At 38.5% G+C, this 141,946-nt stretch overlaps 1 protein-coding gene across 1 annotated transcript; it reads left to right on the top strand.

Moving 5' to 3' along the window:
- The first annotated feature begins 20,970 nt into the window (after positions 1–20,970).
- LOC122811309 (low molecular weight neuronal intermediate filament-like) lies at positions 20,971–128,780 on the top strand. Its single transcript, XM_044083070.1, has 4 exons — positions 20,971–21,943; positions 43,918–44,238; positions 72,441–72,565; positions 127,913–128,780. Exons 1-4 carry the CDS (start codon positions 21,239–21,241, stop codon positions 128,199–128,201), a joined length of 1,440 nt encoding a protein of 479 aa, XP_043939005.1. The 5' UTR covers positions 20,971–21,238; the 3' UTR covers positions 128,202–128,780.
- Positions 128,781–141,946: the final 13,166 nt, after the last annotated feature.

The following is a 141,946-nucleotide window of genomic DNA, read 5'->3' as shown; positions in this document are numbered from 1 at the left end:
ATTTTTTATTATTTTCCCTAGCACACATTACTATTCCTATGGTATTTGTTTCCTTATTATTTTCCCCTAGCACACACATTACTATTCCTATGGTATTTGTTTCCTTATTATTTTCCCCTAGCACACACATTATTATTCCTATGGTATTTGTTTCCTTATTATTTTCCCTAGCACACACATTATTATTCCTATGGTATTTGTTTCCTTATTATTTTCCCTAGCACACACATTACTATTCCTATGGTATTTGTTTCCTTATTATTTTCCCTAGCACACACATTACTATTCCTATGGTATTTGTTTCCTTATTATTTTCCCCTAGCACACACATTACTATTCCTATGGTATTTGTTTCCTTATTATTTTCCCTAGCACACACATTACTATTCCTATGGTATTTGTTTCCTTATTATTTCCCCTAGCACACACATTACTATTCCTATGGTATTTGTTTCCTTATTATTTTCCCCTAGCACACACATTACTATTCCTATGGTATTTGTTTCCTTATTATTTTCCCCTAGCACACACATTATTATTCCTATGGTATTTGTTTCCTTATTATTTTCCCCAGCACACACATTACTATTCCTATGGTATTTGTTTCCTTATTATTTCCTATGGTATTTGTTTGTTTCCTTATTATTTTCCCCTAGCACACACATTACTATTCCTATGGTATTTGTTTCCTTATTATTTTCCCCTAGCACACACATTACTATTCCTATGGTATTTGTTTCCTTGTTATTTTCCCCTAGCACATACATTACTATTCCTATGGTATTTGTTTCCTTATTAGTTTCCCATAGCACACACATTACTATTCCTATGGTATTTGTTTCCTTATTATTTCCCCCTAGCACACAGATTATTATTCCTATGGTATTTGTTTCCTTATTATTTTCCCATAGCACACACATTACTATTCCTATGGTATTTGTTTCCTTATTATTTTCCCCAACACACACATTATTTTTCCTATGGTATTTGTTTCCTTATTATTTTCCCCTAGCACACACATTATTATTCCTATGGTATTTGTTTCCTTATTATTTTCCCCTAGCACACACATTACTATTCCTATGGTATTTTTTCCTTATTATTTTCCCCTAGCACACACATTATTATTCCTATGGTATTTGTTTCCTTATTATTTTCCCCTAGCACACACATTACTATTCCTATGGTATTTGTTTCCTTATTATTTTCCCCTAGCACACACATTACTATTCCTAAGGTATTTGTTTCCTTATTATTTTCCCCTAGCACACACATTACTATTCCTATGGTATTTGTTTCCTTATTATTTTCCCCTAGCACACACATTATTATTCCTATGGTATTTGTTTCCTTATTATGTTCCGCTAGCACACACATTACTATTCCTATGGTATTTGTTTCCTTATTATTTTCCCCTAGCACACACATTACTATTCCTATGGTATTTGTTTCCTTATTATTTCCCCTAGCACACACATTATTATTCCTATGGTATTTGTTTCCTTATTATTTTCCCATAGCACACACATTACTATTCCTATGGTATTTGTTTCCTTATTATTTTCCCCAACACACACATTATTATTCCTATGGTATTTGTTTCCTTGTTATTTTCCCCTAGCACGCACATTACTATTCCTATGGTATTTGTTTCCTTATTATTTTCCCCAACACACACATTATTATTCCTATGGTATTTGTTTCCTTATTATTTTCCCCTAGCACACACATTATTATTCCTATGGTATTTATTTCCTTATTATTTTCCCCTAGCACACACATTATTATTTCTATGGTATTTGCAAAGAATGTACTAGACTGGGCCTCTAAGTCTATGCTTCCTAATATGCAATGACTTTCAGTATTGCTTTGTACTATTCCTTCTGTTAGTCTGTATCTTCAGTATGTTTCATCACAAGTCTGTATTATTTCTAATGTTTGCTGTGCTATTTTGAAATTATTTGCTTTAATCTTTTGCATCTGTATAATTCTCATTAATAACCTGCTGTACCTAGATTGTTGATAGATATAACCTAGATAGATTGATTCTGTACCTACATTTTTGGAGCTTTTCTCCCCAGGACTCCATTGAAAATGGGTTCATTTTGGCCCAATGGACTATCCTGATAAACCAACTGCAATAAATAAATAAATAAATTATATATCACTTATAATCAATCCAGTCATGGTTAGTCAAACATTACATAGCACATTCATATCCTACTGTCTTTTAAACCTCACTCCTCTTCTGCAAGTCTTGTTCCCACAATTCCATTTTTTTTCTATTTAACTTGCTTCTACCCATTTTTAAAGATCCCAATTCCAATTCCTTTATCTCTGTTACTATATTCAATACTCCTAGTACAGTTGGTTTAGACTTTTATTTCCATTTTCTAGTAATTGCTTTTTTGGCAGCCACCATAATCATAATTAGACAGAGCAAGGCCTTACTATTCTAGGCAATTCTGATTCTGTATCATAACTCAAAAAAATAATTTCCTTAGGTACACCACTTTGCTCACCCAATATCAATTCACTATCTATTCTTCTGAGCAGACTCCATTTCCTATAGCTGTCTAGGTCATATTTCTAGCTAATGTTTGTGTGCTAACAGTCTAGGTACCAATAAAGTCTTCCTATTTTGTTCACTAATTTATGCATTGCCATGTTAAATCTCTTGCAAAATTCTAATAAGAAAAAAGAAAACAAAAACAGCAGCAGCAGAAAAAAATACTTGGTGGGTTTAGTAAACAGTAGCATCATAAGGTAAAACACTAATGGTAACGAATGGAAAATGTTCCTCTTTGGTCTTTTTGTGTGCATAACTCTGGGGCTACTTTGCATTTCCTTAACTGCATGTCCATTTGTATTTAAATTCCAAGTCAGTCATGTTCACTACCTCTTTCTGTCCTAATGCTCCAAACTGAGACTGAAATAGTTTTTTGTGATCAGTGTTGTACCTCCTTTATCAAATTCAAATCAATAAGAAAAAATACATCCTGGCTACTGATTCAAATATGTCAATAAGTTTTTAAATGGTTGAATTGAACATCCTGTTAAGAATCTATATTACCTCCAAAAAGGTGCTACATAGGTTTCCATATATTGCTCAGTTCTTTCCTTCAGCCCTGATTCCTTGTTTTTCCCTACAAATAAGGTCACACTGATAGGTTGATGTTTTTCCCTCTATGCTCTGCTTTTGTAGAGTGGAACTATATTTGTCCTCATGCAGTAATCTGGAATTATACTGGAGTTCATGAAAAAAATGGGACTCTTGCGAAATCAACATTGATAAGTGCATCTGCAAAAATGTGACATTCCTTACAAATGTCAGTATTCTAAGCAAACGAAATTAATTAAAATGCATTTTCATAGAGATCCTTAGATCCCTGAACCTGATAGCAAGGAGGGTCTACTCCAAACCCTGCTGCTTAAACATACCAACTCCAGCATTATTTCTTCTTTGGAAAAGACAAATCCCTGAAATACTTCAGTTTTGGTTATGAGCTTCAGAAAATGGGAACTGCACATTAGTAATCAAATGTGCACATTTGCTACTAATATTTCACAGTTACTAATATCTCACAATTATTTCTGACACTAGTAAGAAAGGTGGGAGTGAGAAAACAATGGTAGTTAACTCATTTTGAGGGGTGGTGATCAGCTTAAGCTCTGCCTTATGGAAAATCTCAAACTAAAGGGAAGAAAGGGGGCGTAGCCTTCCAAGTGTGCGAACATTAGAGGGGGTGGTATTGGTGGCACAATTTATCTTCATTGGGTCTGACACTGTAGATTTCTATGCATTTGCAAGGGAGGAGTGAGGAGGTATTAGGGCAGCATAAAAAAATCCTTACCAACCACATATGACAGCTCATAGACTCTCAATGACCCTTATTTTATATTGCCAGTTGCAAAATACGGAGGACTTCAAAAGGTAGATTCACTCTGAAAAAGGCAGGGTCATTCATGTGGGACATTAAATCGTCTGTGTCTAAATGGGATAAGTTGGGGGTGATTGGGATGAATTGGTCAACTGGTTAGAATGTCTCGAAAGGTCAATGATATTTTGTAAGTAGAACATGATGGTGCATACCCGCCTTAAGGGAAGTCAACTTGTTAAAGAAAGAGGCCTTCTGTGTACTGTGTTAGGATGGGATTCATCCTAATCTAATCATTAGGTTTGACTTATAGGTACCAGCAGGTAAGGAAGGTAACAGGTTGTGGCAACAGTATGGGCAGAGTTTGATGAGGCTATGGACAATGACTTTGAGATGTCCCCAAACCAGGTTTTACAAACTATCCTGCAACATAGAGGTGGGGTGGTAAGGAGTGGGACAGTGCTTTGCCTTCATTTTGTAAGATTAGAGAAATGCTGACCTTGAATGTAGATTTCTTCTACAAGCAGAAAAAACAGTATGTGATGGAAGTAACACTGAGTAACTCCTGAACCTCAGTGGACATTTCCTCCTGTTGGGCTATACTACTACAGTATGGGGCTCCAGGACCACTACTGCATGTCATTTATTCTGTTTATTAGAGCATTAAGTTGAATACATTCTAGGTGTATACAGAACTCCATCAAAGGTGCATCTTTCATAATTTTCAGGGACAGGATATCAGGATGTAGCCAAGGGAAGGACTGTATCCAGTTTAACAATGTGGGGTTTGCATAACTGTTTGCAGATAGTGTTGCCCTGTTTTCTTTGAGTAACCATGACTTCCATCAGCATTACAGGGGTTTACTGCTGTGTAAAGAGTATGGGATGATATTCAACACCTCCAGATTAGAAGTCATGGAAATCAGCCAGAAATTATTGTATTTCCATCTGCAGCTGAGATGGAAGCAGCTGCCACATGTGGATCAATTTAAGTATCCATAACTCTTATTCATAGGTAAGGGTAGAAAGGCTCAGGGGAGTTAACCAGGAGACTGGTACAATGGCAGTAGTTCTGCAGATATTGTATTAAACTTTGGCAGTGAAGTCAGAGGTCTCAGGACATACTGCAAAGATGATATCTCACAGCTTGCCTCGATATGCCTTGAAATCCCATTGGATATTCTGGCAACTTTTCTTGGGGATGGGTAAGTCTTGCCTGATCTGCTCAGTTTACTCTCACAGTTACCTTCACAAGGACAAGTGGTTTATGAAACAGATAATAATTGTTTCATGCAAAGGCTTTTTGCTTCTATCACGGCTGTCTTGGCATGTGCCCATTGATATTCTACACTACAGTTATACAGTTTTTACTTCAAAATTCTGAGTATCTCATACATTTTGTAGGAATTGTGATATCCAGAACAGTTGCTTTGATAGAATAATTATTATTATTATTATTAGGATGATTTTGGAGTACATTTTCATGGTGGATATGATATGAGGTAGTGCCATCTGTGCCATGGAGAGTAGGGCAGTGCATGTGTAACATATGTCAGCATAGCTAGCTGGGGTTTTATAAAGAAATTTGTCATATGACTATCACACTGATTTGTACAGATGCTTGTGTTAAAAATGCATCAATCGTGGGTCCTGCTGGACAGAAAAGAGATTTACATGTATGTCAGACAGTATTATAACTGATTAAATGTATGTTTTAACAGAGAATTCTAGAAGGGAAAAGGTTAATCTCAGCCCAGCTAATTTTGAAAAATAGGTTAAAAATAAATGGTTGGTTTAGGCCATAAAGATTTTATCTTATAGATCTGATTGCAGCCAGAGACAAAAATGTCTGGGAAAACCAGGACTAGGATCTTACTGTATTGTCCTTAGGGGTGAACTAATTGCTACCCTGGAAAAGTAGAAGTGTTTGAAATTGTTTTATAGCTTTCAGATGCTGCAACAGATCTTATCAAAGCTCTAGGCGTATATTGTACTAGAGTTGGGTGACCAGAGGATATGTCATTCTATAACTAGCACTGAAAGGATTCTTTACATATTAATGAGAGATTTGATGGAACTCTTGCAGCAGCACTTTGTTCTTCGGAACCTGACAGGAAAGATCTCTTACAGATATCTCACACAACCACACACCTCATCTTGCCTTGCTGTAGTAAGCAACTCAACACTCATCTTCTTGCCTTGCTGTAGTAAGTAACTTAACTAGGGGAACAGTAATTCTTTACTCAGGAAAATATAGTGAGATTAGTTAAGTATTGCTTTCCTGCATCTGTGTGACTCTATCTAACTGTGTTATTTTTTATAACTCCTGTGATTGAAACTCTGGTGGTTAGTGTAACTAGATATTCAATATTCTCATGTTTTTTATTTTATTATTTATTATTAAATATTTCTATACCTTTCATTGTAGATGGTCTTTTAGAGAATACTTTTAACATCTTAAGAGTACTTATGCTTATTTTAGTGATAGTGTGGCAACTCCTGAAAGCCATGCTGCTTTGGTGAAACTCTGCCATTTGCATTAGTATTAATTTTACTAAGTATAATTGGGTACCGTTGTAAGAACCTTAGAGTAGTTGACTGATGACAATGTAATTACCTTATAGTCTGGGTAGAGGGGGCACAGCTGGTAAATCTGTGCCAATCTTTTCCAGGTGTGTGTGTGTGGAAATTAAATATCCAAGTGTGTATGTCAGCTACTTGGAATGGGGACACAGACCTCCAAAGTGGTTAGTGTGGGGTCTTGTTTGGGGCCTGAAGAGAATCAGTAAGTCCAGCCCCAAGTTTGGAGGGTCCTGCCTGTGTGCTTTTAAGGGAAATTGTGCTTGGTGCAGAGAGCTGCATCTGAAAATACTGTGTGTATCTATTTTTGTTCCTAGTTGCCGTCCCTCACCAGTGTCATTAGTGAGATGGAGAGTCCTTGATTACTGGCCTGGAATAGGGACCATTAAAGTAGTGATCCTTTGTTTCCAAACACATGTCTATCTCTACATCTGAATTTCCATCTCTTTCATCTTTTGAAAACACCATTTCAGCAGCTATCCTTTTTTTTTTTTTTTTGCATGAGTACTTGTGTTAACTGTTTGAAGCCTGTTTCTTGTATGATAAGAGTATGCTTTTTATGTGTTCATAAGCACAGTGCTCTAGTAAAAACAATACACTTTCCTGCCACATTACAGGTGGCTGTTAGCATTTTCTTTTCCCCCTTTCTATGTGAGGTTGTTCTATATATAACTCATGTATAAATAGTGATTCTGTTTCCTGTGTCTGGTGGACCCTGCACTGCTTCTACTCCCTGTTTATTCATTTCACTTGTTTGGATCCCTTCTCTTATAATCATGAAAACAGAGGACTTATAAAGCTGGCTGGGGTGCAGTATGACAAAATGGCAGTTTGGTAGTGCTTTATCTCATTATATTACAGCAGAAAGTCAGTATATGACCAAAATCAAAGGTCCTTTCATGAAGGTAGAACCTCAGACTGTTTGAGCTTTTTACTAATGTTTCAGCAAACAATCCCATATGCCACTGAAAGTTTAACATGGAAAGCTGTTGTTCATTAAAAGCAGTAGGGCACATTATGAAAATGGTGCTTCTGCCTTTTACCAGCATATACAAAGAATTTAGCATGCGACTTTTGTCATCTCTGTATTGCAGTAATATTTTAAAAAGCTAGATATGATGTCAAAAGGCTGTATAAAAGGAAGCTGGAGTGTAGAATGTGTGAAGAATCCCTAGGCAGACTATGTATTCTTTCCTTAGGAAAAAGAAAGCTAACATAAAGTTCAAGACATTTTTTTCTTTTCACAAGAATGACAGCTTTGGTTTCGTGTGTGTGTGTGTCTGTCTGTCTCCATGCACATGCATTATGCGTTTGCTCACACATGCATATTTGTGTGCCTGAAAAGGGGAGGCATCAGATGATACAACATTTTATATCCACCATAGCAGTTCTATCAACACACTGTGTGGAAGCAGTAGGAAAGGATAGGGTTTTACATCCAAACATAAGTTAATTTGCTTATTGTTTTCGGTGACTTGAAGAAAGAAGTCATTCCAAAACATTCTTCTAGCACAGACTGCCTGCAAAGAAGCAGATACCAAACCAATCACTCAGACTTGGTTTGCTGAGTGAGACAACACCCCCCCCCTCCCCAAGCCTCGTACCCTTCTCAGTCTTATTCATTTCCCATTTGATATAATCTTTAATCTTGTGTTTGTGGTGTAGAGTCTTTACATATTTTTTATATATTATCAAGTATACCGTCAGTAAATTGCCTGTAGCAGGCCCAGTTTAGCAATATGAAAATAAGAAAATGCTGCAAAGCCACACCTAAGGACTGTAGAATACAAAACCAGAATAGACTCTCATATAAATTATTTAGCACTTTCATCCATTTTACTCCAGAACTTCATCAGAAATAAAGCAACTCCAAATTTCATGGCTTTTATACACATTAGTTTGAACTAATTAACCAATAAACAGTATTTTAAGGTTAAGAGCAGGTTAAAAGTGGGTAAGTTCTGATTTTATAAGGAGCTCTTGGCTTTTATGATGCCCCCTGATAAACCATTTGATTTATTTAATGTTTCATCAATTGCACTGTTAGAGTATTTTTTACTTTTATAATGATCTCGTAATTGTTTTTGGTGTTTGCCTTTTTAAATATTTGTATTTTCTATGATGATATTTGAAATTGGTTAATTAGTTCAAATTAATTAATTGCTAGTCCTCCCCTCTGGGTCACAAGTGGGATACCAGACTTCACTCAAGCCCTCTGGATTACCTCTGTTTTGCCCTATGTTACAGTAGTTGATAACCATATGCTAACAGATGCTTATATTACTGCCACTGTATTGTCTGCCTTTGGTACAACACTCTGGCATAGTTTGCCTATTGGACTGCAGAGTTTGTAACAGTGTTCATATCCACAGAGTCTTTCTTTCCCCCATCCCCAAATGAAATAGCCACACTGGCACACCCACACACTCAGCTTCCTTGGCCTCAGCAGTGTAATTATGCTTCCATCCTCGAGGCCATTGGAACCATGCTACTTTACCCTTATATGCACATCTTCCTGTAGGAGCATATTACATTATATCCCTAGTCATCGTTATGGTATGTGGTATACCTAGCAGATGTTTAGTCCTCCTGGAAATACCTGTAAGGTGTTTAGTCAAATGCAGACATGATAGTAATGTTTTTTGTTTTCACTCTGTTTTTCTTTTGCTTTGTTGCTATCTCTCTTTTATATTTTGATTTGACAGTTGCTGTTTTATTTCTATCCATTTATTTTAGGGTCCTGCCTCTCAACTGAATGATATAAGTCATGCAGTGGGGGGGGAGAGGGGTGACATGGAGGTGTTGTTAATCCCTCTGCTCATACTGCCAGTAGGTCATATTTGGTTATCCAGCAGGCGTTAGAAGAGCTAGTAATGAAGTTTGTAGACTGGTAGCTTGACAAACGCATTGGTGGCCTGGAGACTATCCATCACACTACTGCCTAGTGTGCCATCTGAGGCAGGACCCACCAACTGAGGGCAGTTACACTGGGAACTGACCTCTATTTGGGTCCCACCCAAGACCATACTAAAAGAACACCAGCCTATCCCCAGTCATTGTGTCCCCCTTTCTTGTGTGACACCTCACTCCACTGTTTGTAGTCCTATCCTCCCTATCATTGCTTATCCTCCCTCTGTCAATTTGTGTCTATCTATTGTCAACCTCCTTTTGTGCCAGCACCTCCCCTGCAAGTATGTCTATCTGGTTAAAATTTGTGCTGCTGTCACTATACTCTCTTTCCATCCCTTGAATTCCCCTTACATCCTTCTCCAGCTATCCTTCTGGGGGAAAAAATGCACACCTGTTTTCAAATATACATATATTCTTCCTCCCCCACCCCAGTCCCACACTTTCTTTCCCTATGTCCTTCTATGCTTTCAGCTGATTGATCTTTCCCCTTTCTGACTTCCCTATAACTCACATTTCCTCCACACCTAAATGAATAATTGTAATAGGGATCTTGTTCTGAGCCATGTATTGTGGCACAAAACAATTCTCCTAGCATCATGAGGTTGCTCTTGTGGATGCGCATACTTATGTACCTGCAACATACATGTTACTGCATGCTTCTTCTTACTGAGAATTTGTGAGCCACATTCTTTGCACACGTATATATTGGAAATCACAGCTATCTATGCTGGCATGTTTCTTAATCAATAGTTGAGGTGTTAAACAGCTCCTTAATTCATAATGAGCTTTGAGTGAGGTGTTAAATGGCTCCTTAATTCATAATGAGCTTTGAGTGAGGTGTTGAACAGCTCCTTAATTCATAATGACCTTTGAGTGAGGTGTTAAACAGCTCCTTAATTCATAATGACCTTTGAGTGAGGTGTTAAACAGCTCCTTAATTCATAATGACCTTTGAGTGAGGTGTTAAACAGCTCCTTAATTCATAATGACCTTTGAGTGAGGTGTTAAACAGCTCCTTAATTCATAATGACCTTTGAGTGAGGTGTTAAACAGCTCCTTAATTCATAATGACCTTTGAGTGAGGTGTTAAACAGCTCCTTAATTCATAATGACCTTAGAGTGAGGTGTTAAACAGCTCCTTAATTCATAATGACCTTAGAGTGAGGTGTTAAACAGCTCCTTAATTCATAATGACCTTTGAGTGAGGTGTTAAACAGCTCCTTAATTCATAATGACCTTTGAGTGTGGTGTTAAACAGCTCCTTAATTCATAATGACCTTTGAGTGAGGCGTTAAACAGCTCCTTAATTCATAATGACCTTTGAACCATGTTGTACAATTTGGTATCACTGTGATAGTCCTTGCATAGCTGAGCACTAAGCAAGGCAGCGACATCATCAAAAAATATCAAAAAGAAAAGCAGCAATCAAGTCTCTGAATGTGACCAGTGGAAAAGAGAGAGGACATTATGAAACTGACCAACAACAGCTGTAATGTTGTAACTGAACTGCTGGGTAAGTTTGGTTTTCAACCTGAATACAAAAATGTTTAAAGATGGCAGAATTGTAGAGAAAATGAAGAAGTCTTTAGCAGAAAACATAAATTCACAGAGTCTTCTGGGGCAGTGAAATGTGTTCATGGGTGCCTGCGTTGGTGGAGGGGAGTGGTTGCAAACCACTGTAGATTATCGGTATAAAATGATTTCAGGAAAGGGCTTTGTGGATGAGTACATGGTAAGGTCATACTGATGGTCTTTAGTGATTGTGAAAATTCAAACTCACCTAATTTGATTCCAGGACTAGTATTAGCATTTTGGGGGCCCCCATTAAGTATCATATTGGTGGCCCCTGGACATTTCCGGTCTAAGTATCACCTTGCCACATTTCTAATCAACATTTTACTTCTTGCTGTGGAGTTTTAGGAGTAGCACACACAGACGAAACTGTAGCTACGGTGCTCTAACGTTACCATAGGCCTGTGAACCGCACCATGTTGGCCCACCTCACAGAGGGAAAGTCACAGTGACTGACATTTAGTTGCACTGATGTTAGATCACAGCAACCCAATGTACAAGTCTGGGTTTAGGTGAAGTGGTTCCTTAAGCCAAGTGCTCCATGGTACTTCCCACTGCCTACCTTTTCACCCCCTTCCCAACATATACTCATCATCCTACCTGTTTTCCTCCACCCCGGGCTCTCCACACCATTCAGATTTTTTTTTTCTTTTCTCACATTTTGGTTTACTCTTCACCTGCTTCCAGAAGCCAAGGCTTTCTAGGTGCGCTGAAGTGCATTTCAGAGTTACTTAGGTTCATAAGTGATTACTAGGCTAACATCTCAAGAGCCTTTACAAGTCTAGCCAATGATTCCCCAGATTATACCCTATTTACTTAATCTGGGGGATAGGGGACGATGTAGGTTTGTGCCTTTGACACCCAGATTTACCCTATTTAAGCTACACTAGAGGTAGGGGTTGGTTAAGGTTTTTGACAATGCTTTTGAGAATTTTGTGCCTAACCCTTGAGTGTATTACAGACTGTCCCTGCCCATAAGGGACGTGGGTGCTACTCCAGGAGTGAGTTTGATTTCCCATCCATTGGTCCAAGTTGCATTTAAATAGGGTCATGGAAAGGCTCTGCTTAATGAAAATGGGGAGCCTGTTCCAGAGGAGAGGTATTCTCTGAGACACATTTTTCTCTCCAGCATGTCTTAAGTACATCACAGACCAGAATTAGATACTTGGATCTAGTGATCCACATTTTGTAAATGTCTAACATTTCCACCAGGGCTCGATTTGAGACTGATGTTTAGATTAGGCATAGAGCACCTCTTAATAGTCAGTAGAAGACACAGAAAAAGGATGGGCCCTTTAGTCACTCCACTCAGGACGTGTTTTTCATCCTGTAATTTTTTGGTGAGGAACCTCTGAGGCCACTCTAGTTGTTTCAGGTAACTGGTCAGGTACATGCCATATGGTGCATTTTACTCGGTAACTGGTCTGATGAGGGCAGAGAAAAATGGAACTATAACCTTCTTTGTTCTGGATGGCATGCCCTTACTTAAAAGCTGAATTCCTCACCACTGTGGACATATGGTGATCAAAGTTCAGGTTACTGTCAATCTGCATACCTAGATCTCTTACCACTAGGTCCACTCTTAGGGATGCGCTATTAGTGTTATAGTTTTTAGGGGTGTTGGACTTCCCAAAAGGTATAATTATGCATTTTTTGTATTAGTTTTAGGCCATGGCTTTGGCACTAGTCATTTGTCTAAATCAGACCTTTCTGCAGGATATCAACATCATCGGGGGATTTGTTGATTACCCCCAACTTGCAGTTGTCAACAAACTTGGTCGGCCAAAGGCCTTCTGCATTAACCTTGACTTCAGAGAAGTATATCCCAAACAGGAGAGGACCCAGCACTGAGCTCTGTGGTACTCCACTAATAACTGGCCTCTTGCTGGATGTAGATTCTCGCACTCTGATCACCTGTGTTCTGTCCATGAGCCATTTGGCCATCTGTCTCATGTTGTATGGACTTATACCCAAACCTGTGAGGTTGCCTATAATTCCTGAGGTGAAATTGTGTGAAATGCCTTAGCCAAGTCAAGGTAGGCAGTAGGCACTGTTTTACCCTCATCCATGGCCCTGGTGATGTTCTCAAACAAGTCCACAGATTGAGCAGGCATGACATGCCTTGGATAATGTCAAACTGGGTTGGGTCCAATGTTTGGTGATTTCATATGTCATTGTTTATCAAGTCCATGATTATTTTTTCCATGGCCTTGCATATAAGACTAATAGAACTTATGGGTATGTAATTTCCCAGGTCTATTGATGACCCACCTTTATGCAGAGGGATGACCATTGCTGTCCATCACTCCTCAGGGACAAAGTATTTCTGGAGGCTGCAGTTAAAAAGTTATTCTAGTGGGCTGATGGGTCTTATTTCAAGCTATTTAAGAGTACCTTGGGATTTTGTCTGGACCCATCAGTGCCATGTTTTAGCCTTGGGTAGCACAGTGAAGATGAGTGAAATGTGAGCTGAATTTATTGGGCAGCAGAATAGCTATATCTTCTGGCTGGGTATAGGTGGAGCTGCTTAAAACTAGCTCCGCACATTGTTGGGTGTTGCCTTTAAAATTTTGGACATAACTAAAACATGCCTTGTAGTTGTTTTTAACTTGGGAGGTTATTTTTGCCTCAAAATTCACTTTTGAATATTTGACTAGTCCCTTGATTTGCATATTTAGACTAATAAGGGACATTTTACTCTGCTGTGCATGCTCTCTCTCAGTTCTAAACAGGATTTTCTTTTGTTGTACAGCCTATTTATATCAGGGGTCCACCAAGGTGGTTTAGTTTTGCAGTTTGCCCTAGGTTTATTCTGGTCTTCTACCACAGTTTCTCTGCAGCTGTTTGTATGATCATACAGGCCTTTTGTGTACACCTCAGCATAATCTTCATTGTTTTTAGATTTGAAGAAGCTTGGAAATTAACTATGCCATCACTTAATTGTAGGTAGTTTACCATACAAAAGTTCTTAAAGGTTTTGGGGTTTGATAGGGGTCTTATCATTATATTTATTTCAAAGAAGACGACTTTGTGATCTGATCTAACCAGTGAAGACATTACACTGGGGGGGTGCAACGCTCCCCCATATTTGTGAGTACTAGGGCTAAGATATTTGTACTCTTAGTGGGAGTGCAGACTAGGTGCTCCAGGGCATTTGCACTGATAAAGTCTAGAAATATTTGACCCTGCATGTTGGTGTCTGTGTATGTTTCAGTTAATGGAGGGGAAGTAGAAATTCCCCACGAGTACAGTATTGGGCTGAATGGCAAGTGATTATAATAAATTCATGTATGAGATATGTTTTTTTCTGGTTCATGATAAGGGATCTGTGGCTAGTAAAGATATGGTGAGGTGTTTTACCTATGGCTAGTTGGACATGGAGTAGGACAAGCATGTCATATTCATTGACAAGTATTGAGGTGTGCTTATCCTTTATGTATATAGATACACCTCCACCTTTTGTCTTTTTCCATGCAGTGGGTGGGCAGAATGTGTGAAAGGCATTATACCCTTGCACTGCTGGCATGCTTTCCACTGCTTTGAACCATGTATCTGTGACTGCACAGATCTCAGCATTCTCCAAGGTGAGAAATGGTTCCAGGGAGTGTGGTTTATTGCTGAGACTTCTAGCAATGAGCATTAACACCCTGTAGCTTATCATGAGTATATTTTGCTATGTTGGAAGGTTGGAAAGCAGTATGGGGGCAGATAATGTTTTGGCCAGTATCCAAAAGCCTAGTGGTGGCAGGTGCAGACCATCTCTGGCAGAGCAATGTGGCCTGTCAATTATGTCTCCTCAGTATGACAGGTATCAGACCCTCCCCCAGAGTGACACCAGTAGCCAAGCCAATTAAAATCAATCATTTTCTGTTGCTATTGTGGCATCGTCTTTGGAAAAGGTAGAATGCTGCACAATGTTAGGCACATACCCACCTGAGACGCACATTCTGAGATCATGATCACATCTCTCTCCATATACTCCAGGGATGTATGTCTCTGGTCATTTACACCCAGATGGACTATGACAGAGTTGTGCTGGTTTAGTGACCTGAGTGCTTGGGTAATCTGACAAATCTTGGCCCCTGACAGGCAATTAACTGTGACTTTCTCCTTATTTAGCCTGGTGAGAGGGATATCAGCGAGTCTCACAAAATACTGGGCTACGTGGTGTTATGCCTTATGGGCTGGGTGGTTGAGGCAATATGAGATGTAGTTTTGGGTGCTGTGGTGGGTGCTGTCTTGTTTGTGTACACAGAGCTTCTGAGGATTGTGACTAGGAGGCTTTTGAGGTTTGAATAAGTTGTATGTAAGCACCTCTACATTCGTAGGTCTGTGTGTCTGGTCCTTAGCAGTAGTGATGGGTGTGTGTCACTGGCAATCAGTTTGTTTTTGTGACTGTGAGAGTTTTGCCTCCTTTGATTATGTGACTACATCTGTCACATGCTATTTGTCTGTTTCAGAATGAAGTGGTTGTCAGTAAACATGAGGCAATTGCTGTATGGTGCCCATGTCTACTAAGCTGGATGCAAAGATAACAGGAAAGTTCCTATCCATGGTTGCAGGTCCTTCATATGTCAGAATAGAAAGGTAGTGAATCTAAGGCTAACCTATATGGTGATGCTGCTCAGTGAACAAATAAGTTGCTCCTCGAGCAGCTATGATCTGTGGAAGAATAAACAAGCTTTTAATCCAATGATGATCCGAAGAAAAATATGACTAAGGAAAGAAATTATTGTTAAATTTGTATTTTCCTGGAATCCTTTCAACACAACCTAGTTGCCCAACCCAGCACAGTAATAAGTCTGTAGAAAATAACTGATTAAAGCACAGGGGTGGGGGAACCAGACTCCCAGAAACCACAGGGATATAGATGCTCCAAGGTACAGTTTAGAACATGTTCCTAACCTTTTGATCCTCTGGTGGCTTGCACAAAAATCGTGAATAAGAAAAGAAATCCAGTATTTTTTTTCTTTCAAGACAAAAAATATTTTGCTCCCACTAAACTCAGAAAAACAAATGTTAAGATTTATGTCTCCTTTCAATCTGGGAATACTGCCTGCCCCCCCCCCCCACCCACACACACACACACAAGTTACCATCTGTGCATTCCTCTGGTGTTAGTTTAGGGTTAAAACAAAGGAACAAATAGCCACAGTTATCTATTTCAAGTGACTGCTGTCATACATATCCATAGTATGCCTCTTTATCCCTACCCTGAAGAGGCACCCACGTGTACATGTACCTAATGTTTGATTGTGAGAAAAGTGAAAAAAATGATCACAATAATAAATTCCAACTTGTAGCTCCTAGACAGTATATTGCCCCTACACAAGTTATATTGACCTTTAAACACCTGTAGACCTCAGAGGTCTGTGAGAGAAGTAAAAGAAATAATGACCATACTGTCCCCAGCCCCAGTGGAAGGTATCATCACCTCCTGTACCCACTTCTGAGGTTTGACTGCAATGAAAATTAGAGATAATGACCAGACATCCTGTGATGATGTGAGGTAGTGTCAGCTATGCCAGAGAGGGAGTAGGGCAGTACATGTTTAACATATGCCAGCATTACTAGCTGGAGTTCTGTAAAGAATTTTATGCCATTTGAATATCAACTGATTTGTACAGATGTTTGTGTTAAAAATGTATTTGTAAAGTTGATTATGTTAAAGAGGTATCAACAGTGGGTCCTACTGGACAGAAAAGAAATATACACATATGTCAGGCTGTATTGTAACTGATGAAATGTATATAAGTTAACAGAGGATGCTGGGAAGGAAGAGTTTATGCTGAAAGGGAAGGGTTTAAGCTCAGACCAGCTAACTTTAAGAAGAATAGCTTGAAATTAAATGACTTGGTTTAGGCCATAAAGATTTTATCTCACAGGCCTCAATGCAGCCAGAGACACAATGTCTGGGCTGGGGTCCTGCTTTTATTGTCCTTATTGGTGAACTAATTGCTATCCTGAGGTGCAAGATAATGGCTGTTTAGTCTGTGCAGGAAGGATGAAAGTATTAGAATTGTTTTATAGTCTCCAGATGCTGGAATAAGTCTTAGCAGGATTCTCGGTGTGTATTGTGACACATCAATGCTAGATCCTGGCTCAGCTTCCAGTGGATGGAAGGGGGTAGTGTGGTAATCACAGAATCAGGTGACCAGATGTAATGTCTTTCTATATATTAGTGAGAGATGTGATAGTGACATTCAGCACTCTGTTACTGACAACAAAGACATTCATTCATTTCATCTTGCTTTGCTCTAGAAATAAGTAGGGAACAGTAATTCTTCAGTCAGTTAGGAAAATATAGTGAAACTAGTTAAATATTATTTTTGGTATCTGTCTGAATCTTTCCATCTGTGTTTTTTATATTCCCTGTGACTTGAAACTCTGGTGTTTATTGCAAATAGATATTCAGTATTTTCATGTTTTCTATTTTATTAATTATTATTAAATATAGCTATACCTTTCGTTGTGGCTGGTCTTTTAGAAAATATTTAACCTTTGCGAGTAATTGCGTTTATTCAGTGGTACTTCAGCTCCACACTCCTGAAAGTCTTGCTGCTTGGTTAATAATTCCATTTCTATAGCTGTCCGCTGGCAGTGATTCTACCTTATATTCTGGATGGAGATGGCAGAGCTGGTAAATCTGTGCCAGCCTTTCCCACGTGTGTGTGTGTGTGTGTGTGTGTGTGTGTGTGTGTGTGTGTGTGTGTGTGTGTGTGTGTGTGTGTGTGTGTGTGTGTGTGTGTGTGTGTGTGTGTGTGTGTGTGTGTGTGCGTGTGTGCGTAAGTGAGCTATTGGAACACGTACACAGAGCACTGAGCTCTGCAGAGAGAAAGGTGGAGTCTTTTTTGGGGCCTGGAGAGGAAAACCCAGCCCAGGACTGGAGTGTGCTCTTAAGAGAAAGTATACTTGGTGCAGAGAGCTGCATCTGAAAATACCGTGTGTATCTATTTTTGTTCTAAGTGAACATTCCCCACTGGTGTCAGTGGTGAGGATTGAGGCTCCATGATTACTGGCCCAGAGGAGGGATGTCACAAATCCACAGCCCCCATACAAGCTACATCAACTTTATGTAGCCACCTCTGAGCAAGGCTGTTTTTAGAATGGGTGGTTTTGAGGGAGGAGTCCACCACTAAGTCTATGTCAAAATTCCTTTATACAGTCTGGGGTGGGAATACCACCAAATCCGATGAGATCTCAAGATCTGAATATTTTGTAATGTATTTTTATGCCTTATTTTTGAAAGATAATTAACTGCATTTTTTACTGCTATGCAAATGAATTTATGTATGTGTCTGGCATTATGTCTTTTGTCCACTAATCAAAATTATTTTTTTACACATACACGGTTCCGGACATGTCAGATCTGTTAAAAGATACACAAACATGCTGCATTTTCACCTTCAGAGAAACTGAGGGAATGCCAGTTCACCTACAACATGTCTTATGGGTGCTATAGGAGACGAGAGCACATGGGTAAAACCCACACAGAGACAGGGATGGCATGCAGATTTCACATAGAATAGCTACAGCCAAGAACTCAGAGTAAAAACACTGGGAAATGGCAAAACTGCTTACTTGTGAGATGGTGGGAATTGGCAGCTGCTTAATCACACACACACCCTTCTTGTGCCAAACAGCCACAAATATCCACCTATCCTGTGTAAGTTCTAAGTTTGTGATAAGTGAAAAAAATGATGGCCTGCTTGTACTGTTAAATACACTGACCCCCCCCCCCCCCCCACACACACACACACACACAATATTGATAATGCTTGTTATACAAAGTGAAAGAAATTATGGGCAACACTGCACACCTCCACACACACACTTGCGGAGATGCACAAGCCATAGATAGCAATACATAGTGTGACATTATTATTGCCTCACTAGATCAGTGACTGTTAAGCAGTCGTCAAACAGCAGCAGGTGTAAGCCACATTTATTGACCTCATTGAGGAGGACTGCATACTTGTCACTGTCCCTGATTTCACAGAATAGCCTTGATACTGTCAGAGATTTTTGACTGGTCCCTTGTAAAATTTGTGATTTGCTGGTAAATCATTCAGGATTACAGATAGTTAATGATGCCAAACATTACATTTTAAATTTTAAACTTTTTGCTCAGAAAAATGCATGTTACAAAACATGTTATGCTGAAACTTTTTAAAGTGCATTAGAGTAATATTTAAAGAGGGTTTCTGATTTTGAGTCTTTATTTCTCCATTATTTTTGGCTTTGCTCAGAACTGAGTAAAGAAGTTGGGTGTTACAATATCTGGTGTCCAGAAATTATTTATTTAAATTGCTCATGCTCATTTATTGATTTATTGCTAAAAGAGTTATACTACAACCCTGTTTATGACAAAAGCATGTAATCAGAAAATAAATGAATTAGTTATCTTGTTTTTCCTCATCTTCCTCAGCCAGTGGCAGCTTTTATGGGGCCTCCCACACAGTAGTTCGGGATGATCACTAGGCCCCCTGTAGCCATTGATTTCACTGGTGTAAATGCCATCTATGCTAACTTTATTGGACAGAATGGCCACGATTTAACTTAGTCAAAGGCCCTGTGTATGTGGTAGAACATTTAACGAAATTATGAAGCCTGCTACTTGGCAAAACACTGCAATTACAACCAGAGATATTTTTGAATTTTTATGTTAAAGTGGTGTCATTCCCTAGGTTTCTCCATCCTAGGAGTCACTACTCATGTAGTTTAAGTACACTGTGCTGATGTACTAGCTTATGATGTTTTAACAAGCATGTAAACATGATCAAAATAAGATAAATGTCTGTGGTGGTGGTGGGGGGGGGGGTCAGTCACCACCGGGTTCCCTAGTGCCTAAATCCGGCTATGCTTGACTCCCCTGTCCCAGAAATTGTATTATCCTGAAGGAAGATTATATTATTTGAGAGGCTTGACAGCAAAGCTTCCTAACAACATCCAGGCAGACCTAACAAAATCCTTGGGCAAATAAGGGAGTCCCCTCAAGAAACTGGTAGGTGAGCCCAAAGGTTTCACCAGGCAAACTTCCTGTACTTAGTGAGCACGTTTTTTTTCTGAATATTAGAGGGGGGGGGGGGGCATCGAGAAATGTGTACATTTTAAATGCAAAGCATGTTGAGGGTGCAACAATACGAGTGTGAGCTCAACAGTTGCATTTTCTTACTACACTGACTGCCATTTTCAAACCTGCCTAATAACTATAACCCCAACATTTCGTTATACACTGTTCTACTGTTTTCTTTATTTTAATCCAAACTATATAAACTATACATTCGAGCTTCAATATGTGCGGACAGGACGACCACAACGATAATGGATAACTCTTTTACTGGATTAGCGAGCGAGATGAAGCAAATGTCACCTTCAGAAAAAAAAAGACAGCAGCCTGTAATTATTACAGTACGACCTGGCAAAGGGCGCAAACTCATAACCCCCTCCCCTCCCCCACCCCACTTATTCTGAAGTGTTGAGCGCACACAGTGTTTAACATAACAGGAGGCTTTAAAATAGAAAATTTTATTCAGGCAGTATTCACCATTCTTTTATTACGGACTGCAGAGATAAGGGGCACCTGAGGGTTTTCTAAATAATTACTGGAGGTGTTGTATTCAATAAAGTGTATCGGTGTTCCTACAGACACTGCAATTTATTTAATTTGGTTTTCTAAATAATAATAATATAACTAGAAGCTCTGGCATTGTTTACTGACTGAAAGTTTCAACGTTCTTTCAGACAAATGTTATATTTTCAAGGGCTGAAGTAAAATTCAAATGCAAACTTGGGGACATTTGAGCGATGTTAGATATTCGGTAGGGCTTTGATTTATGCAGACTCTAGGCTTAAAAAACGTTTTTATAATTAGATATAATTTTCTTTACATATTGGTGCCAGATGGGTTCTCTGTTTAAGGTGCAAACGTGCTCCTGTATATGCCCCACGTTTACTAGTTCATGTTAGTGTCTTGACTTCAACATTAGACGACGTAAACGCCCAGCGGTGCAGAAAGATTGCCTTTCACAATCTCAGTGGCATCAGATAAAAAACCGAAATGAGCTTGTGTCGCGGATTTCCCCTTACCTAGCAATAACTGTTATTGCCCCAGCGGAATAGTGATGGGGATGCAGCACTTTGCAGAATCCTTTGTGGGCGTGGTCATACAGAGACGGTCCAGCTGAGGAGTACAAAACCGCAAACCTGCTTTTATTTCTACCTTTTGGTCCATTGTACCCCCAGAAGTTAATTTATTTCGACATTTTGGACCACTGCACTTTCCCGAAGTTGGCATAATGAGTTACGCAGGAGACACATACTCCTCTGTGTACAGAAATGTGTTTGGGGAAAGCTTGTTTGCAAGCAGAGTTGCTGGCTCGACCAGCTACGGCTCTCAGGGTCACCCCAAGAGCAACGTGTCATACAGGAGCAGCTACAGAAAGAATGCCCGCCTGTCTGCGACGCCCTTGTACTCCCGGGATGTATGCGACTTGTCTCAGTCAGCAGCAGTGAGCAACGAGCTAAAGATAATCAGAACCAACGAGAAGGAACAGCTCCAGGGCCTCAATGATCGCTTTGTCACTTACATTGAGAAGGTGCACCAGCTGGAGCAGCAGAATAAACTGCTGGAAGCAGAAGTAGCTCAGCTGAGGCAGAGACAGTCTGAGCCATCCCGTCTCCATGGGCTCTTTGAGCAAGAAATCCGGGAGCTGCGCTCCAAAGTGGAAGAGCTGACCCACGAGAAGGCACAGCTGCAGCTAGACTGTGACAACCTGGAGGAGTATCTGCAGAAGCTGAGGGAGAAGTTTGAGGAGGAGGTCAGAATGAGGGAGGAAGCGGAGGTCACTGTAGAGGGATACAGGAAGGATGTAGACGATGCTTCCTTGGTAAGGTTAAAGCTGGAAAAAAAGGTAGAATCCCTTCTGGATGAAATTGCATTTCTTCGAAAAATCCACGAGGAGGAAGTAACTGAAATACAGGCGTCTGTGCAGGCGTCACAAGTAAGTTCACATTTTTTTCATTTGTAACATTTCCTGCAAAGGCTTTCCAAGGATATACGGTTTTACGCAAGAGCAGGAAACCGATCAACCTTTATTATTACCGTAGCAGATTAATTTTTGAGTCACAATTTACAGAAAGAATAAAAACATCATGCCTTTTAACAGCTGTTCAGATTTACGGCCCTTTCAATTTACATAACTTGTATTACTGATACAGTTATAGCTTTGCATGTCTATATATATATATATATATATATATATATATATATATATATAATTTGCATTGTGTGTGTGTGAGACTGATTCAGGCCATTACCATTGTTTTTCTTCTAATTCTTTCGGCTTTTTCCCAGTTAGGGGTCGCCACAGCGGATCACCTGTCCGCTCATGATTGGCAGTGGAGTTTTTACTGTGTCGAGTTGCCAGCCCGGCGCCCAACCTTCCACAGAAGGCACACACACTCACACCTAGGGCCAATTTAGAGAGTCCAATCCACCTACAGCATTTCTTTGGGATGTGGGAGGAAACCGGAGCACCCGGAGGAAACCCACGCGACCACAGGGAGGACATGCAGACTCCGCACAGAAGGTACCCCAGCCAAGGATCGAACCGGAGAACCTATTGCTGTGAGGCATAATTTGAATCATATGGTTGGGAAATAATCTGAAGAAGCAGATCAACACCGCTCTCTCCTCCTTCCCGAAAAGGTTACAAAAGCACAAACCACACACAAAATAAATTCACTGCTTTTAGCTGCATAACAAACCAGGGCAGTAAAATTAAAAGAAACCAGAAATTAATGGTTTGCAGGTTACCACGCAAACTTTCGAGGTTACTAAACTAAGTACATTTTTTTAATCGAGGAAAGTCGTGAAACACTGGCAAATGTCACTTACAGGTTAATCGAATGGAAAAGAGATGATGGCATAGACTTGTCTTGCTGGCATTATTTTTTTATTATTTATTTAACTCTTTGTTTACCAGGTAAATATGCCGATTGTTAGACTCTTGTAAGTATACCGATTGTTAGACTCTTGTCCCCAAGAGATCAAGCAGGGCAGATCTGACTTAATATTCCATGTATACATTATAGCAGGTTTAATTTCCTCATGAAATGTCAACAAATATGAAAATAAATGAATACAGTATAACTTCTCCTCCACGGGACAATTCATCAACATTTCAGTTCAGTTTGCATAATCTGCTGCTGACTCGGCAATGTTTGCTCGCTCAGTGAACGGGAATGAAGTTGAAAGTCCATAATTTCAGCGTTATTTCCGAGTAAATTACGAGTTTACGGGTTTTCCCCATGATTTGCTAAGATAAATGTTTTAGTCTAAACTAGGTGATAGTGCTTATGGGAGAATCTTACAATTTTAACTGTAAGTGGACCTGCACGTCAGTCAAGTGTGTCCAGAAACGTTCCTCATATGAGATCACTAGGTCTTGTAAACAGTGACACATTTAGAGGACTTAAGCTTTTCTACCTCAGTTCAATTGCTACCTTAAAAGTAGGAAAAGAGTTTCATTTAAAAAGAAAATTACAATTTGACTTGTAAAAATGAATACTCATAACTTAACTGAAGTAAACTTGAGACAAGTTTGTTAATTTTTGTGAGTCACATAAATAGTTTTGCTTTTATGATTTATTCCAACCAATTTCAACTGCGCTGCGAGCTTTTGTGGGTCTGTAAGAAGCTGAAGAAAAAACAGTAAAATCAAAGTTTTCTTCGTTTCACTGTATATTGTTTTTAATGCTCTCTCTGTTAATTCTAGATTTAGCTTGGTTCAGTTTTCTGCCCTTTTGTCATTTCATATTGTTCACCTTGAGCTGACAAGAGCTGACAAATAATTACACATTTCATTTATCTGGAATGGTGATTTGTTTATCATAATGAAGCAGAGCAAAGAAACCATATTTTACCAAAGGTACTTAAATAACTGGACAATGAAATCTAGAATTCAGAGACAAATCTCTCTGCAAGAATTGACAATAAATAAAACCAGTCTGCCTACTGCCGCATCAACATTCTTTTGATGCCTTTCATTTATATACTGCAGGGCATGGTTGTGAGCTGTTATTAAAGTTTAATATTCATTGCTGTTCTAAAGCCACATGGCTTGTGTTTGCCGACCTTATAGTTTTTACTAATCGTATGAAAGAAACTGTGTTTGTGTAATTAAGATTTTAGGTTTGTTGATATGATATGTTATGTTTCAGCTGAAAGTTTAGATATGAAAGTAAGGATGGCCAACAGAACATTAGTTGCAGTATTCATATAACTTCTTCGTAATCACGTTTCTCAAAAACAGGGATGTGGTTTGAAATGTGCAGTGTATTCTGGTAAAGGTAAACATTGTGCAGTGGGAAATGTCGGTAGAAGATATTATTAAATTAAACAACAGTGCTCATTACTATTCTTTGTTTTATCTTTTATTTTATTTGTGCCTGCTTTCTCAGGCAAATATTTAACATACCAAGCAAACTTCAGATTCGGAAGACTGATAATCATCCGTGATTTCATCTGACTAAAAGGGACAAGGAACCCACTTTTGCATTGATTTCCTTTCACAGAATTGCTTTTCTGCATATTATACAAATACATACCTCAAGTGCCATGTTCAGTTTAAGTCATGGCATATTTTTGTCCACCCTTTTGATAACAGCTTTTTATACATGCGTATTTAGAATGTAATTTGGTATTCAAAGAACCCTGGGGTGGATTTTCTTGTCTACTAAAACAACTAAAGAAATAATGACCATAATGTTAGTCTTAATACAGAAGCTGGTTACTGTTGAGGAGGGTATGTTTGTTTGTGGTACTCAAGAGAAATACATGCAGCAATAGGCATTATTTTTATGCTTCTGCTGACTGATGCCAGTCATTATCAAGTCTGATCTTCACTCTGTCAGCGATCATTTTGCAGAGGAATAAATCAGCATTGCACTGCTCTGCTTCTGAAATTATTTATTTTATTTTATTTTACATTTGTTAACCGGGATGGTCCGACTGGGGACATGTCCATTTTCAGTGGAGGCCTGGGGAGAAAAGCTCCACAGTAAGTAAAATTTTACACAATATGTTAACATACAGTATACAGAGAATTTTCAAACAATATGTTAAAATACAGTATACAGCAGAAGACAACAAGACATACATATATACAGGAAAAATAGTTACACATGGTTAATAGAATAAGTATACAGATACAATCAGCATTAGGAGAAGACCTAGACTGTAATATATATTACAGTAGGTATATTAGGAAGGGAGGTATATAAGTGGAATAATTTGAGGACTTATGTAATACACGGGCATAGCCACTTATTCTTTGTGTGTTCTAAGTGAGATTTTAAAGTGAGAAGAGGTAGGGGCAGAAATCAGAGCAGGAGGGAGATTATTCCAGGTTCTAGCTATGGAGTGGGAGGACAGTGCTTTTCCTGCAGTATTGTTAGTCCTAGAGATACAGAGGAGGGATTTGTCGGAAGATCGGAGAGGACGATTTGTATTATAATGGGTGAGAAGTTGGCCTAGTGCAGGTTTTTTTTCTGGATGTGTTACCGCATTGTAGGCAATGACTAATTGGTGATAAGTTAGTAGCTGGGGAAGTTCCAGCCATTGCAGTTCCCTTAGAGTCCGGCAATGGTGAGTTCTAAAGGTTGAGTTGTTTGCAAACTTGGCGATTTTATTACAACATAATTCGAATCTGGCAAGGTCAAGTTTTCTAAGCTGGGTAAGAATTCGAATAGCATACATTAGGGTAGACAAGAGGTGAGTTTGGGCTAGGGTAATCCGTGCTTTTTTCAAGAGGGATTTTCTGTGGCTATATAGTGTTCCCATTTTTTTATGGACTTTTTTGATAGTTTGTGAAATGTGGACGTCGAAGTGTAGATTTTTATCAATTTCAACGCCAAGGAGTTTGGTATGGTCAGAGGGAGAGATAATAATGCCATTTTTGGAGGAAATAGTGAAGGCTAGAAGGGTGGAAATGGTTTTGTTGGGGGTGAAAAGTAGTAATTTGGTTTTATTAGGGTTTAGAATAAGTTGAATCTGACTGATCCAACTTTCCACAGAGCTAAAGTATTTCTGGGTGAGTTGTTGTTGGGTGGGAAGTGATGGAGCTGAACAGATGAGAGTTGAATCATCAGCGTATTGTATAAGTGAAGCATGCTATGTGGTGGTATGGAGATTATTGGTAAATATGGAGAAAAGAAGTGGGCCTAATATGGAGCCTTGTGGTACACCTATGGTAGTTGGGAGTAAAGGGGATAGTACACTTTGCCATTGGACAGATTGTTGCCTATTTGACAGATAGCTTCTAAACCAGGCTATAGTGGAAGGGAAAAAGGATGGAGATGTGAGGGTGTAATGTGAAACCATGTCAAATGCTTTGGAGAGGTCTAGAAATATTGCAGTTACAAAGTTGTTATTTCTATGTTGGTTGATCAGATTGGTAAGAGAGCAGAGTTGGTGGTTGTGCTATGGTGTTGTCGGAAGCCATGCTGTGTGGGGGAGAGGAGATGGTGTGAGTTTAGAAATTGTGTTACCTGAGAATGTATGCATTTCTCTAGTATTTTAGATAGGGGAGGCAGAATGGCAATGGAGCGATAATTTGAGTATTTGTAAGAGTTTCCACCATTATGTAGCTGAATAATGTACGATACCTTCCATAACTGTGGGACATAAGCTTTTTGTATGGAGCAATTGATCACAATAGAAATAAGGTAGGATAAGGATTCAGAAGCTATTTTTAGGAAACTGGCAGGTAGATTGTCAGTGGCAAGGGTGGCAGTTCTACACTGTACAGCTGCTAAGCTAAGTGGTCATATCTCATTAGAAGTGCTTAAGCCATACAACTTCCTTCTGCTTGGGATCACTGAAAGTAGTACCAGTGACTGACTGCTATTTAGGAATGCTGTTTCTTATTTTAAATTAATATTGATATTAGTATTGGGAGCTAGTACAGCATTGCCATCTCTGTTCTCAAAACTTTTGAACTTCCTTTTTCCTCATGGAAGTGCGGTGGACTTAAGCAAGATAAAAAGTTCTAGCCCACTCACCTGTTTGGCAGCAGTCCGTATTCCTTCCCCATTTGTTCACTGTACTAGTCACTGCACAGTGCACATGCACAGTCTTATTGACCGCTGTAGCTCTACCTGCTTTGCTTCCCTTCCCTCCTGCCCTCAATTTGACAGCCAATCCCCAAGTCTAACAACTTTATATTTACCTATTCATGCCCAGGAACCCACCCACATCAGCATCCCATTACAGGAAAACATATATTCTAGAACATCCAAGCATGGGACCCTCTGTTTTACTCCTTCCCAGTTTCCTCACCCTCTTATTCTTAAAAACAAATAACTACAACTCCATTATACCACAACCAATCTCCATAAATTGGAGCCTGCTGTAAAGCTGTCTTTCTCTCTCTTCAGGCAAAACAGCATCCCAACTTTAATTACTCCTTCTGCCAAACTCCCAGTAACCCCTTGTTCAGCCCCTTACCCCATACTTCTTATCAGTACCTCTTCAAGCACCTCTACCAATATTTATCAGAAAGCTACAAGAATAAAAACAAAACATCCTTTCAGTTTTCATCCACCTTATGGCACTAATTTATCTCTTATTCTGAAGCTACATTGAATGCTACCCAGGTCTAGCTCTGCTATGTCAGCCTGCATCAAACTCTACCAATCACTTCAACTATTCACCTATAAAATATACCCTAATGAATGCTGGCTGTAAGCCTTCTAAACAATTGCAAACAGTTTTTTTGCATTCCACAGCCTTGACTTTGTTGGGATTACTGATTCCTGGGATAAAAGCCCACCTTAGTTTGCACTTCCCTGGTTACAGCATTTCATTCCATGCCCACCCAGGGAAAGAGCAGGAGGAAGCACTTAATCTAACCAAAAACAATCACGAATTTTCAGTTCTATGTCCATGCACTTCCACCTTAGAATACCTCTCTGCCAGGCTGGTTATTGAACTTACATGTATCCAAACATTTTTCATTAACTCTGTCTTTAGTATACATTCCACTCTCCACCCCCCCAGTAATCCACACAAAATCAAATTATTTCTATATGACCTACAAAAATTTCATTAAACCTACTGGGAGCATGCTCATCTTAAGAGACTTGAACATCAAACTCCTTGGACCACCCATACATAGAAGCGATGGATATATTAATCAGCCTTGGTCTTACACAACTAGTTCGAGCCTACCAGACCAAAACCTACACACAGAAACTGTATTTGACCTCATAATTACATTTTCTGTCTAACCATTATACACCCTCTCTGCATTAGTGACCACTGCATTCTGACCTTTAGCATTCAAACTCTCACCAAAAACACAACTATCCCCATCTTTTTCTTCCCTAAAAACACCCAAAAAGCATGTAAGCCCCACACACAATGACATAACCAGCCGGTTAACTATTATCTCTGTCTCAGAGACCTTCCTTGCCATTGCAGTATTTACTAACTTCCTGCTTCACCTGCTAAACAAGCATTACCCAAAAATGTCCTGACTCTACAAAGCTACTCTGGATCACCAGAGAACTACTCACCACATTCATTCTAAGCAGTGAATCTTGAAAAAAATGTGGAAAATTAAACCATCTCCTGATGACAGATAAACTTTGCCAAACCAGCTACCAGACTGCACAGACCCCATCATCTAGTCTCCTCCTAGAAATCCAAACACAAAATCATAACCATTTCAGAAAATCTGTAAACCAAATCACTGGGCATCTATCTGTGTGTGTGTGTGTGTGTAGAGGCAGAAATTCAGATGGAGACGGGGATCATGACTGGATTGCAGACCATAATCAGATTGGTGTGTGTGTGTGTGTGTGTATGAGGTTTGGCAGCAGTGTTGTGACTTTTCATAACTTTTCATCCACACTGTCTTTAATCATTTTATGATTCAGGACTGGACAATTTGTTGTCAGTATTGACGCATCTTGTTTCTTTCCTTTGCAAATGAAATAGGTTACCCCAATTTGTAAACTCACCTTACCTGCCTGGCAAAAAGGTATGTGATTGTTTAATTGTTACTGTGTTAATGTATGCTATGTGCAAGTGAAAAGCACTTTTTGCCAAATAACTTCCTGGATGAGTGGACTGTGTGAGTGACTGGGTACTTTAAAACTAAATTATACAAAACTCCACCATCTTCCTTCCCTGATCACGTTCCTAAGAAGTGCACAGCTATCTATTGATGATTCCAGACACTTGTACAAATGTACAGCACTTTGTCATCATTCCCATAAGCTTCTGTGGTCATGTTTCTACCAAGAAATTATTTTTAGCTATTTGTTTAATTATGTATGAGTTGAACTGTAAACTTTGTGTTATTAGACAGTTGTAAATAAAAGGTACTTACCTGAACTACACTAATCTGTTACAGTATCAGCATGGGGATATTGTACTGTGTTGCTATGTTGGAGTGCTGCTGCATAAAGTATTTGATGCTAAAGCTGAAATTTCCAAGGCTTACATGAATAATTGTATGATACTGTTCACTTTGGGTGTAGTATTACCTTAGCTCCATACTTTAGAATCTGTAACTTCCTGTTGCTTGAATAGTCATTGGCAAGTGCTTGTCAGGCAGCCTTGTGGTTACCACATAGCTTAGAAATCAAATGTTTAGAATAGATTCTGGAGTATTATGAAGAAGTAATACCCATACTGTTTTCTTAAACTGCACATTTTTGATTGTTAATAATGCTGAGGTTTTTAGGCATTCATATACTAGTTCTGCAACAGTTTTATGCTGCAGTATTATGAGGTTTCACTCTTATCTCCACCAGCAGTGTATTGGCTGTACCTGCCAATAAACGTACATTTAAGGTACACTGCTTGTACATACAGCCCAAATGTAAAGTGTTGCTTGTTTCTGGAGTGGCCTGGAAGTTCCCTACACTTCCATCAACACCCATGCCTAGAGTCTGCATTTCTTTATACCCACTGCCCACCTATCACTTCCTCTATTAAAAAATCCTCTGTGACATCCAAACTTGATATGTTACATTGGCCTTCACTTCTACCTTTTCTAGAAACTATGGCCCCACCAAGTACTGCCGCCTTTGTCTTCTGTATTTTCTTATATATGTCAGCTGTACACATCTTTCTCCACTCTGACTTTCAAACTTAACTAAAACTATAAATCTGTGGGCATATCACCTTGAGCTACTGCAACGGTGGGCAAGGGAATGGCTATCCTGGCACAAGCTGTTAAGGGGTGTGATCATGAAGTAGAGCGCCTGTATTCCTCGATCTGTACTGATACTTTGTGTGTGTGTATGTATATATATATATATATGCATATGTATGTGTTTGTATAAGTTTACTATCGCAGTCTTGAACGTCATAATCACAAGATCATAATACTAAAATACCAAGATGCTGAAGACCACGGTGTCTAACCATCTCAAATACCGAATCCCCCTACCAATATGAACCTAGGAACATGCACACATACCCCTATTCTGTTTTTAATTTCAACCCCCCTCCCCCCATCCCCAACAGTCCATATCGCTGTACAGCCGTTAGAAATTTGTTAAATTCACAGAGAGAAAAAATGCATTGCTCTCCTACTGAAAGCAGCATTGGGTGGGTTACATTTTTTTTACTATTTATGATCTTCTTAGTCCCCCCCCACCTATACCCCTGTTGTTTAGATTACTCGTATTTATAACTGCAAAATAATGATTTCTGTGGCAGTATATTTTCAAGATTTTGTTATCTTTAATCCTGCTTACGGCAGCATTTATTGCTGGTATTGCCCACCACCACCACCAGTCGTAGTTTACTTTATGGGTAGAGTTAATCTGGTATCCATCCAGCATTTGTGCCCAAATTTATATGGCACAGGTTGCTGATGCCGTGCACCTTGCATCTATGTATCCAACTGGAGAAGGTACGCGCAACACTACTGATATGCATAGTAAAGAGCAGGAAAAGTCTGTGTACCCTAGACATTAACGGTAATGGATACAGTGTACTCATACTGCAATAAAAATATATTATACACAGCATGGTATACGAGTCACTGTTCTGCCTCTTTTTGGTGGTTGTTATGCAGTACACACACACACACACACACACACACACACACACACACACACACACACACACACACACACCACCCTTTGTTCCATGACCAAACTAAAAATCTTGTGATCAACACTCAGACTCTCCTGTCTGTCATTCTCTCAGCTTTCCCCTCTTGACATACATAGCTCTCCACCACTCTTTGACTACTAACACAGCAAATCACTAACTGCTGTTATAAAACACCATCCATCATTACAGTAGGAATGAAATACTCTATCTGTAAAACTGTTTTCCACTGACAAGTTGGATTCCATCTCTATTAATCCCTGTACCTTAAGTTTAGACAATTTCAATTATCCAACTCTCAAAAGATAGTCTTAAACAATTAGCAATAAATACGTCCAATATACCCTAGATTTCATCGCTTCCAACTTCATAGATCAAACAAGTTCATACAACAGGGGAGAAATATACTTGACCTTGTCCTTATGAGTAAAACATCCATATAATTGAATGTTTGTAATGTCCAATGTTTTTTCTTCTGGCAGACATGAGCAAAACTCATTTAATCACTTCTACTGCCGTTAAGTTTGTATGAAATCCTGAACAGTGAGGATCTGGGAACTTGCCTTTTTCCCACTATAGATTGATCTTGAAGTTGGTATCTATAATTAGCAGGGAGTGTGGTAGGTACAGGTGGCTTGACCCCTCCTCGCAAAAACCTTGAGTTTTCTGTTTTTTTTCCTGATGTTTTGTGTTGCAATCCTTTTAGACCAATGTTTTTGTACTTCGATATTTCAAAGTAGATCCCCTTATGGATACTGCCATTGCCTGTAGACCAACTAATGTTATTCACTTCTTGTTTTAAACTGACCACCATACTAACACCTATTTTTTGTCATAATTGGTACTGAATTGCTCACAAATTCAGCTACATTTAGGGACTACTACAAAGCCTACATTATATCCCTGTCTGTGGGCTTTAAGACTTTTAAAGTCTTTTGCTGACCTAATCTTTACAGCCACCACATTTACCCATGAATTCTCCAGCCATCTAATCCAGTGGTAGTCAGTACCTAATTGGTGTAAATATAGTAGGATATTCAGGAGTAAACTCCTGTGTTGGAACTCTAAGATAAATAAAAGTTATAAAAGGAGAAGAAAATTAAATGATCCATATTGAAAAAAATTCCGCCCTCAATCAGGAGGTGTAGTATAAGCAGGTCTGCAGTGGACCTTAAATGCATTATTAGAGAAAATAATGCTCCATAGAAACTAGAACATAGCTGACTCTGCAAAGGATAAAACATGGCTTATTTTACCTTATATTGGGAGTATTAGAAGTAATGTCCAGTACTGCACCACCCTTTGAGTGAATGACACTGCCTGTTCTGATAACAGAGCCATAGCCAATGTTTTGGCTGACAAATTTAGCTGAAAACATTCCCATCTCTCCAATCTTTTAATACCCTTTCCATTGTCACTGTTAACCAGATCCTGGAGGAGCTATTGCCAAAATTGGAAATTGTAGCTCCATTGTTGCTATATTAGGCTACCTTCTTCTTAGCACCAAGTATGTTATTGCTGAACCCCTCTACAAGCTTTTTAATGTCTTCCTTTCCACAGGGTATATGTCTAAACTCTGGTTGTGGTGTATTGACAAAAATACTTTGTTGTAGCTCACCTTGGAAATTATCATCCCATTAGTTTGCTACAATTATAAAGAAAATCATGGAGTAGATCTTAGTGGGTCTATATTATATATTCGAATGCTTAAATGTTCGAATTGCTAAAGAACAAACTTTAGTGATCAAACATTTAAATGTTCGAATATATTAAAAAACAATATTTAAAAAAAAAAGTAAAGGGTTTAAGCAGGGGGGGCAAGCCCCCATGCACTCCCCCACACCCCCTGCTACTTAAATATACCAACTCAGAGATCGCACTTCCATGTGCTACAGTGCGGAAATGGAAAATTTCCCATTTCCTACAATGTAGCACGATCTTGGAGTTGGTATATTTGGGGGGGGGGTTACAGGGGGGCTTTCCCCCCTTCTTACACCCTTTAGCTTTTCTAAATTTTTTAATATATTCGAACATTTAAATATTCGATCACTAAAGTTCATTCTTTAGCGATTCGAACATTTAAGCGTTCAAATATATAATATAGACCTGATCTTAGTCAATCTCATTACCAGACACTTGGTATTTTTCAATACTGTTTTGTGAAGGATAGATCTTGTTTGCTTAAGTTGGTTGACTTTTTTGAGGGTGTAACTGATGCCATTGATGGGGAACATTCTATCCATGCCATTTTATCTCAACCTTGCTAAGGCATTCCGCACAATTCCCCAAGTCAAAATTGGTGCTAAACTCACCACCAGCTAAAATATCTTCCCCTGCTTTACATGATGTATTGCTATCTGGATGATATACATGGGGTAAGAGTTGGTGGTATTTCCTCATTTAATAAGATACGCACTAGTAGACTCTCTGAGGGGCATGGGCAGGATTCCATTCTCTCTGAAACTGGCTTTATGTCTGTGAAAACAGTAGTCCAGGGATTGTGATTGAACAGTTTTGCAGATGATGTCAAACTAGGTGCTGTTATTGATTCCCCCACAAACTCATATATTCTCCAGGAAGGACTGAATTAAGTTATTGAATCATAGCCTTCGACTTGATGTAAAAAAATGTAGTGTCGTTGCAGTTGAGAAACAAGTTTTTCTCACTGATTATCACATAAATGGAACCTCATTTCAGGCTGATATAGTTCTTGAGATATAGGCAGATCCATTGACACTGAACTCTCCTTTGACCATCAGGTATCAGTTACAATAAGGATGTCTTATTATCTTCTTTTCTTGCCCCCCCATTTAATTATCTAAGATTCTTCTCCAAGATCAAGAGAAGTCTCAGTCCCCCTATATTCCTCCCTTATTAGGATGATCATTGAATATAATGCTCTTGTGTATCTTATTAAACACATATCCTGATATGAAAGGACCTCGTCCTTTCCTTACCAAGAGTGTCAAAGGGCTGGGCTCCACCAAGAGTGTCAAAGGGCTGGGCTCCACCAAGAGTGTCAAAAGGCTAGGCTCCTTTAGCTATCTGGATAGACGTCTTTTACATTTTTCCATCTTATACAGACATGTGTGGAGATGTGTCCTGCCTTTTGGAGACTAAAACCCTGTTTAACTAGATCTTATCCTGGTAGTGTTAGGAACAGTCATTCTAAAATTGTCAGCTTACATTGCAACATTGGATGGATAGCAGCTTTACTCATTGGATTCCCTGCCTGCAGAATAAGCTTTTCTTGCACATTAAATGCTTTAATACACTAGCCTCCTTCATGTTTCATCTTCATAGTTGATGAATTGACATAAATTTGCCCTTGGGATTAATGGCATGACACTTATAAGGAAGGAAATCTATCTGTATTTCCTAGAGTACATGCCTGGGCTATACATGGCTATGTGGACCACCTGCCTAGTACAAAGCAATGAATCTGTGTTATATTAGCAATTAATTTAGTCTCAGTTTACACAAATACAGTGAATAATCAAGAACACAATGTTTTATAACGTTAGTTTGATAATGCAGTATCTCACAAAACAATGTATTTCTACAGAAACATAGCTGGCTCATTTAGCACTTGGTGGCGCTCCCTTATCAGGTGCCCTTCACCGCTTAGTTTAGGATTAAAAAAAGTCCCTTCTTCAACCTGGTGCTCCTCCCTTCTCTATGGTCCCCTGGTTTTATGTTATACTGTCTCACAGGAGACATGTGAGGAGCAAAAATTAAAAAAAGGGAATCTGACATCTTGTGTCTGAGGTTGCTGCCCTATTCACCCCACCCTAGTTACACTTTTGTATATCTGAATATGTTTCATTGTCTAATGGAACAGCCTGAGGAAGAAAAAAATATCCTGACTTTTTTCAGAGTCTGGTCAGATCTAGATTTTTAAGTCAGTATGTATTTGGAGAGCAAAACATGATCTAGCCATTAAAGTCATACTGAGAACTTAAAAAGCAAATTGTCAGACAAAGAAGAAAGTTTCCTCCGGCAGACTCTGATGTGTTTGATAGAAGATCAATAGTCAAAAAACAAAGACTCTGATGCTATGCCATTAATTTGTATAATCTGTGTCCTAGAAGTAGTGACAACTGATACGTTATTGTCAACCAGACATTGTAGCAAAGAATTCCAATAGGGCATTTTTTACACAGTACATGTTGCAACTTGCTGAGGGGACTGACCAAGAAAAATATTTTTTTGCTCAAACTGACTTATGGCGGTAAAAAGAGAAGTATTTAATACTGTATTTAAATATGTTATTGCTAATACCCTTTTTTCAGAGGTTTATCTAAACCAACTATATTTTAACTTGTAGAGGTGACAAAAAAAAAAACACAATCTCAGAATAAAAACAGTAAAGATCAAATCTCGTTGTAATACTATTAAAGCATTTTCAGGGGGGGTTAACCCCTATATTGCCTTATGGTGGGAGCTGTGCCTGAAAAATCTTATTACTTTTTCAGCCTAACTGTGAGTTTACTGTACATTAGAATAAGGGGAATACACTGCCCTACAAAGCTTTTGACTTAGCATGTACTCCCCCTTTCATTAGCACTTAGTTTAGCTGTTCCAAAGAGTGAGTTTAATGGCACACAAAAGGGTCGTCTTATTTTTTAATATTCACTTTTATAATGGTCAAGTGTACACTGATCTTCTTCTTCTTCTTCTTTCAGCTGCTCCCGTCAGGGGTCGCCACAGCCGATCAACTGTTTCCATTTCTTCCTGTCCTCTGCATCTTTCTCTGTCACACCAACCACCTGCATGTGCTCTCTCACCACATCCATAAACCTTATCTTAGGCCTTCCTCTTTTCCTGTTACCTGGCAGCTTCATCCTTAGCAACCTTTTCCCAATATACTCTGCATCCCTCTTCAGCACATGTCCAAACCAATGTAATCTCGCCTCTCTGGCTTTGTCTCCAAACCTTCCAACCTGGGCTGACCCTCTAATATACTTATTCCTAATCCTGTCCACCCTCGTCACACCCAGTGCAAATCTTAACATCTTTAACTCTGCCACATCCAGCTCAACCTCCCGCCTTTTTGTCAGTGCCACTGTCTCCAACCCATATAACATAGCTGGTCTCACTACCCTCTTGTAGACCTGCCCTTTCACTCTTACTCGTACTAGTCTGTCACAAATCACTCCTGACACTCTCTTCTCCACCCATTCCATCCTGTCTGTACTCTCTCCTTCACCTCTCTTACACACTCACCATTACTCTGAATTGTTGATCCCAAGTATTTAAACTCATCCACCTTAGCCACCTCTACTCCCTGCATCCTCACCATTCCTCTATCCTCCCTCTCATTCACACACACATGTTCTGTCTTAGTCCCACTGACCTTCATTCCTCTTCTCTCTAGAGCATATCTCTACCTCTCCAGGGTCTCCTCCACCTGTTCCCTACTCTCATTACAGATGACAATGTCATCTGCAAACATCATAGTCCACGGGGACTCCTGTCTGATCTCATCTGTCAACCTGTCCATCACCATTATAAATAAGAAAGGGCTTAGAGCTGAACCTTGATGTAATCCCACCTTCACCTTAAACGCATCCGTCGCTCCCACCACAGACCTCACTGCTGTCACACTACCATCGTACATATCCTGTACCACTCTTACATACTTCTCTGACGCTCCCAACTTCCTCATACAATACCACAACTCCTCTCTAGGCATCCTGTCATATGCTTTCTTTAAATCCACAAAGACACAATGCAACTCCTTCTGACATTCTCTGTACTTCTCCATCAACACTCTCAAAGCAAAAATCGCATCTGTAGTGCTCTTTCCTGGCATGAAACCATACTGCTGATCACTAATCATCACCTCCCTTCTCAACCTAGCTTCCACTACTCTTTCCCATAACTTCATGCTGTGACTGATCAATTTAATCCCTCTGTAGTTACTACAGCTCTGCACATCACCCTTATTCTTAAAAATCAGTACTAAAACACTTTTTCTCCATTCCTCAGGCATCCTCTCACTTTCCAAGATTTCATTAAACTATCAAGTTAAAAACTCCACTGCCATTTCACCTAAACACCTCCATGCTTCCACAGGTATGTCATCTGGACCAACAGCCTTTCCGTTCTTCATCCTCTTCATAGCTATCCTTACTTCTTCCTTGCTAATCCACTGCACTTCATGATTCACTATCCACACATCATCCAACCTTCTCTCCCTCTCATTCTCTTCATTCATCAGCCCCTCAAAGTACTCTTTCCATCTGCTCAACACACTCTCCTTGATTGTGAGTACATTTCCCTCATTATCCTTTATCACCCTTACCTGCTGCACATCTTTCCCAGCTCTGTCCCTCTGTCTAGCCAATTGGTACAGGTCCTTTTCTCCCTCCTTAGTGTCCAACCTTTTATACAACTTGTCATATGCCTTAGCCTTCGCCACCTCTCTTTTTGCCGTGTACCTCATCTCCTTATACCCTTGTCTACTTTCTTCATCTCTTTGACAATCCCACTTCTTCTTCGGCAGCCTCTTTCTCTGTATACTCTCCTGTACTTCTTCATTCCACCACCAGGTCTCCTTGTCCTCCTCCTTCTTTCCAGATGTCACACCAAGCACCTTTCTAGCCATCTCTCTTACTAGTTCTGCTGTAGTTACTCAGCTGTTCAGTAACTCTTCACTGCTACCCAGTGCCTGTCTTAACTCTTCCCTGAACATCACCTCACAATTAACATTTTTCAATTTCCACCATTTGATCCTTGGTGCTGCCCTCACACTCATCCTCCTCTTCTTGATCACCAATGTTATCCTACAAACCACCATCCTATGCTGCCTAACTACACTTTCCCCGCCACCACTTTACAGTCTCCAATCTCCTTCAGACTGGCCCTCCTACATAAGATATAATCCACCTGTGTGCATCTTCCTCCACTCTTGTATGTCACCCTAAGCTCCTCCCTCTTGTTAAAATACGTATTCAACACAGCCATGTCCATCCTTTTCGCAAAATCCACTACCATCTGACCTTCTGCATTCCTTTGCTTAACACCATATCTACCCATCACTTCCTCATCCCCTCTGTTCCCTTCACCAACATGCCTATTAAAATCTGCTCCAATCACCAGTCTCTCACCCTTGGGCACAGTCATCACCACTTCATCCAGCTCACGCCAAAATTTTTCTTTCTCATCCATCGCACACCCAAGTTGTGGAGCATATGCACTAACAACATTCATCGTTACACCATTAATTTCCAGCTTCATAAACATCACTCTATCCGACACTCTTTTCACCTCCAAAACACTCTTAGCATACTGTTCCTTCAGGATAATGCCTACGCAATTTCTCATCCCATCCACACCATGATAAAACAATTTGAACCCACCTCCGATACACCTAGCCTTGCTCCCCTTCCATCTGGTCTCTTTCACACACAATATACCAACACAATATACCAACCTTCCTTCGGTCCATCATATCATCTAGCTCTCTCCCTATACCAGTCATACTGCCAACATTCAAAGTTCCGACCTTCACTATCACAGTCCTAGCCTTTACCTGTCTTCGGCCATGCCTTCCGCCTCTTCTCCTCCATGTACACTGATAGATGTGGAAAATACCATCTAAAGTGAATGGAAGCTGTAAGAATTCCATACTGAGAGGCCTTGGAATCAGTCTGAAGTACAAATGGCAGAAATTTCCATCTTGCCATTGGCATACCTTCAAAGCTTAGGTTTTGGCAAAACTAAAGCAAATAACATGCCCAGTATGGAATTTTGTGGCATCCTACATGAACGATCTGAATAAATAGCTACCAGCTAAAGCAATGATCTTTACATAATCTACAATTCTGTTTGGTGTGGGTGACCTCTGCCTAAGTAAGGGCTCTGGAGTGATAATCAGGTGACGTGCTGGATACTGCATTATGGGGTACAGAAATAATTATTTTGTGTTCTGTTTGAAAGGACAAAGCCTCTGTGGAGATAAGGCAGACAAATCAATTTCCCTTTCTGTCAGATATGTGCTTTCATTTAGGTACGTTGCATGTCTGATTTTAACTGCTAATTCTTGTTTTCAATGTTTTAAATTGCAGGGTTTCTAGGTTCAGTGATTTTGTTTTTCTGTTCATTTTAAATTTGTAAACATGTGCATGAATTAAGACAACACTCTGAAACTGTCATAACATCAGATGATTTCTGAAATATGCAGTGACAAAACTGTTACTATGAAAGTAAGCTAGTGTAAAATGTGGCACTATACAGCTAATGTTTATGTATGCTTTTGCAAACATTTCCAAACTTATGAAATAGTCATGTATTCATAAGAATGCTCATTGTATTCCAGAAGGTGTAAAAGTAATTTTACATTTTAGAAAGAAAACCTTTAATCTCAGCTTCATTATCTAGTTGCAATAATTTTACATGGTCTTTTCCCAAAAACAAACAAAAAGTTGCTTAATGGTCATTTTCTGCTCAGTGGTCGATATGTCATCACAATTAAGATCTTGTCAATTGAAGATGATTTAATTCAATGAGGGGGCCACATTTAGCAACTTCACCACCAGAGTAACATACAAAATATTTTCTATTGTTTGTTGACACAATCACACAAAAATTACCCACTTCTCTTGTACTCTACCACTTTAAGTAATATACACCTCTGTAGCTTTCAGAATCAAAACCAACTTTTAATTCAACAAAACACAATACTTTAATAAACTTGGATAAAGGCCGCGGTGGTGCAGCAGTTAGCATTGTCACCTCACAGCAAGAGGTTCTCCGGTTCGATTCTCGGCTGGAGTGCCTTCTGTGTGGAGTCTGCATGTCCTCTCCGTGGGTCGAGTGATGTTAAAGACATGCACGTAGGTGCATGCGTGAATGGGTGTGCCTTCTTTGAAAGTTAGGCATCTGGTTGGCACCTCGGCACCGTAAAAATCCACTGCCAATCATTAGCAGACCGGAATTCCGCTGTGGCGACCCCTAACTGGGAAAAGCCGAAAGGCATTACTTTACCTATCATTAACTTCATTAAAATGTATTGCATTTGGCTTAGCTTACTACAATACCTTAAGTCTATCTAATGTGTGTTCAGTGTAAATCATGACTGCTGTAATTGTTTGTTCTATGTAATGCTTGTTACAAGGAGAACATAATCCATAAATCACAGAAGTGGTATAGAGTTTTTAATGTTAGAACATAATCCATAAACCACAGAAGTGGTATACAATTGATAATGTTAAATAGCTTAAGCTTTTGACCATTTATAATATACTCTCTGTTAAGCTCTCTGTAACTGCAAATAGAGCAATCCTTTCATTAAAACAGCATTTTATTGAGAGATGGTACTAATATCCTGACAGGATTAATGTACCACTCATTTACTCACTTTTACTATCTCTCTCCACATAGCATCTTCAGACTTAATAGTTCATGTGACTGCTGTTATGTTCACTTCAGAACCACATTTCTGCTTTCAAATTCTTATTTGTATGCAACCTGTCAACAAGCCAAACTAAAATGCCATGAAGAAAAATAATATTTAAGAATGTTCCTGTCCTTTTTCTTCAATAGTACTAAAATTCTAACTCTAGCTCCTACCAAATTAGATTCTTTACAGCACAATAGTAAAGCCCAGCTATGAGTTCTATACAAGATAATGCCCTGCAACACTGGAACCCCACCCCTAGCCTTGTGTTTGCATTTGTTCTCTGTAGTTTGTCAGCTTCAGGATATTAAACACATTATAGTGCAAGCACACTAATTTCCTTAATAATAGGTAGTCAAGAACTGTCTAAAGAGATACAAAACAGTCATTGTGCCTAACTACATTATTATAGACTACAGGCTGAGAATTCACACAACAAAAATAGTGTTACTTTAACACCTTTAAAGAACAATAATCACCTTAGAAGGAACAGAAAAGCAAAGACATATTTTATATAACCAGCCATTTCTGTTAATAAATGGTGTTTCTTGTTATTGCTGTACTTTTAATAATGACGCTTAGCAGAAACATTAGATATTCCTCCCAGTCTCACATACTATGTTATGAGCAGATCCCCAGTCATAACTGACTTGTGTGTTTGAGACATGGATGCCAATAAATTTACCTGTGGAGTGAAGCTCGAGAGGTGAATCTTGGCATCTGTGTTGAGAGCACATAATAAAGGGTTATAGTCAGAGACCCGATCATAAGTATTTGTAGTGCATGGAGCTTTATATGTTTCATTTACAGAAAAAAAAATCCAAGTGTTTTGCTGGCTTTCAAAGCTATAAAACACCTAGTGAGTAACATCAGGAAGACTGTAAGAGATTCTGTTATGTTAGAAAAGTCAGGAACATATTAGGGGCACTGACAGCAGGCAGGCAGGCAGGAGCAATCGATTTTTTATTTTAGAAAAGTCAGGAACATATTAGGGGCACTGACAGCAGGCAGACAGGAGCAATCTATTTTTTATTTTAGAAAAGTCAGGAACATATTAGGGGCACTGACAGCAGGCAGACAGGAGCAATCTATTTTTTTATTTTAGAAAAGTCAGGAACATATTAGGGGCACTGACAGCAGGCAGGCAGGAGCAATCTACTTTTTATTTTAGAAAAGTCAGGAACTTATTAGGGGCACTGACAGCAGGCAGGAGCAATCTATTTTTTATTTTAGAAAAGTCAGAAACATATTAGGGGCACTGACAGCAGGCAGGCATGAGCAATCTATTTTTTTATTTTAGAAAAGTCAGGAACATATTAGGGACACTGACAGCAGACAGGCAGGAGCAATCTATTTTTTATTTTAGAAAAGTCAGGAACATATTAGGGGCACTGACAGCAGGCAGGCAGGAGCAATCTATTTTTTATTTTGTTGCTGCTGTTTGCTAGCCAGTATGTGCAGATTTAACTGCCTAGCACAATACCCGATCTTAAGTGAAGCATGGGGTACTTAACTTTTGTAAAGATCAGGTCTTCATCTATAGAAGCGCTTAACTAATTTGTCTTTTTCCGAATATCAGAGCATAATCACCTCAATCCATGCACTTCATGAACATTAGAAACACCAGCTAAACCTTTCCATGTCAAATATGCGAACAGAAATTCAGAACCTAATTATACTCATAATGGTCATATTTTAAATTAAAAGGCAAAAAAGCAAACAAAAGAAAAACAGTGTAATACAACAAAAGAATATGACTTAGGACAGACCAAAGAAACACAAAGTTTGGATGATGCCGGTCATTGAATTCTGCTGTCTACTCGTCTGTTCTGCCAATGAAAGGTAGCTAAGAAAAGCACTGACAAGATAGTAAACAGTGAGAAGTGTTTTGGAAAGGGAGGGTGGGAACTTAACTGTTTGACCATAGACTGAAGGGTTTACAGTTTCAGCTGCACAGATGCCTCATCAGCGAATTGGCTGTCGACATGGTAACACCAGACACCTATGCAGCTCACAGGGACTCGGGCAGAAACTGATACAATTGGAGGCCAATGAAGAAATGTTTCCATACAGATTTTAGGACTTCTGTTTTCATACCAACATACTTCAGTTGTACAGAAACCTGATGATTTCTAACTGCAGCAAACTCTCTTTCAGTATATGGAAAGTTGCAGGTAAAGAGTTGTACTTTTTCCTACAAAACCTTTGTTGATGCTGTAAAAAACAAATGCTTGACTACGCTTGTGCCTCCTGCAACCTGTTACTGAGACAGCAATCCTATCACCATACCCTTTCTGTAGCCATTCCTGAAATACACAATCTGAGTTTACTGTGAATCTCATTGCAGAATGCTGGATGCCTACTCGATGCTTACATTATTAGTTATCCCTGGTGGTATTGCAGAACTGTAACTCTGACCACTCAGCAAGGCAAGGACTGCATCCTGTGATATATGTACCGAATGCATAGCCCCCTTCCCCACCTTGTGTAATGCAGACATAAATCCAATATCTGGAATGTCCTCCAATGTTCATCTGTTAATGTCCTTATTGTCTATATTGTCTTTAAACTAATTGCAAATTTGTCATAATGCTTGCAGTCTAGTTATGCTAAGAAAAGTTTTTGTTTGTTTTTCTGAGATTAATTCCTCATTGATCTCTGTTAAGTTGTCAGAATGAGAGGTAATGTCTGATTCAATGTCTTTAATCTTACTGCCTGTATTGGTCATATAATCCAGTACCGGTGTTCATTTTATGTAGTTCTTATCTATCCTAGCTATTTCTAATGGAGATGGGCCATTTTCCTGGGTAAATTGGGATCAGTCTGTATTACTTTATCAGCTTGCCACATAGAAGGACTCTTTGCTGAGATAACACTCTTCTACTTTAATCTGACTTCTTTCTGAACATGCATCTAATCTAAATCACATTCAGTTTCTAATGAAATATCAGTTAGGTGTCCCTTCTCTTACAAAAAAAAAAGTAATTTAGCAGTAGGCAGTGGCACCAAGGAGCCGAGACAGGAAACGTGTCATTCTAGCCCAGACTGAATGTCCAGTAATCACCTTCTTATCTGCTGGGGCGAAGGACTTTATACAAGGAAGGAATCAAGAAAACTGGTTATTAAGCACCAGAAATAAACGTATTCTGTCAGAATAGTGATGCTTGCTACTGTGAATGAAAAATGTCGAAATAAATGACCTCCTTAGGCGTCTTGCAAGAGATTAAAAAAAAAAAAAAACGAACATCTAATTGTTCATTATTTTTAAATGAATTGTGTTGTAATTCATTATAACTGTTTTTGGAGGACTGTCTTACATGGAGATTGTAATGGTCCATTTATAAAAAGTGTAGTTATGATTTGTGTTGCTTGATAACAGTGATACAAGTTTATGATATTACAATTGCTTTTTCTGTTCCATTCGCCATCTTCTCTAGGTCTCTTTGGACAAGGAGACTACAAGAAAACCAGACCTTACTTCTGCACTTAAGGAAATCCGTGTACAATATGAAACACTTTCCTCCAGGAACCAGCAGACCTCTGAAGAATGGTACAAAACAAAATTTGCCAGCTTCACTGAGACAGCATTTCGTAACAACGATGCTGTCCGTCAAGTCAAAGAAGAGCTGGGAGAGTACCGCCGACAGTTGCAAGCCCGAAACATTGAAATTGAGATGCTAAAGAGCACAAATGAGTCACTGGAGAGACAAATTCAGGAAATAGAAGATCAGCATCACTCCGAGCTAAGCCATCTTCAGGTGAGCAGGTCTTACTGGTAATGTCATACTCTGTCACTTCTGTAGTACGCAATTTATTTTATTCGCTTGTATATTAACTCAATTTCAAAAGCAGCAATAAGGGAAAAATTATTTACATATAGAGAGGGCGCAGAATATACGGTGATTGTTCATCCAGATGTATGTATCATGTGCGTTGTTGACCATTTCCCTTTTAGGTCAGCTTTATAAGAGTACATTAAAGATATGTTGCTGACATACTAAAACCAAACTGCTTTACACTGGCAGGTAAGGTATGTTATTTCAAGTCCTATACATATGTGGATCATTCTATCAAAACCTTAGGCACTCTACTCAAAGAGGTATGCAGAAAGACATGATTACTCAAGTTATTCCAGTGTCTGAGACAGGACAGATACTGGTCTTAACTGACATTTTGCTATCACCCAGAATGATGCTGCAGTTCAGATCAAAAATAGACTGTGTAGCTGGTATCATTATAGGGGGATACAGTTTGTATCAGTTTGGGATAAGATGGCTAAAAAGCCTTCCTGCTTTGCTAGGGATGGTCTGCACATCTTTTACCATAACTTTCATATTAATAAACATTTGCTTCCCCAAAAGTGCCCTTTTCAGGCAGTCTTTGTACTACACATTCTAATGTAGTAAAACCTAAACTGGAGCACATGAAGTCTGTTTTGCTCAGTGCATAGGATCCTAATAAAAAAAACGCCTAAACTTGAGGTCCTCTTGTAACTTGAGCACATTCATATATGTGTAGTTACAGAAATATGGGCCAGAGCAATGGAAACATTTCCTCTATTCCTGTGTTTAGTGACCTTAGTGTTTTCAGACCAGCTGGCAATTGTGGGGTATCAGTATTTGTCAGGGATATCATCACGTCAGGAGTGATTCCTTGAAACCTCATATTTGCACATTTTAGATGTCCAAGTTGCCCTAAAACAAGACTAATTACAACTTCAAAACTAGCTCTAGAAATCCTGTGTGCTCCATCCCTCATTGAACACAGTAAATAACAGAATACCTTAGCCAAAATCTCGATTAATTCTTATTCCTTTAATAATAAGTGTCCAAGGTACTTGCGTATTATCGCAACCAGATTTTCGCGGTAATGCTGCTTGCTTCTCGTTGTGTCAAGTAGCACCGAGAAAGTATTAAAAACCTCAGAAACAAGTTTTCTTTAATGTTTTCTGGTTTTAGGAAGTTTATTGGTTAAACGGCTGAAAAAGGAAGGTTTGAAAATAGCTTTCCCCTTTACTTTGGAGTGGTTGCGTTTGCACATGTATTTGGCCGGAAAGGACTTTGCTAGTTAATCTTGCATATGTTAGGTGCTTTTCGGAGATACCTTCACTTATTATTCAGCTGTAGTTTTGTAGGTTAACCTTCGTGACAGAAAATTGCAGGAATTAAGGGCTTGCAAGAGTGATGGGGGCATGATGTTGACAGGTAATCCGGGGTAGTTTTTCATGGCACTGCCGTGATGGCAGAAGGGAGTTACCAGGTGTGTGGTTTGTTTTGTTTTGGTGGGTACGTTTTGGTGTTGTGATAGTGGCATATTGGGACAAACTCTGGTGATGTACCTCAGGGATTTCTGCATGTTTTACAGCTGGAAAGCTATGCGTGGCTCACTCATTGTTTTTCTGTTGGTAGGTGCGTGTGTGTGTGTGTGTGTGTGGCGGGGGGGTTATCAGCGATTGCACTCAGTTAGCCCTTCAAAGCAGTTATTCTGCTGTGGAGCATGCATCACACAGCATGACTGACATGAGTTAATCTCCAAAAAAGGGACAAGCTATTTTACAATATTATTTTCTCAGTGTTTTCAAGGTTAAATAGTACTACCAATTACAAATATTACAGAAAAGACTTTATTTCGTTTTAATACTGTCAATTTCGTTTTCTAAAGGAAAACAGAAGCAACCAGCGTTAGCATGAAAATCTGGTTGCGATAATACGTAAGTACAGTGTCCAAATAGCCTTGATCTTGTCCTTACAAATATGGCCTTTTCTTACACTCTTTCATATATATCCTCTTTCCTCATTAAATCAGAACATAAATTATTGACTTTTTTCTTTAAAGTTGTACTTCTATGCAAATAACTCTGTGTTTGGGGATTTGTCAAAAGCAAACCTTCTACACTTACTTGATGACTTTAACAAATTATATTTTAATCCTGCCCTGACAGACCTCATTGCTAAAGCTGCCACTTTTGGCATCAGATTTCTACTCTCACTTAAATAATTTTACTGATAAGTCAGTCCTTACCCACAACAAATATACTGATAAATATAAACTCAAACCCCTGTTTGAATATCTGTGTAAATAAACCGGAATTTAGAATTCTGACTTATGTTCAGTGAATGTGACCCTTGCTAGGGCAAGTGTTTTAGAAAATGGATGGCTGGAACTTTATTTCTCACTTGGTGAGGTGTATGGATCTTTTGACATGGTGGCTGTATTTTATGTGGCATTGTATCTCTTCTATTTTTCAGTCATTTTCATTTATTCACTGTCTGATGTTTTTTAACAACCAGTGCATAAATGCAGTACGCATTATTTTCTTATGAAATGTTTACAACCATGTGTTGCAAAGGTGTAGTGATTTATTCTGTGTAATTTTTTTTCTCGCATATAATGTAATTGAAGTAATTGTCCTTCCTGTAATTTGTATTATTGTTGAGAACATTTCCTTTTCTGCACTGGCCTGTATTGAAAAAAATGGGCCTTATCAAGAGGATGTTCCAAGTAATCATAAGATAAACAAATGCATTTTTCTACTGCTAGTCTAGATGGCAGTACAACTTGGTAGAGTCCCTTTGGGTATTGCATGTGTTTCTTAATAGATTAAAAGCCTTATAGGTGAATACCAGGATTAATTGCCCTGAAAGGCAACTTTAAGCCTAGCTCATGATCAGAGGTCAGAATCAAACCCTGTGCCTGTGTCTCTGAGGTGAAGTCCTTAACCATTATGCCAAACCCATGCTTATATAGTACCATACTTCTCAACCTCTTAGATCAAGAAATCTGGACAAAGGCCCAAAATAGGGACAGATTTTAAATATTTTCTTAAGCTTAGAAAGTTGCTAGAATAACAGAATAATTTGTGTTCACGTCCATTTTCTGGAGGTTATGAAGTCTGAAACTCAAATCTATGTCTTTATTTAGTGACTTCGATCCTTAGTGATTTGCCAGAAAACCACACATTGTATGAGAAACAGACCAAAAATGAGAGAAAAATCTGTATATTCTGCAAAAATCTAGACAGTTGAGAAGTATGTATTGTAGTTAGTTATGAGCCACGCTGTTCTGGAGACCATTAAGGGGCCTAGCCTAAATTACCAATTGCCCCAAAGCATTGTCTGGTTAAGTGAGTTGCGCAAGCTCACACAGTAAGGGAACAAAAGTCGAAAGAATCAAACCCTGTACCCTGAGCACAGGAAGCTGCCCATTAATACCTCCGAGATTTAGTCCTCTGCACCAACTGCCAGACTTTAAGGACAATCATAGGGCTTGATGAGATTTGAAATCATGACCCCTGGTTAAATCGACCAGTGAGCTAACCCCTGGGCTACAAGGACACAATGAATAAATACTTGGAAGCAGAGAAATGTTAAACTGTAGTTTTGCTTTTTTTTTTTCTTCAGCTTGTCATCACTCCACATTTAGAGTGCTGACATTTCAATAGAAACTTGTTTTATATGTTCTGGATATCACACATTCCCCTTATCCCCTAGCCTGCTTCATTTCCATAATCCACTTAAGTCTGATCATTCATCTTGAGGAACTTTGATTCCAGATAGTTCTCCTTACTGTTTGCATTCATTATCTTCTAATCATTTTCTTTCTTGCAATTGATTATGCCACTTGGCTTTTTTCCCTATGAAATCATCTTTCCTTCTGTCAACTGTTCCCCAAAATAGGGTTATTGCTGTTTAATACTTGAGTTACAGAAAGCTGTTATTTCTCTTTGTCCTGTTTTCCTCCATTTCATCAAAACTTTTGTTTCTTACTCTTAATTTCAGAAGTTGTAAATGCTATACTGAATCCACTTTTAATTGTCTCATAATTTTTACACTGTACCGATTAAAGTAATTGAAAAAGATCCCTGCCTCTCCCAAACCCAAACTTCCCTTTTTTTCTACAAACCCAAACTTGAGCACTTTTGAATCTATGCAGTTTAACTGTTTCAGTCTAAAAGCATCGCCTTGCTATTTAGGTTTACTTCCACAAATATTATGAGCTGACCTGACTTGCTGTATTGCTTCATAGTATGTACATTGCATAAGAACAGGGTGATACTGCAATTAACCAGTTAATATATATTTGCAGAAATAAACACACGAGCCACCAGCCTTTTGTTACTTCTTTTAGGGACAATAGTGCTAAATAACAACATTCATAAACTGATTATAGGAAAATTATCTGCAGATACTTGCGGTGGTGATGCTGCGGTAGCATTGTCACCTCACAGTAAGACGTTGTCCTGTTCGATTCTCAACTAGAGCGCCTTCTGTGTGGAGACGTGCGTGAATGGGCATACCTTCGTTGAAGGTTGTGCATCAGAGGTGGCAACTCGGCATGTAAAAATCTACTGCCAATCATTAGCGGACCGGAGTTCCGCTGTGGCGACCCCTAACCGGGAAAAGCCGAGAGAGACAACAACAACATCTGCAGATACTTACGTAATGCAGTATTATTTTTAATCTATTGTCTGATTTGTGCACATGTGATACTGGAAAATAGCAGGCTTTAAAGTAAAAGGGTACACATTCTGCCAGTAGTCATCTGACCGCTGCAACATTATTCATTTTCTTTCTCTTATATTGCACATACTTTGTGATGTATGCCATTCTACACATGTAGGCACAGATCTTATGGAACAGAATATCTGGAAAAGAATCTTTGACTGTTTGTACCTCCTGAGGGCTCCCGCCCCTCCACACACACTCACATACACCCCCATGTTAGGGTTACATCTACCCAACCCAGTACTTTTATAACTTTAAGGTTGTACCAACTTGGAGAAAAAGTGGACAGTGCATTTTCCCTTTCTTTAAGGTGTCTATTTCAGAGTTAGAATATTTGATTAGGAAGGATGCGTGTATATATTTTTTAAATTTTCCCAGTTTCTTTGTGTAGTTTATTACACTGTACATGACATCACAGAATATGCTTTCAAAAAATGAAATTATTTTTGCTCTCCAGTTAAAAGACGTAGTTAAATGAATGGACCAGTCTTCACTTTACTGAACAGGTTTGTTTGGATGGGAATCTAACTTTCTCACTTGCACTTTGTACTTAAAAAAAAATCTGATACTGTGACACAAAATTAATTCAGATTTTCATTCACAGAGATAAAAACAGAACTAAGAAGTATAAGCCATGGCTTGTTTTGCATCTTGCATCCTTGTTCTAATACCCGTCAGGAATTTTAGACTCAACATTTACTTTGTTGTAATTTGGACAGTAGCAGCTCTGCATATGCAAGTATCAGTGGTTTTATTTGCAAGATTTAGAGCAGCAGAGAAATGAACTGGCAAGTCCTATGATAAAACTGAAAACTTAACAAGGTGTCCTAAAAATCTTCACTTTAGGATTTGACAGTTTCTGTTCCAATAAGGTGAAGTAGCATTCCCAACGTGCCTCTTGTAACAGGTAATTAGAAAAGTTAAGGAGCAAAAGAAGGGAAAACAATAGCATGCATGATCATCGGCTCCATTTTGATTGGATGGATTCCAGGCAGCCCTGAAATGGAATAAAATCAAGCATGCACTCCTAGAGCTATATAGCTGAATGTCGTCAGGGTAGTGATGACACTTTAACCCTTTAATCCAACTTCAGACCAGTGACAAGTGGAGTACCACAGGGTTCAGTCCTGGGTCCTCTCCTGTTTGGTATCTACTTCTCTGAAGTACAGGCTAACAAAGAAGGTCTTTGGCTAACGAAGATCACAGATGACTGCAAACTAGGAGCCATAATCAAAACTCCAAAAGATGTGGACATCCTACAAAAGGGCCTCACTGAGACAGATGCCTGGTGTCAAAGCCATGGCCTCAAGCTCAATGCCAAAAAGTGCATTGTCATCCCTTTTGGTAAAAACTCTGTACCCATGGACTACCACATAGGCGGTAGTCTACTTAGCGTCAAAAGTGTGATAAGAGTCCTTGGGACACAGGTGGACAGTAGTCTCTCCTTTGATAATCACATCACCACAGTAGTCAGGAAATCCTTCTACGTGGCACACCTCATCACTAAAGGTTTCTCATCCAGGAAAAAAGAGGTCATTGTTCCCCTCTACTCATCACTCATTAGACCCATTATAGAGTGCAATGCCCCTTTTGGTATGTACCTCACAAGACATCTACAACAACGGGAAAGGCTGCAGAAATACCTCACAAAGAGGATTACCGGCCTCAAACAGATGCCCTATGCAGACCATCTCAAAAAACTGCAGCTTTACTCCGTCGTATATCGCCTACTCAGAGGCGATCTCTGCCTAACACACAAAGCTATGTCAAACCCAGAGCTTTTAGACATGCTCCACTTAAAGAAATCCCAATCCCTATGAGCTACACACTCAAGGGACCTGAACCTTGTCACCACAATAAACAGAACATGCTGGAGGGATAGATTCCTGTGCCAGAGATTTCCCATACTCTGGAACAAACTACCTATCTATATCAAACAAAGCTCCTCATTAGCACTCTTCAAGAAAAATCTTGATGATTGGATGGGATATAGGAAATTCACCCCGAGATCACTTCTTTGGCTCTGCTTGACAGTGGCACAGGAAAATAATTTTCTTGGGTGGCGAAAGCCAGGGTACCTTTTGGCTAGGCTTATATAGGCCCTAGGGCCAATAGCCTAGTATCTGCCTATGAACCCCTTCCTCCAAATTATATCATTTCAAAGCATTTGCACTGCAAACAGCAATATAATTAAAACTAGACACTGTGTAATAATAGAAAATGCAATACTAACTCTTTCCCCTGCATTCTTTCTTTCATTTCTTCCTTTTTTGTTGATAGTACCTTCGTAAATAACTCTGCCTTTGGGACATTTGCACTGTTGTATTTGTATAATGACTTAGTTCTTATCTTATTTTCCACAATCAGCAAGTTTGGAATACTATGTGCCCTGAAACGATGACATCCCAGCGATGATTCTGCATGCACTGTGTCTCAATGTTTGCAGAACTTTCTAGCTGCTGTCTCCCCTGTAACACTGCAAGCATTCCAGGAAGCTTTTTACTCAGACCATGTGTACTTCATGACATTGCCACATGGTGGTGGCAACTGTATATATTTTTAATTCCAATTGTTTTCCTTCCCTGGGATTCCAAATGTCATGTTATCCATTGAAACTGCAATCTTGCTTGCAGTGCTCACTACTCAAATTCAATTATTTGAAGTCAGAGATTAATAGTTAGTTTAGACGTTGTGCGGGGGTGGACAGGACTTTAAGACGTGTGGATTATTCCACTTCAAGAAATATTTAATATATATAGTTGTGGAAATGCAGGAGATAGACAATACAACATGGGAGAAATTCCATTTCTGCAATAATTTTTCTAGAATAATAGAGAATTTGTAAGCAAATTGCAACTCTGCTGCAAAACTGCACAACACAGAGAAAGGTAATTGGATCTTAGGGTGCTAAAATGACAGCAGAGTGTAGAATATGACCAGGGTGAAGGTACACACATATATTTTAAACAGTTATGTCCGCTTAAATTTGGCATTACCTTAGTGAATTTCTTGCAATGGCAAGCTAACGGCAAATTAATTGCCTTATTTGTGTTATGTTTTTCTTTATTTTTTTATAGATATATTTGATATCGTCCTAATACATTTATATATTATATATAAAATTGGTGCTGTATCAAAGAACAAGCTATAAAAGTATGTTAAAGAATTATTGGTAAGGAAGAACTACGACTACATATGAGAAATGCAGATTAAATTAATTTGGTTATTAATGAAAGGTTCTTTATGTAGTTAAGAAAGGGCTGATGGTTAAGGATCTCTGAATCTCTCTTTCTTTTTTTTTTTTTTTTTTTTTTACTGTTTTAATTATGATTACTTTTTCCCATCTGCCACTTTGGTTTGTTTATTTCTAATATAAATATTTATACTGAACTTGATGTAATCATTGCAGTTACTGGATCATTAATGACAATACTTTGCTTATTTAAACTCTGTAGCAATTTATTTTGCTTCTATTACTTTTATTCTTTGCTTATGGTTTTTTATATGTTGTCCTGTTTTTATTATTTCTTCAACTGCATTATAACTGAAGAAAGGTCCTAGTGATCCTGTTCACATACCTGTAAAACAAACAAAACAATATTTATTATGTAAGTTGCCTAGAGAAAAGAAACGGTGGAGCTAGTTCAACTAATGCCAATTTGGTGGCCCTCAATTTTGAGGATCAATAAAAAAAGTAACGTCAAAAAGGGAACTCCTGCACGTTGAGCAAATGCACGGCTCAAAACAAAGACAAATCATGCAAAAACCAAACGAGCCAGCATACAGTGACCTGAAAACACTTTAATGGTATTAAACCATAAAAAACAACAAGAGACACAGACCGGTTTTGGCCAGATCAAATCATAGCCTTCATCAGTGTGAAAAACAGAACATCAATTGTTGAAACTTAAATAAGCCCATCTACAATCTCATTGGTTGTGTCAAAAGTATTCATTCAGACCAGGTGGAAATAATCCACCCAGTTTCACAATCCATTTTTTCTCTTTGGTATTTAAAATAGAATGCCACCCTGTCTTATTAGATCTGTTACCTTGTATAGTGTCAATAATCATAAAAGTAAACTTGGCAGATTTGTGAACCAAATGATGTTTGTAGAGTGCGTTATTAGCCCTTTTGTTTTTAATATAGCTAATGTGCTCAGAAATTCTAATTCTAAATGGTCTAGAGGTTAGACCAACATAGAATGAACCACTCTACAAACATCATTTGGTTCACAAATCTGCCAAGTTTACTTTTATGATTATTGACACTATACAAGGTAACAGATCCAACAAGACAGGGTGGCATTCTATTTTAAATACCAAAGAGAAAAAATGGATTGTGAAACTGGGTGGATTATTTCCACCTGGTCTGAATGAATACTTTTGACACAACCAATGAGATTGTAGATGGACTCATTTAAGTTTCAACAATTGATGTTCTGTTTTTCACACTGATGAAGGCTATGATTTGATCTGGCCAAAACCGGTCTGTGTCTCTTGTTGTTTTTTATGGTTTAATACCATTAAAGTGTTTTCAGGTCACTGTATGCTGGCTCGTTTGGTTTTTGCATGATCAATAAAAAAGACATTAAACTCTGGTGTCTGTGCGTTATTTGGGCATTGTAACACTTAAAATGAAATAGTGGTGAACAACAATTGTAATTGCCGTATGGCATGGACTCCATGGTTTCAGTCTGTTCTGGCCATGGACCAGACAGCCTAATGTACACTTTATATTGTGAAAGTAGATATAGCGAAGACAGGTTGGCAATTTCAAAATTCAGAATAAGAGTTATACACTTTAGTCAGAAACAGACTAAAACCAGAGTCCATGCTTCTGTTTCCTCTGGTATGTCTTAGAGTGTTGGGGACATAAAATGCTGGTTTCTGACTTTGAATAAAAAAACACGCACACATAGGCACAGCCACAGACTTTGCTACTTAAATCTGCATTATGAATTTTCAGTCCAACTAGTACTTGAACTGTAAAAAATAATATTAAAATAAAATGCAAATTTGCATGTAATCATTTTGGGTTGTAGAAAAGTACAGTTGTCTAAGCAAATTTACTATAACAGTAGATGTTCAAATGATCTCTGGTGCAGTAGCCTAAACAATACGTTTTATATCCTGCAAAGCTTCAGGGTACTTTCCACTCACCCAAACCATTAGCTTGAGTTGAGCTAGTTAAAAAGACATGTTTGGGCACCAAGACCATCAGAGCTTTCATGCCAACTGAGAGGGAGGCTGAGCCATGAGAAGACATTGCTAGTAATAAAAAAAATTTAAAAAAAAATGCCCGCACACTGTAATAAAAATACACCAGAAAAACAAAGTGGCTACTACAGCATTGATTATTTGGACATTTACTGCCATAGTAAATTTATTTACACAACTGTACTATGTTCTTCATGTTTATCATTGCTTTGATAGCCTAAGCTAAGTAAGTAGATGACCATAGCTTAAAACAACTGGTAGGTAGAAGAAGAAGGGTCCAGTAAGCCCTAGACAATGGTCCTTGCAAAATTTGACCTAGAACTGGAGAAGGAATCTGGTTTGTTGTGCTTTATAAAAGTATGCACAGAGGCCCAAGTTGCTGCTTCTAGAATACTTTTGTAATTCAACCCTTCCCAAAAATAACCTAGATGAAACCGAGCCATGATAGAATATGGCTTGACCCTGCCTGGAATAGTTTTGTTGCAGTGGGAATAACAAAAGGTAATAGCCCGAGATATCCATTTAGAAATAGTCTGGTTTGACACACTGTCCATTTTTCTTACTTTAACAAGAAATGAATAACTGAGCAGAAGTTCTGTAAAATTTTGTAATGTCAAGATAGCACCTGAACTGTCTGTGGACATCCAAGGTATGAAGTATCCTTTTTCCCTCATGTTGGGGCTTGGGAAATAGCACAGGTATATGAATAGTTTGGCTCTAAGTAAATTTGTATTCCACTTTAAGCATAAAAGAAGGACTAATTCTCAAGGAGAACCTGTCCTGTGGGAAATAAAATAAGTTTGACCTACCATAAGAGCTTACAACTCAGATATTCTTTTTGCAAAGGTCAGGGCAAGGAGTAATACTCTTTTTCATCTAAAGAACTTCAAGACAGCCATATGAGCTGGCTCAAATGGAGCAAGTGTTAGCTTCTCTAACACAAAAGTAATGTCCCAAGGAGGAGCCACTGGTTTTCTTGGACGTCTCTTATGCAAAACCCCTTTAAAAATATATTGACATGGGAATGCCTTGAAAAAGGGGATCTACCCCAAAACCTCCCTACTCTGTCCTTACTGTGATTCTCAAAAGTTGGATCTTTTGCATAGCTTTTGGAGCTGCAAATACTCCTTCAAACTTTGGTGCTCACTAAAAATCAAACTACAAAAAATGGGCTATGAGAAAACCACCCTTTCCTGGAGATTTGCTATGCTGCATATCCCTCCTCCAGGTATGATGAAGCTACAATTATGTATACTAATTACTCTTTTAACCCTAATTAAATTTTATGTTATGCTGAAATGGAAAGCTATATCTCAGCTCTCTCAGAAAGCATTCAAATAAATGGCAATCGAGTACATAACAGCCCATAAATACTTAATGCATAGTCAAAAACTGGGTTCCTGGAAGAACAACGAATGCTTGAAATGTCGAACGTCATATGGTCGACACCATATGATCAACATTTCAAGAGTTCGAAGGTTGAATTTAATGGCGCCATGCAGTGCAGAATGGGAGAATTTCCCTTTTCTGCACTGAAGTGCGGTCTCGGAGTTGGTATATTTAAGTAGGGGGTGTGTAGGGGGTGCAGGGGGGCTTCCCCCCTGCTCGCACTGTTAAGGTATGTTTTTCTTCTTTTTTTTTTATTATATATTTGGTCTTTCAAACTTCGACCATATGTTTTTGAACATATGGTATTCGAAGTTTTGAAAGTTCGACTATATAACATAGACCGCAAAAATTACATCTACACTTTCTTAATTACTGAAATTTACTATTTAACCACCTATTACATTAAAGATAGTACTTATTTTACATCCCTTAGAGTTGGGCTTCAGCCATTCTCTTAATTATATTACTGCTTATTTACGCATTTCTCAGATGTTCTTCATTCCACATTGCTGCAGTCCTAACCATTGGGTAGTCCGCTGTCCAGTCGGCCCGAATACCAAAGTATATGGCTGACGTCGGTCAGGGCGCATTAGACTGACGTCAGGACGTCAGGGTACTAATGCGCATGACCGACGTCATATCCTCAGTCTTTTTTGCCGCATGGTCCGATGCAGAAGCAGTTTTGCGAGTGCAGGTTGGCGTTCTGAAATTTTCTGAAGTCGGAGTTTCAGACCGAATCAAAGTTGGCTAAGTACCCCGTTGGGGAATATTTTGGTTTTTTCTTGCCTCAGTATTTAACCGGATGTCAGAAAAAGTGAATAACTGTATTTCTTGTGGGAAACAGATACCTCATAGGGATTACCATACCTTGTGTATACCTTGTTTAGGGCCTGCGCACGACGTTGTTGGATGCCGCTCTTGTGCTAGATTTAACAAACGCACTATTAAGAGAAGGTTAGACTGTGCCAGGTTAGTTTTTGGGAAGCGTTGTAATTATAAAATGCCGTCGGATGCTCCGACGCCCGCTTCGTCCAAAAAGCGCAAGGACAAAGCAGCAAAGCCTAGAGTAGAAGAACCGGCAGTCCCGGACGTCGGTTCTTTAGAAGGCTCAGTGGAGCCAGAGGTTTTTCCAGGAGTTTCTTTGGAGTCTCAGGGAGAGACTTTACTGTTACAGGATGTGTCCTCTCAGGAGGTAGGCCAGGCTGAAGGGGCTTCTCAGGTGGCTGTTCTTCCCTCTCTTCCTAAGGTGGTTAGAGCCTCCCCTTCTGTTTCCAAGGCTTCTTTGAGAGGCAGGCCAGGTTTAACTTCAGTAGGGGTTTCTCCTAGCTCTTCAGGATCTTTGCCTAAGAAACATATGCTTAAAATGGCAGAAGATTTGATTACTATGATTAGAGGTTCTATGCCCCCTCCTGATAAGAGGCCTAGGGTGGAGCCTGAGTTTGAGAGTTTTGAGCAGTGTTCGGAGGCTTCTGAGTCTTCGGCTGAAGACTTGCACGAGTTTCCTCCTTATTCTGATTCTGATGTGGATGATTCTACTCCTTCAGCTTCTCCTCCTGAGGATTTTTCATTTTCAGAGACTCTGCATTCCATGAGGGAGCATTTTAAATGGGAAGGTCAGGATTTCTCTGATTCCAGGAAGAGGCTTAGGGAATTCCTGTTTTTACCCCAGCATAGGCCTTTAGCTATACCTCCTGTTCTGAATGTGGTGGAAGATGTTTTTGCAGAGGCTTCCCTGAACCCTGATTCTTTGCCTCCTGCCCCAGTTAAACCGGATAGGTACTATAGGGTGCCTGAAGCTCATAAGTATCTTTTTAAGAGTCCTAGGGCAGACCCTGAAACTGTCTCTCAGGGGCCTAACTGTGTTAAGGCTTCTGTTGTGAAAAATCCTGTTCCTCCTGATAAAGAGGCAAGGGCTTTGGATAGATGGGGAAAGAAGGTGTATACTTCTTCCACTTTAGCCATGAGGGCGTTGAATTGCCAGTTTCACATGTTAAAATTTCAAAATTATCTCCTTTCACAATTGAAGTCTAAGGTGGATGCTCTGGCGGAAGGTATTGAGTGTAAAGAGTTGCAGGATTTAGTTCATGTGTCTGAACAGGTGGGTAAGCATTCATTGCAATGTGGTTTTGATGCTGTGCAGGCCTCCTCGAGGGTGGCTGCCACTGGTTCTGTTCTTCGTAGGCACGCCTGGTTGAGGGATCGGAATTTAGCTGAGCATGTTAAGACAAGGATTTTGGATGCTCCTTTACAGTCTGACGTGTTGTTTGGTTCGCCTGTGGAAGCAGTTTTAAAGAAAATGGAGGACAAGGCTAAGTCTATGCAAACTGTTAAAGATTTTTGCAGGTGCAGCCTCCGAAGTTTAGTAGAAATTGGCCTACTAAGGGATGGACATATCCTGCTTATGATTCCCAGTCTAGGGGTAGGTCTAGACGAGGTAGGGGCAGAGCTCAAGGTTCTTTTAGGCCTAGAACAGGGAGTTCACCTGCTCAGACTTCTGGTGAGGGCAGGGGTCAGTCCTTTCGTAAACAGACCCAATGACCTGCCTTTTCAGCTGCCAGTACATTCTCGTCTGGCAGCACCTTTGGGAGGAAGGCTGGCTCTTTTCAAAGAAAATTGGGATTTAATTACCCAAGACAGATGGGTTTTGGATATCATTCACCACGGTTACAGGTTTTATTTCCATACCTTGCCTCCTTTCAAAGGCATGCCAGACATTCCTCCTCTGCAAAGAAAAGAGGCTCACAAGCAAATTTCTCTGTTACTCCAAATAGGGGCCATTCAGCCAGTCCCTGTGCCAGAAAGGGGCCTGGGATTTTATTCTCGCCTGTTCCTAGTACCAAAGAAGGGGGACACGTGGAGACCAATTTTGGATTTATCTATCCTCAACACTTATCTGGACATTCCCAAGTTCAAAATGTTGATGCTACAACAGCTTTTACCTCTGCTGGGCAAAGATCACTGGATGGTAACTTTAGATCTCAAGGAGGCTTACCTTCATGTGCCTATCAGACTAAGTTGCAGGAAGTATCTGCGTTTTCGAGCTGGAAATTCCCATTATCAGTTCTCTGCATTGCCCTTTGGCTTATCTACTGCGCCCAGAGTATTCACAAAGGTTCTGGCTCCAGTGATAGCTTACTTCAGGCTAAAAGGAATTCAAATCTATCCTTACTTGGACGACTGCCTGATTCTGGCTCAAGAAAAGGAAGACCTTTTACAGCATTTGGAATATGTGATAGCAGTGCTAAGATGCCTAGGGTATTCTGTGAACGAAATAAAGTCCAGTCTAGTACCCTCTCAAGACATGTGCTTTCTGGGTGTGAGACTGAATACAGCAGCCCAGATGGCCTTTTTAACCCCGGACAAACAAAAGAATCTTTCCATTTACTTCCATCAACTATCTCTTCAGTCCGGGCTGACTGCAAGGACAGTCCTTCAAGCCTTAGGGTTCATGGCATCTTGTATTCTGGTGCTTCCCAATGCCAAACTGCATATGAGGAAGCTGCAATGGTATCTCAAAAATGTATGGACGCAGCACTGCCAGGATTTGGACACTGTCATTCAAATAATACCTTTCATTCAAAAGGAATTTTTGTGGTGGGCTCAGGAATGTCACCTAAACAAGGGACTCTCTGTGACCCGGCCAGAGGCGAGTCAGATTCTAACGACAGATGCCTCAGACATAGCTTGGGGAGCTCATCTGAATGGAAAGTGGATACAAGACAAGTGGCCTGCCAGACTACAGCATCTACATATCAACATGAAAGAGATGTTAGCAGTCCAGTTTGCATTAATGGCTTTCAAGGAGTTACTTCTTCCAGGGCAGGTGTTGATTCTAACAGACAACACAACTGTCATGTGGTACATCAACAAACAAGGGGAACACATTCTTACCCTCTATGCAGGCAAGCAATGATTTTATGGGAGACTGCGCTCAGCTTGCAACTAACTCTTCAGGCAAGGTTTCTGCCGGAGCACAGAACTCCTTAGCAGATGTGTTAAGCAGGCAAATCATGGATCCCCACGAGTGGAAACTGGATCTTCATGTATTTCGGAAATTGACAGTGTCATGGGGAACTCCAGACATAGATCTGTTTGCTTCTCCACTAAACCACCAGCTGCCAAAGTTTTGCACCTAAAAGGTTTCATCACACAGCTTGGAAAGTGGATGCTCTTTCTTTCAGTTGGAAAAATCTTCATGTGTATGCCTTTCCACCTCTGCCTCTTCTCCCAAAGGTACTCCTGAAGGTCAGACAAGACAAGCCAAGGATGATTTTAATAGCTCCAGATTGGCCTCGGCAACATTGGTACCCATTACTGAGGAGTCTGGTAAAGAAGCCTCCATGGCCTTTACCTTTGATTCCACACCTATTGTCTCAGAGGGACGGTCATCTACTCAATGTCAAGCTTCACTCTTTCCATCTAACAGCCTGGCATATTCTGTTTTGAAACACAGCAGGTCTCAACTTCCTCAACAAGTTTTGAATGTGATTATGGAAGCCAGAAGACCTAGTACAAGGAAAGTGTACGCAGAAAAATGGAAGAGATTTTTATTTTGGAGTGCAGCAAAGAATTTGGAGATTTCTGAGCCTAATTTGAGTGTGGCTCTTCAATATCTTACTGAGTTACTGGACAAAGGTTTGTCTTTCTCTTCCATTAAGATTCATGCTGCAGCAATTTCAGCTCACTATGATTGTGACCCACCATTGTTTTCGCATCCTTTGTTCAAGCAATTTCTTAGAGGGCAAAGAATATAAGACCCCACGTAGAGCTCCTACTCCTGCTTGGGACCTCAATTTTGTGTTGGAGAAACTTACTCTACAACCTTTTGAGCCTCGGCTACTGCTGACTTGAAATACTTGTCATGGAAGACTGCTTTTTTGTTGGCCATTACTTCTGCAAGAAGGGTTTCTGAATTGCAGGCCCTTATGGCGGTAGAGCCTTTTTTGATTTTCCATAAGGATAGGGTATCATTACGAACTAATCCTTCTTTTATGCCTAAGGTGGTTTCTAGTGTGGCTTTAAACCAAACTATTCATTTGCCTACTTTCTATGCAGATCCCCAAAATAAGGGGGAAAAGATTTTGCACACTTTAGATGTACACAGGCAGTTGCGTTATTATTTGAGCAGGACTAAGGATTTTAGACAGTCTCAGCAGTTGTTTATTTCTTTTGCTTTGAGTTCTCAGGGCAAGCCTGTGTCAAAACAAACTATTTCTAAGTGGATTGGGTTTTGCATTGCATTTTGTTATTCCCATCATGGCAAGGAGATTCCAGCTGGGATTAGGCCTCATTCCACTAGGGCTACTGCCACTTCAACAGCATTTCTAAGGGGAGTGGCAACTAAGGATATTTTGGAGGCAGCTACTTGGAGTTCGGTGCATACTTTCTCTAAGCATTACCACCTTCCTCTCTACTCTAAATCTAGGGCTGGTTTTGCCACAGCTATTTTGCAAGGCATGTTGACAGCTCCTGCTTCCTTATGATTTGCCAGCCTCCCTTACCTCTGCTTTGGGATTCTACCCAATGGTTAGGACTGCAGCAATGTGGAATGAAGAACATAGTACAGTTTTGTACCTACCATAAATGTAGATGTTCGAGGATCCACATTGCTGCAGTCCAATTTACCCTCCCTCCTTCCCCTCTGTGTTTAGGGGTGGTTGTGTGGGTGAGGTTATACTCTTGTAATTTTGTATATATTGTACATATTTTTGGTGTAGGAGTGTTTGGTGTTTTTGGTTTTGGCTTTGTCTTTTTAGGGTCTTCTGACATCTGGGGCAAGAAAAGACTGAGGATATGACGTCGGTCATGCGCATTAGTACCCTGACGTCCTGACATCAGTCTAATGCGCCCTGACCGACGTCAGCCATATACTTTGGTATTCGGGCCGACTGGACAGCGGACTACCCAATGGTTAGGACTGCAGCAATGTGGATCCTCGAACATCTACATTTATGGTAGGTACAAAACTGTACTTTTTTGTCTATGAGGGCCTCTAGCTTTTATAAATTAATATTGAATGATTAATACATATATATCAAATGCTTAGTTTATGTATTAGGCAAATGGCGCCTTTGTATATAGTTTGTTAATTGTGCTTTGCATACAGATGTGTACTAAGATTTGCTGATTATTGTTGCCATGTTTACTGATGACATATGTCTTTATTGTTGCCATATTTGTTGATAGCTCATTGTGAAGGTAAAAAGGCCTACTTGAGGAACTCCTCACAGATGGGTCAGATCTCGGAAGACCCACAATCTAGTTTCCATTCATGAAGGTCTGCCTTGTCCTGCCCTGCTTGTCTGCCACATAGTTTTGCTCTGACAGGATGTCGGATGTAGAGTGAGATATTGCTCTAAAGCTATTTGCCATGATAATAACACGCCTAGTCTGCAAAAGAGGTAAGACCTGCTTCTCCATGCTTTTTTATGTACCACATCACTGTAATGTCTGTAACAACTTGAAGTGGTCCTTGGGACCAAAGGTGATTTAGAGAGTTGAGTGCCTTCATAAGGGTAAACTTCCCCTTTTACATTTATGCGCTTGTGTCTGTCTTTGTTGTCCCAGATAACTTGCTCTAGCACAGTGCAAGGTAACTGTGGTAACTGACTGTTTTGAAGCAGGAGGGGAGAAAGAAAGACCTGGATTCAGGGTTCTTGATGTCTTCATCAAGTGATTTCTCTTCTCACACATGCCAGAATTGGAATCTGAAAATATAACAGGTGTTCGTGCTCGGACCAAAGAGACTTCAGATACCATTGTATCTCTCATGTGGAGTTTTGCCAGAGGTATGAGACTCTCAGATGCCATGACACTCAGAATCCTGGGGTATTCCCTCCCTTGCCCATTAAGGGGACCCCAACAGTCACAGAAGACATTGCTAACCCCCAGACCACTGTGGCTGTATGTGTAACACCAGAGGGGTCAGGGGTAAAAATGGAGTAGATTTAAATGTAGATATATTTTTTCCCTGTGGAAGAAAAGCTCTTCTTACTGAGGTTCTCTTGGAATCCCAGCCGGAATATGAAATCTCTCACCAAAGCCAGAGATTCCGGACACTTTGGAAAAGAGTCTGCATAGATAAGCAGACATCTAAATATGGAAAAATGTTGATACCATGTAACCTGCCATGTGTATAACTGGAGCTAGGCACTTTGTGAACACTGTTGGGGCAGTGTATAGCCCAGACAGTAAGGCAGTGAACAGATAATCTGATCCAGATACATAAAACCTTAAGAAACATCTGAAGCCTTAATGTATAGGAATGTGATAAGCATCCTTTAAATCTAATGTTAACAAAAAATCTCAAATGGCGAAGAAAGGGTAAGAGATTGCATTGTGAAAGGATCTTGAACTTGGCCAGTATCACAAACTGGTTTAATAAAAAAAGGCATTTTCTTTTTTTGGCATCAGAAACATTCATGAATGAAAACCTTTTCCCCACTGGGAAAAGGAACTGTTTCTCTTCCCCCCTCCCCCTGATAAAGCATGTGCTGTATGACAGGAGGGAACAGAGGAGTTTGGTCTGGGGATGTGCAATAATTCCCTGCAAAGGAATGATCTCTTTCCACTGAGTCAGTATCAGAACCCATTGGTCTGAAACAACCTGTTGCCAAAGAGAGAGAAATGGACAAAATAACTTTCTGGAATGGATAATAGACTGCCAGGGTGGGAGGTGGGATGAGGTCTCTTACATACTTACTCTGGCTATTTTGACTGTCCTTTGTTCTGAGGGTTCCTGCTTTCTTTTAGGGACCCTCCCCACCATTCTTTTTAATGTCTGCGTACCAGCATGTTGCTGAGACTGTTTGTTTTGTTTCTTGCTACAGTTGGACAAGGGACCAAAATAACCTTTAGAAAATTTAGAGAGGAAGGGATAAAAAAAATCGGAGAGATTCCCTGTATATCCGCTTAACTCTGTCATCACATTTTTGCTAAAGTTTGCAGAAGTAAGACCAAAATCCTCTATTGACAGGTGAATTTAAAAGCTCACTTTTCCAGCCTCTATGAGGTTCTGAGAATGAAGGCAGGCAAACCTCCTCAACACAGTACCAGTGGCAACCTCATTGCATGTGGTATCTACAGTCATAAACACACTTTAATTGACTAGTGACCTGAAAAAGGAAAAAAGAAAAAAAAAACATAAAGCAGATTTTTCCTCACAGAGAGGAACTGCAGATAAAACATTCCTCATATTTTCACTGTTAGTCATAATAAATTTTAACATATGAGCCTGACAACTCAAACTTATAAAAATTAAAGTTGCAGACTCAAACACTTTCCCGCAAACGTAAACATTGTTTTACCATCCTTATCAAAAAGGGAAGGATTAAAGTTAAAATGTTTGGCAGCAGCTAGATTAACTATAGCTGCTGGGTCATGTTTGCAAAGAGTGTATAAAATCTTAAAAGACTGAGGAACTTTATCCATTCTGTTTGTCTTTTTATGGACAGTAGGCTGAGAAGCAGGAAAATTCCAAGCAATGGCGCACTTTCTCCAGAGCTGACTGAACTGGGGAAATGGGTAAAGGTTCTAGAAATTTCTTCTGTAACATCTAAAAGTATTTTCTGGGGGACTGAGAATACTTGGTGTTCTTCCACTGAATAAACTTGCACATTCTGGAAATAGTCTCGGAGAAAGAGAATCATTGATAGGGAGATTCAAGTGACATGCTCTGCATCGAGTCAGAATCAGAGTTCGAGGGAAAAAAAACTGTATCTGTTTCAACACATTCCTCTCTGGATTTAATTTCTTGAATCTTTTCAGGAAGAGGAATCACTTTTTCTTTTACCAGAAATCACCTGATAAAGATCAAGACCCTGAACCAGACTTGATAAACTACTCCTGTCCAGTGAAACTGGAACAGGAGAAGCTATAAGTTTAGTTTTCTGTTTCTTTTTGACAGGATAATTAAGGTAAACACATTTTTAATGGCAACAATCGCTTCCTAAGGGATGGGCACAACATTCTGGTTAAGCAGGGGCAGTTTCCCCTTCTTGCAACACCAACAAAAGTAGTTCCCCCTTGCTCACTAAGGGGAGCCCAATAGCTGCAGAGGCCATCACTAACCTCCCATGCACAGTGGCTGTATTTGCCAAATAGAGGGGTCCAGGGAAAAGGGAGAGTGGTCTGAGGAACTGTCTTGGCCACAGCAGAGTTTCTCACTTGCATCTGAGGCAAATTATAAGCCTGTTTGGTGGCAAACACTGTTATTGAATTATCACTTAAGACATAGGCAAATGTACATTTATATAAAAGGAAACGAACCATGGGAGTAACTTCTACTAGGTAAGAATTATAAGTAATGATCTTTGAGATGTAACAAAATATTTTTTGACAATTACTCAGATACAAATATTTTGCCTGACCAGCACTAAACACTCCAGAATATTGTTTCTTTGTGGTCAAAACCACCACACCTTCCATGCACTGGTAGATTATAATCGCTTGAAGTTGCTGCTTCACAATAAAAAAGAGCTGCTTTCCTGATAGGATGAATTTGCACAAAAATGCCTTCTGGTACAATAAAATAGCTAGATTTGCCACCAGTCTCCTTCATAGGACCCACCATTGTCATAGCTTAAATCAATTAGACTGGCTTGAACTGTACAACTACCCAACATATTCCCAAATGACTACAGCACACAAACTTATTCATCATCCAGAAAAATGCCCTGCTCTACAAAACCTATTACTGCCCTACTGTCCAGCAAGGGACCTTAGTTTAGTAACAAATTCTTATTACTCGCAAATAAGTCATAATGTTGCAGGAAGTTCACTCTAGTCCCAGTGCATTGCTAAACACTGGAATAGAGTCATCACACTAATAAAACTCTCTAACAAAATAATTGTTTTAAACCACTGCTTAAACAATATCATAACCACTCCTGGTCCTGCACATGCTCGCCATAAGGTTAAGACTTTGTGTGTTCACCGTATGATACTCTGCAAATACTCTCCTTAAACAGAATACTCTCAAACTCTCACTTGAATGACAAAACAATTTTTATACATAACTGCTGCCTGTACAATCCACAAAGTTGCACGTGGGCTTTCTCTTTAACTTCCACTTCTGTGAAATCTTAGAATGTATAAATGTAACTGTTGTTTGTGCATAAATGTAAATAGAAGTGTAATGCAATGTAAGCAAATGGAGCTTTTCTCCCCGGGCCTCTACTGAAAATGAGTATTACCCAGTTGGACTTTCCCAGTAAACAAGGAAAAATAAAATAAACAAATGCATATGTTGAATAAGATTTGTTGAATTTTACATTGCCAGCTTTTCTTTTAACTGAAAAAAGAAATATTGCAATAAAATGAATAATTATTTCCCTGAATAGCTGTGAATACCTCTCAACATCTTAGTGTAAGAAATCTGGTTAAACCTAAAATAATGGTGGGACCAATGGTCAATATCAGGGACAGATTTTAAATATTGCCCTTATAAACTTAAAAAAAGTTGCTGCCTAAAATAACAGGATTTGTGTTGGCATGAATTTTCCAAAGGAAATGAAGTCTGAAACTCAAATGCATGTTATTGTTTAGGGATTTTAATCTTTAATGATTTGCCAGAAAACCACAAATTTTATGAGGAGAACAGACCAAAAAAAATATGAGGCAAAAATCTGGACATTCTGCAAAAAATCTGTGCAGGTGAGAGGTATGCATTCTTCAAAGTTTACAAAAATAATGTTCTCTGGAGCAACCTATTGCTTCACTGGATCCCCTGCAATAGCATTGTATGGTACTGAACCCTCTACACCCTCATGCATGCCCACACCTACTTGCATACAGGCAGCATTCACACTGACATATACCAATGCACTTGAGCACAGTCATATACATTTAATCATGCACTCAATCATGTGCATCAGCGTACATTCGTACACTCACAGGCATGCACTCATGCACACTTGCATATACTGTACACATGTAATTGTGTACTGTCATGCAGAGTCATATACTCTCATGCATCCAGTTGCACACATTCGCATATAAACATGCACTCGCGCACACCCGCATATACACATGCACTCGCGAGTCTCATGTACAGTCACATACACGCACTTGCAAACACTGGCATACATGAACTTTCAGACACTTGCAGACAACTGGACACACACACACACACACACACACACACACACACTTTAAAGTCCACTTTTCTTTGGCAAAGCTTTGTCTATTTAATAAAAAAAAAATTGAGCAAGGACCTGGGGACACAGTTCATGACTTTAAAGTGGAGGGGGCACTCACTCCCCTCTTCACCTTATTGTGCCGGTGTCTTTGATGAATTGGCATTTCCCGATTGGGAACCCCTAATACCTTGCACCCAGGGCTGCTGCACTATTTGCCTCACCTAAACTACGCTACTGCAAAATGAAAAGTAATGAGTGATGATATGAGGTACTAACATCTGTGCCAGGGAGGAATAGGGTAGTGCATATGTAACATATGCCAGCATAGCTAGCTAGAGTTTTGTAAATAATTTTGTGTCATTTGACTGTCACACTGATTTTTACAGATGCTTGTGTTAAAAATGTATTTGTGAAATTGCTTGTATTAAAAATGCATCAATAGTTGGTCCTGCTGGACAGAAAAGAGATGTACATCTATGTCTAACGGTATTATTATAACTGATTAAATGTATATGTTTTAACAGAGAATTCTGGAAGAGAAGAGGTTAATCTCAGTCCAGCTAATTTTGAAACATAGGTTGAAAATTAAATGTGTTCATTTAGACTGTAAAGATTTTATCCTAAAGGTCTGATTGTAGCCAGAGACAAAATGTCTGAGAAAACCAGGACTAGGAATCTGACTGTTTTGTCTTTAGGGGTGAACTAATTGCTACACTGGAAGGGTGGAAGTTTTTGAAATTGCTTTATAGCATTCAGATGCTGCAACAGATATTAGCAAGGCTCTGGGTTTGTATTGTGCCAGAGTCGGGTGACAAGATATGAAGTCATTCCATAGCCAGCACTGAAATTATTTTCTAGATATTAGTGAGAGATATAACAGAACTCTCACAGCAGCACTTTGTTTTTCAGAACCCGACAAGAAAGATGTCTCTCAGATATCTCACACAACCTCACACCTCATCTTCCCTTGCTGTAGTAAGCAACTGAACACACTTCATCTTGCCTTGCTTTAGTAAATAACCAGGGAACAGTAATTATTTAGTCAGTCAGGAAAATATACTGAGATTAGTTCATCTATGTGACTCTATCTGTGGTGAAAGAAGGTACTGCCAACAGAGCTAGCTGGAATTTTGTAAATAATTATATGTCATTTGTGAATATCGAATTGATATTTACAAGATGCTTGTTACAAATGTATTAGAGCTGTGGGTCATACAAGATGCTGGTGTTACAAATGTATTAGAACTGTATGTCATGTGTATATCAAACTGATTTGTACAGATGTTTGTGTTAAAAAGGTATTTGTGAAGTGCTTGTGTTTGAAATGTATGCACAGTGTGCCTTACTGGAGAGAACAGAAATGTACATGGACTATTGTAACTGTTTAAATGTATATGTTTTAACAGACGAAACTGGAGGGTTAACCTTGGTCCAGCAAACTTTAGAAAAATATCTGAAATTAAATCACTTTGTAGGCTAAGCCGTAAAGATGCTATCTCACAGGTTTCAAGGCAGCCAGAGACACAAAGTCTGCACTAGGAAGCTTTTTATATTGTGTCTGGGGTGAACTAATTGCCACTCAGGAAGAGTGGAATTGTTTAATTGTTTTACGACCTCCAGAAGCTCAACAGATCTGAGCAAAGCCCTTGTGTGTGTATATTTACAGGTAGATGCCAAGTCCTGCCAACTTCTAGCAATGGGGGTTTTGCATGGGAACTAGAAGTCAGATGAGGAGAAATGATGTCATTCTGCAAGCTACCCCAGTAGTAATATTTTAGATATTATTTTGATAAGTCTCTTAGTGAGACAGAGCATTCTGTATTCTGTCTTGAACCTGACAACAACAAGAAGGATCACTCACCACATCATCTGCCTTGTTCTATTAAGTAAGTTAGTAGGGAATAGTATAATTCTCTTAGATTCAGTCAGGAATATAGTGAAGATTAGTTTAGATATTATTTTTCTTTATTTGTCTGAGCCTGCCCTGCAATATTATTTTAAATATTTCCTGTGGTTTTGAACTGTGATGTCACTGTGAATATATACTTTTTCTTTTTTCTTGTTCTTTCATTATTTATTATTAGATATATTTAAACCTTTCATTGTGGCTGATATTTGTAGAGATATTTAAGTTTTAACAGTACTTACATATTTATTTGGTGACACTCTGTGGACCACTCCTAATAGCCTTGCTCTTGGTCAAACTACCATTTGTATTATTATTATTATTATACAGTAAAATCAGACACTCTTTGTTAAGGGCCTTAAAGTAGTTGGTGAGGAGTTCTGCTGGCAGTGGTAAATACCTTATAGTCTGGGCAGAAAGGTCATAACTAGTAAACCTGTGCCAGCCTTTCCCAGGTGTCTGTGCATGTAAAACATGTGAGTGTGTGTGTCATCTACTTAGGCAGGGACATGAAGCACCAGTTGGACAGAGAGAGTTTTGGAGGACTTGGCTTGGAACCCTGGCTAAGGACTCAACTCTATAGCTGTGCCAGTGAGGTGTCTTATGGTGATCTGGAGTAACAGGGAGAAACCAGCCCCGGACTGACTGTGGTCTCTGTGTGCTCTTAAGGGAAATTGCACTTAATGCAGAGAGCTGCATCTGGAAATACTGTGTGTGTATATGTTATTCTCCCAGTGAATGTTCCCCACAGGTGCCAGTGCTCATGAGGCTCCCTGATTACTGGTCCAGTGGTGGGTTATTACACTATCCAACTGTGTGTATTTATTTTTTGTATCTCCCGTGATTGAAACTCTTGTGTTTGTTGTAACTAGATATTCAGTATTGTCATGTTTTCTATTTTATTATTTATTATTTAAATATTTATATACCTTTCATTGTGGCTGGTCTTTTAGAGAATACTTTTAGCATCTTAAGAGTACTTATGCTTATTTTAGAGACACTGTGGCCACTCCTGAAAGCCTTGCTGCACTGGTCAAACTTTGCCATTTGTATTAGTTTTAATTTTACTCAGTATAACTGGGTATCCTTGTAAGAGCACTATACCAGCATAATTACTTTATAATCTGGGCAGAGGGGGCACAGCTGGTAAATCTGTGCCAGCATTTCTTGTGTGTGTGTGTGTGTGTGTGTGTGTGTGTGTGTGTGTGTGTGTGTGCCTGATTCAAATATCCAAGTGTGTGTGTCAGCTACTTCGAACAGGGACACAGAGCTCCAAAGTTTTCAGTGTGGAGTCTTGTTTGGGGCCTGGAGAAAGAGTCCAGCCACAGATCTGGAGTGTGCTCCCTGTGTGCTCTTATGGGAAATTGTGCTTGGTGTAGAGAGGTGCATCAAAATATACTGTGTGTATCCATTTTTGCTGCTAGTGGTCATCCCTCACTGGTGTCAGTGGTGAAGATTGATGCTCCTTGATTCCTGGCCCAGAGCAGGGACTGCCACATAAGGTATTGAGGTAATAAGAAAATGCAACTAAATGAGTGACAGTACAAATTGAAAGGCGACAACTAACCCTTCTTTTGTATTTGATCCTTCACAGTATTAGTCATCTGTAGTGAATCTGTTCTTTAAATTATGTGGACAAATCATGAGTTTTAGTTTCACTATCAAGCCTTTTAGTGAGAAGTCTTTGTTTATCTCCATGGGTATTAATTGATTTGATTTCTTGCAGTCCTTGAAATTCTCAGTAGGTTTCTTCAACACTTTAATTCAAAAGCATTGATTTTACAGTGCATAACCTTTCACAGACCGATATTACTGGGAAAGCCATAGCTTTGATGATATGGGCCTTTGCTGACAATATCATTGCTCTTTAAAATTTTATCCAGATTAGTCATGGCTTTCCTTCCAAACAACAAGTGTCTTAATTTCATGGCTTAAGTCATCGTCTGTGGAGATCTTTGAGCCTAAGAAAATAAAATCAGTCACTGCTTCCACTTCTTATATCTATGTGGAAATAAGAGATGGGGGTTAGACAACAACATTTCGGTTTATGTTAAACAATACACCAGCTTTTGCACTTTGTACTTTCACTTTCATCAATAGGCTCTACAAATTTTCCTCACTATCAGTCATTAGGGTGGTATCATTTGCATATCTGAGGGTTTTACCTATTTCTCCCTGCAATTTTGAGTCCAGCAACTGATTCATCTGACCCAGCACTTCACATGATATACTCAACATATAACATATATATATATATATATATATATATATATATATATATATATATATATATATATATAAAACATATAACATATAAATCTATAGATATTGAATTGGTCATTAATTCCCTATTTGGTTTTAACTGTTGCTTCTTGTTCTGCATTTAGATTCCTTAAGAGATAAACGTGGTGTAAAGTCACTTTAATTTTGATCCCTTATACTTTTGTCAAATTAGGAATTCCTCTCTCCTGTTACCAATGCCACACATTAAACTACCCTTTGATAACCTAGTTTATGCTAGTCTCAGAGATCCATCTTCTGACAGTTGTATGCAAGAGTGTTTGTATAGTAGACTTTAATGTGTATGCATATATTCCAGGAAGAAGCTGTATTTCAACTGTCCAAAGTATGCAGCACATAAATGTAGCAGAAGCAATAAGCATGTGCTGTCTTACTTGACTTCATGCTGCCATGTGAACAGCTTTTGAACATTTAGACTTCATGAGTGATCCACTTCATTGAGGAAAAACTACCATGAATCTGCTTATACCGCTATTCTCTGACTCCATTTTTCAAACTGTTCTGTTGCCAAAACACTTCCAAATAGGTAGATTATTGTAGTCCTCCTATGAGGGAGCTCTCACACTACCAATTAAATATAAGCATCCTGTGTCCGTAGCATGTCAGGGTATGTTATATTTTCATGGAGGGTTATTCTTTCCTGACCAGACATCTGACTGAAGCACAACCAATGAATTCTGTTTTGGCAAGTCAAGCATCAGTCATTTTTACTGTTCCTCTCCCTTATTCTTTCATCTAGTTCCAGTTGTCTGTATCACCTACTGGTTAATATAGTAATCTGGACACTCTAAATTGACCATAGGTGAGAGTGAATGGTACAGATGAAAAACCGCGGTAGGGCTAGCCACCCGGTGGTGTAAACCTTGACTTGAGATGATTGTCACTGTTGAAGTGACGCACCGACCTCGTGCAAAATCAGTAAAAGGGGTTGAGAATGGATGGATGGATAGTAATCCCTTTGTAGCAACTTAAGAAAGACTGTATGTATTGATTTCTAAAAGACTTTAGCTATTTAGCTTGCCAGCTAGATTTTAAATGAAAACACTGTACTAGGTTAGTGAAAACCCAAAAGTGTAAGTTATATCTGCACCATATTAACTTTAACAACCCATACAGACAACAGCCTTTGGAGTCCTATGCACTGTAACAAATTCAGCAGCCTATATTGTCCACTGGGTGTACTTTGATGTCTGTATCCCTCTCTTATGAGTATTTCTTTTAATCCATTCCAAGGGGCTAATATTTAGTCGAGGTAGCTCTTATTTATACTTTCTAAAGTATACCTTCCAGAAATGTACCTGTTGCTAAAGCAGTGATATTTCCAGGAAGCAATGCAGACTGATATGTATTAATTTTTTTTTTTTTTTGCACAAACACACCATATTGTTAATAATGACAAATTGCTAAGACTTGTTTGATACTTTTGTTTTCACAGTATTTTAGATATCTGATTCTTCTAAAGAATGTCTCAGTTAATTTCACTATGGCTTTTATTGCTTGCAGGAGACGGTTAACCAGCTGGAGGGTGCACTAGGGGCAACAAGGAGTGAAATGGCCCGTCACCTCAAAGAATACCAAGATCTGTTGAATGTTAAGATGGCTCTGGATATTGAAATTGCTGCATACAGGTGAAAAAACAGGCATTTCCTCCATTTAATGATTTAACTTCCCTTTAACTATGCAGCACTATCACTATACTAAAATTGTAGTCACGAAAAATTGTAGTTGGCACCTGGTGATTTATTTTATAATCATTATGATCAGTCCATTACATACTTTTTTTTTTTTTTTTTTTTTTTAGTATAAATAAGTATCTTTGTGGTTTGGTTGCCACTCACAGAAAATGGTTAGATTGAAGGGAAGGAAACATGAGCTTGGATTTTAGCCCCACAAAAAGGAAAATTTAAATACTTATTAACTGTTAGTTGGCCATGCCAATTCAATCTGAACAGAGGAAATCATTGATTTTACTGGTAGCGCCATACCAATGCACTCAGAACTGAGGAAATGGTTTATTTAGTAACCAACAGTAATGTATTGTTTCGTCATTAGATTGTCTTCACTGTAGACAGACACATTTGTTTTAGAGATGGTAAATATACATACATAATCATTTGTACACATTTGAGGGCTAAGTTGACACAATCCAGAAGTTTGACTTAAACCTATCAGGCACGTATCCTGTTACAAATGGCACACTACAGTGCATTATGTTTTATTTTATATATATAAACAAACTCTGGATCCTTAAATTTTACATTATTGTACCATAAAATGCATGTTCTAGTTATATAATAACATCTTAATTTAGTTATGATTTTTTTTTTCCAGATTACTAACCAACAGTTTATAACTTGTCAGACTCCTGGTGCACCGGAGATGTGTAGAAAAGCTCCATTCCACTTACAATATACTTAGTTTCATGTAATAAGCAAGCAATTCCTGACAAGTTGGGCAGTGCAGGGAGATAATGGACTGCTGAAAGGTTTTGCAGTGCTCAACACCATAGGCAGAGAGCCACCCTACCCCCTAGAAGTCCCATTATTTCATTGTAACACTTACTCTGGTGGCAATTACTGCACTTACAGTTTAACATATATGCCATTTTCTATTTGTTTTATTATTGGTATACACATATTTTTTGATGTAAAACAGTTCTTCCACTGAATGTTTCAAACTGTGTGTGAGGTATGTAATTGTTGATCCAGGAAACAATTTACAACCAAAATATAAGTTATGCAAGTATTTAATTATGCCTACAGAGAAACACATGTACAGATATATACACACTCATACACATGCAGTGGCACAGACAGTGTCGCACACATATGTAGAAACTCAGACACACACATGCACACACACATATATGCATGTACATACACAGAAATTCACAAGTACACACAGATGCAAAGACAGTGATAGACTGGCACAGGCACACAGAGAAATGCATGCACACACAAATCTGCCCAACGATTACAGGCGTTTTGACTGCATACATATCAGAAGTGTTATTCTTTCCAAATAAATGAAGAAGTACATAGGTAATAGCCACAGTGATATATTTAGGTCATTGCTATGAAACGCACAGTACAAAGAATTACAACCACACTCACACTCACACACACACACACACACACACACACACACACACACACACACACACAGTTTCTGTCACAGGCATGTGCCCCCCTCACACACACACACACACACACACACACACACACACATCCATACAGCTGTATTTACTTCAACTATGGAGATCTTAAATGTCTGAATGTGATCAATTACGTAACTTAATACACAAACAATAGCCAGAGTAATATATTTAAGCTGGTTGCTGTAAGATGTAGTCTAAGATGTTTCATTTCAAACTTGAATGATCACACACACACACACACACACACACACACACACACACACACCAGTGTATTCACTTTAACTATTGCGAGCTCAAATGTTTAATTGTGACCAAGTAAATGTTTTAGTACATAATGTATGTTAGTGAGTTACTGTTAGATGTAGTCCAAGCCATTTCAGTTCACACCTGAAAAATTTTTCTCTCTCTCTCGCATTGTGTGCATGTGTGTGTGTGTGTGTGTGTGTGTGTGTGTGTGTGTGTGTGTGTGTGTATATATATATATATATATATATATATATATATATATATGTGGGTGTGTGTGTTTTTTTTTTTTCCAGGTGCATACACAGACATACACATCTTTGCTGTGTAATGGCTGCTTCTGTTATTTGCTTTTAATTCTGTTTTTCATGACCGCTAACTACAGCTTTTGAAGAGCCACAGTTAACCATCCCACAGTTAGCAATCAGGAAAGGAAATGACAGGTTCTTGCAACTACATGCTTTTGTTCTGTTATGATTATTTTTTTTTTCCTGCACGCTAACCATGGCTTTTTAATTGCCATGGCTAGTGAGAAGAAATTACATAGTGGTTCCAGTAAGCAAATGTAGTCTTGGCACTTGGATCTTGTGAAAGAGTAGGTACTGTTCATTTTACTGGGCTATCCCCGTACTTAAATTGCATCCTTTGGTACACTTAGTGACCAGTGGGGATCACTGATTCTCTAATCCCATGTTCTAAATGCTGGTAGTAGATCAGTGGTAATAATAGTAAATATACTTATCAAGCAGTGGTTCTAGGAGGACCGTGGGAGATAGCTTAAAGAATTGTTAGGGATATGTGTAAGTAGATATGTATATGTATACATATATGTGTATATATTTATGTGTGTGTGTGTGTGAGATTGTGTATATAGATATATGTATATTTCTGTGTGTATGTATATATACATATGTGTGTTATATACACGCACGTATACATGTATATTTGTGCACATATATGTATATATGTGTGTGTGTGTTTATATATATATATATATATATATATATATATATATATATGTATATATATATATATGTGTGTGTGTATGTATCTATACATGTATGAGAGCACTCCATATAATCGAACATTTTAATGTCAAATGTGTTTAACACTGGCAGATGTGATCGAAAGTCATTTGATAGCTTCTGCTGGTGTTAAGTCCATGCAAGATTATGCATCATGGGATTGTTGAATGTTCTACAGTGGGAAAGGGCAAAACCTTTGAGTTGACTTGCCCCCTGCAAAAAACATAAGTGTTTTGTTATGTCATTATTTTGACTTTCGATCGAGTGTTTTGGAAAGGTCTCTTATGCAATATAATCATTAACTTTTCATCTACTGAGATGAAAATTTTGTTTTATTTAGAAAAAAGATGAAGAGGGACCATTAACCCCATGTTGCACTGCCAAAAATAATGAGATTTTCATAGTAGAGGCATGTGCTTATATTGAGGATATCAAGTACAATGCACACGTTGTGTGTCTACAGTCCTGCAATCGTATAATATTAACAGTTCTCTGTAGTCCAAAACAGTAGGCATTCTGGTAATGATGTGCCTTGTGGAAGTGTGAATCATGGATCTGTTTTAATCTGAATGAGAAAAGGGCTGATGTTAAATTACTACTGGGGGGATGTTGCATTTTTGTATGTTCACTTTGAACAGGGTCTGTTATTTAAGCAAGGGGAATATGGAATGAAGCCCTTCACATGCCAAAGGGAATTTGTGGGTGGAACCCTCTTGGAACCTCATTTTCCTTGGGGTGTGTTTACTTTGATGTGGTCAGAAGGCATTATCTGTCTCACAGTTTATCATGTCATACTGTAAGCTAATGCCGTTAAGAACCATACATCCTGTCCAGTTTTAATACATGCCTCCTCTGGTAAAGGAATGGGATTGATTCCTACCATCTGACATTTCACAGTTACATAAAATTCTTGTTTCAAATCTTATAGCTATTTAACACCTAAGGGAGTTAACTAATAATATACAGTACATAAAATAATTCTGTTCTGTAGTCAGTGTGTGTTGCATAGTTCAGAACCTGCAGTGAACAGCTGTTTCAAAATAATCTTTATGCGAGTTTAGATGTACAGTCTGTTTAGCAATTTTTTTTATGGGACATAAAATTTAGCTATGCACCACGAGGCTGAAACATGATAATTAAGTAGCTGTTGTTAAATTTCTGGGAATGAGTTTTAAATGATGTAGAACTATTTCATCATTCATATGGAGGTGTTTGATAAAAATCATGTATGTAGCAGAGTTTTAAGAATATTTTCAAAATTAGAATCTTCTACCCTCCCCAAACTCAGCATGAATAGAAGAAAAGGAGAGAAAGGCTTGGTTTGGGCAGTACTGGAGATGATAGGAAATTCAACCAGTGAAGAGAAGGTTGCTCATAACATTTTGGAAGAAAGCACCAAGCTGCTGAGTGTCATTCTTTAATAATTGCACAGTACCCCAGAACAGAAGAATAATACTGGTATAGGCCATTGCCTATACAAAATCCCCAATGGTGCCCTTTACTTTAATTAAGTAGCTAATAGCTGGAGGGGTTCTATATTAGATAAACGAAAGTTTATCTTAACGAACGCTGACATTATCGAAAATCCCGGAACTCGAAACTGCAGTTGGGGGGGGGGGGGCTACACCCCCCACTAAATATATATTCCAACTCCGAGATCGCACTACAGTGAGGAAAGGGCAAATATTCCCATCTTCACTGTACTGCAATCTCACAATTCTGGTTTCAGGTTCTGGGATTTTCGCTCATGTTAGCTTTCGGTAAGATAAACTTTCGTTTATCTATTATAGACCCAGCTGGAGGTATATACTGCAGATTGAGATGGTCATGTGCCATCACTTGAAACTGGGGCAGTGGTTTGAAACTTGAAACACTGTTGGGGGTTTTGTATAGGCAACAGCTTATACCTTATATCTTCTGTTCTGTGGTACTGTGCAATTATTAAAGAATGACACTCAGCAGCTTGGTGTTTTCTTCCAAAGTGCTCTTTTAACAGTTTTTTGGTTGTTTTGGTGTTGAGTACTTTAATTCCCGTTTCTTTTTTTTTGGACTTAGTAGTTCATAACATTGTTAGACTATAAAAAACATTGACAGTTCTACACATTTATATTTTTTGTCTGAATGTTTAACGTTTAACTTTGGCTGGGATTCACAAAACTTAGCCATATTACAATAAGTGAATTTATATGATGAGCACCAAATCTCAGGGTGTGTGTTAATCAAAGGTATGCATACCTCTAATGGTAAATGTTGGAAAAGCAGAGCTGTGCATGGTATACGACTATTCACATATAATGAGACGGTAATGTGCAGCATTAGTAAAATGAGCAGCTTGGTCTAAGCAAATGAGGCAAATCAAGATGGCAAAATGATTCAGATATATGTAAATGCCACACCACGAAGCTGCATACACCATTGAACACCATTGAATCTCGGTGATCATGCTAAGTGAATTGCAAACCAATGTTACAGGTTAATGCTGTATTAATAGATATGTATTTACAGCATGCTCTCATTGGCACCACAATTACTGTGGTGTACATTTCCTGCTCCTGGAGCAACAGTTGTCATCCAACCAAGCTTAACTTTTCATGCACTCTATGACACTGACATTATGAACCACTACTGTTTGTGTAGGGATACTATACACGGTATAATGGACATGTATCACCCTCATCCATAACTTCTTGGGAATCATGGAGTAAATATCCTAGTGGGTTTGCTTGTAGTAGCTACAGGGACCCTTCGGCAACCTACTGGGTACACAGTGAGGGCATGTCAGGAATATGCGTTAAGAAAAGTCCAGCAGTTCAACAATGTCATACTGTAGCATGTGGGGATAAATATGTGATTTCCAGTTACCATAAAGGAAATGGGCAACACCATGTGGGACTTCTACAGTGTAGTCTAATTCCCAACATACTGAGGGTCATAGACAAGCTTGGTGTAATGGATAATGTCTTTGCCTTCTAGGTTCAGTCTGAACTGGGGCTAATGCCTTTGGTGAGTGTGAATTTTCTCCCACTGTGTGTGGATTCCTTCCACCTCCCGTTAACATACAGAAAAAACATGCTGGGTGTTTGTGAGTTTTTCAAGCTCAAGCTCACACAAAATTGGACAGCAGCACAGACTCTAGGCCTGTCAGGGAAGTAGTTGTGTAGACCAATTGCTTTAGGATTCAGCTGTGGTACACAGTGTCCTCATGACAGGAGAAAACTGATCGCAGACTGCACTGTGTGTCAGACCTAACCACTCAACATTGTAGCAATTGGGTGTACATGATTTTGTCATGGGGATTAACTGCGATGAAAAGTGGATTGAGGACCTGACCACCTTTATCCTACACAAGGGACCCATGCTAATAGTGGGGGAGGTCTGTGTGACTCTGATTGTGTATCCCTGCCATAAAGCCCAAAAGACCAGTGTCCAGTTTCTCAGCCTGGCTTTACTGGAAGCTCTGAATGAAAGCTGGACTTAAAAGAAAAAAAACCTGCCAAACCTGAACTAAGTATTGATATACTGAATATTGATTCACTGACAGGACGCAACTTGGAAATGGATGAAATGGTGGGAAAGAGATGACTGGACATCCTGTGCATTCAAGACACAAGGTTTAAGGGCAGTGCAGCAAAGCTACCTGGCTTGGGATCCAGAGTCTACTACTCACAGGGAGGACAAACTAGAAATGCTGTGGGAATTGTAGTTGGGGACAGTCTTTTGAAGACAGTGAAAAATTGTATTTATTTATTTATTCAATGCCATTAGAATTAGTGATTTGTGGCAGTCAGACTCCAGTGTAAAGATAGGGCACTATTCTTAATCTCAGCCTATGCCCTAGAGTGCATACAGGCAGCAGTTGTAGGACTTGCCAGCTGAAGCAAGACATTTGAGTTGATGGTGGTAATAGCAGACCTTAATGCTCATGTCAGGACAGATAGAACTGGATATGAAGGCTACCTGGGTCCACATGGCAAGGCAGCAAGAATAAGGAAGGAGAAGCTATTCTAGACTTCTGTCAGGTCAGTGTGCAGATTGTGGCTAATACATGTTTCAGCAAGAGAGACAAAGTCACAATCTCACAAACAAGAGTGGTCAACATGCGATTTCGTAAGGAAAAGGCACTGGGTGGGATCAGAGATTGTAAAATCATCCCTAGCAAAATAATTGGCCCATAGCATAAATCCCTGGTGGTCACAATCAGCTGCAAGTAGTGGTCAGAGAAGGCTCTAAGGTCAACAAAGACAAGGATAAAGATCTGGAAGTTGACTAGAGTGAAAGCACCATAATTTAAAGAAATATGCTGGGTTCTGGCACCAAAGGAAGAAAAGGAAGTTATCAAAAGAAAGTAGTGCAGGAAACCATGGTAGACATTAAATATGGACTGAGCTTAGAAGGAATACTGGATGGCTAACAGAGAAGTTAAGAGGAAGGTCACAATAGCAAAGAACAAGGCATTAGAGATAATCTGCCATGTTCTGGAAAGTAACTTAGCAGATATATAGATCCACTTGGATTCTAAGCAATGGCAGAAAGGTAAAAAAGATCATCAGACATCATTCATAAGGGATGCCAGCAACAACCTGCTCACCAGTACACAGAACATCAAAGGCAGATGGGAAACGTCAAACGGCTTCTCAATGAAGAAGACTCCACAGAAGCTGTACTGCCTCTGACACATCCAACAGTGAAAAAGGAAGAAGATCCCTCCCTACAAGAAGTAAAAAGTAAATTAAAACTCCAACCAAGCTAGAACTTTTACTGAGTGACCTCTCAAACCTCTTGTATCAGAGGCATATGAGATATATATGCAAATGACCCTTATGAACATCAGGAGTTTCAGCTGTATGTTGATTCTGAATGCCCATGACTTATTTATTTTTAAGTAATTTCAAAGGACAATTTCAGGCAAATAAAGCCAAACCCTACTAGCTGTGGATATGCATATTTTGGCCTTGTTATGACCTCATCAGCACAACACAAGCAGAATGTTTGACTAAGCATAAGAAACACAGGGCTATTATACCCAGCTGATGTCCATTACCATTAGGGTGACTGAAAAATATCCCAACTAACAAACTAAAACAAAGAGTGAGAAGGTCACACAGGAAAACCAATCAGTACAAAGTAAATGAAAACTCCAGCCAAGCTAGAACTTCCACTGAGTGACTTCTCAAACCGCTCGTATCAGAGGCACATGGGATATATGCAAATAACCATTATGAACATCAGGTGTTTCAGCTATATGGTGATTCTGAATGCCCATGACTTTTTTTTAAGTCATTTCAATGGACCATTTCAGGCCAATAAAGCCAAACCCGACTAGCTGTGATCTTCCCTACAAGAAGTAAGAACAGCACCAAGTACAATAAAGTCAAGGAAACAAGCAGGCTCAGATGAGGTCACTGGATATATGATCAAGATGTTAAGTGAGGTAGGGGAGAAGTGGCTTCTGAGGATACTAATATCAGTGTGGAGTGAAAAGTATATCCCAGCTGAATAGAGAATACACGTCCTACTGCCATTGTGTAAAGAACAAAGGGGACATTCACAAGTGTGGGTAGTACAGACGTTTCAGACTCCTGTCACACTGCATGAATGTTCTAGAGAGATCATGTCATAAACGAAATATGCAGAATAGTGGAAAGTAAGATTGGAAGTGAGCAGTTCATTTTCAAATAAGGATGCAGTGTAACTGACCTGATGTTTGCATTGAGAAAGATAGCAGATAATACACTGGAGATGAATAAAGAGCCCAACAGGGAATTCCTTGAATTGGAAAAAGAATATGGAAAGGTTCCAAGAAGGCTAATTTGGACAGTACTGCAATGGTTTAAAGTCCCAGAAACACTAGTAGAATTAGTGCAGGTTATGCACATGGACCCAATGATTAACAGTGTTCAGACTCACAAAAGGGTTCCCAGTGGGAATGAGTATGCATCAGGATTCAGCTCTGAGCCCACTGCTGTCCATACTTGTGAAGGACTACATGAACAAACAGGTCTAAGAGGAAAGATCAACAAAGCTGCTATATGCAATGTAGCATTATAAGTAGACTCTGAAGGGGAACTTCAGTAAATGATAAAGCAATGGAATGCAAAACTGAAGGCACATGGGATGAGACTGACTTCAGACAAGACAGTTGTCATGACAGCAAAAGAGGGGAAGTCAGAAAAAGCTGAAAATTGAGATAAAAGGGATGATAGCAGAACAGGTTAACAGCTTTCAGGTACCTAGGAAGGGTGGTTGAGAAAGAACATCTGATTGAGGAGGTCAGAGATAGAGGGACTGCAGCCAACTGTCACAGAATTTCAGGGATAGTGTGTGACAGAAGAATGCCAAAGAAGCGGAAAAAAGTGCACATAACAATGGTGTAACTAGTACTTCTGTATTGTACAGAAACCTGGGAAGTGTAACTAGTACTTCTGTATTGTACAGAAACCTGGGAAGTGTAACTAGTACTTCTGTATTGTACAGAAACTTGGGAAGTGTAACTAGTACTTCTGTATTGTAAAGAAACCTGGGAAGTGTAACTAGTACTTATGTATTGTACAGAAATCTGGGAAGTGGAAGCAGAGTAGCTGAGGTATCTAAAAATGATGGAAATGAAGTGTCTGAAACTGGTAGTAGGATGCACACTGTGGGACATATGAAGAAATGATGACACTGGAGTAGAAGCCAACATGTGTCCAATTGCCAAGAAGGTCAGAGAACAGATTACAGTGGTTCAAGCACATGTGCAGGACAACTGAAGGTAATTTAGTGAAGATGATATGGAAGAGAGTAGGAAGCCAAGAAGAAATTCAGTTTTCCAGATGGATAGACTGCATAATAGAAGATCTGTGATAGTCAGGCATGTCTGAAGGTAGGAGAGTGACACTGAATCAAGAGAGGTGACAGTTCACATATCCCCATGACCCCCTGTAGAAAATGGGAAAAAGGGCAAATGATGATGACACTGTTTGGGGCCATAGACTGCACCTGCATTGAAATAAAGGCCCCGTCTGGGGAAATGGGAAGCGCTGTTTGAACCAAAAAGGGTTTCACTCCATCAGCAAGCAGGTGGTCTGCAATGCAGAGGGTATCACCTAAAATGTGTGTGTGTGTGCAGACCAGCCAGACCATTATTACTCCCGCATATGGCACACCTGTGCCTTGTACTAGTGCTTTGCAAGGGTTGATTCCCTCATGTTCATCTTGCTGTTGATGCTGGATATGCCCTGGAACCTTGGCTGATGACACCTGTCAGAAACTCAGGAAATGAAGCAGACCAGGAAGACAATTATGCCCATCTTCAAAAAAGGAACATTATCAGGCTTGTGGCTGGGCTGCTGAAGGCATGCTTTCACTGTCTGAATTAACCTGGTGGTGCCTTGCAGTTTGTTTGTGGTACATGTGCAAAAGTAATTACAGTATGTGCAAAGTTACACAATATCATACTTAGGCAGCAATTATAGCAAGGGAGCCAATTCCAAGTAGAGCACTATGCAGCACACCTTGTAGTGAAGGCAGAGGCAGGTGAGTGGTCAGTGGAGGAGCTGGCTGCAGGGGATGAACATGCTAGAAAGAGGTAGGAGCAGTATACTATGGTACTGGCAAAGAGGAAGCAGCTTGCACATAACTTCAGCAAATAGCAAAGGAGAATAAAGCAGACACATTACATGAAAACTATGCATACAGACAAACACCAGACTGTGCTCACCCATGAATAGGCCAGCCACATTGTAAATAAGAGATAAGCAACCCAAGTAACAGTCTACACATTGCACAGATGGGTGAGGAAGCATATGTGTAGATGACTTTCACAGGGGATATGTGAGGGCCAAAGACAAGTAGGAGAAAGTGCAGCTGTGTGTGTGGGCTGTGTTTTGTGGGGCATAATAGAAAAGGCACTGCAAGGGACCACTGCCAGAGGAAATATATATACATACATACACATATATATATATATATATATATATATATATATATATATATATGGGTCTACTTCTAAAGACCGAACCGACGATTCCCCGACACAGAAATCACCGACGCCAGAAAACCGACAACACACAAACCTGACAACGCGAAACACCGAACACCATAACACCGACACACGGAACGTAAACAACACACTACACTACATAGCATACACACTAGCCCTGACCCAAACCCTAACCCTAAGGTCCGACACTATCGCACACTTCACCTACTGCACCCTAACCCTAACTCACTTACCCACCCCTAGCCCAAGCTCCGACACTAACGCACACTTCACCTACCTGCACCCTAACCCTAACTCACTTACCCACCCCTAGCCCAATCTCCGACACTAACGCACACTTCACCTACCTGCACCCTAACCCTAACTCACTTACCCACCCCTAGCCCAAGCTCCGACACTAACGCACACTTCACCTACCTGCACCCTAACCCTAACTCACTTACCTGATCACTCCTACCTCCGTCACTGTCGCACACTTACCGGGTCGCGATCACACATTACCCTTGTCGGTCTTTCCGCTGTCGGCGAATCACCCTGTCGGTATACGTACCTGTCGGTTATCTGGCGTCGGTGATTTCTGCGTCGGGGGATCGGCGGTTCGGTCTTTAGAAGGGGACCCATATATATATATATATATATATATATATATATATATATATATATATATATGTGTGTGTGTGTGTGTGTGTGTGTGTGAGTGATGTACTACTGACAGTGATGATGTGACTGGGATACAGCCTCAAGAGTAGTTGCAGTACTGCATGTTGATATACTGGGTAGATTAAGGACATTCCTTATGGAGGGTTTAGTATTCTGTGCAGGCACCTGAAAATAATTGCTGACTCTACCAGGTAGAGCACTGTTTTTACCACGTCTCTGACTAGATTTTGACATGCTACATAACCATGAGTGATGTCTTTTACCAGACTTGCAACTGCTGTGACTGCCACAAGCTTGGGGACGTCTTCTCCTGGGTGTAGGCATCTCCACAATAGATGAAGCAGCAGAAGTGCTATCACTGTGCGATCATGATATGCTTCATCTGTGACCATGAAGGCCACTATCCATAGATGTACCAGTGAAAAAGCTTCAAGGATGATGCCTCACATATGGCAGATGTGCTTGACAGGACAAAGCACAATCCAGTAGGTGATTTAGCCTATCAAAACAATCACACATGCAGAACATGCCCTTGTGAAGGTCATCTTGCACACCCTGCGTCAGCCTTACCAACTCTATCATGGCTGTGGTAGTACTACCCCGTGCCTCCATGATCCTGCACATCTACTCAGTTGCATCCATTGACACAACAACCTAAGAAAGCTAGCAGTAACCGGGTCTCTACTGTGACCCACTTCTTAACCCCTTTGTTTCCTTCCATGCCCAATTACACTAGTGACATAGTCTGTGTCTGGTAGAGAGTGGAGCACTGTCCCCAGTAACCTGTTTTGCCTGCCTCCCTGCATGGTGTGTATCACCTGGGTGTCCAAAGGCATAGTCTGTGTCCATGGTCTTGTAGGGGATACAGTGGTCACATTTGCTGTGTCATGCACATGCACTTTATTCTGCCTGTGTAAGCTCATACCCACCATCATCCTCAGGGGTATCCGATTCTCCAACATAACGTGGTAGCAGTTTCACAGTTGCAGTGCTGGATGGAAAATTACCTGTGAACACTGCAAAGCGCAATACCATGTGTAAATAAAACCCAGCACCTGACTTATTCTGTAAACTCAGTTAAAGGAATATTAACTACAGAAAAACACACACTTAAATTTCATACCTAGGCCAGAAGGTTGAGCTGATGAAATCACAGATGTTTCTTTGTCGAAAACAGACAACATTACTAAAATGCCAGTGGTGACTAGGTCAGAAGGAACTAAAAGTGCTACTATAGATTAAGCACATGTAGGTCCTCTTGACCCACATGCTGCTATAAAAGAAGAGATGCATATCTGGGGCATCTTCTCTCGATAGTCTAGGTGCCTGGTGAAGCAATGCACCAGTATGCAGCTCTGCACTCTGGAACCATGTAGAGTTGTCACTGCCTCTGACGTGGCACTGTCAGTGGTCCACAACCCATTGATTTAACTTCTCCATGCCAGATGAGCAGCTTGTTTACAACATGAATAATTTCAGTGGCCCTTCATCAGACCATTGGGTATGTATGGTCCTGGTAACCTAAAGTATTAATGTTCACCATCAGATCTTTCTAGGCATGGGTCCAGTAGGTCCACTCAGCAGCATGCAGGCCAAAGAGCCATCAGCCATAGAGATGCATGGCCTGGATGAGCACCTCATTCTTTGCATCCAGGACGTTTGCCTTCCTGATAGTTATTTCTGCAGACTCATCTTTAAGTTTCTGCTTTGACTGCCTTTTTGACATTGGTCTGTAACTATGGAAACATCTGAATGAAAACACTTGCATGAACATCTTGGTTGGGAGTGGCCCACCAAACTTGTTTAATAATGTTCTCCCTTTCTCCATACACCTTGCTGCTCTTGTGCCTGACTTTTCTGCTCTTGTGTCTGACTTTTCTGCTTAACACCAGGTGTACTGCTTGGATAGTCTTGCACATTACATTACTGAAAAGATGTCTCCAACAGGACAACAAGTTTATCACTACAGCTCCCCAGGATAACATTAATGTGATCTACCATTGTTAAAAGCTGTTTCGCAAATATGGAGGCTATATAAGGTAAACAAAAGTCAGTTGGTTTGACCTAGAGGGAGCATACCTGTCAATTGTTAAGATTTTTGCCTCATGTTGTTGGTATGTTCCTAATAAAATTTTGTTTTTCTGGCAAGCCATTTGCAAATCATTGAGGACTGAAATCAGAAAATAACACATTTGAGTTTCAGACTTCATATCCCTCAGAAAAAAATCATGCTAATGCAAAATCCACTCTTTCAATTGTTGAAGATCGTATGAGCAATACTTAAGTCCGTATGTTGGGGTCTTTGCCCTTCCATTATTTATGGCTTTGTTCAGATTTGATGCTTCAAGAGGTTGAGAGAGATGGCAGGGATTACAATCCCAGGCTGAATGATTTCCACATGTACTTTGAGTAAGTGCAGATGTGTTTCACTTTAGGCTCAGTAATCCTTCAACACAACAATTATCTTTCCTAGCAGTACTCATCTCAGTACACTTTTGTTCTGTAACACAAGAAAGTGTTTCCACAGCTGCATGTGTTTAATTATCAAAGTAGCTATCAGCAAACATCAGTTGAAGAAATGCAAATAATCTGTTATTTGAGAAGTGAGCTTTGCGATATGAACCTGTTAGAGGATTCAAAATGTCTTCTGTATGTCTTCAGTAGTGTGGTGAGGCTCAGTGCTTCTCCTCACACTTATTTCATGTAAATTTGAGTACCTGGATATGGTGATCATGTTCATCCCCAGTGCAGTATTGTTTATGAAAATCTTAATTTCCACATAATGATGATTGGCCATAGTCCAAGTTAGGGTTTATGGAGTGTGTGCATGTGATGCCCCTGCACTGGCCCAGTAATCAAGGAGCCTCAATACTCACCAGTGGCAACAGCTAGGGGACGTACACACTCGGAGGATGAGAAGTACACACACAGTAAAGTACAATTTCCCTTAAGAACACACTGAGATCAGTCAGTATGGGGCTGGTTTCTCCGTCTTTCTCCAGATATCTCCCCAATAAGACTCCCCACTGGCACAGCTGTAGGGTTGATATCTTAGCCAAGTGGCCAAGCTAAGACCTCCAGCACCCTATCTGTCCAAACAATGCTTCGTGTCCTTGCCCAAGTAGCTGACACACACACACTTTGAGATTTGTTTAGATACAAGCACACAAACCTGGGGAAGGCTGGCACAGGTTTACTAACTATGCCTCCTTTATCCAGGACTATAAGGTAGCTTCAACTGCCACAAGCCAACTTACTTATCAGCTACTATATGGCTCTTACAAAGGGTGTCCACTCCTACTGTGTAATGCTACTATTAATCCAAATGGCAGTTTTGGCCAAGAGCAAGGCTGTTCAGGAGTGGCCTGTACAGTATCACCAAATACATATGCAAGTACTGTAAGAGCTTAAATATGTCTCATAAATATCAGCCACAAAGATAGGTTTAAATATATTTAATAATAAATAATAAAAGAACAAGACACAATACTCAGTAACTCAGCACAGTGACTTCAGAGTTCAAAATCACATGAAATATTTTAAAACAACATTGCAAGACAGTCTGAAATAAATACAGAAAACATCTATAAACTAATATTTACTATATTCCTGTCTATATCTAAGAGAGGTATGATGCCCTAAGTCTGTCTTACAGTGAGGCAAGTGCAGATGACGATGAGTGGATGTTCTTACTAGGTCCAAGACAAAGTACAAAAATGCACAGTCTCTCCTTGAGAGAGTTATTTAATTAATATCACATTTTACTGCTGGGGTTAGCTTGGATGACATCACTTTTTGTCACCTGACTTCAGTTCCCAGGCTAAACAGAGACTAACAGGATTTAACATCTCTGTGTTAAAAATACATCTGTCTCATATGTTTGTTAAGAAGTTTGTAGCTGCTAGGAAGTCATAAAGCAATAAAACATTTACAAAACAATGCAGAAGGCATCCTAGTTCTAGACATCCTATCTCCTTGCTGCATTTAAACTAACTTTTATACCACAATCATAAAACACCTTAATTTCAACTTATTTTCTTGAAGTTTTGCAAGTTAAATCTGTATATTCCATTTTCTACTATTAAAACATACATTTGCACAGGTATATAATTTATATACATTTCCGTTCTTTTCCAGTAGGGTACACTGTAGACACATACTTGAAGTTCAGTACTGTACAAACCCTGTTCATCACACACTTTTGTACCAGTAGTTTAATATACACATAACGTATAGTTCTGTATAAATTATATCAATATTCACAAATGACATAGAATTATTTGCAAAATTCCACATAGCTTGGCTGGCAGCGTAACAGTGTAGCTGCTTTGGCACCTGTGAGTTGCACTACACATGCACGGTTAAGCTTATGGCTCTGGAGGGTTATGTGTAATTCCACATGCCACATAATGTTGTTAGATTCACTGTAATCCATAGTTCACTACCAGTGTACACACAGATACTTGTCTGTCATGCTTTATACCTCAAACTGCAGCTTTCAAACATTGTCATAGATTGCATCTATTGAGCTACCCCATCACCATACCTCTCAACCTCTTTGTGCAAGAAATCTGGACAAGGCCAAAAATGAGGGGACAGAGGCCCAACACAGGGAGAATTTTTAAATATTGTTCTTGTAAACTTAAACATTTGCTAGAATAATATGTTTTCTCCTAACCTACCTTTTCTGAAGGAAACAAAGTTTGAAAGCTCAAATGTCTGTTTTTATTTAGTGCCTTTAGTCCTCAATATCTTGCCAGAAAAACACAAATTTTATGAGGAACAGACCAAAAATATGAGGCAAAAAATCAGGACATTCTGTGAATACCTGGAGAGTTGAGAAGTATGTCCACCACTGGTCACACAAATGATTTATCCACCGTTACATGACAATTGTCATACCCAGATATTGTATTTGACCATGAATTGTCAGTCATTTTCTGTGTAATTTCTCATCTCCTGAGACAGGGCATCTGAGAGAGAAGGCAGTGTTGCTTTTAGAGCACAAAGGTGGCAAATGGAAGAATCTAAGATGTTTCCTCTACCTACTACACCAGGCCTATAACCAGAGGTTCCAACAGGAAGACTATGAAGGTCATCAGTACAAAGCTGAGACCTGGATTAGTTTGAGTCGGACAGTGACATATGGCACTGGGATCTCTTGCATGGGGGGGAAATGTTGTCAACACTCTAGTGGCCTAAAAAGGTATCATCCTATCATCCTATTGATGAAAGGTTGAGGTCAGAGCTCACCTACCACTTATGAATTGTAAGTAACCCTTGTCATACCTCCAATGCAATTTGGCAGTGCATGCGATCCACATACCTTACTTACTACCATTTCTGTCTCCATAGCAACTAAAGCAGTTGCAGAGAATGTGCAAATGCACAGGAGGAGGATAGAGAACCTTGGAGAGCTCCTAGGTGAGTATATCTGCTACATACAGTAGAGGTGTCAGTGTTAACAATCTGGTCTGTTAGTATATCTGTAGTCTGACACAGTATGGTCTGTTGAGTTCAGTAGTTCTGAAGTAACAGTGCAAATGGTTAATGCTGTTTGTGCATGTGAAGGCATGCTTTTTTTGAGTTGTATAACTAGCTCAACATGTTAGGGTGTTGCTTTGAAATTATATCTTGTGATGCCTGTGGGATCAGTTCTCCCTATGACAGACTGTTTCAAAATCGTTAGTTTGTGCTTGCTGTTTGTTGTACTTTTGAATACAACACATATACACCTGATGGGAAAATATGTATTAACTGCATTTTTCTATTTCATTAGTACATTTTGTCACACACCCACCACTTTCTCAATATGCCTGAACTGATGACATTGCGGTATGCTTAACTGCATTTTACAGTAAAATTTTACAAGTGATTGAGTACATTGATGCTGTGACTTCTAGATTATGCAAAATGATGAATGTAGATTTGATTCCTCACCCTTGGTTGTGTATTGTGCCACCACTAGTAGGTTCGTATGGTGTTTGTCGTCTTTCTGAGTAATGCACCTCCAACATTATGTAAACATTTGTGTGAGCTGCATGTTTTCTCTCTATATGTTCAATGTGTTTGACTGAAGGCTTCATGTGCATTGTGCAAGCAGTCTATCATATGAATACATTGCCTTTTTATTTTTCATGAGATGATAGCTGTAATGCTATAAGTTAAATGTATATCAGAACTGCATTTTTTTCTTCATGTCTGTACACTTGTCATACACACCTATACTGTATGTTTGACTATTATCTGTAATTCGTCCTCCCAAGTCTTTCTCTCTACCCTTTCTATTACATGCAGTGTTTTTATTTTATTTCTAATTATTTATTTTATGCAGCAGCGTAAAGATCTGCACTTATTCATCCAGCAATGTCTGTCATCCCACCATTGGTACCACCAACACCTATGACACCTGAGTTTCAGGCTGCTGCAGTCACCTCCACGCCTCCAGCACCAATATCATGCACTGCACCAGCGCTGCAATGGATGGTGTTACTCTTCTGTCCACCAGTAGCAGTGTCTGTGTTAGTTACAGCTTTGTCCCTCAGCAGCTGGAACACAGAGTGTGTGTGTGTGTGTGTGTGTGTGTGTGTGTGGGGTGGGGGGGGGCAGCGTTGTCAGTCATGGCCCTTTTAACAATTTCTCACTACTTCTCCTTGTTGCTGCATTGCATGTCGAATTTCACAGACCCTCATCGAGGCATATGCTTTACAAATGAGCACTGAATGCATTTCTTTTACCCCACGGCCATAACCTTGTACCGCATATTCTTTCTGCAGTACCTCCTGCAGCTGTGACTGGGATGTTTAATGAGCTCAATTCTTTGTGCTGTTTCTCCCCCAGTATTCGTTCATCTTGAACATCGGGTCATATTGTTTGAACAAGATAAACAGCTCTCGGCTGCCCTTGACTGTGGTCACTATATTTCTGAATCTCTGGGCGTATTTACTGGTTTATAGTGAGCATTGTTTTCATTTTCTGTGCAGCACTTTTTGATTTTCACTCCATTCAGTTTCTTTTAACTGTGTTCCCATACTTCACTCTTTGACTAGACTGCTAATTTTTAAGTTACATAACTAATTAATGTTAAGGGCAAGTATAAAGGGTCTAGAAGACATAATAATAAATACAGTGCAATATTTTAAATAATGGACCTGATTCAATAAAGCCTACACTAAGTGTACACTATGTATACAAGAACATTCTTATCACTTTTTTGTGCTTTCTAGTCACTCAGAAAGATGACACTAAGTGTACCTGTAGTCTGCACTTTGTGGTAACCTTTATGAATCCCTGTCACTATTTAAAGCTGCAAGAATATCAGTAGGAAAACTAAAATTAGGAGGAAGAAGGTGTGAGTTATGTCTGTGTTATCTGTTCACTCAGAAGTGTGAGTTATGTCTGTGTTGTCTGTTCACTCAGAACAGTGTACACTTAGTGTAGGAGGAAGAAGGTGTGAGTTATGTCTGTGTTGTCTGTTCACTCAGAACAGTGTACACTTAGTGTAGGAGGAAGAAGGTGTGAGTTTTGTCTGTGTTGTCTGTTCATTCAGAACAGTGTACACTTAGTGTAGGAGGAAGAAGGTGTGAGTTATGTCTGTATTGTCTGTTCATTTAGAACAGTGTAAACTTAGTGTAGGAGGAAGATGGTGTGAGTTATGTCTGTGTTGTCTGTTCACTCAGAACAGTGTACACTTAGTGTAGGAGGAAGAAGGTGTGAGTTATGTCTGTGTTGTCTGTTCACTCAGAACAGTGTACACTTAGTGTAGGAGGAAGAAGGTGTGAGTTATGTATGTGTTGTCTGTTCACTCAGAACAGTGTACACTTAGTGTAGGAGGAAGAAGGTGTGAGTTATGTCTGTGTTGTCTGTTCACTCAGAACAGTGTACATTTACTATACACTTTGTGTAGTCATTATTGAATCCCAGGGAATGATTTTCATTTTGCCACTGTCTGACTTTATACTGCAGATAAACTGTCTAAGTGCACCTGTTAGACCTATGCAGTGTACTGTCGTCAGGTCCTGATTTAAAAACACTTTTCGGACTTTGCCATTAAATATCATGTTCTAATGCTTTTCTCATACCTGGGGGGTAACTTACCTTGAAGTACAGCACATCATTGGGCTTGTGATCACCTATTTATACTAAAACAAAGCCTTTTTTGTCTAACTAAACTTAAAATATTAAGTTTTTAAATTTCTGACACGCTGAAGTCTAGTATGAATAATGCTGTTTTAGCGGTTCATGGAAATGAATGATCATTTCAGTAAATAATGTGCCCCAGCATTATTATTTTGTTTTGTATGTCTTTTACATTTATATTTGAAAATGGTGTGTGTGTGTGTGTGTGTGGGTAGGGGGGGTAATTAATTGGTAAACAATTATAAAGCAGTTTTTTCATAAAACTAATTGCTTACAAATGTTTATCAATTAAAACATTAACTAATGAGCAAGTCTTTCCCTGAATTATGTCAGTATGTCCAAGCTGGACATATTGACTGAGACAGTTGCTTTATTAACACTTCCCTTCCACATACGTTTGTAATATTAAAACTTAATTTTTTTATTTGGTTGATTTGAAAAGGCTTTGTTAGTTTGAATAAAAGTTTGCAAGCATAAAGATGTGTTCTTTGAGTAAGAGTTTTTTGAAAAAGGGTCAAACATGATCTTTAACATTTATAAAATGTAGAAGCTCCCTATATTTATTAGATTGCCTCAGTAGTATGTAGTACCCATGTATCTTCTGTTTTTATTTGAGGATATGCTTTTATTGTTTACTTTAATGTCTCATATAGGCAGAAAAATATCCAATACTGTCATTTGGGGAATGGCAGAGGAGTCAGCTGTGCATGATGTTGGGCGGCAGGGGGGGGGGGTGATCCGCAGTTCTGAATAGTTGCAATTAAAGCAGTAGTGTAATGCTGAGATCTATTTAAAAACCACAGCTGATATACCAGCTCCTTAAATGAATGTGTCTATTGGCAACTGTAGCAAGGAGCTACAGTTAAGAGACCATGTTTTTTTTCTTTAACTTGACTTCAGAAGACATGTTTTTTTCTTCTTTTTGTAGTCCTCAATTTCATGTTGAGGGGGAGCCAGTCAGTCAACCATCCAAAATAACAGTTGACCTAGATTCAGCACTGAAACAGAAGACAAAAAAAATCAAACTTATACTTGTGTGGGAACAGTCTAGGGCTAGATTACATGTCCAGCTGATCAGCAAGTTTCACAAATGTTGCATATATCTCCCATGCAAATGTGTTCTTTTTTCTTTCTAATTCAAGTGGTGCTTCCATAAGTAATTTTAATTTGTTTACTAACCATGTAAATGGACCCATTTCAGTCATGACCAAATGTAAGGCAAGATACATGTGGGTATATTTATTATACAGTTACATACAATTGAAAAGTATTTTTACTGCAAGTCCTGTGTGTTACCCCATAGCTATATAATGGCACAAAGAACTGCATGAGACAATTGAACATTTAGATTGAGTGGCAGTTTATTACACTAAAAAGGTAATCAGTTTAGCTTTATAAATTGTATGGATCTGTAATGATTTGTTGACAAAATGTGTGCTGAAAAGACATCTATCAGTATCATAATTTTGGAAGATATTTAATTGTACATTTGAGTTCGCAAACTCCTTTTTTGGCTTGCACTCACTGGACTTTTCAGGTAAGTGCAAAATGAAGGATACTTTAGGTGCCTGCATTCCCAACACTTCAAAGTATTGATAAGTGTCAGTCAGTGAAAAAAACTGCCAACTCACATTTGATTTAATGTCTTTTGAAATAATGGTGCTGGTGGATTTCATTTCAGTGAAATGTCAGAAAAAAATCAGAGTGCTTTGTACATACATTCGCAGTTCAATAGTTTAAAGACATTAATTAGCCCTAGGATTTATAGAATTTCTCGCTGCCCAAAATAATTGCCTAATGTGGGCTGGTCATTTAATGAGACAGAGTAATTCTGATTCTGAGACATGGTGTAGCCAAAGTGAGAAAGATGTCAGTAGTGGCTCATTACTATGACTCTGAATGGAAGACTTAACCACAACCAGCGTGAGACCATTGAAGCATTAATTGGAGTATAAGTTGCTGCTATATGTTTTTTCGTACTGGCACTTTAAAATGTATGTGTACTTTGTTAATTGAAGAATATTTTTTATTGGTCAGTTTGACTATAAAAAGGTTTGTGTTTTATAATGGTGGTGTCTGATAAAGCAGTGTTGAACCATGAAAGCGCTAACCACCTATTAAACTGTTTTTATTTTGAGCTTGTATCTCTGTTTTATCTGCCTTGCGGGAACTCTTCGTTGTGTTGTTTGGATTAACCATAGTAGTATTCTCCCTAACAGCATAACATAAGCAAAGGCACCCCCTGCGCACAACACACACACACACACACACACACACACACACACACACACACACACACACAAATTCGTGCCCTTACAGAGAGGTATACACAGCCAGCTCATTGGATACTCTTGACTCTATAGCATGAGTACTCTTATAAGAGTTAATGGGCGTCTTAAATGGAGTAAAATTTGACTTGATCAAGTTATTTTCTGAATGGCTTCATAAAGGAAATCTGTACCAGTGGACATTTTCAGGCCTGAGCATGTGAGTAATTAGCTTCAGCCACATCGCATGCAGCTTCATTTGTACAAAAGCTCTTTGCACCAAGTTCCCCATGAGGGGAAACCTCGTCGGTAGTGGTCTATGAAATGGAAAGGCTTTCTGCAATGCAGAAACCTTCTGACATAAGGCCTCATCTTCATGCTAAGCCTTTCTGAATCCCAGGGCATTATATGCATCACTGTATCAAATCTTTTAATTATTGTACCTTATACCATGGATATAAATATTCATAACAATTGTTAAATTCATAATACATATAATTTAACCTTTGTGAATAGCCACATCCATTGGGATTGTTTTGCAGGGAAACTAAATCAGACATACATTCTGAAACAGTGGCATTTATAATCTGAGAGCAATGTCAGTTGAAATTGAGTCAAACAAATTCATAATTTACAAGTTAAGATACAAATAGCCATTGGTCATAAACTGACAATTTGAAGTATTAGTCATTCTGTCTTCATCTGTCACCAAGATTAACTGGTCATGATGCAAGAGAGGTTGTATAACAGACATTATATACATCACTGAACCAAATTATAGCAAGCAAGCTGTGCATTATACACAACTTAAGCTATCAAAACTAAAACTTTGAAGATACTTCCCATGTATGTCATTCATAGCTGTTGTAGTGCCTAGTATCAAATTTGGTTAACAACAGTACATAGATGGTGAACATGGTTAATATCTGGGGCCATAGGGTTTAAGAGGAGTACTGTTTATATTTGAAAGTTTTATCCATCTTTGCCATGGAAGTGATATTTTTCTGCTGAGTAGATCATGATAGTATGAGGCAACAGCATGGCTTCCTATCAATATGAGACATGTTACTGCAGGTCCTGACAATAAAAAATAAAATGCAGTTCCAACAAGTAAGTGAATTGTGAGCCTCACCCTTACACCTTTAAAATGTTTTTCTTTTTTTTTTTGCAGAGAAGATTTGCCTGTGATCCCCTTGACATGGGGGCGGGGGTTGACTGTGCCTTCCACATTCCACATGCTACTCATATATCCCTTAAGTTTCACTATGTATCAGAATAGAGAGAATATTCCAAATTGCTGCCATTTCATATTTAGTATACATGCCCCCTATACTCAAATTTCTCTATTTCTATGGATTGAAATCATGGCCCTCAGAATTTCAATGGGTGTCACAATAACATAACCAGAATTTGGTGGCATAATTTAAGAAGTAAAACTGTGGCTACTGCATTTGCAGTAAGTGGTGTTTCATCTTGAAGAACTGAAATTCTCAGGTGTGAATGAAAGAAAAATAATTTAGAGAAGGTGGAACTGAGTTCTACTCTGCTTATGCCCATTTTAAATTATGAACATGGAAATAAGTTTACTTGGTTGTTCCATTTTTTTCAGTCCCGGAGTTGTCTTTACATTCTAACTGATCAGTTAATTGTAACTAAAATGATAACCTGCTTTTTGTCATGGTAAAATCTCAAATTGTTATTCCCTGATTAAAGAATAGTGTGTGGGTGAGTGTGCGCTTGCGTATATTGGAGGTAATATAGTATGTAGCAACCCTGGAAAGAGAACAATGATCTTTCAATACAGGAATCCTCCATCTGCATACATGAAATTTTGAGTTCTATGCAGCCTATAGAAAGATTATCCCTTTAGTGACACAGGGGCATATATCAAAAGACTGAAGAGAAAGAGAGTCCCAAAAGTTTGAAAATCAAAATACTGAAAATAAAAGATAATCTGAAAAAACAAATCTGAAGTTGCATACTGCAGCAGGGATTTGACCCCCACCTGTTACTAATGTGCTGTACCCATTTGAATTCTATTAATGTGATCATGACAGTTAATTGAAAGTCCAGCCTTTCCAACTCTGTTTCCATTTCATCATATCCTCTTGTGCCCAAAATGTATTACTATTACAGATTACAGTACAAGGCTCTAACAAATGCCTATAGACACAAGACGCAGTGGCTTTCTAGTTGGTGAAAAAAAAAAAATTGCATTGAATAGCAAACGGGTAGCCAGGGTTACTGATTCCATTTATCCAAAGTAGGTCCATGTTCATTCCCAGGCATCTGCCAGAAAACAAAAGTGCAGTTACTGTTTTGCAGTTATTCTTGTCACTTTAACGAACTGCAGCTTGTTTGATTACAAGAATGAGTCATAGCTAGTATTAAAGGCTGCCACACTTTTGCATGGACCTCCCTGACACACGTACTTTTCTACTATGGGTGAAGTACAATCATGCTTCACTGATACTTGCATATGTTTGTATGTACATGCAGTTCTGTAATATGTTTTGGTACTAAAGGTATGCAATATGCTTCATCTAACCCCTTAACACATGGATATACAGATTGCTGTAAAGGTTCTCACAAATGGGCATATTCACTTGGATATCATGCATGTGTTATGTGAATGTGCATAGTACAGTGAACTTATCAAAATCTTCTAGAATTTTTAAATTTCTGTACTGAAAAGAAATTCTACTCCCTACAAGCTGTGCTCGCTCTAGAGAACACAGATGTCTGTGCACTCCCCGAGACATCATTTTAAAGCTGCAGTGAGCATCTCAGCAGTGCAAGGCTATAATGTTTTCCACAGTCCACACAGTTAGACCAGCTGCTACACCGACAGGGTATAAAGGTGGAGGTGTCTCGATTTACATAAATAATAAATATACCTCAAGGCTGGTCAAACAGGATGATGCACTTGCGCCTCTCTGTGTTCAAATCACTGTAGGCAAAATCCTGTACCACTTCCTTGCAAGCTATAGGAATCTCTGGTATGACCCAGGAAAAACATAAACTGTATTTAAATTTCCTGGAAACACTCCCATCCAACCTAATACCATATTCATGGGTGACTAATTACCACACTATTAACTGGGAATCCTATAAAACACCAAACATGCAGGCAAAGAGATTGCTGGCTATCGTAAACACAAACTCCCTAGACCAGATGGTTAATACTCCAACCAGGGACGCAATCATACTGGGTCTGGTCTTGACTAATATGGAAGAGTGCTGAATATCGCTAGTGTAATGTGCTCTCTGGTAAGGTCAGACCATAGCATTGTGTCCTTTGAAATAAAATTAAAACCTGGAATCCCAGCTAACCTGGAATGCTCAGGCACTTGCTCCTAATGCAAACTTTCTAATATTAAATGATAACTTGGCAATATTTCAAGCCCCCTAAACCCTGACAACACTGCTACCTACATGGAACTGTTCACAGAAACACCATACAAGCATTTTAATAGCAGCATGGAGGCAGCTGTACCCACCAGGAATAAGTACAGGACTAACTCAAAAAACAAGCCACCCAGGTGGAATTACAATGTCAGAAGGCTGTATAACAGAAGGAGGAAAATCTTAACAAAAAATTAGGAGATGTAGCACCCAGGTTGATAAAAGTGCTCAATTTAAACAAACAACTTGCTGGACAAATAAAGTCTACGAAACCCAAATTCGAGGTTAATTGGGTCTCCCAGGCCAAGAACAACCACAAAGCATTATTTAGCTATGTCCGCAACCTTAAAGACAATACACAGCTGTATGAAGAGATCATTGTTAATGAAGCCACCTGTACTGAACCAGAAGATATCGCAAACGTGGTAGAAAAACTCAACTCTAACTTTACCCCTGCCCCTACCCACTTCGCTTCTCCTCAGGAAATACCATCAAATATAACCCTACAATCATTAAGGAACAGGTCCTCAGTGCTCTTTTTAAGGCCAAGAACACTACATCAATGGCCCTGATAATATCCCAGGCTGCCTTCTAAATAACATGAAACATGACCTATCAGGCTGCCTGGAATTGCTATTTGTAGCCTCCAAACAGGGTTTGTGCCATGGAATCTACAGACCCATAAGTCTCACTTGCCTCATATGCAAAGCCATGGAAAGAATTATCATGGGAATGGTCAATAATGACATAATACACTTTCAGACACTGGACCTAACCTCGTTTGGCTTCATCATGGGCAGGTCATGCCTACTCAACATCTTTGAAAACTTCATCAAAGCAATGAAGAAGGGCAAAAATGGTTCATACCGACTACTTTGATCTGCCCAACATCTGATACAGTACTCTACTCTGGCATTATTACCTTACTCAAGTGGTTAGGTATAAATCCTTATGTCACCCAGTAGATAGCCAGCTGGCCCACAGAAAGTTCCCAGGACCTCCAAATTTGGGAGTCCACCTTTACAAAATGCCCAGTCACAAGTGGAGTCCCTCAGGGATCTGTCCTGGGACCACTCCTCTTTTGGCATCTACTTCTCTGAAGTCAAGGCCAATGTCAGGGGCATGTGGCTGACAAAATCTGCAGATGATTGCAAATTAGGCACAGTCATAGAATCCCCCATCAACACTAATGCTTTTCAGGAAGGTCTGACACTGACAATTTGTGTCAGAGCCATAGACTAAAACTAAATGCCAAGAAATGCATAATAGTACCCTTCTGGAAGTCATCCACCCATGGTAACTATCATATTGACAACACATCCTTAAGAGATGATGCAGTAGCCACAGAGTTGGGGACACATACAGACAGTAATCTAGTCTTTGACCACCACATGTCTACAGTAATGAGGAACTCATTCTATGTTGTGCAACTTATAAAGAGTGGGATGGCATTAAGTCCCAGGAGGTCATTGTTCCACTGTATTTGGCATTAATCAGACCTAACCAGGCACATCCAGCAGTTGGAACATCTACAGAGATTCCTCATTAAAAGAATAAAGGGTCTAAGTAACATGCCTTGTGTGCCTCAAAGCCCCCTCTTTGTATTTTGTCTCTTACAGGCTGTTGAGGGGAGATCTATGGCTTGCCTCTGATGCCTTGTTTTTTGCTATTGCAACAAATGTCTTAGCCTGTTTGTTAGCCATTCAATATTCCTTCCTAGTCTAGTCCATCTTTTCTATCTCCTACTGCACTCCTTTTTTCTTTTGATGACTTTCCAGACTCCTGCATTTCATCAGCAGGTTTCCTTATGCACCTTATTTCCATACCTGGCCACATATGTAGTCTGTAGTCCTCATGCATGCTGCTTAGAGGCACTGCCATTTTTCTTCAACTCCACTTATTTCATCTTCTTGAGGTGCTAGAGCCCTCAGTAATCCCTAAAAGTATTGTACTTTCTGTCCAGTCAGCTTCCAGGTCTTCAGTCTGGTGTCTGACCTTAGAGCTTTCTTTGACCACTGCTTGCAGCTGATTGTGGGAAAGAGTGGTTTATGGTCTGGGCTTAACTGCTTCATTGGGGATGATATTGAAATCAGTTCCTTTACTTACTAGGGGGGAGTCAACCTGAGTTGCATATTGGCCCGTCTTTTATATGTGATCGTCTGACTGTCTTTCTTGCTGAACCATGTGTTGGTCACCATCAAGCCTCTTGCCAGACAGAAGTATAGAATCGTCTCGCCTTTATTTTTGTTTCCCCACCCATGTGAACCCAGGCAGTCCTTGTATCCTGTTCTGTCTGTCCCAGTATGTGCATTCAGGTTACCCACTATCAACACCAATTCATGTTGTCCTACTTTATCTAGTCAGTCCTGAAACTGCTGTCTAAATCCACTCTTTTCTTCACTATCACAACCCTGCTGTGGGGCAAAGGCTGAGATTATGAATACTGCCCTATCATTACACTAGAGTCTGACTGCCATGAGTCTCATTAATGCTGATGACATCCCTTACTGTCTTATGAAGCCTCTCCCACATCACAGTTCCCACACTATTTCTAGCCCATCCCCCTCCTGGGTAGTAGACTCTGGATCCCAAACCAAGTGGCTTTGCTTCACTGTCCTTCCACTTTAACTCATGGATAGGTAGGCTGTTAAGCCTCCTCCTTACTATTATGTCATCTACTTCCAAGCTGAGTCCACTCCTGTCAGTGAAACCACATTAAGTATAGCAATTCTTAGTTCATCATTGGCAGGTTGATTGAATTTATGTCCAGCTTTCACTCAACAGAGTTGTCCCAGGTAACCCAAGCTGGGCAACTGGACACTGACCGGCCAGTAGCTTATTGATCCAGGGCTGTGGGCTTTATGTCAGGCACACATTGGTCAGTAGGGGCACATACATCCCTCCCAACATTAACATGGGTCCCTGGCATAGGTCAGAGTATTCTGGGTCCTCCACCCATTTTCACTGGCAAATACCCATGAACATTTTTATGACATTGATCAACACAACTGAATCACCTACTGTGGCTGGCCCACAGAGAGGACTTCTGTCTTGAGTATACTGCGCACCATAGTAGATGCCTAAAGTGGTTGGTCTATACAACTCTTCCTCTTAATATGGCACCATCTAGAGTCTGTGCTGCTGCCCGCAACTCCATTTTTGGGTGAGTTTGAGATGGAACCACTCAGCATGCTTTTGGGATGTGGGAAGAACCCCACAGAAATCTCCAATGAGTAGAATCAGTACAGAGTTAACCACTCGAACTTCAAAAAAGTCACACTTATGGCCAGGACAATCCAGCCAACCACTCTGGTTGAATGAGACAATAAATCTTTATTGAAACTTGAATGCAAAAATAACTAATCTTTTCCCTAACCCAATTCAAGTGTAACTTGGACAGTTAGATGCTTATAAATGCTTCCATTTTCCAAGCCTATGCTTACACTTATAAAGGGTACCAGAACATATCAGAGATTTGGGGTGCATGGCTAGGCTTGAAAAGGCTCCAGTGGTTGTTAGTCTAGTAGAAACCTATGAAGCTATAATAGCTGCATTTATGGTGATATTGCTTTAAATCTGAAGACTTCTACACTTACTTAAATAAGTCATAAACTTGCTGTCACCTCTATTTCAGCTATAATGGAAAGATTACAACAGGATGAGTAATGATAGACCTCTGTCTATGGTCATCTAAAAAGGTTGTTTGGTTTTCCCTTCCATAAGATGGTGGGTGGAGGGGGGTTATTTTTATTCAGCTGTGGTAATAGCAGCACAAGTTTCCTAAGAGCACCTAACTAATTTTGTATCATCTGATCACTTCATAAAATGTAACAGTGACAGACAGTGAATGCTATCTACCAAAAAATATTACATAGCTATTTCAAGTGAGATTATGGAAGTTGAAAGCAGATCTTGCCATCTACTTCCTGAATACAGGGCACAGCGAGGTCTGGAAGTGAACATTAGCTGGGTCCCTTACAGTCAAGAAAAAGTTTGCCTAGTCCGATATCACAGTTGACAGGTCCAAATATTATGGAACTGATCTTGAGTTATTGCAATGAAGAGGCTTCCATCTGCCCATCCATTCAACTGATGCCTGAACAGTATCTAAAATGAAAAATGCAGAGTGACATTTGATAGTCATTAGTGTATTGCCTAGGGAGATTAAAGTTGGAAATAATGCTTGCTCTTCTCTGCTCTGAAAAGCTTTCCCTAACTTTCTCAAGTTTTGTTTGTTCAGTCTTCAGCTGCTTGAGCTATATTTCTCCATTTCCCCATGTTGCTATATTTCCCCATTTCCCCATGTTGCTATTTCCTCATCAGATGTTTATTCTCTAATTGTTATATTCATGTTGAAAGATTCAAAGGCAGTAATTCAGTCTCAAACTTGTTGGATAGCAGATATATAACCACTAATTCTCTGAAATAGAATTATCTCAGAGTGAAAACACATGTATGGAGGTGTGAAGTGTACAACTCCACAAAGCACTGTTTATTTTTAGTGATTACACAATTTTCAAAAATTCTTCATCTCCTTGACTACTTATATGTAGAGCTTATATGTTCTCTAGGTAATGGAATTTATGTTAAAATGTATCAGCATTTGTATTTAGATTCATTGCATTTTGAAGTAACAAAATAGATCCATTAAAATTATTTTCTAATGTCAGTGGTTCCCATTTAACCAGATTATAATAAATACAGTTATCAAAAAAATTAAACAAGTTTACCAGTCCTGCAGCAGTAGAGATTCTTAAAGGACCTGATTAAGGCTTAGTTAAGAGGAACACCACCTGCAGAGCTTTGAGCAAGTTGTGAGCATTGGCTTTCCAAGCTAATTATAACAGCACTAAACTGAATATATTATTTTAAACAACTTTATTTTCACTGAGATGTACAATACAAATACATTCTAAAACAGACTGCATTATATATGTGATTTTATCAGTAGGACAATACACACAATTCTATCTCAGATGTAATTAAGAAAACAGAGAATGATAATATGATATAAAATAGGAATATTTGGGGGTTAGTATGTTATTAGTAATTAACATTTTTTTCAAACATTTTCAAATTTCTGTAAACAAAATATAATTTAACCCAGCATTTGAAATTAATATTGTTTCCTCTGTTTCTTATATTTATTTTCTTATTGCAAACTGAATTGAAAATACCTAAAAATCCACCATATTATTATATATTATTATTATAGGCTTATTCTACTTCTTTATTATAAAATGTCCATTCTACTGTTAATATTTTCCAAAGTAAGGATTTTTCATCCATTTTAATATGTGACGGTATGAGAACCTTAAATAAAAATAAACATTTAGATATTTTGAATTTTTCTCTTCAAAAATTGGCCATATTATATAATGTTCAACCAACATTTATCAGAAGAATAACAGTCATATAATTTATGTTGCCAGTCTATCTTTACATTCTTGTCGCAGCTCAAGCAAATGGAATTATTTTCACTTAACATTTTCCTTATCTTATAAGGAGCTTAAAAGGTTCTATGGATACATTTACAAGTAAATAATTTATACAAAGGTAGGGAGTTGTTTTAGAAGGAGATTTCAAAATATCTGAATTTTCTTTGGAATTCATATTAGGATATTAACATTTTAACAAAATACAGTAGCGCAAAGTAAATTTTATAGATGAGCAAACATGAGTTTGATAATTGTTGTTCAATGTCTGTGTGAAAAAAAATTAACAGTTTAGGAAATTTTCCTCTTTTAGATGGTGCTGTATACCACAAATTAGATATTTACAAATTCATAAAATGTTAAGTGTCTCTCTAAAAATTATATGTAGTTTTTAATTCAGGTAATGATTAAATTAGTTTTTCCTGAGCAATTGTGCTAATAAATTCATCCTGTGTATTTCCATTGTTCTTTTATTTTCATTTACTGTGTTTATGTATCCTAACATGCTACTCATTGGAAATATGAAAAAGTTAATATTTAATGGAACGGGATTTTTGTAAATTACGTTTTGAATTGTTTAAATATATTTATATATCATGAGTTTCCACGTGAATGAATGCTATACTGAATATAATTAGAACAAGTATCATTTGTCTATTAATTTTAATTGAGTGTCATTTGCTTTCATTTTAATATTTTGGATAAGAATAATTGCAAATTGTTCCAAGCGGAATCATATGAACAACCAATCCAGTATTGATATTTTATTTATCTATTTTTGTTTGCTGCCAACATCTGACTGGGCAATGCCCACTTTCAGTAGAGGCCCAGGGAGAAATGCTCCAGTTGTTTACAGTACCTTATAATTAGTTCCCGTTAAACACAGAATAGCTACATTTATATTTACATTTATACACATGCAGTACTTAAGTTTATACATTCTGAGATTGTTACAGTTTGTGCAGAAATAGAAATTATTGTAGAGAGAGTGCATGTACAATAAGATCTCAGAGTAATTACAACATGTTCAGCCTACAGAAAGTGAATTGTACAGGCTGCAGGTATGGAAGTGGTTTATATCTAGATATATGCACATGTGCAAACATTGTGTTTGACATTTTGATAAAAAGATGAAAGTATTTTTGGTTGAGGAGAGTATCATTTGGTGCACCTAAAAGTCTTGCCTGGTGATGAGCATGTGCAGGACCAAGACTGGTTAAGATATTTAAGTAGTGGTTTAAAACTGTTGAGTTTGTTGGAGAATTTTATTTGTGTGGGGATGCTATCTCAGAGACATAGTGGGAGTAGAGTGAGTCTCCTGCAATATTACTTGACTTGTTTGTGAGTAATAAGAGTTTGTTACTAGAATGATTCAAAGATGGCTGCCATTCTGTGAACACTGCTGAACTACATCTCTGCATATACCCTGAAGAAATATAAACTTTAAATTGATACTAGGATCTTTTTAACACTAAATCTTCGACAGAACAACTACGACTTCATCTAATTACCTTGTAGGAGGAAGAAAATCTGAAAATTAATACATTATTCAACAGGATTATAATAGATTAGCTGGCTCTGACAAGGAAAACAAACAAAGGCACAGTGTGCTCTATACACTTTAAAAATCTGTACTGTACAAGGATGTCGAAAGAGGAAAAAAATATGGACACAACCACTACTAAAACAAAACTTTCAGAACTGCGGTCACTGGAAAAAGATGTGATCTCCAAAAGGCAAAAAGTTACCAAACTACAAGAACAACAAAAGCTAGAAACCAGAACTAAATCAGATCAAACACTGAATATGGAGGATATCAAAACTGCCTTACTACCCATTCAAGAAGCTCTGAAAGAATTAACTAGCCAGATACAAATGTTTGGAAACTCTTGCAACCAACTACTTGAAAGAATGGAAAAATCTGAAACTCGGGTTTCGGAAAATGAAGACAAAATAAATCTACTAGCAAAAAAAACAAGTACACATGATTTGGATATTCAGGTTATTCAAAGCATAATCACTGACTTAGAAGCAAGATCCAGGGGAAATAACATCATTATTAGAGGAATTCCTGAATCTGTACAATACAATGACTTAATCCCATCTATAACACAAGTATTTACAGTGCTCCTAAATGACTCTGACATGACAAAGCAAATCATTATTGAAAGAGCACACAGAGCTCTGAGAGAACAACAAGCTTCAAATACTCCAAGACCTGTATATGCTAAAATTCTTAATTATCAGGATGTTCGCAGAATACTTGTAACTGCTAAAAAAAAAGTGGTGGGAATATCCTGTGGAAAAACAACAAAATCTCTCTGGCTCAAGATTTACCTTTGCAAATCAAACAAGTAAGACAGTCTCTATATCCTTACTGTAGATTTCTTATTGATAAACAGGTCAAATTTCAAATGAAATATCCAAATACATTAACTTTCACAGTAGATGGGATTAAATATTCTGTTTCTGCGAAAAATGAAGCCAAAATTACGTTTCTGAAGGTTTTTAAAAGTGTACCTGCTTCTGAGACTTGAACTGTATTCTCATCTGCCAGGCTGCCTGAGGTTGGATCTGCTGATTACTGTGGCTCGGGGTCTGGGTAATCCTTTGTCTTCTTTTGAAATACTTTAGCCCTCTCCTGAATTAATAGGGTTGCTGTTTTTTGCTGTTTTCGACGACCTGCGATCATTTTCCAAAGTTTTATGGCTTCCACGAGCTGTCTGTATCGATGAGAAGACAGGAAATGCCTTCAGGACTGTAGAGGGGACATATTTCAATGTGGCACTTCCGGAAGTCCATCTGTAATAGCGGTCCGCCATCGCGAGTATTCTGCATGGTTTCTAGGCTTAGAAACCTGACAGGACTTGTTTTTAACCCTGTAAGGACATTTTAACATCAAGTAATGTGCTGTTTTGTTAATTTAAGCACATAGGAACATTTTTATACACTGGTTAGTTAGTTAATAATTTAAACCCTTTCCTATATGGCAGATTAAAAGGTGTTATGCAGTACTGTTAAATATAGGGATTTTAGTACATCTTGCAACTTTATAATATAACCTATATATTTTTACTCAGGGGTGATAGTTATATATTACATTATTTGCATATTAGTTTATATGAGTAGAAGATAGCAATAGTCTATAATGTCTAAATAAGAAAAATGTTTATATAAAGGTATGTGTGTTTTTATACAGGGTTATAACTCAGCTTCTTTCTATAATAGAAGGAAAACTTGTCCATTTGTTAAAATCGTATTTTTTTTTCTCTCTTTCTCAAATGTTATTTTATGAGTATATAGGTGAGTTATAGTATCTGTATATAGCACGCTAATCATAACTACTAAAAGCTTTGTACAGTAATGTTATATCTTTAATATGATTTTTTTTCTTTTCAATAACAACTAAGATGTAGATAACAGTGGTGTTTGTTAGGGAATGTTTAGAATAGACTTTGTAATAGTTAGGTTAGCTAATATAGGTCTTAACTATAGGATGTTTTTAAGGTTTTTTAATTTAATTTAATTTAATTTTAATTTAAGATTTGTTTGTTTCTGTGTTTCTTTGACCCTTTTAGTCCTCTATGATATGCAAGACCTATATATGTCCTGGTCCGGGTTTAGAGTGGGTAGGCACTGGTATAGGACGGGATGTCAAGAATGCTTCCAAATTATGTACGTTTTTCAACTTATTTTACCTGTCCTTTTTGTTTTCCCATATAAACTTTTACATTATAATAACTATTTGAATGTGGGAAGAGAAAGTTAATTTTACACTTATTGTTGCAGGCTAAGGCGATGTTTATATTACTTCAAGAAACGCATTTAACTAATGATCAATGGGTTAATATCCAAAAAAGAAAGTGGATTAGAGAAGTAATAGCTTCAGAAGGTAAAACTAACAGTGCTGGGGTAGCTATAATTATTAAAAACAAATATAAGGGAAAAATTTTAGAGACTAAGGCAGATAAAGATGGAAGATGGTGTTTTGTTCTCTTAGCTACCCAGTTTGATAAACCAATCTTATTGTTAAATGTTTTCTGCACCCTGTAATGACCAGCATCTATTCATAACATCATTATATCCAATTTTGACACAATATGATAAGTACTATATAATTATTGAAGGAGACTGGAATTCCTATCGGAATCCGAAGTTGGATAGATCTTGTTCACAAAGAACATTTAATAAACAAGTGGTATCAGTATTAAGTGATGTTAAGGAAGACTTTCAACTATATGATCCTATTCAGTATTTAAATACTGGAAATAGTATAAATAATTATACTTTTTATTCCCCGTGTCATAAAATGTGGTCCAGAATAGATTTCTTTTTGATTTCAAGAATAATGGTTAACCTGGGACCCTTACTTGTTACACATGCACGATACATGTCAGATCATTCAAAAATTTCATTAAGTTTTGCTAAAGATCCAATGGAGGTCCAGCGGCAAAGAGATTTTAACTGGTCTCTTAACCCAAATTTGTTGAATAAGGAGGAAATAGTGCAGGAAATTACAGGTCATCTTAAAGAATTATTAGATAGATTAAAGAAACAACAAAGTGTACCTGACATTGATTGGGTGACAGTTAAAGCACAAATAAGAGGGATCTTTTTTGCAAATAGCTTCATACTATAAAAAAATACAAAATAGAGATATTCAAAAACTAGAGGCTAAAATTAAGACACTTGATCAAGAATTGATGCAAAACTTTAATACTCAAACAGAGGTGGAACTACTTAAATGTCAAAAAGATCTCTTTCTAATACAAAATTGTAATTTGACGTTTCAGGAACATAGAATGTTAGTGAGGTATGCCAGTCATGTGCAAACACCATCAAGGGCATTAGCTAGGATAATTAATCAATCGAGAACAGCAGTACAAATTTCGGAAATACATTTTAGAAACACAACTTATTTCAAAACTGAAGATATCATAAATGTCTTTGAGCAGATATATACTAATATATATGGTGAGCATAGTGACTTATCCCCTCATAGAACTAGCAAGGAATTTTTACAAACTATTAAATTTCCGAAAATAGAAGACAGTATTCAAAGTGATTTGATTAAACCGATATCTGAAGAAGAAGTGATATATACAATTCAATATATGAAATCGCACAAGTCACCAGGTCCGGACGGTATAACGGTGGAATTCTATAAGAAATTTGACAATATCTTTGGCAAAATACTCTCACATGTCTTTAATTATATAATTAAGAATAAAATTAATGATCCCCATCTTAATGCTTCAAAATCCATTTTTATACTCAAACCTAACTCTGATGCTCAAAACCCAGATAATTATAGACCAATTTCATTAATAAATGTAGATATGAAAATTTTAACCTTTATTATAGCTAATAGATTAAAAAAGTAATGAATCATATCGTGTCTAGTAAACAGGCTGGCTTTATGGCAAATAGACAAACTAGTGATAATACACTTACACTACATACCTTAATAGCTTATGCTAAACAGAAGAACCTTAACATGTATGCACTTATGATTGATGCGCAGAAAGCTTTTGATAGGGTTGATATAAACTTTTTGTTTGAAATTTTACCATATTTTAATATATCTCCTGAGTTTGTTGAAGTGTTAAAAATTCTATATAGTAATCCATATACCACACTCTATATAAACAGCAAATCTTCTAAAAGAATACCAATCAGAAATGGAACACGTCAGGGTTGTCCTTTGTCTCCTTTATTATTTAATATATATGTTGAACCTTTATTCCTATACATTAAACAGAATATATACCACAATGCCCCACTAGTTTACGGAACAAAAATATCAATGGCAGAGTTTGCAGATGATCTGAATATTTATTGTACAACTCCAATCTCAGACACTAAAAAGATACTAAAAGCAATAGAGAACTTTTCAGAAGTTTCCAACTATAAAATTAATCTAAAAAAAACTAGCATTTTCCCCATTGAGAACTCCCAAACCCTTTTCACTGTTGCCTCTGGTGAGACAAATAATGTGTAAAGATAGGGTATTGGCTTAGCTATGGATGATAAGGATTTTTATGTTACTAATATTAAAACAGCTTAGGATCAAATAGTATCTGATTTGGGGAGATGGAAGAATTTACGACTACCAGTATTATCAAAAGTATCAATTATCAAAATGAATGTACTACCACGATTATTATATATTTTCAGATCTGCTCAGGTAGTAATTTCAAAAACATTTTTTAAACAAATTCACAAAGAATTAGCTAAATTTATCTGGGAGCCAAAGAAAACAAGGATTTCATATGAAAAATTAATGACCCCAAAACATAGAGGTGGATTGGAGTTACCAAATTTTGAAACTTACTATCTTATAGTAAACTCAAACAGGCCTCATAGAATTGCTAATTATAACATAACTAGCACTAAATGGATACCTACCTGGGTAGTTCTGAGCTATAAATATATTTTACATTTAAATATTAATCCTAAAGCCATACCCTTTTTACCTAAAGAAACTTTGAAACTGTATGGGATAATGGATCACATTAAATTATATGTAACGTCTTTACAAACCTTATTTCAATCATTAGATCTTGCTCAATATATGATGGCTTATCAACCCTTTCATAGAAACTCGAACCTGAGACTAAATAAAAAAACTAATTGATCTTAAAGAATTCCCATTAATAATCAATCTAACTTTAATAGATATTTATACACTTCTCAAACTCTCGGCTAATCAGATAAGACAAGAATTAAATCTACCCAAAAATTATCTCGTTATTGTAAGACAAATTAGGGAACTTTCTATAAGTTACTTTAAAATTTTTAAACCCCGAGAAGAGAATATAATTAAATGTTCAAATTTGTGGCAAACTCTCCAACAAGATATTAAATTTATAACAGCAGCAAATAATCTAATGAAGGAGCTTAAATTCCAAGATAAAATTCTTGTGTCAAAATATTGGAAAGAGAAAATGCCAGAGATAGAAGACAGTCATATTATAAAAAGTAATTGATTTGACTACAAAATCTATTTCTCTTCAAAAACTGATGTATACCCAGTTGATGATATGGAATAATGTGTATTATACACGCCTTAGCCTGCATAAATTTAATTCCAAAAATTCTCCAGTTTGTCCATACTGCAAGGATCAATCTGCTGATCTTCTTCATATGTTCTGGAGTTGCAAAAGCATATACAGACTTTGGAACTCACTAAAGATACAACTTCTAAAGATGGGTTACCAAAGTACAACACTGTCATGGAAATTTATGATTTTGCATATTCCCCTCAAAAAACTTCCTAAATCTCAAAGTATTGTATTAATCAGTATCTTTTTATTAATGAAGCTATACATAGCTACTAATTGATTAGACCCATCCAAAACATCATGGAATAATTTTAGAGTACTAGCAATAAGGCATATACTAGCTCACAAATTACTTTTGAACCAACATAATAAAAATATTAACAATCCAAAAATATGGGAACAAGTATGTAATATTATATTAGCGTAACATCTCATATTTGAATTTAACAAGAATTATTTTTACACCTTTAAAAAACTCTAACACTAACTGTTTATTACTTGAATTGATCTTAATCATTTGTATATTTTTGGTGTATAATTCAATGTGTTACTTGGAAGCATTTATGTAAATATTGTATATATGTTTTGTGTTTTTGTTAATTACTTTAGTTGGTAGTTTCTTTTTATTTTTTTTTCTTTTGTTTTAATTTTGTATGGCATATAAGAAAATAATAAAAATTATTATTGAAAAAAAAAAGAGTTTGTTACTAGAATGAAAGTCCCTTACAGGACATTAGTACAACAGAATTTTTTATAGTGTGGCACATTTTTCTGGATGACTCATGAATTTATGTGCTGTAGTTGTGCAGTTTAAGCCAGTTTTATTGCTTAAGTTATGACAGTGGTTTGCCCTATGAGTGAGATTGGTGGCAGTTTTTGTCTATTTTATGTTATCAGGAGGTGAGTTTTTCTTTGTGTGCATTTAAATTTGTTAGGATAGGAGCGGTAGAGAGTTGCTAGTAAGAAGGTGGTGGCTCATCTTTTTTTTTCTTGCTGTATTAGTAAGGAATTTATTGACCCTAATAAGGAAACCTAGTTTCTGGTGTGTCAATTTACTTGTGCTCGGTTTATACTAGTCACGTTTGAGATTGTCATCTATTAGAATATGAAGAAGTTTACTGTAGGTTACAGTTTTAATGACAGTATTTGCTGACTTTATGATGAAACATTGCTTTTGAATTTTGCAGTTCTTTGAGGTAAAAAACATTAACTTAGTTTCTTAGGGCTGAGTAGAAGATTTGATTCCTTGAGCCAGGTTTCTATGGAAACGAAAGATTTTGGGGTAATGTCTTGGAGCTTATTTATTGTTGGGGCTGCACATATTAATGTTGAGTCATCTGCATATTGAACTAAACAAGCATGGCGAATGGAGGTGTGAAGCTTATTAATAAATATATTGAAAAAGAGAAGACCCATGATAGAGCCCTAAGGGACACCTTTAGTAGCTGGTTGAAAGGATGAGTAGGTTTGTTGCAATTTAACTGCTTGCTGCCTTCCAGATAGTTAACTAAGTAACTGTGACAAGGAGTACCATGAAAGCCCTATTGAGGAGAGTTGAATGAGCAAGTGCTGGTATAATACAGTATCAAATGCCTTAGACAGCTCTAACAGCATGATGGAGACAAGTAAACCATTGTTTCTATGTTGGTTTATTATACTGGTAGAATTTAATAAAACAGTAGTGATGCTGTGGTGAAGCCTAAAGCTGTGTTGTGTTTCTGACAGAAAGTTATTTGAGGTTAGGTATTGCATCAAGTGTATAAGGCTGCATTTCTCTAATATTTTAATGAGGGATGAGAAAGAATTGCTATCAGTCTATAATTATTAAACTCTTAGATGTGCTGCCTTTGTGTAGTAGTATAAGACAAGATTTTGTTCCATAGTCATGTGACATAACTTTGTTATGGATGTATTAATTGGTGTGGGCACAGGGAAGGCTTTTACTTTTGCAACCATTTTTAGGTAGTCTGATGGCAGTTGGTCTACAGTTAAGGAGGTAGTTTTTAGGTTAAGGAACAAGTTTATTAAGAGTGAGTTGGGTACTAGATTAAAATCATAAAGCTGTGGGTGTTTTGGGCTGGATAGGGGTAGGGAGAGGGGGTCAATGTATTTGTTTCAGAGAGAGAATATTGATTGCATAAATAAGAATTAGTGTAGTGATCGTCTGTCTTATTGTTAGTTTTTGGAGAGGGAGTGGTGATTTTACCAGGGTGGAGTAGTTTATTTAGGGATGACCAAAATAGTTTTGGGTTGTTTTGATGATTGTCTTGTAGGTTGGTATAGTATGTTTGCTTATCCTGTTTGACATGGAGTTTTGTAAGGTTTCTTAGAAGCCTAAATTGCTGGAAGGCATTTTGTGTTCTATTTTTATACCAAACTTTCCAGGCTTTGTCCCTTTTTAACTTGAGGTTTTTTTTTTGTTTTTTTGTTTTTTTTGTTAGGCATGAAGCAGGCTTGGACTTTACTCTTTTATTGTGTATTGGTGCTAGATTATTTAAGGTTTGTAGGAGGTTATTAAAGTTTTCTACAGCAGTATCTAGGGTCATTGATCAAAGTACATTCCAATTATATTGTTTGTTTCATTGAAAATATATTTGCTGAAATTGGTTGTATTTCACTTTTGGTTATAAATGTGTTTGTATAGGTTATGATGAATTCTAATGCCACAGGTTAGTATATGGTCACTTATGCTACCTGAGATGTAACCTACTTTTGCCAGTTTGTCTAGTTTGTTTGTAATGATCCACTCTAATGTTGAGTGTCTACCTGAAGTTTTATTGCTTCTAGTGGGTGTAGTTATCTGCATGAAGTTATACAAGTTTATAGGTTCACTTGAGGTATTAGAATGTAAGAGTTGCTAGTCTATATTTAAGTCTCCATTTATTATACTCATTGTTAATGTTTTGGGATATCCAGTACAGGATGTTTTCAGCAGTATCTGCTATTCCATGGTAGTATATAAATTGCTGTTAAACATATAGTTTTCCATTTGTTGATTTTACGAGTGTTATCAGGAGTTCAGCATTGTTAAATATGGGCATTTTTTTGTGGGAATAAGTTGATAGGGAATTTTTCTAGTTGATTGCAAATCCACATGGGTACTTGTTTTATTTGTCATGGCTGAGTATATTGTATCTTGGGGATGTGACTTTATTATCCTTTCTTTCTTAACCAAGTTTCGGTAGCTATGACTATGTCAGGAGTGCATGTGACAAGGTATGCATGGATGTCTTGGATTTTATTGCACATATTTCTTGAGTTCATATTTATTTTATTTTTATTTATTTATTTAACATTTGTTTACCAGGAAAGTCTGACTTGGAACAAACCAATTTTCAGTAGAGGCTCCAGATGCATGTCTTTGTAATACGGGAGGAAAGTGGAGCACCCGGAGGAAAGTCACACGAATACAGGGAGGACGTGTGCGGATTCGGCACAGAAGGCACCCTGCTGAGAATCGAACTGGATAACCTCTTGCTGTGAGGTGACAATGCAAAACACTGCACCATTTAGTAAGATGTGTTTGTTTTTTGCATTTGTTGAGAGTTATTAGGTGGGTGGTTTGCTACAGGGTTGAAAGTAATGGGTTTATGAATAGCTGGGACCTGGATTGAGGTGAATGTCTCCACTGATTATTTGAATTGTTACTTTAGAGGGTAGATTGTGGTTAGTTACATTTTGGTCTTAGTTTGGTATTTGTTTGTAAATTTGGCTCCTTGGGTTCAAGGTATTTATAGGTAACGGAATCTCATGTGGTTTGTTTGTAGAGATAGGGTATTATGAAGAGTGTCAGTCTAGGTAGGTGCTGATAATTCTGTATGTCTAGTTTGTATCCTACGTAATTGAAGGAAGTGGATTTGATAATTGGTGATGAAGGCTAGTAGAGGTAGGAGGCATAGTAAGAGTCTGAGCTGGGGCATCATATTTAACTTGGATTTTATTTTTATGTAAATTAGTAACAAGATATTTAGAGAGTACTTAGTTCATACATATGTAATGTGATAGGGTAGAAAGGTATAGGAATATGAGATAGATTCTTAGGTGTTAACTAGAATGGATATTACTACTGGAGAATATTCTGTTGGTTATTTCATTGATGGAAATGATGGTATTGGTTTGTGAACTATGTGGGTGGAGCTATAGAAGTATAAATGTAGAGCAAGAGGGGTGGATAGATGGGAATTGGGCTAGGGTAAGGGATCAGAGTGAGCCCGAGCATTAGTTAAGGCAAATGGAGTGGGTTGAACACTCCAAGTTGGCAAGGAGACAGAGAACAACAATTAGTTAATGGATATAAAACATCTACAGATCTGCTGTGAGAGATGAGTAAAAGGAACAGTGCAGTTTGAAAGAACTCTGCTAGTAGCTGAAACTGTTGATTTTGTTGCGCTAAGACATATGTTTATTTGGAAAGTATTGGCATATTGGGCTGCTATATAGGATATAATGTGTGAAAATGGTATAGACAGGATATAGGATAATAAAGAGATCAGAAGGAGAGAGTAAGAGATGAAATATGGTATTATAATAGTTTGGGAAGTTTGTGCGGTTGTTGGAACTTTTAATGAACCATGTCCTCTAGCCTGTTTACACACACAGCTTTATATCAAGCACATATTTATCTAGTACTTTAATTAATATTGAGCCTGTGCTCTCAACTGAAATGTTCAGTTGTTGGATGTCTTTTCTATTAGTTGACTTCAATAACATACATTTGCAGCAGTTCTTTAGTTGTCCATTTTCAGGGGAAATTTCTAGCTTGAGTGTAGATATCCATCTGAGTGCTATTCTGCTCTGCTATTGCTTACTTTGCCAGCTGAAGACTGTATTTCAAGGTGCACTCTAACAGTGTAGCGTATTTGCATCAGTTATTTAGTTGTCTGTTTTCAGGGGGATTTTCTGGCTTGGGTGTAGATGTCCAAGCGGGAGTTATTCTGTACAACTACTGCTCGCTTTGCCAACTGAAGGACATATTTCAAGGTGCACCCTAACAGGCTAGTGCTTTAATGTACACTCAGATTAGTGGATGGGCTTTTCTAAGAGAAGAGTATATTATTGCCTTGGATATAGAAGCTAAGACATAAATTTCAACCCCTGAAAATCCAGTACTAATTTTCACTGTATCTAATTTGATTTTTATAGAACTTCTTGGCTTATTTGGAGATTATACAAATTAACAATATTTTATTAATTTGACTAGCGTGTTTTTATTGGACATAATGTAGTCTGATTTAATTTTAATCATTAAGGTAAAATATAGTTTATAATTAAGCAGAGTTTGCCTTCAAAAGGAAAGACTGCTTTTGTCTCTTTAGTAGATAGTTGAAACTACTAAGAAAAATGAGTTAGCATAATTTACACTAGAAGAGGTAATTAATCTAAACTATTTTACCTTTAAATTCCAGTTATAGCTCTATTTGTTCATAGCATACTAGTCTGTTTTAAACCAATATTTTATAATTGTTATAATTTTGTTTTGCTATTTTTAAAATGTATGTATCACAAATGTCTCAAAATACATAATGTTAAAATGACAGATTTATTTATACTAGATATTAAGAGAATATTATCTGCTAAAAGTAATAATTTAGATTCAGTTATATTGTCAGTTCTGTATCCTTTTATTCAATCATTGTTTCTAACAGTACTGGCTAATACTTCAGTGTCTAAAACAAATAATGGAGATATTGTATATTAGACACCCTCATTTAGTATATTTTATCATTTTTATTTGCTGTTAAAGGAATGAGATTATATTTAAAACATGGAAGGATTATACTATAGATGCTTTATAATCTCAATAACCTCGCATGGAAGATTAAACTTTCCTAAAACCTTAATGAGAAGACAGATTTATTGAGTTAAATATGTTCTCTGTTGCCAAACTAATTATTGTCAACTCTTATAATCTGCGCAATCTATTATCATATTTACTGTTTGTAATATCAGTTTTTGTTATTAAAAAGGTTGGAGTTTGGTGTAATGGTTAAGGTGTTTACCTCTCAGACGCAAGGTACAGGGTTTGATTCTCACCTTTGACGGAAGTTGGCTAGATTTAAAATGGCCCACAAGGGCAACTAGCCTAATACTCACTTATGAAATAAAAATAAACATAGATCGGCCTTTATGAATTCTGTTTAGAATAAACAAAATTCTAAAAAGTTGAACATAATTTATTATATATATTAATATAATGTAAAGAAAGTATCAGTTTATATGAGTTACATAAATATTGATTTTGTCTTGTCTGAAAAATGGGATGGTGATATAATTCCAGGAAGTCAAAATTCTTTAGTTTCAGGGATGTTTTTAAACATAATATTTGACCATTTTGAACACTGGCTCCAACCTTTCCTCACTGGGATAACTTTGAGCCAAAGTCCCTTCAACGTCATCATTCCCGCTGTTATTGTTTGTGTCAGCATCATTAGTTCCTTCAGGCTCGGACTCCACAGCCCATTTTGCCTCGACATTGACAAGTCTGTTGGAGTCTGCCTTGCCAGTCTCAACTACTTTAGTGCCTCTGCCTCAATTAAGCATCAGTCATCAACTTCTTGTGGTTGACTTCAGTCCTCTTCCCATTAGGACAGAGTACTTTGTCCCTAAAAGTGTCCTTCCGGTGGTCGGCATCATGGACATTGACTTTTATCCCATTTTCGATGCTGCCATTGACCTTTGGCTTTGATATCAAAATGGCAGCAAACTGTGGCTAGTTTTCAGTGCCACTGGTGTTTTAGCCAGGGTTGCAGGCCCATGGCTTATGAAATACCACTGTGACTGGCTGCATTTCTTACAGATTGCTGACAACATTACGGCTGAATTTATATCTCCTTTGAAGGAATCTTGCTGGTTGGGTAGAAAGTACATGCCAAACTTGAGATACAGGATAGTAAAGGTACAGGAAAATATCAGGAACTCCTGTAACTTTTTTTTTTCTGGAACTAACAGAACTTCCATCAACTTTGGTTTAGACACACCCATCCAAGACCAGAGACTCTGGCAAGGGCTGCAAGGGATAACGATTCACAAATAAGTCACCTTTACATAACTGGAGGCTTTTAACATACTGATTAGGGATACCACAGTCCACTTTATGGGGGGGCCAGCATTCTGCTGTTGTAAGACTCGACTGACCCTTCTTGGCTGGAGGTGGATGCGAGTTGTTTTTCCCTTTACACGGAAGGGTGGATATTGAACAAATTGGTAAGGAGCATAATTCCCAGAGGATACATCAGTCTGTTCCTCTCTGAACCCGAACTGCAGGACATACCACCTTGAAAGCATCTGCAGCTGAATAAAAGGTCCTTAGTCTACTATCAAAACCATTAAAAGCTATTAGACCAGAAAAGGATTGACTTTAAATCAAGGTTATTTTTACTTCCGAGAAAGGCAGAGATCACCAAGCCCATTTTAGGTCTAAACTGCTTAAACTAGTATGTCAAGAAAGATTCCTTTTGGATGGTAATGTTGCAATCCTTCCTTGATCATCTTTCTGAATGAGGCTTCCATGTGTTCTTTCAATCTCCACCAAGTATACCTGCAAATTAAAATGGCTATGAAGACAAGGAACTTTCTCCACTTTGGTCTCATCACAGCTATGAGATTGTTCACCAAACACATGTTGGTTGTGGTAGAAATTCTAAGGATTCAGGTCTCTAGGCATTCTCCTATCATAAGAACTGATTTCTGCAAGCCTCGATATAGGACAAACTCATTGCTTTGAGAGATTTGCTACTAAGTCTGTTTCAGTACTTGGGTATCACAGTAAACATTGCAAAGTGTCAGCAAATGCCTGTGAAGTTGATCATCTTTATAGTAAGCAACCTAGACACTTTGGCTTGCAGAGGCTTTTCCATGAACATACTGGAGGGAATTTCAAAGGATACCACAAGGTGAGCACACTGTGCGCACTTCAAGATAACCTTTTTTAATTCAGAGACAGCCTTAACATAGTGATTTTGCATGAAGCCGTGCAGCACCACATCAGGCTTGCGTCAGTGGATCGGGCATAGTATAGGTTGTAGCAGAATTTGTAGCAAGCAGTTTGCTAATTTCTTATAGTAAAATACCTTTTCATTCTTCATCTTTTTTTTCCTCCTCATTTTAGACTTGAGGGGCCCCAGTTCATGGATCTGCATTGGATGCCTGATAATCCAGTTATGGATCTTCTTGCCAGAATACACTGTTAGACCTTGCCTCCTTTTTCAAGGATCTATCAGTCATTCATACCAGAAGCACATTTGTGAATAGCCATCCATCACTGAACACTTTCACAAAGCATGATGCCCAGATCAAGATTATTTTTCATTACCATTGTTATTTGGTACTTTGGCCATTCATTTCAAGGAGTCACTCAAGAGACTGAGCCTTTAAGTATGTCCTCAATGTGTCAGAGATGACGTTCTCATCAGGTATGAAAGTTACATGCTTAACATAATACTAATCTACATAGGTTCATAAGTTCATAGGTGTGTACTAGGTTAATGGCCCTGGGGCCTTTACAAGCCTAGCCCTCAGAAGTGCCTTGGCATTGTGCCGCCTGTCATTAGTCCCCAGTGCCTCTATCAAGTAGAACCACTGGAGTGATCCCCGGGTTAAATTTTCTATTACCCATCCACTCATCAAGATTTTGCTTGAAGAGGGCTAGTGAGGTGCTCTGCTTGACGTGTATGGGAAGTCTTTTCCAGAGCATGGATTATGAACCTTTCTTTCCAGTATGTTCTGTTAATTGTGGTAATGAGGTTGAGGTCTCTGGAGTGTGTGGTACAGAGGGATTGGGATTTCTTTAGATGTAGCATTTCTAACATAGCTGGGTCAGGCATGGCTTTGTAAGTCAAGCAGAGATCGCCTCTTAGTAGATGATACGAGACAAAGAATAGCTAGATTTTTTTGAGTCTGTCCATGTAGGACATGTGTTTAAGGCCTAAGATCCTATTCGTGAGGTACTTTTGTGGCCTCTCCAACTGTTGCAGGTGTCTAGTGAGGTACATGCCAAATGGGGCATTATACTCTATAATTGGTCTAATGAGGGAAGAGTAGAGAGAGATGATGACCTCTTTCTTCCTGGATGCAAAACACTTGGTAATGAGATGTGCCACATAGAAGGACTTTCTGACCACAGTGGCAATGTGGTGGCTGAAGGAGAGGTTGCTGTCAACCTGTGTTCCCAGATCTCTTATAATGGCTTCAGTGTTGATTGGGCTACCAATTTCCCAAATGGGATGACTACGCATTTTTTGGCATTAAGCTTAAGGCTATGGTTTCAGTACCAGTCACTGGTCTCAGTGAGGCCTTTCTGTAGGATGTCTGCATCATTTGGGGAGCTAATAATGGCTCCCAGTTTGCAGTCATCTGCGAATTTGGTCAGCCAGAGTCCCTCCGTGTTGGCCTGGACTTCTGAGAAGTAGGTCAAAAACAGGAGAGGACCCAGGACCAATCCCTGTGGGACTCCACTCATGACTGGTTGGCAGTCTGACTTGGGTTCTATCTGTGAGCCAATTTGCAACCCACTTAACGATATAGGGGTTGATGCCTAGTTTGCTGAGTTTATCAGTAATTCCTAAGTGAGGAATGGTATCAAAGGCCTTGGCCATATTGAAGTAGGCTGTATAAAAACTGCCTTACTTTCATCCACTGTTCTGGTGACTGAATCAAAGAAGTCAACCAGGTTGAGCAGGATGATGATCCACATTTCACAAAACCAAATTGCATGGGATCTACAGTTTGGAGATTCCCTATATCTTTGTTAATTAGGTCCAAGATGATGCACTCCATAGCCTTACATATCAGACTCATCAGGCTAATGGGGCGATAATTTCCAGTGTCTGTAGTCGCTCCTCCTTTATGGAGAGGGATGACTGTAGCAGTGCGCCATTCAGTTAGGGACAAAGCCTGAGGTGATGATGTGAGTGAGCAGACCGCACACAGATGATGTGGTGCCAGTTCACTTTGTAATTCATGTAGATCACAGCCGGGGATATTGTCGGGTCCTATGAGAGCTATATTCTTTTCCTTAAACAATGCAGCTTTAACCTGTGCTGGCATTCTTCCGCTATTGAGATTGGTCTTTTAGGGGAGAGAGAGGGGTAAAGCTGGCACTGAATCTGTTGGCCAATATATTGACAATATCTGTTGGCTCAGTATAGGAGGTACCATTGTGCAGTAATTCACAGCAAATCTGGGTATTGCCATGGAGATACTTGATATAACTATAGAAGGCTTTGTGGTTGTTTTTAGTGTCTGCTGCAATTCTGCCTTCATAGCTGGTTTTGGAGGTTTTGATGAGGAGATCTCAACTTTTTGTTGAGGCTAATAAGGAAATTTTTCCAGTCTTGGGACTTCACCTTTTTCTATAACAGTTTCTTCCTTCTGTTGTAGAGTTTATTAATGGCAGGTGACCACCAGACTGGCTTCCTTTTTTTGGAGGAGAGCATCTTGGTTCTTCTGGGTATGGATAGTTCCATGCATTATGTATGTGTTCACACAGTGCATTAGTGTATGATTTGGCAGTCATGCATCTATTTTCCATTGGCATTGGTGTCGTGGAGTTAGCCACCTCTGTTTTTAGGAGTCCAAATTCAGCTTTGGAGAAGTTTTTCATGGTAGATACCTTTGCGGGGTGTGTGGATGAGATGTGGATTTCATGGTGATTAGTTTGTGGTTGTATCTAACCAGGGAGGAATTGACTACTGGTGTAGAGCAACGGTTGCCCTTGTTAATAATAACCAGATCAAGGATGTTGCTTCCTCTAGTGGGGTAAGAATGAGCAGGTCCAGGGCATTGGAAATGATTAATTCCAGGAAGCGTTGGTCCAGTGTATTGGTGCGCAGGTAGTTTTCCCAGCTGATGGAGGGGTAGTTGAAGTCACCTAGTATGAGAGTGTTGGGTTGGATCTTAATAGTTTCTAGGTGCTTAGGAATGTGAAGTGAGAGTCTTGGGACATGGTTGGGGCCTATAGCAGTCTATGACCTGAATCACTGTCTTATCCGATGTTAGTTGTACCTGGAGTATCTCAGCTGAGTTATGCTGGGCCATTAGTCTGGAGGTGTGCATATCCTTTATGAATATGGAGACACCACCGCCTTTGGAGCTTCAGTCCATGTTCTGGGGCTGAAAGGTGTGGAATGAGTTATAGTCTGCTAGCACAGGGGTGCTTTCTGTTGCTTTAAACCAGGTCTCTGTTACAGCACAAATGTCGATGTTCTCCATTTTGAGGAGTGCTTTGAGCAAGTGCATCTTGAGATTTAGACTTCTAGCATTGAGCAACATGCATTTATTTATAGCTGTTATGGTGGTAATTTGTTCTTTGGAACACCACTTAAAAAAGGCACTATAGGAGTGGCAAGAGCCTTAGCCAGTACCTGGAAACCCAGAGGTGACAGATGCAGGCCATCTCTGGCAAAACATCGAGGTCTGTCATTCATGTCATCCCAAGCAGACAAATACTGGATCCCTTTAGAATGACACCAGAAACTTAGCCAGTTGTTGAAGTCTATCATTCTTTGTTTGTACTGTGGTATAATTTTGGGCAATAGTAGGATGCTGCTCAGGGCTAGGGTCATACCTGCCTGGGCCACGTAATCCGAGAGCTCCACCATGTCTCTCTTCATGTAGTTCAGGGAGTTATGTCTCAAGTCATTTACACCCACATGATCAATGACAGAGTCATGCTTGTACTTGTTGTGGCGTGACCTGAGTGCGTGTGTTATGTGTCGGATTCTGGCACCTGATAGACAGCTGACTGTTACCTTCTCCTTATTCAGCCTAGTGAGTGGGACATCAGTGTGCCTCACTATTGCATCTCCTATGATTATTGTATTGGGCAAGCTGTTTTGCCTTAGGGGCACACTGTGTCGGTGAGCTATGTATCTTGTGGTTTGTGCTGTGTTGTGGTGGTCAAGTGCATTTCTGCCTTGGAGGTCTTTGCTGTTTGGGTAGATTTCTTTTGAGAGCCTCTGCGAAGGTCGGTGTGTGGTTTGTGTTTTTATGTGAGGGCTGTGATGGTGGGTGTTCTGGAGGGCTATGTGTTCCATGTGGTGTGGTGCAGATGTTGACTTCCTCCTCTTGACCAGCTATTCTGGTCTTGGCTGGAGAGTGCATGGCTTCCAGTTTGGAGATATAGGCACATATCTCACAAGTCTGAGTGTTAGGAAGTAAGAGGAGAGGGTTATCTGTGTACATGAGGCAGTTGCTACACTGCCTCACAATGCCCAAGTTCACCAGGTTAATGGGAGAAAGCACAGGAAACTGACTTTTAGACATGCCAGGAGGGATGGTCACTATTATTAAGCACTGGAGCTGTTTCCTTATAGGACGTCTAGTGCTGATAGCACTTGTGTGCTACAATAATTGCTACAAAAAGCCTGATGAAGTGCTGGCGAATAAGCTAAAGTGCAAGAGAGAAGAGTCAGTTGAAAGGTATAGAAAAAACTGCCAATAAAACTACAATTTCAGAGCTGGAAACCACTCCTCTTTTGGTAGATGGGCTACCTAGTGCTTACCACTCCCACTGATAAACTGGAAGGCTTCTCTCTAACACAGAAGGATCTGGGGAACTCAGAAACTTACAAAACAGTCCTGGATACTGAAAATCTATATCTGGACTAGACTAGCAACAGGAAAGGCAGAAAACAAGCCCAGAACTTTTTTTTTTAGAAAAACAGGTAACTTAAAAGACTAGCACTTGCAATATGAAAAAATACAGTTAAACAGCAACAAAATGCAGAAAAATGCAATTAAACAGTAATGAATTGCAGTAGATAGCAGTGAAATATAGTTGATCAGTAGATTGCTTTGAAGCAATAGCTCACAAATCACAACAGCAACAGCACTAATAAAGCAGCGATTCAGTAGAATACTGTCATCAATTTAGTGAGGCTACCAACAAGCAGTAATAAATATGGCAAACAGCAAAATGAAGTAGAAAGAGGAACAGTTTTTTTTTTTTTTTAATATAATAGAAAGTGAAGAGACAGAAAAAATGAGATGCATCAAGGTTCAGAAGCTTAAAGGGGTGGGCCTATGCTAAGTTCTTACTATAAACAGTAGAATGAGCAGATGTAATGTCACTGGGGGGTGTCCTGTATCAACTTTATACCAGAGGCAGGCAACTCAAAGCCACCAAGACATAAAACCACGACGATGACTAGGAGGGTGAGTGGGAAAAAGCAGTTGCACAGATTACAGAGATATGTATTAAAACAGAAGTGCAGAAGACAATTGAAAATAAACACTTATCTTTTTCAGATATCACAGCAGGGCAGTAGGCCAATCTCTCTGCAGCTTACAACAGCTTGAGAAAACAAGTATATCTTATTTAAAACACTGGCTATTAAAGGCAGAGAAACAGAAACCAGTCCCACTATTCAATCAAAAAACAATTTTGCAGGAATGTCCTTAGCTAGATTAAACCAGCCTGATTTCTCTCTCAAAGAAAACAGCTAGCTCTCTCTAGACAATATTTCATTGCAAGCTGAAAGGGGCACAACAGTAAAAGATACTCATCTCTATCACACAGCAAAAAGGAAATTACATTGCAGTACATAATACTAAGTCTGCATTAGCAGTTTCATCTGTCACCATACCCACCTTTCCCTTGTAGGTTAGCAACAGTGTCTTAGATGGAGGGAACCGGTTACGATTATTTAAGATGGCAATATGCCTTTCATAGGTTTTTCAAAGAACTGAAGTGGTACCTTAGCAGCTAGATAATATGAAAAAAGGAGAGGGTCTAGAAAACTTGGGAATATTTTAATTGCTGGTCTTACTAAATCCTGACAGTTTTAGTTCTTAAGCTGACAAGGATGAAACTGCCAGCTCAGATTTAGCATTACAATAAGTATGTAATTTTGTTCAGCTTGACTGAAGGTCAGTTGCATATGATTGTGAAGTCTGTATGTTTCATTTAGTGTTGGGTCTAAGAACTGGTCTCCTGTTATGCAAGTCTTTTTAGGGGCATTTATTGCTTTTACATTTTCGGTATGGTCACTGCTGTGGTGAGAATCTGTTTCACTTTTAAATGAGGCCTACTAGATCTGAGGGCATACATTTAAGGATGTGAATGTTAAATCTTGCTATATGAAATCAAGAGTTTGGGGATTTGAACAGGATGGGGTCCTTTTGTCAAATGGGTATTCCATTCTCATCCTGAGTATCATAGAAACTGAACTGTAGTCTGAAGAAAACGGATGGTAAAACTCCTGAATGGGTATGTATAGTAACAGATGTGAGAAACTGAGTCAAATGTTTACTCTAGTGTAGGTTTGACCATTTGATATGGACAGTGAGTATCCCTTTTGGGTTGGGAATGTCTTCTTTCATTGGTCTAGTATTCCATGATTGCTAACTTCATCCCTTAATTCTTTAAGGAGTATGTCAGGTTGGTGAAGGTTGTTTTGTTGAATGCACAATGAATACTGTTGGCTGAACTTTTCGCTGACAGTGGAGTTTGCCATTTTTCCATTGTTGTGTAACATCAGAGTTGGTATGTATAAGTCTGTGAGGTATGTGGGATGTAGTCTGTGGTGTGTGTGGGATGTCCTCCCACATGTGGGTGCAGGGTAGCTTGCCTTCCTGCCGAAAAAATCTTCTAATGTTCACTGAAGGTAATTTTGGTGAACTGTTTTTCAATTTGCTTATATTTTCTGAAACTACCTTTGGCAAGTCAGCATAAATCTGTTCTTTTTTGGCCATAAAATGGTGCTTCTGCCTGACTTCTAGTTTGTGTGAAATATTGTTGAATATAACACTAAATTGTAAACAGTAATCACTGGATGATTGCCTTTATTGAAGGACTGAAGCCATACAAAGAATTATTTAAAGAATGAAGGAGTTATCTTTATAATGATTGTATATAAAATCAGTTAGAAAACATGTACGTGGCATCTTCACCTGAGAACCCAGCTATCTGCTTAGTAATTAATAAAAAAAATCTGTTCCCATTCCAGTCTTTGTTAAAGTAGCAACTCCTCTACTAGAGGAAGTATTATTGTCACATATTTATTTAGATTATTAGAATTGTTATGCAATCTAAACAATAAACCAAAATAATTGAAGGTTTTATTCAGACAGTACTAAAATAAGTAAATATGTCAAAACTGGAATAAAACAATTAGATCAGATTAAGACCAGAAATTGTGGGATTTAAAAAAAGATACTTCAGAAAAGGCAGCCTTTGTGTCTTATGCGTGAATTAGTAAATGTAACTGATTCCAAAGGATTGGGGACAAATAAGCAACCAACAGCTTATTAGAATATTGCAAATGAGTCCTTGGAACAGCTAACAGTCTCTGTCCTGACAACCTGAGGGATCTAGGCAGAACATAGGAAACCAGAAGCTCTTTAAAGTAAGCAAGACCCAAGATGTGAATGCTGAGAATATAAGAAACATCTTAAATATAAACATGGTTGCAGCTAGTAACCAGTGCATGCTGTACAGCAGAGAAATGATGACATGACAAGGGGCTCCTCTCAACAGTTTTACAACAGGATTCAGTACCCTTTGTAGCTGTATCAATTTCCATCCAAAAGCCTAAGGTATGAGATGTTAGAATAGTCCATTAAAGATGATGATAGTGCATCCATTACTGCTTACAAGGTTCAGTGATGAATTATGATTCTGTATCCGGGCAGTATTACTTAGATGATGATTGGAAGTCTTTGATGATGGTTGACACATGCTCTTCAGTGCAGCCTGTCGTCACACATCATATTCAAATTGTGAACTTTAGACACTGATTCTAATATGGTCACCCTCATGGATAATAAGGGGAGCTAGCTGAGGAAACTGTGTCCACATCACCTCAGCCTTAGCTGGATTAAGTTTAAGCTGACATTTATGTATTTTAACCAACTAAAATACTGATTCCAAGCAGTCTTCAAGACTAGAAAAGTCTGATGCAGGCTCCCAAGTGACGAAGAGCCAAACCTAAACATCATAAGACTGAAAAGAAGTATATGTTCCTCAAATAAACTCTCTAAGCTGAAACTTATATGCAGTGAACAATAACAGTGGTAAGAAAGCAGAAAGACCCCATTCCTTCCATTTAATGAACAAGAATTCTTTATATTGTTTCTTGAGTGTAGTGTCTTAAAGAACAGACATATCAGTTCTCCACTGCTATAGTTGTGTGATGATAGCTTGCCTTTTAATGCTATTGTGTACACATACATTCTAACACAATAGTTGTAAGGTCACCCTTGTGTTGATCTGTAGAGTAGTAGTGTGATGACATAGTGAAAAAAAAAGTTATATGCATTCATGTTTTAAGAAATATTTCCATCTGAGTATGCAGTGACTATGCACTAATTTATATTATGTTTTAAATCCACTCTTATACCATTACAGCTACAGTGTATTTTCTGTTGACCATGTATTACTATAAAAGTTACGAATAAGATATTTTTTTTTTTTTCAAAATTAAACATGGAACAACTTGGGCAGTGTGTGATGATACTTATCCAAAATAGTTTAATAAGGGAGTTTGTTTTTCCAACTGTGTGAAAAACCTCTTTTGTCTAAGGGCCAGCAGGACTACCACTTAGTGATGAGAAGCACTAACAGTGATAAAAAAGCATAGGCCTAAAAAGAACCAAGACACTGTTTAATCACTAGTAGAAACCAGTGCTAGTCAGGATACTGTAGACACCATACTATAGGGACATCCTCACCAAGTATGATTTAAAACTGATATAAGTATAGTTATCAGCCATCTGAAAGGGTGTCTACATTTTGGAAAATTGCATAGGTGCCGAAGAATGAAAATTAAATTATTTATAGTTACTTCAACATAACAAAACCTCATTTCCTGGTTTGGCCTGAGATCCAAAGAAGTGAAGAAAAGTGGTTAATTCAACATTTAGTATTTTAATCACAGCTTGCAGTTGGGGTGCATCCTCTTTCCTTTCCTTATATTCTATCATGTCCAGAATAGCTTCATCAGTGGGGCTTCATGAAGGAAAGAGTACGCATTACTTACTCAAAAACTGTGCATGAGCCAACTGCAGCATGATTTGTCAAGAATAGTTGTGGAGCAGTTTCCACTACTGAGAACCCAATCACATTCCGATTTGTTGAAGTCATACATTGCATGTGAAATATGCATACATTTCTCTCTTTCTATCCTTATGTCATAGCTATTTCATGTTTGTTTGGTTAGTATAAGTAAACATGTTTTGGTCAACTCAACCACTTTAAATCTAGTAATTAGTAAACGCATCATATTTGCAGATTATCTGCCGTGCTGCTCTAAAATCTATCAGAAATAGACGCAAAAAAATGTAAAAAAAAAATAGAACATGCTACTGTCAAGCAAAGCACCAAGTTCAGAATTATTAGATTAATGAATTGCTGAAGGGAGATTGTCTGTGGACACAGCCTGGACTATGTCTCTGTCCATCTCCAGTTGTCCTTAATGTCTTAGAATTACTGGTTTGTCAATCATTATTGCTGATGCATTAAAATGACCTGCATCTGTCAGAATTTGTGCCGTTTATATTTGGGTTTCACAATCTGAACAGGAAAGCATTTACAAAGATAAAAGAGAGAGATGGCATTATTCTGTGTACAGCCATTGGTCACTGTTCCTTTGGTTCCTTTTAGGAAATTACTGGAAGGTGAAGAAACACGTCTTGGCACTGTCAGCAGTGGGACTGGAGGTTCCACTTATCTGACTTATCTCTCTTCTCCAGTGTCAAAAATTAGCAAAAAACCCTCTTCCACAACACCTACCACCATCAAGAAGAATGAGGACAAACCAGCAACAGACAAGCAGGAGGTGACTGGATCCTCAGATGCTTCAAAATCCAAACCTTCTGTAGATTCAAAGTCACCAAGAGACGAGGAATCCACAGAAGGGGAACAGCCAGCAAAAATATCAAGCAAAAATTAATCCTGATTTACAAATGGCTTATGAAACAGAGTTAGTAATTTATTTCTCATGCTCTGCAGTTGCAGAGTAGTTCAACATGAGAGATTTAGAATATGTAACTGTCAAAAATGATATTGATTATATTTCCTTAACTGTAATTTGAAAAAAATGCCTCTCTTCTAGCAGTGATTTAAAAATTTGAAATTGCGATGTTCAAGGTGAATTCATCTTTTATTTGTGCCACCTGTTATTTTCCATTCCCAGTCATCTACTAACAAAGGCCTTTTTCATGAAAATATGGTTCTAATTTACAGATGACGTCCTCATGTTGCTTGTTTCCTACCTAATGAGATAGTGGCCTGTTTCTAACTAGATGGAGTCACCATGGAGGGCAGAGTAAGATGATATAACAGGTAACTAATTTTAAGTGGGAACAAATTGCTAGAATAAATGAATACCGATGTCCAGATGGTTGCCTCTGAAGTTTTTTTTAGCAATAAAAAATAGAAATTAAATCTCATGCATACAGGGCAGAGACCCCTTGCATCTTGTTGTTATTGTCAAAATATTTCTTGAATGAGAAATAAAGTGTTAAATAGATGCATCTGACTGCTTTTTTCTTATTGCATGTATGTGGTAATTAACATCATTCTTTTTTGAGCCTTACAATTTAATCAGAATTTCTTCAGATTTGTCATGGTGACTGAAATAATGGGGTCTGTTTTTTTGTGTGTTACCACTTAACTTGTAACTCATGTCATGCAAATTGAAAAAAAAAGTTAGTGCGCACTTTGATTTAATTTTCCTGCTAATCACTTCATTATCATATTGCACAGTAAAGAAGTTCATCAGGTACTCTGTATCACCCAAGGTAAAGGCTGCTTAGACAGGTTTAATGGAGGTGTATGTAGCTTTACAGCAGGTACAGTGAAACTTTGATAAGAATTATATTTCTTTGCTCAGAAGGCACCAGAAGAGACATTTATATCTATAGCAAAAATGTGGCCTCATGACAACTGACTGTGGTGGAATATCCAAAACATTATACAATGTCATTATGCATTGTTTTTCATTCGGCAGTGCTATCCTTGTGCAAAACATTTTCTTTTCAGGGTCATTGTTGTTCAAACTTTTGAATTTGCGTGTGTTTCAGCATATGTTTATAGGGTGATGCTTTTTGTTAATACCATCACAATATTGATATATTTTACCATTTGAAATACATTTGCTATTTGCCAAATGACTGTTTACTCAGTCATTTTTCTGCAAGTATGCATATGCCAGTCTTGTACTGTATACTCAAAGCATAAGAAGTTGTTCTAAGCTTATATTTTTAACCCTTTTGTACAGTTGCTGTGGCCAAAAAAAAAAAAGCATCATCCAACGGTTTATAATAATCTTGGGGCTGAAGTTTATTTTTACTAATAGCTTGGGCTTTGCTTCTATGGTTTAAATAGCATGCAATCCAAGAGTTGCGTATTAAATTTCGTAAAATAGTGACCGAACCTTTATTGCATATTTACTTTAGGTTAGCAACTATGTTTGTATAGCAAAGCTCAATGAGACGGACTAAAATTAATTTTCATGCTCCACGGGCTTGCGCTCAACCCTCTAGGCTTACTGATACGGTAACTCTAAGTTCTTAGCTTGCACTAATGTATAAATACTGAGCACGTGCAAGTCTGACTGCCATTTTGTGTGTATGTAAGATCTTTCTGTTAGCCAGTTTGTTTGTATTTTACGATGCTGCTATCCATCCTGATATGTTTATATGTATTAAAGCATCTAAACGAATTATGCTGCCTACTTTCCATCTGTGTTAGAGAAGGACGAGCGACACGGTGTCAGAATGGGATCCAGAGTTACAGCCATGAGGCAGCTGATTAGGAAAAATACAGCAGTGAATCATCCCTAATATCATCTGCATACTTCGCAAAACAGGTCAGAAATGAATTTCAAGTATTTAAACTTGCTCAGCACTATTTCTTCGCAAAATATGAAACGAGACATACACAACGTTCTAAAAAATATTTGCATAAACTGATATATATGATATTGATAAAAATATTCAAATTACTACCGAGAATGTTTGAAATAAAGGCCATTACAGGGCATATTTCACAAAGTACAGCCACTGCAGAGCATATTTCTCAAAGTACAACATTTTGAAGAGTTTATCATGCATTTGAATGTTATTACAAGTTCACAGAACAGTTTCTTCGTACATAATTACAGGGGCCATATTTTCAGTGCGTTTATGTGCATACTTTGTGGGCATGGCAGATGGATTTTGAAAACCCAGTGCACTTGTGTTTCACAGTAATATTGCTGAGAAATGGAGCGTGTTTGAGCAAGAGTATGACATTTTCATACAGGCTGCATTTTCTGATAAAGATGGTCATACAAAGGCATTTATTCTACTTAATTTAGCTGGGTCAGAAGCCATTGAAAGGGAGTGTTCATTTGTGTATGCACCTGCTGTCTGTACAGGAGAGGGGGAACCGTCATATTGTTGTACCGGCTGAGGCAAGGAAAGACCCAGAGTGCTTACAAAGTAAATGTAGGGAAATGTGTAAGCGAAGACAAATGTTACAATTGAAAGGCATTTATTTTACACAAGGGATCAAAAGCCTGGTTAAACTTTTGCAGCATATATATATATATATATATATATAAAACTGACTTGAGAAATAAGGCTAAAATGTGTAGATTTGGTGATTTAAGGGATGAGGTGATAAAGGACAGACGTGTGTGGTATTAAAGATGAAGCTGTGAGAAAGATTTTGCTTCGTGACAGTGATTTAACTTTGAATAAGGCCATTGAGATTTGTCAGATATACGAGCTCACAGAAAAGCACGCAAATATACTTACAAATGAGAACAGCTCTAGAAGACACAATGACAGAGCTCATGTTGATAATATGCAGCACATTATTAAAACAAACAGGCCCAAGCACATGGCAACAACTGTAGCCCCTGCAGCACTCATTGGTAAATTCCAGAGCTTTCTAGCAAATTCCAGAGTTCACACAGTCTCACTGAAGCATAAGAGTGAGCCATCAAACTCAAAGCATGGGCCCCAACCTAGCTTCATTGCCAAGTGTCATAACTGTGGTGGAAGTCATTAAAGTAAAAGGGACAATTGTTTAGCTTTTGGTTAGCAATGCCACAAATGCAATAAATGGAATAATTTCAAAAGTTTTGTAAATCAAAAGGCTCACATTCTTTTATTAAAATGGAACATTTTAAGAAGTGAGTTGATCAATTAGAAAGCTGCAACCCTACTCTTTAGGCTGATGTGAGTGCCTCATGAAACAGTTAATGCAGTAGATTTAAGGGCAAAGAATGACATATTTTGTACTGTTTGGATAAATGGCAAACCCATAGAGCTCAAAGTTGATACAGGTTCCAAGTGCAATGTTACGTCAGCAGAAACCTTTGTTAGTGTGTGTAAAGGTGAGAGACTTGATTTGTCAAGGTGTGCGAAGCTTGTTGCTTATGGAGGTGAAGAAATTCAAACTGAAGGCTCAGTACAGTTTTCATGTTACTGTGCTGGAAGAAGCTACAACTTATTATTTTATGTTGTCAAGTGGCACATCCAATCATTATTAGGGCTCAGAGACAGTTTGAAAATAGGACTGCTTTCATTTAATAAGGAAGTCCACCAAGTTAGCTTGAAAGACCACTACTCTTAATTTTGCCCAGTACATTTTTCTACCTATGCTGATCTTTTTTAAGACAAACTGGGCAAACTTACAGTTGTGTACTCCATGAAGTCAGACCCAGAGGCCAGTCCAGTTATCAGGCCAGCACATAAAGTTCCAATAGCTATGCAGGATAGAGTCAAAGCTGAGCTAGATAAAATGGTGCAACAAGGTGTGATTTGTACAGTTGCAACTCCAACCAAGTGGGTATCTTCCATGGTGGTAGCTTATAAGAAAAGCTCAGATGATAGCAGAATATGTATTGATCCATGAGATTTGAACAAACTAGTAAAAAGACAGTATCATCCAATGTGCGCATTTGAAGAAGTTGCAGCCTTAATGCCAAATGCTACTGTTTTTTCTGTCTTAGATGCAAAGAGTTTGGCAAATATAGCTTTACAAAAAATCCTCATTGCTCACTACTTTCAGTACTCCATTTGGGAGATACAGATTTTTGGAATGCCATTTGGGATAAATTCTGCAAGTGAAGTCTTTCAGCATGCAACGGAGCACATTTTTTCTGGGTATCCTTGTGCTATTATAGTAGACGACATACTAGTAGGAAATAATGGTGAAGCTGAGCATGACAGAAACCTCAGAAAAGTTCTAGAAAGGGCATGTGAAGTGAATCTTAAGCTCAATACACAGAAATGTACATTCAGGCTACAAGAAGTTACTCATGTTGGTCATTTATTTACCAATACAGGCCTATGACCAGACCCTTCTAAGCAAACAGTCATTCTAAAGATGCCAGCTCCAGACAATGTGAAAGCCCTGCAATGTTTTCTTGGCATGGTTAACTACCTAGGCAAGTTCATTCTAGACTTGAGCCAACTTTCAGCACCACTCAGACAGCTGACACACAAAGATGTATCCTGGTCTTGGTTAGAGCAACACCAAAGAGCATTTGATGTCCTGAAACAGAGAATTGCTAGTCCACCAAATATCAGATACTGTGATGTTCACAAACTAGTTACACTTTCCTGTGATGTTTTGAAATTTGGGCTCAGTGCAGTCATTCTACAAGAGGATCAACCTGTTTCATACACATCAAGAACTTTTACCCAAACCGAGATGCAGTATGCCCAGATCAAGAAAGAGCTTTTGGCAATTGTGTTTGCATGTTCGAAGTTCCATGATTATGTTTATAAAAAAAACTAAAAGAGTAAAAAGGTCACACAGATAACCAACCGGTTAAAAAACACAAAAAGAAAAATCTAGCAAAGCTAGATTTCTAACTGTGTGATACCTTAAACCTCTTGCATCAGAGGCCTCACCCTTTAAGGATATCAGGTGTTCCAGCTAAATGGCAATTCTGAACTTCCATGACTTTTTCTTTTACTTTAATTTTTAAGTCTATTTATGGACAATTGCAGGCCCTTAAGGCCATTAAAGGATGTTGGCTTTAATGGCCTTAATGATTTTATGATTATATTTAATGTAGACCTTTCCAGATTGAAACAGACAACCAACCTCTAGTCACTATCTTGAGAAAGCCTATGCATTCAGCTCCAGCCCAACTGCAACAAATGATGCTGGGATTGCAAAAGTATAATTTCAATCCTATCTACAAGAAAGGCAAACTTCTTTATCTTGCTGATACATTATCAAGATCACCCAGAAACACCAGAGAACAGCAGGAGAATGAGAACCTTGCGTTTGAAGTCATGAAGTGAGAAATATTTCTTCCACATGTCTTGATGAGCTGAGTGATCACACAGCCAGAGTTTTACACAGGCCCAACCACTTTATCAATAAAAGATGGCTGTCAAATCAATCTAGTTTACCTCAAGAAGTGCAACCTTATTTTCCTTACAGAGATGAGATTTTGTCTGACAAAGGTATCATTATGAAAGGTCCTAAAGAAATTGTTCCAAAGTCTTTACAATCTGAGTACATTACTATCTTGCATCGTGGTCACCCAGGTACCGATTCTACTAAAAGAAAGGTGAGAGAGCTAGTATTTTGGCCTTCTGTGTCACAAGACATTGAGAGAGCACTTTTATCTTGTTACGTGCATAATAGTACTAAGTCACATCAACAGAAGGAACAACTTCAGCTAAACCAGAATCTGGAACTACCTTGGTCAACAGTAGCCACTGACATCTTTGAGTGGAATGGTCAGCATTATGTGGTGTTAGTAGACTCTTACTCCAATTGGTTTGAGATTGACTTACTTCCTAGCCTAGCATCTGGTACTGTCATTACTAAGATGAAGCATCATTTTGCAGTCCATGGTAGTCCACACAAAGTTATTTCTGGCAATGGCACACAGTTTACAAGCCAACAGTTCAAACGATTTGCCGAAGAATGGGACTTTACTCATGTCACAAATAGTCCAGAGTACCTGCAGTCAAATGGTTTGGCAGAACATACAGTTCAAAGTGCAAAACATTTACTAGAGAAGTCAAAATGAGATAATAGTGATGTTTTCATGAATCTCTTGAATCTCAGAAATGTTCCTTGTGGGTAAACATTTTGGGTCACCTGCTCAGAGAATTCTGTCGAGAGAAACCAGAACCATGTTACCAATCAAAAGTCAATTGATGGTTCCATGTGTCAAGAACAATGGGTCAGTGAAAACCAATATGTTGAAGTGTTTAACCCAGAAGCCCTGCTACGATAAAACAAGCAAACCACTCAATCCATTACGAGAAGGAGAAGTGGTAAGGATGCAAACGTCCAAAGGTTATGATTGGATTGGTGTCGTGAAGAGCATTTGCTCAGAGCTGAGATCATACATTGTGTAATCACAAGGAGCAGACTTTAGATGGAATCAAAAACATTTGAGCCAGATGCCCTTAAACTGTAATGAACTGCATCAAAAGTCCATGCTGCACATATTAGATTGTCATCTGATTTTTCAGAAAATGAATTTATGTATCTAAACATTTCAGGTAATATGTCACAATAAATAACATTTCTAGGAGCTTTACCAGATAATTTGTAAAGATAGTTATGAAGTACTGACAGCAATCATAAACACTAGTCACTAGTATACAGTTAAGATTTATTAATTATTTGGGGAATAACTGAGCACAGTGGTATAACCATAGAGGCCCGCTTCCAAAAGACTTGCTCACAGTGTAAATGACTTACTCCAATATAAGGCCTGGTTTACATTCAAGTAAGTCACTTACACTGAGAGAGCATGGCTGTTGAAATCAGAGCACAGTTACACCAAGAGCAATCCTTTTGGGATATGGCCTTAGGACTTTTTCATCCACACCTTATGTTATATCTTGGACAGAAAGTCAATCACCTTTAAAGGTTCGGAAGCTTTAATATATAATCCAAACTCCATAGCAGCAACAGCAATCTGCACATCCTTGCAAAGCATTTTAAGGCAAGCAAAAACAAGATCAATCAGATTTGAGTTGCTTCTAATATGTAAGTTCATTATTACTCATTTTTTATTTTGTAACACATCACCATCTAGTGACTTATTCAAGATACTATATAATACAATTAAATTTTAGTAGTGTGGCCTGATTCAGTTACTATAAAATATGATGATGATGTAGAGTTTAGTGTGTAATTCTGGATGTGAGTGTTATCAGTCACCATTCATGTTTTGCTAACAGATGATGTCAGTGCTGCAAATCACTGCAGTTGGATATTGTTCATGAGGTAGTCATAACTTATTGTTACTTCACTGTCTTGGGCTTCTTAAGGAAACATGTGTGTTACCATTTGAAGATGCTTTTCCATTTATTCATTGATTTTCTTTGACCAACTTTATCCCATCCAGGGTCTTGGTGGGGCCAGAGCATATCCAGACACCTCAATGGACATAAAGCAGAAAAACAGTTCTGCATGGGATAGCAGTCTATCCCAGGACACTCACGCATGTTGGAGGCATGCAAGCACACCTAAAGACAATTTATCAGCATAAACCTGGTTTGAAAGAGGAAACCAGATACTCATGTGAATCAGTGCACTGACACAGAGAAGGCGTAGACTTCACACAGAATAATAATTAATATAAAGCTCCCGCTGCAGGGCTAGCCATCTGGTGGTGTGAACTTTGGCCCTAGATGATTGTTGCTGTTAAAGTGACATCTCGACCCCATGTGTAAAAATAGGAAAAAGGGGTTATGGATGAACGGAATTAATATAAAACCCATTACTCTGTAAACTTTATTTTAAATATTTCCATATTGATATGATAAGGAAATAAACAGCTAAAGCTTTAACAGGTATGTTACTATACAGCAACAACAATCAACTGATTAATAATCAAAGCAAGCTACAAGCAACTTTGGATTTAATTTTTTTTTCATTATAAATGATGGATACTACAGGTTTGTAATAGAGCTTTACTGTTTAACGTGATGGTTTACATTTTAAATTCTTTAATACTGAATCAGTCTTACAAGTTGCTATACAGTAGTAAAATGCCAGGGCTTACTAAATCCAAAATTAATTTTATAAAGCTTTTTCATCTGAGTAAGTAGTATTTATTCTCTTTTATTATTAATTTGATTGCCTTAGTAATAGATCATCCAGATGTGTAATACTGTAAGTAAAAATAATTTTACTTCCATTCAGCTGCATGTATTTAATATCTTCAGTGAACTAAACTAAATGCTAGATTCCCTGAGCTGTTAGTGATGATGTTTTCTGGTACATATTTTAAAAGGTGCATATTATTAATGGAAACTGAAGAGGACAAATTATTGTTACAAGTGGAGCTTGGCCATCCTGTTCCTTGGTGCTCCTCGCCATCTCCTCTGTTTCTTTCAGTTTTCATCCCCTTTCTTTGTTGCATAAAAATCAGAATTTACGCTAATGTTCCTTTCTAGACTGCAGGGTACAGGGAACAATAGCAGAAACAATGATTATGAACAGAAGTTGCAGGAAACTGCTATTTGTAAAGCAAAAACAAAGGCAGGCAGGAGAGAACATAGAAAAAATGCATATGCCTACTGATTTACTTCCATTTAACTTATATCATTAGCACCCCAAAATCTCCAAAGTCCCAATCAGCCCCCATTCACTTCAGCACTCATACAAAGGCAAACTACTGACTGTCCTGTGGGGGCATTCTGGGGACTTTACAATTGTAGGATGTGCCAGTGCCTGTAGAGTTGCTTGATGTGCTAACTGATCCTTTTTGTCCCCTTTCTGTCAACAGCTGTACCAGTGTCCCTTATCCTTCTCTAGGTCTACTGGCACTCCAGTCTTCCCCTGTCATTGCCAAATTTCATTTGGGGCCAGCGAGGAGCTTAAGGACATCCTGGGTGGGTCATACTATCTATCTATCTATCTATCTATCTATCTATCTATCTATCTATCCATCTTCAATTTGTTTTATTTTCTTTATGACCTACCCACAATCCTCCCTCCCCCTGGTGACTAATGGTAATATCCATAGTTAGACATGCAGTGAGGGATGTCACAGTGTACAGCACTGCCTCCACAGCTATATCTACCACACACCACCAGGACTATGCCTCTTAACATGCAATGTCCCCAGCCTCCGCTAGGGATTGTCATGAGAGACACCCATGCTGCATTCAACCTCCTGTAATGGTAATGCCCATCCCTCCCTAATGTTCTGTCAGCTGCCCAAGCTGCTATTTGAACCCTGGTCACCTGGACCATAGTCAGGCCACCACCACAGCAACACTTGATTTGCTAAATGTGACAAGGAAGACAGGTAGTTCTACAGCTGATGATCAAGGTGTTAGAGCATGACTAGTACAAGCACACCTCTGGATGGATACATGTATGGCAGGGCTCCTAGATAGCAATCAGAAAAAGGCGAGTAAATTACAGTAAGTAGCAAAACTGTACCATTCATAAAAAAATTTCTATCAGTGTTTCATAAACTTGTCTGAGATCGTACATGATGCCAACAGTCTAGTATCGTGTGTCCTTGTGGGTTACCCAGGGGTGGAGGGGGAAGGGTTTCACTCATGGCAGCATTTGGGGGCACTTTCAGTACTACTGCACAGACAACAACTACCAAAGAGCAGAACTAGTAACTGCCTATTCGCTTTGAAAGCTGTTGCACAGTTCACACTGCCACTAGCACAACCAAAGTATACCAAACAGTGTATAGCGGTTCTCAAGCTGTGAATTAGATGTATACTTTGCAGCTCAAGGTATCTGACAGGTTATTTTTTGTTTTAAACTTGTATCCATTAGGACAAAAATAAAATCTAACATATTACAGATAGTTGTGGCCATGTCTCTAGACATAAATCTTTATTAATGTGTTCTTGAAAAAGGTTTAAGAAATTCATCTTTCAAGCTTTGCTTTGCGTTAAACTCTGTGTGAATTTCTTTGGTAACCTGATCATAACCCTCTATTATAAAACCTGTGATTGTCCAATAAATGGTAACATCATCTTCAAGTTCCAGTAACTGGTGAGTTGATTGGTGGAGCTCTGCTCACTGCAGTACTGACACAGTGGATAAGTAGATTCAGATTCCGTAAGAAAGGTCATGTGTCTCAAAAGAAAACCTTGACTTGTACCTGACAGTCAGAGGCCTCCAGGGGACCTTCTCTGTAGTTGGGGTTGGGAGGGTGGCCTAATGGTTAAGGTGTTTGCCTTGCAAGCACAAGGTGCAGGGTTTGAGTCTCACAAAGAATAATTGGCTAGGTTTAAAACGGCTCGCAAGGGCAGTTAGCTTAGTACTAACCTATGAACCTTCATACAGTGGAAATCATTTCCCCTCACTCAGTCATGCATTTACTGTGAAAAACACAGCTGTACAAGAGAGCTCTGAGAAGCACTTGGCTAACCAGTCACATTTCCTAAAAAAGTTTCCAGTCATGGGAAGTGATGTGGTTTCAGCTTTTTTTTTTTTTTTTTTTTCAAAAGTTCACTTTCACCTTGTTTGACCCATGTCACTGCCCTTTAATTAAAACAGCAGTCCATATGCGTACATCACCGAATCTTGTCTTGCTGGGATTTTTTCATTTAAATTCCTTTCTACTTGACTTGCAGCATTTGTACTGATTGAAATTGCAGTTAATTCAGAAAATTTACTGTTGGCCTTCACACGTGTATGGTACACCTCCTTGATCTGACAATGCATTGCTTCAAAGATCTTACAATGTAAAAATTAAAAGTTAACACACATCACACTCGATGCATAACTTTGTCAGGTATGTAGACATCAAAGTAATTTAAAAGAAATGTTTTGGAAGGAAATCTGTCGCATGTTAAGGCTATGTACTGCAAACCTTATACAGGCAGTTATTACTTGTTAGCTTTCTGCACATTCTAATTACCTTAGCTCAATTGAATTGCACATGAACTTTTAAGATGGTTTACAATTTTGGGGTTGTGTCAAGAAACACAGCAGTCTGCTGTTGTATGGACATTTGCCTTGAAATTAAAAATGTCCATCTTGAAATGACAATAATAATTAAGCCATCTAGTACCTAATAACTGATAAAATACATGCCAGTACTTATATTCATAATAATAATAATCAAGCTTAAAGGCCTCCAATAAATGTTATACTGGTTAGAGTCCATAGAGCTTCATAAGGAACTTCACTTCGATCTTCTCGGTCTTTTCTAAATGTTTCAACAACTGAGCAAGAGGGGCGGAATTTCCTGGATTCGGATGAAGGATCACGACTGGACAAACAATAAATATTGCTGACTGGAAATGCCTGCTTTGATGGGCTAATAACATATTGTTTTAAGTTGTTTACAAAATAATATAAAAATTAACATTTCCTGTGTTTAGTGTGACATATGAAATCTAGTTTAAGACTTGGAATCTAATAGCTGCAGCCACTGCAAAGATTAATTTATGCTGAACAATTCTGCTTTAATACTTTTTATTAGCTTTGATAGTTCTATCAATATGTACTGTTTGTATTGTAAGTTTTTCACACACAAGTTTGTCAAAAAGATGAAAATGCTGCCAAATGAAGTTAGAATCTGATCTTCTGGAGCTGCTGTGAAGACAGACTTAACACAATAAATGCAGAGTGCCTATGGTTTAGAGGGATAAAGCCCTGACTGCAGCCCAGGTAAACCATGTTTAAGTTATCTTCTGGGGGTCTATATTATATAGTTGAAATTTCAAAACTTTGAACCTCACATGAGCGAACTCATATGAGCGAAGTTCGAAACATCGACTATATAATAAAATAAAAAAAAAACTTACCTTACCGCTCTGAGCAGGGGGCAAGCCTCCTTGCACCCCCACACCTCCCCTACATAAATATACCAACTCTGAGATGCACCTCAGTGCAGAAAGGGGAAATTTCCCATTCTGTGCATGAAACGTGTTTGACTTTCACCTTCGACCTTTCCGACGTTCTGTCATATGATGTCTATGATTCGAACATCAGAACGGTCGCTCATCTAATATAGACCTGGTTCTGGTGCTTAATGAAACAGAGAGGTGGAAATGGTCATGACCATCTTGGGGGTGAGAAGGTGGGTGTGCATAGTCAAGGAACACTCGCTCAGTTTGATTTCCCTTGTGAATAGCAGGGAAATAATTGTGATGCTGCCTGAGGGGCAGCAGGACATATTACTGATATCAGCCCCCAGAATAAGTGAAGACCAGTTCAACATTGAAGCCCATTGCAGACCCCAGTCTTTGGGTCTTCTTGGATATAAAAACACTTCCTTGGCATCAATATGACACTACTCCATGAGGCCTTGATGTCTTTTCCAGACCTGATTCATAGTTGGAGCAAATCTGGGAAAATTGAAGTGAAAGGTAGATCTAGCGATTGAGGAGAGACACTGTGGCCAGCTACTGGTCAGCTGTGAAGGAGCCAAAATAGTTCACAACAATAAACACCGGGTAGTAATAACTAAAACAGGACTATCTGTTATGTTGTCTCCTTGGCTCTATTGCAAATCATCTCCTTGGTATTTTTTGGTTGATCATAGAAAGGCGCAAGCTCGTTCTTCGTCTGATTAAAATAAATTGCTAATTTAGCTCAGAGAATAAAATACGGGTTATTATCCAGTATCAACTAGCCATTATGAATTGCATACGGAGCAGAGTACATTCAAGCCTACAATTCTGACACCCCCTCTTCTGACATGTTGATCATCTTGAAGATATTTTCCTGTCAGAACTGTTAAAATAGACTCCTTTACTGGCCCATATAGAAAATCTGGTCAGTCTTTCCAGCATGAAGTTTACATCCCATTATAGGAGAGTTCATTTCTTGGGATATTTCTGAACAGTCCTTTCAAAAAAGGTGAACTGTAGAAAGAAAACCTTAGGCTCCCATGGAAACCCACCAACAAAGTTGAACACCACAGCTTGATATAGGAGTAAGGTAACTATGGCTGCAAGTGAAGCAAATATTAAACTACGGGCAAGCTGGCAACATCAGCACACTTTGAAAGACTGGGTGCAAAACCATTCTTTGCTAAAAAAAAAAAAACAAGCCCTCACTAAAAGGTAATGGCATAGCATTTTGTGCAATCTGGATATGAACGAAGAAGCAATACTTTCCAAATCTTCTTGGACCTTCAAGAAACAAACTCACTTCTCTTCTCTTAGCTTTACTGGCACCACTGGGATGTTAAAAAAAAAGAAAAAAAAATACATGTTGGGTGAGTTTATACAGTAAGGAGAAGTACATGCAGGAGCTGCCCTGACCATAGTTTGAATGGACAATCTTGAGTTCTTGTATAAAACTTCAGTTTTACTTTATCTGTGATGTAGAGAGATCCCATTTGTAGACCCCATAACTTAGGTGTTAAAATATCTGGATTAATTTGACAGTCATTATTTCTCACCATTTCTCTTAACTTTCCAGATTTTTGCAGACTGTCCAAATTTATCATAAAATGCATGATTTTATGGTAAATCGTTGAGAATTGTAGTCATTAAATAATTCACATTTGAGCTTCAGACTTGATATCCTTCTGAAAATTCATGCTAATACAAAACCTGATATTTCAGCAACTTTGAAAGTTTATAAGATCAGTATTTAAAATCTGTCCCTGGTTTTGGCCCTTTGTTTCTCCCATTAATGTTGGCATTGCCAGAATTCTTGAACAAAGAAGTTGAGAGGATTGTGTCCCTTCACTGAATGTCTCTTTGTCTGTTATAAAGT

The sequence above is a fragment of the Protopterus annectens genome, chromosome 9.part0 (assembly GCF_019279795.1).
Source record: "Protopterus annectens isolate FY-2018-M chromosome 9.part0, PAN1.0, whole genome shotgun sequence".
In the NCBI taxonomy this organism is placed as follows: Eukaryota; Metazoa; Chordata; order Ceratodontiformes; family Protopteridae; genus Protopterus; species Protopterus annectens.
Note: the sequence above shows the minus strand (reverse complement) of the source record. Positions and strands in the feature narration are given on the sequence as shown.

Coding starts and splice junctions, on each gene's coding strand:
- LOC122811309 (XM_044083070.1), top strand. CDS start 21,239: ATGAGTTACGCAGGAGACACATACTCCTCTGTGTACAGAAATGTGTTT. Junction 44,239..72,440: donor CCGAGCTAAGCCATCTTCAG/GTGAGCAGGTCT, acceptor TATTGCTTGCAG/GAGACGGTTAACCAGCTGGA. Junction 72,566..127,912: donor ATTGAAATTGCTGCATACAG/GTGAAAAAACAG, acceptor GGTTCCTTTTAG/GAAATTACTGGAAGGTGAAG.